The sequence below is a fragment of the Ursus americanus genome, chromosome 4, assembly GCF_024610735.1.
Source record: "Ursus americanus isolate L20-20 chromosome 4, mUrsAme1.1.p, whole genome shotgun sequence".
NCBI lineage: Eukaryota > Metazoa > Chordata > Mammalia > Carnivora > Ursidae > Ursus > Ursus americanus.
This window is the reverse complement of record NC_142130.1, coordinates 29856116-29997549: the sequence shown is the minus strand read 5'-3', so window position 1 is coordinate 29997549 and position 141434 is coordinate 29856116. Positions and strand designations below refer to the sequence as shown.

The following is a 141434-nucleotide window of genomic DNA, read 5'->3' as shown; positions in this document are numbered from 1 at the left end:
GAGGATCTCCCCAGACAGGATAAGATCAGGAACCGAGGGGCACTCCCGAACTCCTGTAATCAAGAATAGGATCCAGAAATGCAACCCACTCCGACAGAAAGTGCTAGACGTGAGCACGCAGTCCATTTGAGTGTCCACTCTGAGCTAGGCTGCGCGCGCTGGCTGTGTGAGCCGGGGCGTCCGGCCCAGATGATCTCAAGGAGCCGAGGAAGGCAAGCTCCTGGGCGGAGAAAGAAGCCTGAAGTGGCCCCACCAGCTGTGTTTGGGGGTCCAACCTCAAACGGACAACTGCCCTGCCTTTATTTTTTCCCTTTAAAATACTTAACTTCATTTTCCCCTATCAAAGTAATATGTACTCTTGACATCAACTTTAGACATTTTAGAAAAATATTTTTACATTAATCATGCAAAATTTCACTCTTCAGAGACCTTCACTATTCACATGTTAACCTATTTCTCTTGTCTTTTTTCTTAGCATTTTCCCCTTACATATATATTCTATTGTACTCCGATTTTTAACCTAATATTGTATTAACTTCCATATTGTTAACACACTATAAACATAATTTTAATTTATTCAGATTATTTTATCTTTTACTTAGTGTTTTATTATCTACCTAATAATTCCTATATATTGGATATTCAGATTATTTCTAATTTCTATTTGCACAATTAAAACACAGTGGGCATCTTTGGGGATAAATATTTGATGGCCTTTCAGATCCTTAAGAGAGAATCTTAGAAGTGTAATTCTTAGAAGGGCAAAGGGCATTTTTTAGGCTTTTGATAGGTATTACTAAACTGTTCTAAAGAGACAACCATATTACAGGCCCACTAACAGTGTTCAGACTGCCCGGCTGACCCACCTTCACCCGGTCAGCTAATTGTAAGCTCTCCTTACACCAGGCTCAGATGTGGAAGGAAAGAGAACCTTTAAATGCTGGCAGGTTTGGTGGAGAAGAACATTTGGCATCCTCCCAAACAGTGTGTATTAAGCTGCTTCCTTCCATGAGAACCAATAAGACAGTAAAATGGATGAATCATACTGTGGGAAAGTCAGTCTCCAGAATGAGGTCCTTTATATATAGTAGACAATTGAAAGAGGCCACTGGGACAGAAGATGTGCTATTTAAATGTCCTTAGGTTGAAAGCAACAACAACAACAGTAAAAAGACTCTGGCTAATTTCTGCAAAACAGAAATTAGCTGGAAGGATACTGGGGTCAAAGGGCTGTTGGGCAGGTTGTGCACTGTACAACTCAGACCAGGGGGAATCATTCATGTCATCTAGGTGAATGGCACTTCTGAGAGTTGTACAGTTCACTGCCTACACAACCATATTCAGCAGCCCTACTAGAATATCTGCTAAACAGTATTTCTCAAATTATCTGTGCTGAAGGACCAGGTTTATTATTATTTTTGTTGTCAAAATCCATTGTAGATCAACACTTGGGTAAATTAAATAAATGTAAATCACTACAAAAATGAAATACCACTTGGTGTCTCAGTAGTGTCAATTACAACAAAAGTTCCTAAATGCTCAGTTTCTGAATTTATCTCACGTTAGACGGGTAATACATAGTTTGGGGAACAGCACTGGCCCACAAACCACACTTTGATTACACTCTGAGTAGTACTTACATAGATTATCCAAATGCACAGAAGTGGGAATGGAATGAGAAGTCCAGAACAAGCAGAACCGAGAAGTCAGTCTCCCAGCCTCTCCCACGTGGTTTCCTCTCTGCCTGTTGGTGCTATTAAATCTCACAGCAGAACGGCTTTCTCCAGATGGTAAAACGCATACCAACTCACAGCTCTTTACATTTTATGCCTTATGCCCTCAATCAGCAGAGAAAGAATTATTGGTTCCCAAAACCAAAAATTCCACGGAAGAGGCTTAGTGGCCAAGCCTGGGTCTGGGGCTCACTCCTCTGGCTAGAAGGTGTGTCATTTGTGGCCAAGGGGTAGGACACATAAGAAAATACCAGCTCCTTTGGGGACCATGCAAATGGTGCTGGGAGCAGTTCTTAGAAGAAGGGTACAGTGTTCCCAAAATAAGTGAATGTGCCAGGCAGATAAAACAGTAGGCTTCCAATTATTTGGTCTCTGTTTTCCTGTATCTATATTCTACTGCATTCTTCTTCTGAAATGTATTTCCCCCCATATAAAGGACTGATTAACAAATAAATGTGGGAGAAACTACAGATTTCAGCACCCTCACAGAAATTCAGAAGACATGTTAGTATGTATATTAAAGGCTCTGAGAAGTCCTACAAGAAGGACACCTGTTTAACTGTGTTTAATCCAGTGTTTCCTGAGCTCATTTGATCACTGAAACCTTTTTCAGTGTAACATCCAGTAACACCCATGGCTTAGTGTTTCAGGAACACATTTTGGGAGAGTACTTCTAGGTGATGGAAGTTCTCCAGAAAGATATGACTCAAATCCTTAAAAAACAAGAAAGCAAACAAACAAAAAGAACTTTAAAACAAACCAGAGAGGTGAGTATTTACAGAAACTGGTAAATTATTCGCAAAGAGTCATTTTATAACAGAAGTTAAACACCATCCTAGCTCCCAGTTTGTAGGCTCAGAGTTTTGTACACTCAACCTTATTAACATGGGGTACACCTCTGCAACTCCAGACCTTCCTCTCTGGGACATTCCTTTCCCAGGGCAACGTCCCAGGTTGTTCAGAACCCTTTTCATGTGATGTCTGGTGCCCTGCCTCCTTCGAGGTAAGGCGTATCTTTATACCATTATGTGGTTGGTCACTGTAGTTTGCAAAACCAACTTAGTGGCATGGGGCGTCTGTTCTACCCCGTGTGCTTGTATAATAAAAGGCCCCACTGGGGTGAGCAACACACTTGAGAGCAGCGTTAACAACACCCCACATCTGGGGAAGCTTGGAGGTGGGGCCCATATTAATAAGTAGAATGAAGGCCTTCTCCTCTTTAAGGAGAGATGAGAATCTTATCCCAGATCACGCAGCTGGATTACCAGCACAACTCAAGGACAGAGGAAGCCACCTGGGCGATCAGGATCAGAGGGCAGAATATAGGTTGGCCACCAAGTCTGGAAACCCAGGCAAATATATCATCAGAGGGTTGAGAGGGTATTATAATGATATTGATTGATGTTATAGTGTATGTATGATAAAATATTATCTGCGTTTCCAGACTTTGTGGCTGAGTGGCCAAAGCCAGTAGTTATATTAAGCAGTGACTAATGTCAGGAGGCACTGTTCTAAATGCTTCACCTGAATTAGCTGATTTAATTCTCACAACAACCCTGTGAAATGGGTACTTTCGGTCATTCCCAGGGGAATAGGTGAGGAAGCAGGCACGCAGGGATTCAGTACCTGGCCCATTGGCGGGCAGTGGAGCTGAGCTTTGAGCCCAGAAGGCCTCACTCTAGACTGCAAACTCGTACTCAGCACACAGCAGCTGCCCCCCACCCCCCACCTCCCATTCCCTGGAGGCCCACGTACCGTGCTTTGCTGAAAAGCCATCAGTAAGCAGGGTTCTTTTTTTTTTTTTTTTAATGATTTTTTATTATATTATGTTAGTCACCATACAGTACATCCCCGGTTTCCGATGTAAGGCTCGATGATTCATTAGCTGTGTATAACACCCAGTGCACCATGCAATATGTGCCCTCCTTACTACCCATCACCGGTCTATCCCATTCCCCCACCCCCCTCCCCTCTGTAGCCCTCAGTTTGTTTCTCATAGTCCATAGTCTCTCATGTTTCATTCCCCCTTCTCATTACCCCCCCTTTCTTTATCCCTTTCTTCCCCTACTGATCATTCTAGTTCTTATGTTCCATAGATGAGAGAAATCATATGATAGTTGTCTTTCTCTGCTTGACTTATTTCACTTAGCATTATCTCCTCCAGTGCCGTCCATGTTGCAGCAAATGTTGAGAACTCGTTCTTTCTGATTGCTGAGTAATATTCCATTGTATATATGGACCACAACTTCTTAATCCAGTCATCTGTTGAAGGGCATCTCGGCTCCTTCCACGATTTAGCTATTGTGGACATTGCTGCTGTGAACATTGGGGTGCATATGGCCCTTCTCTTCACTACGTCTGTATCTTTGGGGTAAACACCCAGTAGTGCAATGGCTGGATCATAGGGTAGCTCAATTTTTAACTTTTTAAGGGACCTCCACACTGTTTTCCAGAGTGGCTGTACCAACTTGCATTCCCACCAACAATGTAGGAGGGATCCCCTTTCTCCACATCCTCTCCAACAATTGTTGTCTCCTGCCTTGTCTATTTTTGCCATTCTAACTGGCGTAAGGTGGTATCTCAGTGTGGTTTTGATTTGAATTTCCTTGATGGCTAATGATTTTAAACATTTTTTCATGTGTCTGTTAGCCATTTGTATGTCTTCATTGGAAAAGTGTCTGTTCATATCTTCTGCCCATTTTTTGATTTGTTTATTTGTTTCTCGTGTATTGAGTTTGAGAAGTTCTTTGTAGATCTTGGATACCAGTCCTTTATCTGTAGTGTCATTTGCAAATATCTTCTCCCATTCCGTGGGCTGCCTCTTAGTTTTTCTGACTGTTTCCTTGACTGTGCAGAAACTTTTAATCTTGATGAAGTCCCATAAATTCATTTTATCTTTTGTTTCTCTTGCCTTTGGGGATGTATCATGAAAAAGGTTAGTAAGCAGGGCTCTCTATCTTGCTTGCTTTTTTTTTTAACCACCGGTGGCATAGGAACAATCATCGTAACTGACATCCATATCGTTCTTTGTGGTTCGGTCCTCATCACAAGCCATTATGGCAAACCAGGCAGAAATTACAGTTCCACTTACGGATGAGAAAGCCGAGCCTCTACCCAGATCCCTACCTACCAAACGGCCGAACCAAGTCCTCTGACTTCAAGAGTCCCAGGGGCTTCACTCGTTTCCTGTGTTGGGTTCTGTGGTAGCCAACATCTAAGATGGTCCCAATGATCCCTGCCTCTTGTGCCATCCTCCCCCGTACTGAATGAGACTCACTCGTGTAACCACTAAGATGTTGGGGAAATGGGGGTGACTTCTGAAGTTAAGCCATAAAAGATGTTGGAGCTTCTGCTCTGATCTCTCTGGACCGCTCACTCGGGAGGAAGCTCGCTGCCGCGTCGCGAGGATGCTCCAGCAGCCCCACAGAGGTGTCCCCAGCGAGGAGCTGGAGCCCCCGGCCCGCACCAGCACAAACGTGCCAGCCATGGGAGTGAGCCCCATGCAAGGGGGGCCACCAGCGCCCGCCAGCTGAGTGCGGCCCTGGCTGACATCTTCGCAATTTCATGAGACCCTGTGATGGTTAATTGTACACGTGTCAGTTTGACCAGCCATAGGGTGCCGAAATCAGACATTATTTCTAGACGTGTCTATGAAGGTGTTTCTGGATGGGATTAGCATTTGGATCGGTGGACTCAGTAAAATATTCTCCTCTTCCCTGCATGGCTGGACTAATCCCATCCATCGAGGGCTGGAATAGAACAAAAGACGGAGGAAGGAGGAGCTCACCCCTTTTTCTCCTGCCTCACTACTTGAGCCAGAATGTCTCATCTCATCTTCTCCTGCCCTCAGCCTGGGATTGACACCCTTGGCTCCCCTGATGCTCAAGCCTTTGGACTCACACTGAGCTACATGGCCAGCCTTCCCAGGGCTCCAGCCTGTAGACAATAGACTGTGGGACTTACTATCCTCCATAGTCGTGTGAGCCGATTCCTCACAATAAACCATGATTTCTATACTACATTCCTATGTGATGCTATTCATTCTGTCCTATATTCAGAGTGTATGTGTACTATTGGTTCTGTTTCTCTGGGAAACCCTGACTAGTACAGACCTCAGGCCAAATCCACCTGCTAAATCGCTCCTGAAATCCTCACAAAAACTAGGAGATAATGTTTTTGTTGCTGTAAGTCATTTTTAACTGTTTTCTTTTTGTTAGGTTTGGGGGAAATTTCTTCTGCAGCTCTCCATAACTAATACAAGTTCCAACTCCAAAGCTCTGGTGCGATGAGGGTCACTAACCAGCTGTGATCTTGAGAACGTCTCTGAAGCACTCACTTGGACTCCGTTTCCTCCCCTACTAAATAATAATCTAGGAAAATTTGAGTCATCTTAAAGTAACTAACCAACCATGACAACTGGATTCAGGGAATGCTATCAAGATGAACTTCCAGCACAAATAGGCCAGTGCATGACAAACCTGCATCATACACTGTATTTAGGGAACATTCCATTTGTCTATCTGATCTATCAACTCATAAAGATCTAATTCAGGACCCTGCTAACAACTGCCCACAAATGGTCACCGAGCATCTCTTCAGTCCCCCGCTCTGTGCTGAGGCTCTCCAGAAATAGGTGGACCTTTGCTCACACTGTGTGGTCCACTGAAAATGCCTTCCCTACCCTCCACCTCCCCAAACCCATCCCTTGCCCAAGGCCCATCTCAGATGCCTCTGACACAGGACTCTGGACCACCCACAGCAGGAGAAGCTGCAAGTGTCTCGGCAATGGTGGGTTGGTAAATGTTGAACAACCAGCTCTCTGGGGAGAAAAGGCCATGATCTGCCCTCTTTCTTGATTTCTGTGGCATTGACACTCCTCCCACAGCCGGTTTAAAGCTCCCAACATGGCAGCCTTGAGTGCACACCTGGGAGGGGACTCACACTGTGAGCCTACTCGGGCAATACAGGCTGGCCCCAGGGCCCCCCTGCATTTTGGACGCCTCCCCTTCCCTGACTGTCCTTTTGATCATTTTGGAGTGTCCCTGAGACCTGCCCCCCGCCCCCATCCCCAGCATCTCTCCCTCAGCCCAGGCCTTCTTCATCTCCTGCCTGGACTACAGGGACAGCCTCCTCCCTGTTCTCTCTGCCTGCAGACGCTCCTCACTCCCATCCCTCCTCCCTGCCACCACTGAGCGAGCACTCCTATACTGTCACCTCATGGCCCCATGCTGCCTATCCTCAAAGTCCTTCAAACCCATGAGTTTCAATGGAAAGGTCAAACTTGTTGAATATACAAGCTCTCTATGACCTGACCTCTGTCTACACACACACACACACACACACACACACACACACACACACACACAACCCCAAAGCACTTCTCTGATGAACCATGGTGCTCTTCATGCCCCTGATATTCCTACAGCCTAAAATGCCTTCTCTCCAGTCACAACTCCCACTTCCTCCTCTGGGCTCATCAGCATCATCCTCTTTCTGCAGCCCCTATGTCTCCACATTCTTATGCTGTTTTATTGAGAACTCAGTGGAGTTCTCAATTTCATGGGAAATCATGGCCGATTCTGTGGACCTCTGCCTTTCTCTCCCCTCTCAAAGCCACAGGCTCCTGGAGGGCAGAACCCTAGAGTAAGTCTCCTATTCTTCAGTGCCTGGCGCCATGTCCTGGCCTGATGGGAAAGCCTCTCTGGGTCTGGAGGGGGGTGGCACCAGGAAGTCAATGGGGTGGGGCAGTGGGAATGGGCAGAGCCAAGGACCTCTCCCACCAAAGCCTAGGATGGCTCCCGGCAAACAGGGGTGTAGGTTGCTGAGGCCAGGGGGTGTGGAAGGAAGAGACTGAGAACTGTCGGTAGTGGCTGAGGCTCCCAAGACCCTACCCCTATCTGTTCTCCCCATCCCTCTTCCTGGCTGGACCGAATGCCCCACTCTTCCTAGTTAAAACCCCATCTCTTAGGCTCTGTGTCTTTTCTGTTGTTTTAAATTGAATAATTATGGGTTCAAAATAGCCACTGGACTACATGTTAAAGGCTCTGGTCCAGGCCTGACCCCAAGGGTGGAGGGCAGCCACTCCCCTTTCCCCCAAAACATTCAAACCTAGGTCATGGATCACATAGACAATGTCTTGGATTTTAGGTAGTTTCCTTAAAATAATTGCAAAAACAAAACAAAAAAAACCCTCACCCTTGGCATGTCAGCTCTGCTCCAATTACTAAGAGACCAGTTTCTTTACTCCAGCTGGTTTTCCATCTGAAAAAGGAAGTTAGTGACCAGGTGATCACTAATACCTTTGACACCGTGATTCCAAGTCAGTTCCCCCTCTCTGTGTCATAACTTTCTCATCCGTAAAATGGGAATAATAGTATCCACCCCTCTCAGAAGGCTGTTGAATATCAAATGAGATAATGGATATAAAAATACCATTGTAGGGATGCCCAGGTGGTTCACCAGGTTAAGCGTCTGGACTCTTGATTTCAGCTCAGGTCGTGATCTCAGCATTGTGAGACTGAGCCCCGTGTGGGGCTCCATGCTGGGAGCGGAGCCTGCATAAGATTCCCTCTCTCTCCCTCTCATTCTTCCCCTCACCCACTCTCTCCCTCCCTCTCAATAAATAAATAAATAAATAAATAAAACAAAGTAAAAAAAATAAAAAAAAATTAAATACCATTGTAGCTATATTTATTAGTTATTATTTGGGAAAGTTAATTATTGCGCTAAAAGTCCTTTATAAACATTCCTGATTTAACTAAATTTTAACATGACCATAGTCATCTCAGAAATGTTAATTTAGAAGAAACACAAGAGGGGCGCCTGGGTGGCACAGCGGTTAAGCGTCTGCCTTCGGCTCAGGGCGTGATCCCAGTGTTGTGGGATCGAGCCCCACATCAGGCTCTTCCGCTATGAGCCTGCTTCTTCCTCTCCCACTCCCCCTGCTTGTGTTCCCTCTCTTGCTGGCTGTCTCTATCTCTGTTGAATAAATTAATAAAATCTTTTAAAAAAAAAATAAGAAACACAAGAATACATTAAAGTATTCTTCCCATCGTTGGGCAAGTGCAGAGATGAGACACCCACTGCATCTAACACCGCCGACCAAGCCTGTGTGGGCAGCAGCATTACTGCATTTTTATTCCCCAAGATCTACACGGAGGCCTGGCCATTAGAATCCAGGCATGTCTGTTTATCCTAAGGCTTGTCCCGAATGTTCAGTCAGCCTTTTAACAGAGCTGCTGAAGAGAATTAAAGTAACTCGTGCCTGTTTGCCTTTCCCAGGTAGAGCATAACTAGGTCACTCTAAGTATTCCAGAACATCCTCTTTCCATCATCGTCATTTTATGGCTGGTGGAGTTATTATTCAGCCCTTCGGAAGCAAGGCCTAGGTTCAGAAGTAAGACAGGTCTCACTCTGATCTTGGCGATCGTGGCCACGCTCTGCCCGCGGCATGCCCTTCGTCTCCAGGTCTCCAAGCACAATAAAAGTCTAATTAGGAAATCTTTATAGTGTCCTTGCGAACTGGTACTCCTGGAGTGGTTGAAGCCAGGGACGGCAGGGGTGACACCATGGCACTCCACAGCTTTGGCCTGAAAATTACTGCTGACCATTCTCTCAAGCTGCCAACCGAAGAATGACGCTCGCTTTAATTTTGCTTTGTAGATGGGCGCAGCTCTTGTTAGTGAATACCTGTGAGTAGATCGCCATTGGCTCAAGCCTCCCTGAGCCCCTGGCCACCCAGGCCCTTCCTCTGGAATCCCTCCGCCCTCACACCCATGATTTGAGGAGTTCCGTTTCTCTTACAGTCATTCCAACTGACGTTCAGAATAAGAAGTTGAATTCTAAGCAGCTCACTTTTTCATCAGTGCGTGGTTGCTTGATCTGCAAAGGTAGACAGGAACGGACAGCCAGATGACCGATCTACAGGTGACCCTCTTTTTTTTTTTTTTTAAAGAATTTATTTATTTATTTGACAGAGAGAGAGACAGCCAGCGAGAGAGGGATAACAAGCAGGGGGAGTGGGAGAGGAAGAAGCAGGCTCATAGCGGAGGAGCCCGATGTGGGGCTCGATCCCATACTGAGCCGAAGGCAGAAGCCAAACCGCTGTGCCACCCAGGCGCCCCTACAGGTGACCATCTTATCTCACAACAGCGTAAAAACCCGTGCTGGCGGAAGGTACTGAGTACGGTAGAATGACTTACTTCTCCCCACCACCCCAACGCAAGAGTAAGGCAGGGCCGGAAGTCCTCTGACTAGCAAAGAAGAAACATCCTCTTGGGATTGGGAAGACAGCTCGTTAGAAAAGAGGCATGAGAGCAGAACCCACTGGTGCTTCTATGATGGGACCAAATACCATTATTAATAAGAAAATATTATTATTATTGCAAAAGCTTTGATATTTGCCAATCAATTTACAGATGAAAAAACGTGCCATTCTCATGATTAACATCCTGCTGATATAGCCATACAGGCTGGTGAAATACTGAATTGTTTCCATATCTGTTGGTAAACAGTCACTGAACCAAGCTTCCCTGAGCTCCTTCTTCTTGTGTCACCCTGGCTGTCCAGCCCCCTCCTCTGGAATCCCCCTGAAACACACACCTGTCCAAGACCCAGCAATCAAAGACTCAACATTTGGCCCAACAGGGGCCCCCAGGACGTGTGCTAGGCCAGTGCTGTGGCCCATGGCCATTCCAATGGGTGGGTGAACGTGCCACACTGGTTGTTAGATATTTTAAGACCTCCCCTGCCCATCTGCACTGAGATATTTAGGATGGACCAGCCTTTGGGGTTCTTGCACTCTGCACCCCACGCTCTGCTCTCTGGCTCTGCGGCAGCCCCAGTCTGGGAACACAAGTCAGGTGGCTCCAGAAAACCACCGGGCAAATGCTGAGTACCTGATCAGGCCCTTTAACTGTGAGGGAGGAGTGGGAAATGTCCCCGGGGACTAGCACTTAAAAGTGGCCTTCCCCCTCAGCTGTGCCCCAAAGCCTCGGGTTGGGTGCCTCTTAAAAACCAGAAATAATAACACATCACAGCCACATGGGCAAGTCCCCAACCTGCCATCTGCATCCATTTCCCTCTGTTCAATCCAATGGAGAGAGATAATAACCTATCTTCGGCTTAATTAACATCTGGGCCCGCTGCTGGGAGATTCCCAAACCCACGTCTCCCTGTAATTGCAAACCTTTATTTATTTGGGCACTTTGATGACAGCCTCCTAATGGGAGCTGTGGCCCCAACCCCACCCACAGCCTCTCCCTTGCCAGCTGCCCACCTCCCCTCCGCCTTCCCCCCTACCGGCCCCTCTCTATTACTCTGTTTCCTGCCAACTCTCAGGACCCCAGTGTCCCTTGCCCCTAATGCCTCTGTCCTGTGCCATTCTGTGCTTTGAGAGCACTCTGAATCTGGAGACTGGGGCAGCAGTCCAGATCTGCCCATTACTGAGTCCGCCACAGTGAGACACCTGCACTTGAAGTGCCCAGCACTTTGCCTTGCATGCAGTAGGTGCTAAACACTTGTCGGCAGTCTTCCTTTCTCCTCCATTCTACTCTTTAATCCCCAGTCTCTCATCTGGAAATTGAGTGATTAATGCTTCCCCTGCCTGCCTCCCTGAGTGGTAATGAGCATCAGGAGAGAACGTGGCTGAAAACTTCCTCTATAAGTTAGATAAGTACCACACAGAAGGGCAGTCTTCTCGGGAGAGGGGGTTAGATCATGGCCAGACATGCCTCCCGCGGAGACAGTCCGTGGTGGAGCCACCCCAGGCCAGGGTCTGGCCTCCCACAGTGCAGATCTTGAGGAAATACTGGGTCTCCATCCCCAAGAAGGTTGGGGGAAGCAGCACTTCCAGGAATTAGCTAGAAAAGGACAGAGCAGCCTCAGCCACCATGGGGCCCAACCTGCCTGAGACCCAACCCAAGCCTGCCCTTCAGGTCCCTCCATGTGAAAATTCCTCACCTTTGTATCACACTTTTCCATAAAAAGTGGCTCCTCGTCTTGACAGTCTTTGAATTGCACAATGCCATAAGGGAGCAGTAGGATCCCTATTTACAAACGAGGGCGCTAGACCTCAGCAAATTGACCTTCTTTGTGCAAGGTTACACAGGGAGCCTTGTAGAAGGGGGTGCAAGCCCAGGCCTCTGAGTTGGAATCCAGTGCTTCTCCCCAGTGGTGGTTACTTCCAGCAAAGACACAACTTATCACCTTTCTCTTCCTCTTTCTTTTCTTCCTTCCTTTCTTCTTTTTTTTCCCCTTGGTAATAGTACATTTATTCAACTATTTGCAGGTTTATCCCTGAACTTATCAAAGAATAATGACTAAGAAACTAATGCCATATTCCATTAGCACCTGTAACAGTAAATTTCCAAAAAATCCTGTTAGGGGCGCCTCGGCGGCTCGGTTGTTAAGCGTCTACCTTTGGCTCAGGTCGTGATCCCAGGGTCCTGGGATCGAGCCCTGCATCAAGCTCCGCGTCGGGCTCCCTGCTCGGCGGGAGTCTGCTTGGGGCTCTCTCCCTCTCCCTCTGCCGTTCCCCCTACTCGTGCTTTCTCTCTCTCTCTAAAATAAACAAATCTTTAAAAAAAATAAAATTAGATCAAGGGTGCCTGGATGGTTAAGCCTCTGACTCCTGGCTTCAGCTCAGGTTGTGATCTCAGGGTCATGAGATCAAGCCCTGGGTCAGGCTCTGCGTTCAACATGGAGTCTGCTTCAGATTTTCTCTCCCTCCCCTTCGGCCCCTCCCGCTCATGCTCTCTCTCTCTCTCAAATATATAAATAAAATCTTTTTTAAAAAATAAAATAAAATTAGATTAGGGTATTATAAACGTAGCATGCTAATAAACAAACAAACAAAAAAACCCCACAATCCCACCAGTACAGTATAGTATAAAGTAAAAGTTCCCCTATCCTGCCCATCCCCTGGGCCAGCGTGCAGACTTGGCTGGCCCTCTCTCAGACCTCCGGCGGGGGCTTGGAATTCCCAGAACACGCAGCCACCACTCACACATCTGGCCAGGTCGCCCTCTCCCCTGGAAAGCAGAGCTGTCCCTCTCCCCAGTGTCTGGGCTCTCTGGTGGGAGGGGCTGAGCCCTCCGTGGGGGAGAAGAACCCAGGCATCCCCCCTCAGGTGGCCGGAAGTGAGTGGAAAAGGAGCCTCCTGGCAGGGCTTCTGCTCTGCCCTGCACTTGGGGAAGAGGGAGCCCACCCACTCTCCCCAGTCTCACAGGAAGTGTCACAGACTGCAGGGAGGCAAATCTGAGGAGAACTTTTCAAGAACCAGAGCGGCCCCTCCAGGTGCGGGGCTGTCTCAAGAGAGATCTGCTCCCGAAGATGGCGGGAATTCCCAGACCCCCTACCTAGGAGACAGCCCACCTCAAACGTTTCGTTTAGTCTTGAGCAAATGTTTGCAGCATCTGTGTCTGAAAAGTTACTTGAGCTGTGGGTCCTGAGCTATTCAAAGCAGCCCTTAGGACCAGGTGCCAACTGAATGATGCATGCCTTCACAAACTTTTCTAAAGAGCAATTTCCCCTTGATCCTCCTATGGTCTTTGCTCAAATAAACCTGAGCTAAGCTGCATTTCCCAGCTGCTCTTGCAGTTCCACGTAGCTGTGAGCCGAGTTCTGGCCAATGCGACATGGTCAGAAGTGGTGTGTGTCACCTCTAGGCCTGCCCATTAAAATCTCGAAAAGATCACCCACGCTCTTTCTCTGTCTGCTGGAGAACCTTGTCTGGCAGAAGCAGACAACCCAGAGAGACTTCCGAGGCACTGGCGTAGGGGGTCAGCAAACGTTTTCTGTGATGGGCCAGATAGTAAATATTTTAGGCTGTGGGCTATGCGGTCTTTGTTGCGAGTACACATCTGTGCTGTTGTCATACAAAGCTGCCATAGATCATACGTAAATGAATGAGCGAGATTGTGTTCCAATAAAACTTCAGATACAAATACAGCCAGCAGGCCCAATGTGGCCAACTCCCACTCTAGAAAATGGTGGAGTCACAACACAGACAGAGCCTGGGCCCCTGACTGATGGTTTGACCACCAAGACTATTCATTCAGAACAGTGCATAGGGGAGAAATAAACTCTTCCGATGTTAAGCCAGTGAGTATGGGATTTATTAAAGCAGCTAGAATTCTTTACCCTATTTAATTATGCCCACCATACTCCATTACTTCTGGTTGCCAAGTTCATGGGTCAGGAAATAGACCAATGAGAAAGAAAACCCAAATATTATTCTGGCCTTTAGAAGTACAGGGCTGGAGAGAGGTTGCAGGTAGGAGATCTGCAAACACATCCTCCAACCACCTCCTCCCTCAAAAACAAAACAAACAAACAAAAAAGTTCTAGAAAACTATGCTTCCTCCAGAACCTAGATCAGGCGAGGTTTTATGACTCAATCAGAGCCTTTGAGGAGACCACCTTGATGATTGAAGAGAACGATCATCTCTTATGTGAAGCCCTCTGTGACTACCCCCTTCCCTTGGATGGATTGGCGTGGGTGGGCTGCCCGTCCTCTGTGTTCCCTCAATACTTTACACATAAACGGACCATACCTCTTTTGATATTGGATAGATATCACATGCTTTGGACTTTTCCACTGGATCATGAGCTCCATGAGGGCAAAGACTGCTTGTGGTTTCCATCCTCGTTTCCTTCTTGTTTCCCACCCCCATCTCCCCACCTCACCTCCACAATCAGCACAGTACTTGGCATACAATAGATGCATTATAAATGCACACAGTAGATACATTATAAGTATTTCTTCAGTGAGGGAGAGAACAGGAATGAATGAATGAATGAATGAATGAATGAATGAATGAATGAAGACCTGTGAAGGTTAAGGTCAAAATTACCTGGGTAATAGGTGGGGAAACTATATAGTTTATCATCAAAACTAGGACACTTTGAGAGTGGAGAGTGGCTCTGCTATAATTATGTGTGACCTCAGGCGTAACTGGGACCGTCCTGAGCAAACAAGAATCGATGGCCATCCCAGCAGTAGGCTTCTTTGGATCAAGGTCTCCAGCAATATAGAGCATTCTTAAAGGAATTTGAAGACTTCTGTTAGGTTAAGGACCTTTTAAGATTAAAAAGAAACAAAAAGGAAAACTCAAGAGTACAATGGAAAGGAAAGAGTGATGTGATTTGAAGTTTTTCTTGGCAGGAATGTGGGAGGGTCAACATAGCTCTCTCACTGCGCTATGAGTTTTCACCAATCATTTCACAGCAATGCCAACCGCACCAGCTTGAGTTCACAATACAGCTCATACCCTTGAGCAGAGTCCCAGGCATACCCGCAGGAACACAGACACACACAGACTCACACAGACACACACACACACACACACACACACACACACACACACACCAGTTCCATCAGGACAAGAGGGTCCTAAGTATTCCTGTGTGTACTCTATCTACATAGAGTGTTTCCAATAAAAACCTAGAACCTCCACACTTCTTTTTTTTATTGGATTTTATTTACTTATTTGAGAGTGTGAGCGAGAGAGAGAACATGAGTAGGGGCCGAGGGAGGGGGAGAAGCAGACCCCCCTATTGAGCAGGGAGCCTGACATGGGGCTCCATCCCAGGACCCCAGGATCGTGACCTGAGCCCAAGACAGACGCTTAACCTCCTGAGCCACCCAAGCACCCTGCACCTCCACATTTGTACATAACAGTCTAAAGAATTACTTTAAGAGGACTGTGGCCACTTCCGAAACATCTATCTGAGAGGTGAATTAAATTATGATTGCAAATATTTGTGGAAAGTTTTTGGGAAAGGGGTGTACGTGTGAGCGCACACATGAGCCCAAGTATAGAATACTAATCATAGTCGAAATACTGCTCCAGGCTGATAATCACATGCTGACAAAACGAATCCCATTACAAAGAACAAATAAAAACCCGGCCAGAGAGCACAGGCAGCTGCCGTGCCCTCCTGTCACACCTGATGGAAGAGATTGGGCTGGAGACAGAGCCACACAGTACATGAGGATATCTAGAGCTTCAGACGGAAAGTTAGCCCATGATCTTTCCACATAAAGCCTGCCGATTCGGTACCCACCTACTGTTTCCTATTCTTAATAGATTACTTCTCGTTTTGCCTGTTTTCCCTCCTTGGGTCCTGGAATATGTTTCATGGAAAATGTTCCTGCCCATGACACATTTGCACTAGGGGGGAGCCCCCCTGAGGCTCACTCCTCCCAACTGTGTTATTACAATCTGGATATTCCAGTAGCAACCACTCCTTTCCTGTACTACACTTGACGAGACACCTGCTCATCCAATTTTTAGATTTTGAACCTCAAAACAATCGGAGAGAAAGTTTAGATATTCCTATCTCCATTTCACAGAAAGGACTGGCCCCAAAAGGAGACTTGCTCAAGATCAAAGAGCTACTATACATGGGGCGCCTGGGTGGCACAGTTGTTAAGCGTCTGCCTTCGGCTCGGGGCGTGATCCCGGCGTTCTGGGATGGAGCCCCACGTCAGGCTCCTCCGCTGGGAGCCTGCTTCTTCCTCTCCCACTCCCCCTGCTTGTGTTCCCTCTCTCGCTGGCTGTCTCTCTCTCTGTCAAATAAATAAATAAAATCTTAAAAAAAAAAAAAAAAAAAGAGCTACTACACAGGAAAACCGGGGCTGGACCCGAATCTCAAGTCCGGTTCTCTTTCAGCCATACCTTATAGCCCTGTGCACAGGAATACTGCCTGCCATCCACCCTAGCCACCCAATCCCACATCTGTCAGATAACATCGGACATTGGCTCAGACCTGGGCCAACGAATGGAATGGCGGAGACAGAGCGTAAAACTCAAATCTCTTTTGACTTCAGCAGTGTGAACATCTCCCAACAGGTCTGACCTGCCACGGACTCTGGGAGCTTTCTTCCATGGCAACAACTGCTGCAGGTATGAGAGGAAGGGCCCCCCAGACCCTGGAGTGTCTACACATCGCTTGTGGACAAGCATTGTGTGGTTTGGTCTGAGCACAGGCAGGAGCACCTGATCACGTGGTGCTCTTTTACAGAGATGAGCTCCTCTGCCGGAAACCAGGTGGTGAACGGTTTTCCCTGGGAATCGGGGGCACTGGGGGCAAGTTGGCATGCAAAGGCTAAGACAAGTTTCTCTACAGAGGAGGCCTTGGGGGAGGACAGACAGCAGCCATAAATAAGGAACCGCTGATGCTTTGGCAGTTCTGTAGACGGTACCTGGGAGTCATTCGCAAGCCCTGACCTGGAACACAGAAGGGAGAGTGTGCTGATGCAGGACCCTGTGGCCCTCCCCACCCATCCTCCTTGAACTCACATGACCTTGGAAATATCACTTTCTCTTTTTCTGTAGAGCAGTTCAGCTGCCAGAGTGGAACCTTCACGAACATGGCTTATGGTGTCAGAACACTTGTAATGGGAAGAGAGGTACTCCCTGCACCAAAATATTGCTTCCTGCCTCCTTCCATCATGGTGCCCAAAATGCCCTTCTTATTTGCCATCTTATATCTCAAAGGCTTTGAATAGTCAAGAGTCCCCTATTAAAATGTTAATTCCCTAAAAACGCCATTTAGGTAAGAGACATCCACTGTAGGCTGAGGACCAATAGCTTGAGAAGACAAAATTGCGGACCTTACCGCTTGCAGGAAGGAGGGGAGCCCTGCACTTCGGGCGCACACCATGGGCCCATCGCACCAAGGAAGGGGGACTCCCCACATGACTGTTGTGAGTTTCTAAAAGAGGGCAGTGTGGTGTCTTGGAAAGAGATTGGGGGAAAGTAGAAGCCGGCTATAAGCTCTGCTCCCGGTGACACCCGTCCCTTCCCTGTCTTGGGCCTCAGTCTCCTCATCTGTAAAAGGAAGGGACTGAGCTGGAGGAGTGCTAATGCTCTGTCTGGCTCTTAGGCTGTCAGGGCTGGGGAGTGAAGGAGACCTTGGCGTGAGCTGGAGACCCTTTGAGTGGATGGTTGGCTAGTCCTGGAACAGAGAGGAAGGAGAATCCCCAACAGGCAGCTAAGAAGAAACTCTCCTAGGAGAAGGATCTAGAATTGGGGTGGGTCCTGGCGCGGGGAGTAGCCTGCCACTAGGGGAGGTGGGGAAGCATGCCCCAGGTTATCAACTCCCTCTTATTCCCAGACTTGCTGCAGGTGGGTCCTGGTCTCTGTCGTTAGGAGAACAAGCACCCTACTGCCAGGTGCCCTCATGGCCTTTGATCAGATGCCTGGGCTCTGCCAAGTTTCTCTTAATAGTGGCTGGGCTGCTTCCAAATGTAACTGATTTCAGCCCAAAAGACACAGGGAAAAGAGTATAGGAGTCAGGAGACCTGAATTCTGGCCCCATCTTGCTGAGTGATCGATCTTGGGCAAGTCCTTTCATGGTCCCTTACCTGCCCCTAACCTGGTCCTTAGATTCAATGTGGGTCCCCAGCTCAGGACCCACTGTAACCTCCAAGCTTTGAGGTAGTGAAAGGGCTGCCTAACAGGCAAGTTCTGCTCTGGCTTGGTCAAGAACACCTCCACATTAAACTCCAGGGGGTGGATCAGGCCACAGGGGGTTCCAAAGATAAGCCCTGGTCCCCAAAGCCCCAGGTCAGAGGTTTCTTCTATTCTGTCCCACTAGGGGAAGGAGGAAGGCAGAAACACACTTGAACTTAACCTTTGCTTCTTCTTCAGTTCAGAGCATTAATGCTGAAAGTCTTGCTCTTATATAATCTAACACACCCATTTTACTCAAGAGGATCCTAAGGCTAGAGGGGGGAAGTGACTTGATTAGGTTAATGCGGAGGGATTCCTGGTCAGTTCAAGGTCTGCATCCAAGGCTCTTCCTGAAGGCTTTCTGCCACACCACATTCTTTGAGCCTTCATTTGACTCAAATTAGAGGGATTGGGGTCATAACCTTGCGGCTGAGAGGAGCAAGAATGGGACTCCAACTCCATGGCAGAGCCAATTTCAAATAAACCATCCTTCTCCAAACCAGAACCACCCCTCCCTAGGAAGGTCAAGGAAGTTCCAAGGAAACTCTTGGGAATTGAATCTACCTCCTGTAGAGATGAAGAGTCAGTTGAACCCCAATCTTCCCTCCTTTCCAAACATATGTCCTCAAAACCTTGAGGGGCGCCTAGGTGGCTCAGTCGGTTAAGCATCTGACTCTTGATTTCAGCTCAGGTCATGATCTCAAGGTCATGATCTCAGGGTCATGAGATCGAGCCCCACGTCAGGCTTCTTGCTGGGCCTGGAACCTGCTTAAGATTCTCTCTCTCCCTCTGCCCCTCCCTCCCACCTCAAGCCCACTCTCTGTCTCTTTCTCTGTCTCTCTCTCAAAACAAAAAAGAACACCAACAAAAACCAAAAAAACCTTGACTCCTCCGTCCAGGTAATGCCCTTGAGCTTTTCCAGACCTATTCTCCCAGCCTGAAGTAGAATCACTCCTTACTCCTCCCATAGTGTTTCCTGAGTACCAACTAGGTGCAAGTTTCTGTGTTAAGTTTGGTGAATCAGAGACGCCTGGAGACACATGCCTGTCCTTGGAGTATTCAGCCAACCAGGAAAGACACGGATGATTAATAATCATGATGCAATGGGAAGAGTTCCCCCACCCTCAAACTAGACCTGCTCTTCTAGGGTGAGATCTTGCCAGACCAGATCTCAGGACAGAAGCAAGAGGAGACCAGGTTCCTCTGGGGGCCGCCACCCCACCCACCAGGAGCATTCTTGCTAGGAAGGCATCACCTGCCCTTTCTACCTCCAACATCAGGCAGCTAGTAGATACTCATTCACACTTGGTGGCAGGAGTGACATGTTTCGTAAGAATGGCATGACAGGTATTTATCATCAAGCATCTACCATGCATGAAATGTAGAGGTACAAAAGAAGGGGGGATCAAAGAGAAATTCAACTGCCAGTTTCTGCCATCCCAAAGCTAAAAATCTGGTTGTAAGCCATAAGAACGGGAGGAGTGTGAAAAGAGCTCGGGTTTTAGAGTTTGGCCCCTTGGGGTCTTGGGCCCTCTTGTGTAACCTTGCGCATGACATCACCCCTCTATGGCTCAGTTTGTTCATCTGTAAATGGGGGACAGGGCCAGCGCATGACCAGGGATTGCAGGATTAGTGCTGACTGATGACGGCGTGTTTGATTTGTTTGTGCTTAAAGTTTGGGCTTTCTTTTCTTTTAGGTCTGAGCTAGGCTTGTGAGAAGGAGAAGAAACGAAGACAGGATCGGGTGGGGAGCTGGGCCATCAGAGAAGCCAGAGGGAAATGATGCCTCACAGGAGGACATGGGATGGGACAGAGATGAGGAGGGGACGCAGAAGGGTTACCCTCTGTTGGGGTTAGGAACTGGTGCCACTGAACAGGCCTAGAGAAGGGAGGGAATGGGTGCCAAGTTCCAGGGCCCACCTAGCCATTCAAGCCACCAATATGGTGGTCATTCAGGGTTGCTCAAATTGGCTCACCTCAGAGCAGGTCACAGGGGGCTGGCCCCAGGCACACTGTGGCCTAGGAACACGGATGAGCCATCAGGAGCAGGAAGGGCCCCAGCTGACAATAAAGCCAGATCCAGATGTGGCCGCGTGCAGGAAGACCTGGTGCCCCAGGTCCAGAGTGCCCTGGCCCCGCGGCCTCCTGGCCCTCCTGGAGCCTGGAGTAGTTTCCCGCGTGTCAGACGTGGCTCCTGGGCGCCCGGTGCGCACACGCTTCTCGCTCTGTCGCGTATCACTTGCCAGCAGACGTGGGGACCGCTGATGCGTACCACATGGAGGGAAGGGTTCTGCTGATTAAATTACTCAATCCTGCTAGAAATGAGGGCAACTTGCCCCTAATAGGATTTTTATGTTTCTCATGATGCTTGCTGACTCCCACGAGGTTTTTCCATCCCCAGTGTGGTGCCAGGGGTGAGTTCTACCAGCCAGCTCTCTCCCCCTTCAAGAGCAGGGCCCTTAAAGGCAGCTCTGTTTCTGGGAGGGAATTGTGCTTTCTCAGTCTAACAGAACCTTTCTAATTTGTTTCCAATCTGTTCTGCTGACTGTGGGGGCCGTGAGTGGGAGGTTTGCCGTAGGGAGGAGCCTGCGTGTGCGTGGAGTGGGTGTTCTCGGCAGCTCTGAGCGTTGAGAAGGTCTGTCATACTATTGTTTATTTTGTACTGTCCTAGCTTTCCCTCGCTCCCCGTCAACACACACCACAAATGGTACAAACGGACATGGGAGGATGTTTTTGCGGTTGATGAAACGCCTCCTCCGTGGACTTGTGCTGCCACCTGGCAAGACCTCTCCTGCCGACGGAAGTCACTTCGTTTTTCACGAAGTCAATAGTGCATTGTTGGACACAGAGGATTACTTAGGCCGGGGAAGAATGTGGAAAGTGTCTCACTGCATTTAAAGTGCCATCAGGTTACGCAAAGGAGAAACATGAACCTCACCTCGCAAGAAGGAAAAGCTAGATGTGATGAGTGAACCAGACCTCAGGTGCTCTCTGGAAGGTGTGTTTCATCCAAGTACTTAGTTTTGCTCTGGGCACACCACTTTTTTCCCGCCGAGTGTCAGGAGCAAATTAGTGTTCGGTTTTTGTTTTTTTCATTCAAATTTCTCTTCTTACACTAGTGATATCATCCCTGGAAGACTGAGACGTAAGAAGAGGTGAATCATGTATCACCTTCGAATCTCTTCTAGAATTACATCAGCCGGAGGGCGATGGTGTGCAGTGGGGATAAAAGCCAAAAAGTAGAAGGGAGGAAGGAGGGAAGGGGAAGGCACCAGGAGTGAGGGAGGGAACTGGTTCTTTTGCAGTCTACTTATTTTCTTCTTCCTCCTTCTTCCACCCTGAAACCCCCCTTCCCTATTTATTAATCAGATAACTGGAAAAATCAGACTTTAAAGAGACAGTTGCCTTACATTTATTGACAATGTTGGTTTAAATGTCATTTGTCTGAACTTTCTGACCAATACACCATACCCCCTTCAGTCACAGATAAAAGCCAACCTTGGCATTGTCACTAGACCATTAACTGGTTAAGAATGAAGACACACAGGGACGCCTGGGTGGTTCAGTCAGTTAAGTGTCCAACTCTTGATTTCAGCTCACATCATAATCTCAGGGTCGTGAGATCGAGTCCTGCATCAGGCTCCGCGCTCAGCAGCGAGCCGGCTTGAGATACTCTCTCCCTTTCCCTCTGCCCCTCACCCCCCCGACACACACACTCTCTCTCTCAAATAAATAAATCTTAAAAAAAAAAAAAAAACCAAAAATGGAATGAAGACACACAGACCCTGCCCTACCACCACGTATTAGCCATGTGATCTTCACCCTCTTTAATGTTTTTTTTTTTAAGATTTTATTTATTTATTCGACAGAGATAGAGACAGCCAGTGAGAGAGGGAACACAGGCAGGGGGAGTGGGGGAGGAAGAAGCAGGCTCATAGCAGAGGAGCCCGATGTGGGCTTGATCCCAGCAACGCCCTGAGCAGAAGGCAGATGCTTAACGACTGAGCCACCCAGGCGCCCCCCCCCTTTAATGTTCTTATCAGTTTCAAAGAGCAGAGGAACTTGGCAATGTGTGAAAATAATTTCAAATGTGAAATCCAGTCATGCGAGGTAGTGATGGGCCACACAGCTGCCTGCCAGTGCGGTGAGAGCTGTCTGGAAGGCATGCGGGTGAGTATCTGGGGAGGGAGGATCTGACTCTCTTGACTTCACTCTACCTGGGGGTTTTAAATTTCATGCAATGGTGTGTATCTGAGGTATTTGGGGAGAGGGGTAGGGACTCTCAACCAAACCAAAATATAACAGATTCAAAGGCCTGGAGCTTGTCCTAATGCCCTTAAGAAGTGATTCTGAATATTTTTTAGTTATTTCCCACCCACCCTTTGTTTTTCGCTTCTAAAGTTAATCTTATGCCCAAACCACTCCTGTTAATTCGGAAGAAAATCTTTCACCCTCCCTCTGTGGTTCCAACAAATTCCAGACTCCTCAGGATCTGTGGTTCTAGCTGCTTCAAACATAATTATGATGAAAACAAAGCAGAGTGGCCGAAGGACAGCAGGGAAGGCCAGGAGTGGGATCATTTCTGCAACACAGGAAATGGAGCCCAAAGGGGCAAAGGGAAAAAAATAATTTGAGGAAGGCACAGTTTTGGCAGCATCTTATTACAACTTCCAGCTGATCGGCTGTAGCCATACCAGAGACATCTGTTTGGAGTTTACAACAGAAACAAGCTCCCAGAAAGCCTGAAAACTCTGAGACACACACACACACACACACACACACACACACACACACACACACACACACAAGCTCTAACAGTTCTTGTCTGCCTTGACCTCCACACCATGCCCCCACTGGGTCACGCTGGGTTGTCGAAGGGAAGGAAATAGGTTCTTCCGCTGGCCTCCCCACCCGCCCCACCTGCGCCATGACTCATTCACGCCATGATCAGAACTTACCAACCTTCCTCTCTCCTTGATTTTCCTCCCAGGAAAAACAGAGATGGCCCCACTCCTCACAGAGCCCCAAGGACACTTTCCTCAGGTCTCTGGTTGATCTTTAAAGCCCCTTGAGCTGTTTGTAAAGGAAAAGGTGAACCACAGAAGGCCGTGGTAAAACCTCAGAAGACCTTGAAAGTCACTCTTCCCTAAATAACCTCACAAGTCTGGGAGTGAGGAACAGAACTCACCCTGTATCCCCAAGAATTAACTAGGAGAGACCAGAAAAAGTCCACAGCCCCACAGTTTACTGTGTGAAGAATATGGGAGGGCGCGCTCAGAGAGAAAGCGAGGGCTGGCCCCAGCCATGGCCCTATGGTGGTGGAGGGCGACAAAGGCCCGGGGCTATGCAAACAGCGGGGGGTCCCCTTCTGGAAACACTTTCAAGCACCACACCATCCCACCAATGGCCAGGCCCTCTTCCAGACCCCTGGCCCCCAGCATTTTCAGCAGCACTTCCAGACGCTCACCTGTTCTGTTACATTGTCCTCTTTATTCTCTCCCCACTGGCGGCAAACAGAAACAGAGCAGCCTACTCTTAAAAAATAACAATGTTTTATACACATTTCTGTATATACAACTGAACAACATTTTACATGTCCCTTTTGCACAGCAAAAGATATAAACATTTAGCTCTGAGAACACAGTTATGTACAAAAAAAATTTCAAAAATACTTCACAACAGTGCAAAATATTTTACACAGTATCACGGAGGGAGATCTTTAGAGCAGGAGGAAGATGTGTGTATTTTTAAAGGAAAACTCCTTTTTTATTTTAAGATAGATGTCTTTAACTGTAAACAAAATGCAACTTTCTTTCATTTCCCCCCCACCCCCCCCCAAACAGTTATTTGAGGAATTTGGCAGAATTTCAAGGGTCTGAGTCTGAGGTAAACAACCCAAGCTCTCGCACCAAAACGACTGGGGACAAAGAGGTGGCATTACAGCCTCAAACGCTGTGAGAGCAAAAAACAAAGATGTTGGTTAATGACATGTCAATGACAGCGCTAGGCCGCTCCCTGTTCCTCGGTCTGGTCAGGGGAGGAAATTAACCCCTCCTCAGGCCCGAGCTGCCCCACAAACAGGAAATTGGCCTGCAGGCAGGCATGGCTTGCTGGTAGGACTTTGCTAACCAGCGGGCCCTTCCCTCACCCCCTCCCCGCCCCCCAGAGCCCTGCCTCTCTCTCCCTCCGTGCAGAGTCCACCCGCCTCGCACGTCTCCACGAGCAACCTGAGCCCAGCTTCAAACAGAGCCAAATGTGCAGAGAGGGCCAGTGTGTCTCATGTCCCCTTTCCTGGGGTCTGGCGGGGGACGGAGGAGAAGGGGGGTTGTCCAAAAGACGGGTGAGGAGTCACGGTGGGGCGCGAGGGGCACACGCAGGGAGCTGCTGAGATCTCAACCCGAGTGGGGCTCCTCTGGGTTGGCGCCGTCGGCAGGGCCCGACCGGTCCCCAGCGGTGGCAGAGGTGGCGTCCGGGCCCCCGCCTTCGATGGAGCTCTCGCTGCCGGTGCTCTCGCCGGACAGCAGGCGCGTCACCCGCAAGTCGGCCTGCAGACTGCGCACGTCGTTGCCGAAGCTGAGCTCTCCCAGGTCGTTAATAAGCTGGGACAGCTCGGCCTTCATGTCGGAGGCGCTGCCCAGCAGCAGAGGCGGCGGCCCAGCCCCAGGGCCCAGGGCTACCCCACCGCCCCCTAGCGCCTCCTCGCGGCCACTCTCCAGCGTGTCCAGCAAGTCCCCGCATTCCAAGTGCATGGCCACCATCAGCGCCCGCTGCGCCTCGGCCTCTTCCGCTGCCGGGTCCCCCTCCTCAGCACGGTCCTCCTCCTCCTCCTCCTCCAGGCAGCCCTCCGTGTGCTCCTCTTCCTCTTCCTCCTGCAGCTCCTGCTCCTGCTGTTCGCCGAGCAAGTCCTCGGTGATGGAGCCCAGCTTGGGCGCGCTGCGGCTGCGTTCCACCGGTGGCTTGTAACAGCAGGGTCCGTGCAGGAGCAGTTTGCGCAGCGGCACGAGCGGGATGGTGTGCGCGCCCACCAGCTCCTGCTGCTGGTGACGCGCATCGTCCCTCCGCTTGAGCCGTTTAAATTCCGCCAGTGCGTTGGCCGACGTCTGGTACAACAGCAGGGCCATGGCCTGAGCCTTCTCGGGCTTGGACACCAGCACCGCGTGGCAGCGCAGCATTACCGCCTTGTGCTTGAGCTCGTGCCGGTATACCCAGGCGAAGACCTTGGGCAGCCGCGCGTCTGCCACGCAATAGGTAACGCGGTGTAGCAGGTAGAGGTGGCCCGGGCGGCGCAGCGCGCGCTCCTCGGCGTGCACCATGCGGATACCCTGCGCGCTCACAGTCAGCTTCATCTTGGTGCCCTGACGACCCGCCTCGCTCTTGCTCCAGATCTTGCCCACCGCTAGGTCAGTGCAGCCGTCCCCGCGCGCCTGAATGGTGGTGGCATTGCCCAGGTAGAGCACGGTGTAAGTGGGGTCCTCGCTGGTGATATGCAGCTTCTTGCGCTTGGAGCGAAACATGCTGCCCACCCGGCTGAGCGCGCCTTCGGGGCACGCCCGCGCCAGCGAGCTGAGCGCCGAGTAGTGCAGGCTCACCGCGTAGCCCTTGGGCTTGGACGCCTGCCGTGGCGGCGCCTCGGCCAGCAGCTCGAACTTGTGCTTCTTCCACGGCAGCATCTCCGGAGGGCGCCCCCGCGCAGCTGGGCGGCGGCGGCGGCGGAGCGGCGGGTACGAGCCCCGCTGAGCCACCCGCCCGGGCCGGGTTCGGCCGGGGCAAGACAGGAAAAACAAAAAACAAAAAACACCTCTGCTGGGAGTGGCCCAGTGGTAGAGAGGGAGTTAGGGAGTATCGTGCTCCGGGACCCCGCCGAAGAGGGTACGGGTAAAAATTTTAAGAGAAGAAAATATTCAGCTGCGAGTGTGGGGAGAAAAACAGCGGGCACAGATTTACCCCGGCCAGGGCAAGGATGAGGGCAAAGAGTCTTAGGCAAGCAAAATGAGAGAAGACGAAATCAGAGTGGAACGTTAAAAAGAGATGCGCGCGCGCAAACACAAGGAGCCCCCGCCAAAGCAGTCGGGACGGGGCGAGAATATGCAGGAACTCCTCGGCGAACCTGGAAAGGGCCCCCGCGCGCGCGCACACACACACGCGCGCACACACACACTCCCCAGGGCTGGGACTAGAAGCCGCGGAAACTCGATAGCGAGTGTGCCCAAGGCCGGTGCTCCCCGCCCCCAAGGGGTGCCGGAGCCAGAGAGCCCCTCGGCTGGGCTGGTCCCAGACCCTGCGGCTTGCCCGGAGTGCAGTCAGATGCTGCCCCGGCTGGCCGCGGCGGGCCCGGCGCAGCACTCCCGCTGTGGCTCACTGCATCTTCGCTCCGGCCGGACGCGGGGACTCGGGCTCGGCGGGCTCACTGTCCCGGCTGGCTCGGCCGGGGCAGCGCGGGGCGCCGAGAGCGGGGCGCGCGCATGGTCGGCTCCTGGGACGGTCGCTACCTCATTTCTTCGCTTTGGGGGTGTCCGACTCCGCTCCCGAGGTCCCCGAGGTCTGCTGCCCGCCTTTGCGGCGCGCCCGTCCCGTGCTGCGAGCGGTAGCCGGCTCGCCAACCTCACATCCTTGCGGTCCGGGAGCAAGATCTCGGGTAAAAATAGGCCGGCGCGAACCATTCGCCGCGCGGGGACAGGGGAGGAGCAGAGAAGAGGATGCGTTTCGGGCTCGGACGCCCGGCGGGTTCCTGGTCTCTTAAAGGGACCTAGTTGCAGCCATTTGTTGAGGGAAAGGGGAAACCGGTCCAATCCCGCAATTACATCTCAGATTTGCCAGCATCTCGTTTATCTACAGGTATCGCCAAGACCCGGGGTTACCCCTCGGGAAAAGCAACTTGAATTCTGACACTCCACCCTCAGGCTGAATTGCAACTCACTAAATAAATGTATGTCTACATCGAAACTTCTGGGGGAAGTGGTGGAAGGTGGGATTTAGACTAATTTACTATGCAAAAAGGTTGGGGAAATAGTGGTTCTTTCTTTGTGTGACAGCTCTCTGAGAATGAGTAGGTGCTGTTTAATATTATATTTTTTCACAATTTTCATTAAAGGAGACAGAAGCAAGGAAAACAGCGAGACTTATCTTTTAGGATCTTGGAGCCCTTTCTCCACAGACAAGCAGATAGTGAGAAGTGAGATGAGTGTAATGCGGTGATTGGAGTGAACAATATGGTATATAGTCCATAAATAAAGTGCTTCCTGCGCCGAATCCCTAGCAGTGGCCCCTCCTGCTCTCAGGCCTCAGAGAAGAGCAGTTTTCGGAGACCTCTAGGATTTCTAGGTAATGCCTATGTGTGGTTAGAACTCATTTTACTTTGGCAGGCCAATCATTCAGTTTTATTACATCATTGACACATCTTGGGATGAGAATTCCTAGTTAAAATCCAAATGACCTTTTTTTTTATTTCAGTGTCTAATAATGGTCAGCCACCCTCCACTAGGAATGGCAATCCCATCATTATGCTTTTCTCTAGTGCTGACCGAACAGCATAGCTTTAATCATCTGACCAGCTTGACCCTTGGCTGGTAACTCATTTCTGGGCCCTCAAAATAACTTCCTCACCTCTATGGTCTGCTCAGTGAAAGCAACGCGACTTCAGGCTGGAATGTGTGGTAAATGTCCAGGTGATGCTGCATGAAACTCCCGAGGTCATCCTGGAGGAGGACAGCGGAACCCCTTTCCCCCCTAGGCCCCAGGGGGTCTTGGCTATCTTTGGCTTCCGTGCCAAAACCACTGATTTCAGAACTACTGTAGCCCCTCCTGGGAATTCTCTGGAGCCCTACCTTTGCTAATTTTCAAACTTTCTTTGAAATTTAAATAACCTTTCTTTGAATTCTAACCCAATTTTCTCAGACTCAGTGGTGCTGAGTGTCAACGTAACTTTTGTGAGTACTTTTTGGTGCCAGGCCCTGGGCTAGGAGCAGACCCGGTTCCTGTCTCCAAGGAGCTCCCAGTCCCACGAAGGACGCCAACTGCACCCAGCTCTGGGCTTCCACTGCAACTATGAAAGCACTCTGTGTCCCCCAGTGCCTGGTACAAATAGGCACTACTTGATTGTTGAATGAATGAATGAGACGTGCATGTGAACGGGAAGACAGGGTAGGCTACGTGCCCTGAGAAAGACCCAAAGTACTATGAGAAGTTAGAAGAAGAGAAGGTTCGTTGTGAGTAGGAAGATCAGAAAAGGCTCCACAGAAGGTGATGTTTGAAGAATGAGCAGGCTTTCTCCAAGCAGGGAAGAACTAAAGGGCTTTCTAGATCTAGAGGGCAGCAGAATTATAGAACCTGAAAATGCAGGCACATGTGCAGATTAGGATGGAGTTTAATGACTATAACGATGAGAGTAGAAAGTTTCCTGATGGTGCTTTTTTGGGCCCCCCTAGTCTCTGAGGGAAGGAATGGCCTTTTCATGGCTGACTCTCACTCCAGGGTGTCATTAGACCAGAGCTCTGATGCCTTACTCCCCAGCTGCACTAATGCACTAACGGAGGGATACTTGGCCTGGTGCTGGAATGAACTAGTTAGGACTCTAATAAGCCATTTAAGCCAAGGTGAATTCCTCTTCCACTCAGCTTTCTGGAATATCTTGCAGTGGCAACCACATAGACTGTATGTACTCCAAACGGAAAAGTCTGGTAAAAAACACACCAGATTAACCTGTGTTAGGTGACCGTTAGCTGGTCCATAATCTCGAAGTCTAAACTCTACAATAGTAGATGTCATGTTCAAGCAGGTACCATTTCCAACTTGCTCAGAGGTCCAAGGGTTAGAAGGGTTTGGGGCAGACAAGGAAGGATCAGTGGTGGGAGGTAAGGCTGGTCTCACCTTCTGCAGGGGCACTGCCTCAGGCATCACAGGGTAGCAGGGAGAGCCGTGGACCACAATGGCAGGGAGGATTCCACCAGCGGGCCTGGCTTCTCCGAGGCAGCGCGAGGGCATCCATTCTGGGTGCAGAGGCCCACTGAGCTGCTCCTGTGACTGGTCACTGCCATGCCTGGACAACCTCCTCAGTAAGTCTGTTTTCAACCTCGGGAGCACAGAAAGGTTCTAGGCAAATGTGAACACTCTGCGGTGTGAGTCACAGTCTGTGCCGGTGCTCACAGACCCAGGAGGCGGAGGACCAGGCTGTCTCTTGCCCGCCTGGGCCCTGGGGGCCTGGAGCTGGTCCTGGGCCTGGGCTGGCCCCTGGGGCCTGCCTCACCTTGTCACCACTGAGGCTGAGTTTCTTCAGCCAGGGAAACCGGTGGCACCATTTATGAGCCCACACCACGGACCTGAGACACAGGGCAGCTCCAGAACAGAACATGAGCCAAGGCAGTTTGGGGAACAGGTCAGAAACTGCATCAGGCCGCAGACTGGCCTTTTCTGTGTAATGCCGCGCCATCTACTGGTGGCAGGCAGAAGTGCCATCAGGGGGGCCGGTTTCTCCTAGAACCGGATAAGGCAGTGGTTGAATCAACACGCAGCCAAGTCACAGCTGAGAAACCTGGCCTCTGACTTGACATCTGAGAGTCAGCCTCTGAGCTCACAGAAAGCGTTCAGGCTGGCTTTCTCCCACCTTATTTCTTGCATAATGATCCTCCCTCTCAGGCCTCCTTCCCCAACACCCTAAACGCATGTCGGCTTCAGAGACAACAAATGACTAATCTGGGATCCTCAAAGTCATCCAATTAACATTTGTTGTGAGTCTATGGTGGATGCAATGCCGTTGCTGGGGATATTGTGTTAAAGCAGACAGACGGGTCTTTGCCCTCATGGGATTTATATCCTACAGGGAGGCAGAGAATAAGCAAACAAATAATAAAATCTCAAATAGTGATAAGTCTCAACACACACAAGAAAGCAGTGCTAGGAGCAGAAGGCGGTTGGTTTAGACCACATGGCCAGGGAAGGCGACTCTGGGCAGAGATCTCTAGAAGGTGGAGTCAGCCACGCAGGAACATGCTAGCCTGTGCTGACCAGGAAGGAGGTCACAAGCCATGTATGGCTACCGAGCTCTTGAAATGCAGTTGGTCCAAACTGAGGTGTGATGCAGGTGCGAGATACACGCTGGGTTTCAAAGACTTAGAAAAAAAAGAAGGAAAAAATCTCTCAATCGTCTTATAATAATTATATATTGAATGATAATATTTTGGTTATGTTGAGTTAAATAGACTATATTATTAAAATTAATTTGGCCTGTCTCCTTTTACCTGTTTAATGTGGATACCAGAACAACCACAACTGTAGATCTGGATAGCACTGTGCGAGGCTAACATGCAGGCCCGGAGGTGGGAAGGCGCTCAGCGGGTTCGAGCACTCTCCAGCTTGAAAAATCCTACCGTGTGATGACGGCCTCTGACTCTTCAGCCCTCCTCATTTCTGACTCCTCTTATATCAATTCTTTAATTAAGACCTCCAGGATCGACATCAGCATCCATCACAGAGCGAACTCACCCACGGGCTGCACCAGGCCAGTTTCTGGGTCCCTTAAATCAGGATCTCCGCTGAAACTCCTCTGTGGTTGAACAACACATCCTGAAGTTCGGGTAGCCCGCCCTGGCCCGCTTCATTCCTCCCACCATCAACTCCTTCCTAGCCTCTTCTCCTTCCCCTCTCCCCCTTCCAAGGCTCCTTCGAAGTGGAGGTGGGGGCCTCAAACACAGTATGCTGAGTGAGAGAAGCCAGACAGAAAAGGGCACATATCGTCGGAGTCCACTCATGTGAACTATAGGGAATAGGTGGGTCCACAGTGACAGAGCACAGGCGGGTGGTTGCCAGGGGCTGGGGAGAGGGAGGAATGCAGAACGACTGCTGAATGGTATGGGGCTTCCTTTTGGGGTGATGAAAACGTTTTGGAACTGCATAGAAGTAGTGGTTGCACGACATTGTGGACACACGAAGTATCGCTTCCTTGTTGACCTCGGAATGGTTAATTTTATGGTATATGCATCTCATCTCATCTCGACTTTTTTTTAAGTGGAAGGGGGTGATGTGATGTGACAAGGACCCCACTCTCCCTTGCTGGCTTTGAAGATGGAGGGAGGCGCTCCATGCCAAAGAAAGCAGGCAGCCTCTAGAAACTGGAAAAGACCAGGACAAATTCTCTCCCAGAGCATCCACAAAGGAGACCCTGTGACACCTTGATTCCAGCCCGATGAGACCTGTGTTGGACTTCTAGCCTGCAGAATGGTAAGTTCCTATTGACTTATGCCACGTTTATGGTAATTCGTTACAGTGGCGAGACACCTCCCAGCCAGGCATCTCTTCTCCTGACTCCTTTTCCTCCCCACCCTTGCCTCAGTGAGCACCCTCAGTCCTCCCCACTCTTCCAAAGCTGCCCACTCCCCAGCAGAGCCAAGCACAGGACCTAGAGTTTCTTCTAGAAACCAAGGTGGTCAGAGCAACAGTAATTAGATAGATGGATAGATAGATAGATAGATACACAGATAAAATCTTCTTTAAAAATCTCTTTTCCTTTGAACCTATCCCCCTCAAATCCACCCCCCCTCCCCACTGATACCAAACCACAGATGTGACCGCACAACCCCTCCCATTAGAACCCCTTGGTGGCTTCCTACCAGCCACAGGCTGCAGCTTAAGCTTCTCAGCATAACACATGGGAATTTTCAGCTCTGGCACCTGCCTACCTCTCCAGCCTCATTCGCCACTTCTCTTGGCCTAAGTGCTGCTCCAGCCACGGAGAATATGCTTCTCCCCATGCGCCCGAGACCGTTTCCTGTCTTCATGCCATTGCTTAAGTGATTCTAACTAGAATGATCTCCTCCTGCCGCTTCCCCTGGCTGATCCCTACTCATTTTTAAAAAGCCAGCTCAGGAACCATCTCGTCCAGGAAAGGGGCCCAGGCCTCCCTAACTCCTTCTCCATGCTCCTTTTATCTCTACCCCTACACTTGCCTTTTGTAACGTTATTGTCTTAAACTCTGCCTCCCTCACTGGACTGTGAGCTCTTGGAGAGCGGCAACTCTATCGAATTCATCTTTCTGTCCTTGGCTCCTAGCATAATGCCTGCCACCAAGCCAGTGTACGATAAACATTGTACAACGAACAAATATTAACCTCGTGTTTATTTTTACAGCAATTGAACTATCATAAACACAGGCTGTCAGAACTGGAAGGCCCTTCAGGACAGTCTTTTTTTTTTTTAAGATTTTATTTATCTATTTATTTGTGGGGGGGGAGGGACAAGCAGACTCCGTGCTGAGCATGGAGCCCGACAGAGGGCTCGATCCCACCACCCTAAGATCAGAACCTAAGCCAAAATCGAAGGTCGGATGCTCAACCCACTGAGCCATCCAGATGACCCCCTTCAGGACAATCTAGTCACCTCCCTGTCCTGGTTCCACAGATGAGGAAACTGAGGTCCCAAGAGTGCACATGCATGGCTATACCGGTATTTAGCAGTCAAGCCCAGATTAGGACCCACGTGGCCTGGATCTCAATTCAAGGCTCTCTCCTTCAGCTAAACATAAGGCCAGAGACTTTTTAAATACACGAATATGCAGAGCACATGCCCTGCTCCCTCTCCCCTTCTGTGAAGGGCTATGTTTGGGGGCCTCATGGCTTCATTTGGTAGACTGGGCAGGCTCAGCCCTCATCAACCAAACACTTCCCCCCATAACCTAAGCTGCCGCTCACGGGGCCCCTTAATGGAAAGTCCCCTTGTTACTGGCTGTCACTGCCACCAGAGAGGTTAGAGTCAAGCATGACTGTCATGGGATTTACACAGTGAGACTTTGGTCTCTCTAGTGGTCAAGATCACACCCAGGTCTGTGAGATCTGGTGGCCCACTGGGCTCCTTCGCTCTGCCCGGTGACCCTTCATCTCTCGGGGGTTTTCACTTCAAAAACAAGGAGAGTTATAATACTTCTTGTTTTACAGGAAATAGCGTAAAGAAGTACCGATGAAAGCAAATGTGTATGGTAAATGCTTGGGGGTTTTCACATTGAGAAAGGATATTATGCAACCTGTGTTTTCGTTTGTCTCTTGTTTGGAACTTCTCTCTGGGCATGGCGGCCTGGCGCATCTTTAGCGAGCCTATGCAAATCAGCTGGCCAAGTAACAGCTATTCCATCACAGATGTTAAGGGCACTGGCCTGTCCCCACTAGGTGCTGGGGAGATGCACTTGGTCTCACCTTTCAGGAGGTTATTGTCCCGTATCCGTGGATTCAGAAAGAACTCAAGGACGTACTTTCAGTACGTTGTGGGAGAGGAGATAGAGGTGCAGGTAAGTGTGAGCTGAGCTATCCCAGGCTGAGCTTGACACAAAGCACTGGGGGCTCAGAGGGAAAAAGAACCGCCAACAGTGAGGACACCAGGGCACTTACCAAGGAGGGGGTAGGCTTTTTGCTCCACAGGAGGATGAGCAGGTTGCTGTGGACAGAGACAGGAGATGGAAGTCCAGAGGGAGAAAATGGCCCATGTAGAAGGAGCTTAGTGTTCAGCACTACATAACTGGGCCCAAAGCAGGGCACTCAAGCATACTGAGCACCTCCTGGTGTCACACACTGTGTTATGCTTTGGGTCCTTCCAGATGTTTCAGTCTCATTAGAGTGTGGTGAGGTCCTCGATGTTCTCTTCACTAGAGGGAAAGGACTGAGGCTTGGAGGAGTTAAGAAACGGGCCTAAGAGTGCCAAAGCCTAGCTCTTTGTGTGCGAGTCAGGTCGGGCCCTGGCTCTGGAGGGCCTTGAATGGTAGGTGGAGGCATTTCCCAAGCTGCGGTGAGTCACTGGGCATTTGAGCAGTGACTCGCTGTGATCAGAGCCAGAGCTCAGATACCCACATCCCCACCCTGCCTCACTGAGAGTCCCAGATGCTGCCCCTCTCTGGGCCCTGGCCTCCCAGTTTGTGAGCTGAGCAAATTCCCTTCCAGTGCTGAGATGGCAGGAGGCTGTATGGGTTTCCTAGGGCCACCACCACAAATTCCCATAAACAGGTGGCTTATGACAACAGAAACTTTTTCTCACAATTCCGGAGGCCAAAAGAAAGAAGCATCCTTCCTTGACTCCTCTTAGCTTCGGGCACTTGCCAGCAATCCATGCATTCCTTAACTCATAGACTCTCTGCGTCTGTCCTCACGTGCTGTCCCCCTGCCCACGCCCTGTGTTTTCTGTGTGTGTCCAAATTTGTATCTTCTTATAAAAACACATTATTGCGTTAGGACCCACCCTAATTCAGTATGACCTCATCTCCACTTGATTACATCTCTAAAGACCCTCTTTCCAAATACGGCCACATCCACAAGTATCCAGGGTTAAGACTATATCTTTTTGAGATACACCATTCAACTGAAAACGGAGGCCATGACAGGAAATTGCAGGAATGACAGAGGAACAATAAACAAGTCAGACACCTACAAACTCCTGAGGTCACCCTGTGGCCCATGCTGGCCATGATGCCCCTTCTTTCATGGACTGCTTGCCTACAGCATCTGCTGCCCAGACAACGCCCAGGCAGAAAAGCAAAGGCAAGAGAAAGATGTCAAAAGAAGCGAAACCTTGAGCCTTACGAGCGAGCCTTTCTCACCGGTGCCACCAGAGGCAGGAGCCAGATTGGTTTGTCCCCTCTGAAGTTGGAAGGAGGAGAACTCACTAGCCCCTGCATGGCTAGCTTTGAAACAAAAACCTAGCCCTTGAACATTTTTATGTGTGATAATAGCATTTGTAACTAATGATGACTGAATTTGCTAGATGGTGGTTCACAGTGCCCTCAACCTTCACATGACAAGCAGGGCAGGATGTCATCTTCTCCCCAAACTACACGGTGAAGGCACTGCCCTGTGACTGCCAGCCTGAGCACCTTTTCTGAGCCCATCTGTTGCCCTATTATGTCAAATACTGGGGTGACGTAGGGTAGTGTGAAGAGGGAGGAAACCTCTCAGGGTAAGAAGTCCATTAAGCACCTTAGTGATCATCTACTCCAACCCCCACCTTGGAGCATGAACCTGCTTTAAACATCCTGACATTTGGTTATATAACCTTTGCTCGAATACCCCTGGTGGCAGGGAGCTCACTATCATATAAGCTGTCCGCTCCATCTTTGAACCACTCTGATCGTAAGAAGGTTCAAACAAATTAAAACTAAAGTTGCAACTCTGTAGTTTCAACCCATTTGTTCTAGTTCTGCTTGCATTGTGTCTACTCAGAGCAATCTTCCCTCCCTTCCCTGTAACAGTCCTTCACATAAATAGAAATGGCCCCCACATACCCTTGGAGTCCCCACTCCCAAGGCTAATCACACTTCCTTTGCTTTTTTCTCATTCCCTCAGCATCCAAGTTGACATGCTAACACTTCTTAGTGTATTTATTAGAGTGATTTAAGGGAAGTGGTCAGAAGGCCATTCTGGGAAAGCAGGATCTAACCGGTGGTGTGGTTCGTGGCTCCACCACTGACCTGAGCTATTTAACCTTGGATGAGTCCCTCTGCAGGCTGACAACCACTCAAATTTAAGCTCACAGGAACTGGGTGTTTGTCCAATGCTGAATCCCTGGAGCCTAGCCATGAATGAGTGAATGAACGAATGAATGAATGAATGGGAAAAGCCTGGCACTTTCTAGCTGCAGATTTTAGAGTTGGTCATTATTAATTCTACTTCTACTCTCCTTTACTTTGCTTCACTTTATTGGGTCTCAATTTCCACAACTAAAAGTTCAGAAAAATAGGGGCACCTGGGTGGCTCAGTTGGTTAGGCGTCTGATTCTTGATTTCAGCTCAGGTGCTGATCTCAGAATTGTGAGATCGAGCCCCTGAGTTGGGCTCCGCCCCGGGCAGGCATGGAGCCTGCTTCAGATTCTCTCTCTCCCTCTGACCCTCCCTCCCCAAAAAAGAAAAACAAATGCATAAGGTGGGAATGTGGAGTTATTGTTTAATGAGTACAGAAGAAAAGTTCAAAAAAACACAAGTTCCCTTTCTCACTTGACTATCGTGAGGAAAAGAATAATTACGAAGTCATCTGTGAGTAAAAGACCCTGGATATTCCATATAAAACTACAAGAGTTGTGGGGGCACCTGGGTGACTCAGTCAGTTGAGTGTCTGACTCTTTATTTCCGCTCAGGTCATGATCTCAAGGTCCTGGGATCAAGCCCCCAGTTGGGCTCCATGCTTAGCAGAATCTGCTTGTCCCTCTCCCTCTGCTCCTTCCCCTGCTCTCTCTCTCTCTCTCTCTCTCTCTCTCTCGCTCTCACCCTGTCGCTCTTAAATAAACAAACAAACAAACAAACAAACAAACACATTCTTAAAAAAGAAAACTACAAGAGTTTGGGGGAAATTCATAGGTTCTAATATGGTTCTCTTATGCCCGTCGCTGGGAAGAGCATATATATAGAATCTTGTAGCCTTTATGACCAAAGCAAAATGTCTTTTACACTTTTCATTGCACACAGAATGACTTGCGCCAGCAGACAATCCATGTTTGGTTGAAGTGATTTAAGTTAGTCACTTACAATAACCACAAATAAAGGGCTGCTAAATTTTTGACACTCCCTCATGGGTGAAAATCCACCCATTTTCAACAGGGATAAATTGAGAGCGGCAGATAATCGAAGGGAGCTTTCCTTGCTGATTGAGTGGCTGCAGAGACTGCCAGGCTTCTATCTTCACAACCCTCAGCCTCATGCGAACTGCTTTCCTGTCCTGATGGAACGAGGTGCTGCAGAGAACGGGTGAGAGGGAGGGGTAAGGCTGCAAGCTGGCCTTGGAACAGGGTTTCTGCCACTGCCCCATTTTTGGCTAAGGGGTGAAAAGGAAAAACAGAAACCCGCCCACTCTCCCATCTCCCTCCCCAGACAGATGTGGAGCCCAGGGAGGCACAGCAGTGTGGAGATGGAGAGCAGAAAGCCACTCCAAAATTCGTTCCTGGGTGTGGGTTTCAGGGTTTGCAACCATGTTTGTTTAGCCACGGTAAATTAAGTATTATGCAACACCGTCAATGAGGAACACTCACTCTCTGTTGCTATTTGGAAGCTGGATATGAATCAAAATCAATGCAACCTCCTCCAGAGGTCAGCTGTGCAGACTCTGTTGGCTTCATCAGAAGAGCTCAGCTACGTGGGGAATCAGGAGGATCTGCCCAGTTTTGAGACACAGCCCTGGCGGAAGAGCATTTCCACTGTCGTGACAAAGTGAAGAGAGGAGTTTGGCTAGGTTGTGTCGTTCCCCGAAGTGTGTGGGTGGAATGGCTTCTATGGTCGGAGGGCAGGAACCTGGGCTGATTCATCTTTGCAACACCCCACACTTGGTCTGCAGCCAGCACGGCACTCCACCCTTCACCACCACCATCATCACTCCCCACTCAATCTCACTTTTTCCTCTCAATCTGGAACCCATAATCTTGCCTCATCAGCACCCTCAATTGCCTTCCTCCTTCTCCTCAATGAACTAGTCTCATAATCCCACAACATGGATCAATTATACATGTGGATTTTTACCTGCATCATGCAGTTGTTGGGCAAAGAAACTGTTCGGTTGTGGAAACTACTATGAACTACTAGGCAATGATCTTTCAGCATTATCTCATTTGCTACCTCTGCAGGACAGGGATTATTATTATCCCATTAAACAAATAAGAAAACTGAGCTTGGATAGTTCTTTTTCAGTGATAGAGTTGAGAAATGTCTTGAGAGAAATATTAGAATTATTTATGCCTTACTTATTTGTCAGCTAAGAATAGTTGCTGCTATTGTAATCCTACAATGTCAGTGTCTGATTGACTCTCTACTGGTTTCGATTAAATTATCACTTTACTTGGTTAAGATTTTTTGGAGCCCATGAGAAGAATGACAATAGAAACCCAAACTGCTTGCTTTCTCTAAATCTCTGGAAATGACAAAATCTGGAAAAGGAAACAAGGGTGCAATCCCAGATTCCTGATTGAGTTCTAGGAATGGATGGCAGGTTTCTTTATATATGTAATCTACTGTTGTTCGTAGAATGTAAAATCCATATAATCTTACTTTATGAGTTAGTTTTATTTTTAACCACTAAGCTTCAAGAGAATTCCAGGGACTGTCAATTTACTCTCTTCCATGGGTCTTTCCCATATTTTACTATGGAGAGTATGGAGTATTTAAAGATAAACTGTTTCTATGTAGGGAAGTGGGAGAAAACACATTCTGATTCATTCCTTCACTGAACTTTGGTCACTGACTTCCAGAAGCCTTGCCAACAACTACATGGCTTTTCAGCAATCCCTTGGTTGTTTCCCTAAGTTCACACCAGCTCAGTAAGAGCATTAAGGGGTAGCCCACCGTGATCTGGGCTGGGAATCCAAAAATGGGTGGGTGATATGGTACCAGCTGGGCATGCTCCTAACTCGCTGTGATTGACTTTTCAGCTAGTCCAGTGCCTTCCTGCACCAAAGGGAGTGGACTCTTCTTGCTATTCAAAATGTGGCCCCTGGACCAGACCATTTTCATCGGCGTCACCCAGAAGCTTCTTAGAAGTACAGAGTCCCCGGCCCCATCCCAGACCTCATCAATCAGAATCTGCATGTTAACGCGATTCCTGGGAGGATTCACAGGCATGATCAAGTTCGAGAAGCGCTGGGTTCTGAAATGCGCACTAACGACCTGCATGCTTCCCTTCTCCCAGAACATATACGATAGCTGATGAGATCTGGGGTTTGACACCATACATATTCCATCTGTGCCTTGAGCAAGCTTCTTCCTCTCTGAGCGCGGTAACACAGAGGTGGTTCTCCTGATTAATGAAATGTAAGCAAAACGCCCAGCACCCACACAAGTCTCACCCAGCATTCTTATGCCCGTCGCTGGGAAATTATCGATGGAGTGAGCACCAAAAGCCCAGGCTGCAGAGTGGAGCAGGCTCACTGTTTTCACTTTAATTATAGGAAATTTTAATGCAATGCTAAGTAGAATTTTTAAAAATAATAATAATAAAGCATTTAAGTCAGGTCCTGTTGGCTCTCCTTGCAACCTTGCCAAGCTCTGGAAACTTCGCTCACGCTTCCATTCCGATCTCCCATCCAGGCAGGGACTTCTCTCCCCAGTTCGCAGCTAGGAAAGACTAAGTAAACAAAAACTATTTAGATTCTGGGCTTGAAGGCGTTAGGACCACACCTTGAGGCGCAGGCAGAAAAGCAGCGCCAGGAAGCAACGCCACTTGGCTGGGCAGAAATAACTTTCACCCGTTTCTCCGCCTCCTGGTGACAAAAGCAGCTGGGAGGCGGGCCTAGGACCCGGATTACGCACGGCCATGTTTTTCAGGTCTCTTAGCTCCTCACCGGACGTTAAAGATCGACGCACGAATCTGGAAGATACCATTGTTTTGATTCAAGTATTCTATCCATATTTGAGATATCCCTAGAGATAGCTATAGAAATTAGGTTCTTGGGCCATTTTCTTATTTATATTCTGTAACAGGGGCATTGAGAGACATACGAAGGGCAGTTTGGAGCAAGTTATTCCGCCTTTTCTTCAACTCGGGCCTCCGCTACTTGGGCTAGCTTATACGTCACTTCCTGGGACCGAGCTCTTGAATACCGGAAAACGCGCGTGCGGTGCCGGGAGGTTTCGCGCGGGGGTTGTGCTGCGATGGGCCGCCGGAGAGCGCCAGGTCCCGGGACCCTCGGCCGGACCCTTATCCGCCAGAAGACTCAGCGGAGCCGTAACCATCGTCACAGCGACTCTTGGGTAAGACAGAGCTTACCGTGTTTCTCAGCCTTTCTTTGTAGCTATGAGAGTCTGAATGCTGCGAAGCCTGGGGTCAAAAGTCACAGGAAAATTGTGTAGGGAAAGTGACGCCTAATGAAGGTTTGGAAAGAGGAATATGTTTAAGTTCCTGTCAGGCCGATAAGCAGGCCCTCCTAGCAAGGCACAGGTCACAGAGGTAGGGGCTGGAAAGGAGGGCTAGCGTGATGATGAGGCTGTTGGGAGCGCTTGAAGGATCTTGAATGTAGGGAGCGTTTGAAAATTTCAAAACATAAAAGCTACTTCTTTTGGTATTGTTCAAAGCATGAATTCTCCAAGAGCGGCCGGTCGCCACCAGAAATGCAAAATAACTCAAATGTTTGCTGCATCCTTATTATTCTCTAACGGTTTCGCTGGAAGATGAACAGTGCGTCTCCAAAACGTGAGCGGGCCAAATACGCCCCTGGCCTGAGGGATGTACATAAGTTCAGGATCCTTGAAAAATGGATGAAGTAGTTGGAGTTTTGTTTGTTATTCTGATACACGCCTAGGTATTTGAGATTCACTGAGTTCTCAGTAAGAACCTGTGCTAACTCTGTGCCACTATGATATCTGATTTCCAGCCATTTCATACGCAGAGTAAACGGCATACAGGGCTCTTCCATTGTCTTCAGGTCCAAGATACTCTAGACGTTAGATTACTGATCATTTTCATTGATTTTGAGGGAACTTGTTATAGTATGGCCTTTAGGAAGTGGTAGGAAGATTGAATATGAATTCTTAAGAATTGGATTCTAATCCTTACTCTGAATTTTTTTTTTTTTTTTTTTTTTTTTTTGCTGACCTGTGGCCTTCGACCAACCACCTACTGTTTTAACCTTCATTTTTTAAATTTATTTGTATCTGTAGTGAGCATGTAGCTAGAATAGTGTTTATCAAGCTCTGGATTACATCTGAGAATCAGTTAAGTAGGTCCCAACTAGTGACTTTTTAACCCAACAAGATAGAACTCAAAATGTCCAAGTGTATTGCATGTGATAAGGCAACTTTGTTTCAGTGTTCTTTTTTTCCCATATTATTCTACTGAGTGGCACAGAATTGTATCATTGTGTGTATCACAGCATTTGAGTCACTATGTGACATGTATTTTTTACTGTGGGTCTCCATCAGAAATTTTCAACATAGAATTCAAATTCTGTGTCTACCATTTATTAGCAGCAACTATAGGCGAATTATTTTTATCTATTCAAGACTGTTTCCTCGTCAGCAAAATAGGGATACAATAAAATTTATTTCAAAAAGTTTTGAAAATTAAACGAAATAATGAATGGAAAGTGCCTGTCGTGTTTGAATGTTTACTAGTTTAAGTGTTAACTAGTATTAGCATTGACTAAAGGGGCTGACACCAACCTCAAGACCACAAAACAGTTCTTTGGGAGGATAGAGTTTGTTTGGAAGTCAGAAGAGAACAGCTGTGTTATTATCCTGTGTTTTATTCATAGTTGCACACAAGTGAGCTCAATGATGGCTATGATTGGGGTCGTCTTAATCTTCAGTCAGTGACTGAACAGAGCTCCCTCGATGACTTCCTTGCAACTGCAGAACTTGCAGGAACAGAGTTCGTAGCTGGTAAGTTGTTTATTCCTGAGTACATATGACACTGGTCACCCTTTTTTGCTGACTAGATACAAATTTGTCTGCTTGGAAGCTCTAAACTCATAAATGGGCTGTCTTTAACCCAAAGGCAAATATCCCAGAAGTGTGGGAAGGTCTTATCAAGCTGTGAGGTTCAGAATGTGCCACATTTTTAAATTAAGCTCTAAAAACCTTCAGATTATGCATCATTGTATCAAGTTCAAGAAACTCAGTCCCTTGTAGGAAAAAGACCAGTCAGCATAATGGCGGGCAATACCAGAATTTTCCAGAAAATGTTTTCTGATACCGTTATTAGAAGCCAACTCCCTATGCTGCGCTGTTATGTAGGCAATTTGAATTGTATTTTAAAGCACTTGTTGACACAGTATAGTGAATTTTCCATGCATGTAATTTGTTTAGTCACTGTTTTCCCCATGGTTTTCTGTCTTCTGAGCACTTAGAAAAGTACCTGGCACAGGTAGCATTATAAACTATTTCTACTGCTCTTTTATTATAAATGTTATTGTGCTGTTTAACAAATTCATTCATTTATTTAAATGCTCTTATTGGGCCCCAGCTACTCTTCAAGGATTGTATTGGCTACCAAGAGTACAGTGTTGAATAAGATAACTTTGTTTCTGCAAAATTTTGTTTTAGGTGCTATGATAGAAGTCTGTAGCAAACAATGGGATCATAAAAGATGTAATTAGTATTCATTCTATCTAAAGGACGACTAGGGCCAGTCAAGGAAAGCTTTATGCTGGGGCTGTCTCATAGGATGAGTAGATATTAGGACAGGTGAGGTGACACAGGAGGAATACACAGGCAGGTGGAGGGCTCAAGCTAACATGTGAGCAGCAGCTTACTTTGTTCAGAAAACGGTTAGAAGTTGGCCTCGAGTGTGTTTGAAGCACACAAGGACAGGATGTGATGAGCAAACACTGGGGAGATGGGCAAGGGCTAGAGCCTAGAGAGAATAAGGTCTTTAAAGGAATCTTTCAAGAGGTTTAAGCAGGTGTCAAACATGATTTTAGATTTCATTGTTTTGAAAGATCACTGATGCATTTTAAGGAGGAATGATCAGTTACATTAGTTCATCAAGAGAAGCCAGACTGAAATAGTAGTAATAGAAGATGGCACAAAGAATCAGAGCAAGATTAATAGGGAGACGGAATAAACCAGACATTGTGGAAAGGGGTGGAGTAAGTGCAGAAGAGTGAGGAGTGGTGGAGCCATCATTGGAGAGAGGAAAGGGCATAGAAAAAGAGAGACGAAGGTGAGGAAGTAGAGTTCATGAGCTTGTTGTATTCGTGTGAGATATTTGACCATGGCAGGGAGAGGTGTGTGTGTGCATGTGTGCTTATGTGTGTAATCAAGGTTAATACCGGCATGTGTGTAGGTTATGGGGTGAGGGCCAGCACAGAGGGAGAAGTTGAAAATACAGCATTTGGTTTCACAGTATCAAAAATTTAAAGTACATATTTTATGACCTGGTGTTTCCACTTTTCAATACCTATGCTGGAGCAGTGGTTCTCAGATTTTAGTAAGCATCAGAATTACCTGGAAAACAGATTCCTGGGCCCCTCCTCTGGAGATTCAGTAGGTGTGGGTTGAGCCTGAGAGTTTGCATTTCTGACAGGGTCTCAGATAATGCTGTATTTTAACAATGAACACTTGAAACAACCTAAATGTTCATTAGATGGACAAATGGCTAAACCGTGGCATAGACACACTATGAAATACTATATGGCAGTTAAAAAGAATGAGGTGAATTTGTGGCTAAGGCGAAGGATCTCAGTGGCCTGTTACCACATGAAAAGACCAAGTTGTGGAATAGTGCATATGTATGGTATCATTTGCATTAAGAAAATAATCTGACCAGGGCCTCTGGGTGGTTCAGTTAAGCAACTGACTCTTGATTTCGCTCAGGTCATGATCTCAGGGTCTTGAGAGCGAGCCCTGCATTAGGTCCTGCGCTCATCAGGGAGTCTGCTCGAGTTTCTCTCCTCCCATCCCCCACAAAAAAAAATAATCCAACCAGTCCATATATCTATGTGTATGTTAGGAAAAAATTTGGAAGCCTACACAAGTGATCAGTAATTTCCAGGGAAGGAGCTGAGATTGCAGGGGTGGGCAGAAGATTAGGAGTTGGTCAAAGAGAATGTTTTTGCCTTTATTGTTGAATTTTTTTAAAAGGAGAGTTTATATATTGTGTAATTAAATTTTTTTAATTTTTAGAAACGAGGGAAAATAGAGATTAATGAGGAAATGGAACAAAGTTTGAGTCTGGAAGGAGATGGGACTAGAATGGGGTCAAAAGGAAGCTGAAGGTGGGGACACACATTAAGGAATGCTAGGTGAGGAGGTGAAATGGTGGGTATCTCAGCTTCATTTTTTCTATTAAGGTAGACGACCGTCTTCCGAAAGGAATGTAGTTACAGTTCAGGGAATAAGAGAACCAAGAATATAGAAGGATTTTCTTCCTTCTGGGGCAAGTCCTAGGACTTACCTGATGTTGAGCCCATACATTTTAGTGACAGTGTGAATTGTGTTATAATTAATATATATTTTTGGGATCTCTGGAATGATAAAAGTGTCCTTCTGTATCCTAATAACGTAAGTGGTGGTTGGGGATCCCAGGATAGCTTCAGGACGAGGGTTGGTCTCTAGACAGACCTAGGTGGTAATTAGAGGCTTGGAATTTTTCAGCACCACCTCTGGGTGGAGAGAGGGACTGAAGATTAAGTTAATCACTAAGGGTCAATGATTTAATCAGTCGTGCCTACATAGTGAAGCCTTCATAAAACTTTCAAAAATCCATTAAAATTTCTCATTAAAACTTCTCTTCCATTCCTTTAATAATGTAGAGGTGATAGGATTTTGTTTCAGTTTTCTGTAGCCTGCAGACACTACTGGACACACAGGGACAGGGATTATTAACCTGGAAACTGCACATTTCACTTGTCTGTGTGAACCCTACAGATTGCATGCCAGATTTGTGTGTGTGTGTGTGTGAGAGAGAGAGAGAGAAAGAGAGAGAGAATGCATGTTTTTGGGTGGGTTGATGGTAAGTGGTTTTTAAATAAGTTTTCAGATGGGTCCCTGACCTTACAGAGGAGTGCAGAATAATAAGAATAATAAGAAATGCTAAATGTTCTTTGGGAACTCTTTATTTTTAAAAGATGACACAGGTAGTACTCTTTATTTTCAGCTACTGAAGAGTAAGTGTGATGTGCTATTTTGTCGTCACCCCTGGTTCTTGGTAACTGGAGCTTCTAACACCCTTGTTTGTAACTTCCTAAGTCAGGGGTGAGAGGAGTGTCTTATGTTATTCGTTATTAGCCCCGTACAACCATTCCTGAGTTGATGCTAATGGGGTTACTTGTGGGCCCTAGGTAGCTTCTGCAGGGGGCTGGTTGCAGTAGGAACCAACCCTGTGATTAGAGGGGTGGAATTATCAGGACTTCAGAAGAGCTGCTAGAGTTTGGGCTTATCACCAGTAACCAGTGATTTAATCAGACGTGCCTATGCAGTAAAGCCTCCATAAAAACCCTTTCAGAGACTTGGTAGCTGAAGTGCAGCAGTCGTGTGGGACCGAGCCTTTAAACCTGTGCAGTCTGATACCGACTCTTGATAGTTAGTGTCAGAATATAATAGAATCATAGGACATTCCCTTGTTGTCCAGAGAGTTGGAGAACACGTTGCTGGTGTGGGAAGATGTGCCCATTTGGTGTCAGAAGTGTTGTGAGTAAAAACAGTTCAGAGCCAATGGCTGCATTATTATGTTATTTGCAGCAGCCCTCAGAGCAGTGCTACTGAAATGAGATGAGAATGGATAGTTGGCTTTATCTAAGGTTGGGACCTTTGGCGGTGGGTGCTGCGGGGTAAGGAATTTTGATGTTTAGTTGGAGAGTGGTTGTACCATGTGGTTTTGGCCAAATAGGGAAAGAAATGAAGCCATGAGCTGGATGAGGGACTGGTAGAAAAGGAAAGAATCAAGGGTCTAGAGGCATGTACAGAGGTTGGACAAAGCAAAGTGGGAACATCAGGTGGGAGAGCACCATTGGAAGGAGGAATTCTGTGAAAGAATTACCAGATACAGGGCTCAAGGGGGGGTTTTTTGACTATCGGTTGAGGATGGCGTGAATGAGAATAGTGGTTGGGTGGACTGTCCTCTAGGTTACTGGACCGTGCAGACTGAGGTCCTAGATGGTGATGGTGGTCTCTGACAAGGGTAGCAGACTGGTCTGCTTAAAGGTCAAGAGGAGCATTGCTGAAGGTATTCTGTTTGAATAGGACCTTTCCTTAGCAATTAGGTAAGAAGCTTAACTGGCTTCTCGATGCCAGTTCTTCTGGCACTTCTCTCTCTAGTCCATGGAGACTAGGTGGCTCTGCGGTGAAGTAGACCTAGAACAACCTGAGAGGGGTAGAGCCCTAGAGCACAGGTCTCCGTAGTTCGTACAAGGACATGGCTTTTTTTTTTTATTATTCCTTTGAATTGTTATGTAGCATTAATTGTGGGCATTCATTATAAACATCCTACATAAACGATGGCTGTGTAGTCGTTCATCAGTTTGAACTGGAGCGAGTCTCTTTGCTGAATCTTTGCTTCCCTACCCACTCCCATTGGATGACAGTTATTCCTCATATGTAAAATGAGATTGGTTGTACTGAATCTTTACAGTCTTACTGCTGCTGTTTCCTTGAAATGCATTCAGTATATGGAGTTTTATAAAATTAGTATTTGAAAAAATGATTGGCCTTTTGAAAGCTTTGGGAAAGATCTTTTTCTTTCCTTCTTTTTTTGGTAGATAACTTCACTTGGAAATTATTTATCCAAGGCTGGAGGCATCTGCATCAAGAAAGCTCAAATTCTGTTTTCGGTGCTGCATTTTTCATTTTCTAAGTAATGACCAGTATCCACTTGTCTAGATTGCCACTTCAGTTACAGTACTTTCTTTTCTCTAAACAGAGAAGCTTAATCTCAAGTTTGTGCGTCCTGAGGCTAGAACTGGACTGCTGTCTTTTGAGGAGAGCCAGAGAATTAAGAAACTCCAGGAAGAAAACAAACAGTTCTTGAGTGTACCACGAAGGTGAGTTGAGCAAGAATGTAGGACAGTACAAGGCATAAAAAGACTCCTGAATATAACATTTTTTATTTGGTGTTCTCTTTTTTCCTGTTTCCTTTTCTCAGCTGCCGTTATTAAATCCAAATCTGTTTTATTTTGGTTAACTCACTTGGAATTTTTTTTTTTCTTTATGGTTGTTTCAGACCAAAGTGGGACAAAAACACTAGTCCAGAAGAACTCAAACAGGCAGAGAAAGATAACTTTCTAGAATGGAGACGTCAGCTTGTCCGGTGAGTGTTAGAATATATGAAGATTTGTCTTGAAATTCTGAGCCTGGCGTTTGGTGTGTTTGCATTGCTGTTTGCATTTTGAAGGCTTGATTCTTTTAAAAAGGAAATGGTAGATTTCTTCTTTCAAGTGCAAATTCTGTGTGTGACCAGCATTACTTGGTACGTGTGCATCTTTGCACAGAGATGGTAAATTGATTACTACACTCCATTCCTGGCCTTCTCTCCCTCATACCCTTCTCTAGCCATTAGTCACCCTGGAGTTGATCACCGCTCTCTCGAGCATTCTTCCAGAAGGAGGTGTGTGGGAGAAATGTCATTTTGTGGGATGAACATCTAGGACTTAAATAGATTAAGTATAAAATTTCAAATTTGATTTTCATATTGACTAGGAGAAAGTGATAAAAACAGTTTGATAGTTAATATTTGTGTACTTTTCAATGCAATGAATTTGAGTGTTTCTACGACTTGAAACCTTCGATTATAATCTGGCAAAGATAAAAACTTTTCATTCTAAAGCCAGGCTAGAAGAGGAACAAAAATTGCTGTTAACTCCATTTGAAAGAAATTTGGACTTTTGGCGCCAGCTCTGGAGGGTGATTGAGAGAAGGTAAGTTACCATTTTCCTTTTGTGTGATGAAGACATCAGTAGTGTTATATTAGATTTGGGTGTTGATGAATGCTCACAGACCCCGGGGGCCGGGGTGCTCAGGGATTAAGCTGTGCAAATGGCTCTTGAGAATTATAAAAACTGAAAGTGTGATACTATATTTCTTTCAATGTATAGATTTTTTTTTGATGAGGTGAACATGTTGTTAAGTGGGTAAGAATGGTGAACATTTTCTGTAAGATGGGTTCTGAAGTACCTACAGTTATTTTAACAAATGTCTGTTGATTCCTATTGGACATATGGAAAATATGGTTGTGAAAGGGAGGTAGATGTCTGTTTGCAAAGAGAAAATATGTTGTGGGGGAGGCATGAGGGTCACAGGAATGAAGTGCAGTCTTTGCACTCAGATCATCAGTACGTAGTAAATCCAGAGTGTGATTCCTGCTGTGTTAGATAGAAAGGCAGTGGGCTGAGTTAGAACAGAGGAAGGAGCAGCTGACAAGGATGGGGGGAATCCAGGAGTGATTTGTTTTAATTGTGATGGGTGATGGTTGCACAACTTTGCGAATATACTAAAAACTACTGAATGGTTACTTTTAAAAGGATTAATTTTATGATATGTGGATTATTTCTCAGGTTTTTTTTTTTTTTTTTTTTTTTAAGTCACTTACATTCCTTCCCCACCCTGCTCCCACAGGGGCAGAGAGAAGGCTGTTGGGCTGGGCCATGGGGAGCTCAGAGTAACAAGGCAAATCTCTAAGCCTGAAAAAAGTAGAAGCTTGCTGCTGATTCCCAGACTCAGTGCAGGGCCTTTTGATTCAGTTATACTTGAATGAGGCTTGGGAAGACCCACTGATTGTCCTGGGGAACTTCTGTAGAGCACAGTGGATCTCTTCTTCAGGCCCTCTTGAGCAGTTGAAGATGTGTACTGCTGCTTCCAAAGAGAAATGGTAACAAGGTTTAACATATTGAAACCTGGCCTTGGAACGCCCCCATCTGCATATTTCACAGTATTGGGTTTTTTTTTTTTTGTCTGTTCGTTGGGGTTTTTTTTTGTTTTTTTTTGGTTTTTTTTGTTTTTTTTTGATTTTAGGTTTTGTCCTACTTCCTATATAGGGTCTGTATTTCCTCTCCGTTCCTTTTTTTCTTTTTTCCATTTATTCTGGTTTCTGACTTTTATGTAAGAGGCCTTCCTCAGATATCAAGTGATGTTTGTTGTCTGTTCATATTTTTTTTTAAGATTCTTGTTTATTTATTTGAGAGAGAGAGCATAAGCAGGGGAGAAGGGCATAGGGAGAGGGAGAAGCAGGCTCCCCCCCTGAGCAGGGAGCCCAATGCAGGGCTTGATCACAAGACCCTGGGATCATGCATGACCTGAGCTGAAGGCAGATGCTTAACCGACTGAGCCATCCAGGCGCCCCAGTGTGGTCATATTTAAGAATGAAGCATTATAATATGCTGATTGACAGGAACACCTGTTTGGGTGGAATTTGCCATCTGGTGGACTTCACTGTACAGGACCAAGTAGGGATCAATTTTATTTTGTTGGAATACCCCAAGATGTTAGGATCTATAGGGATTTTTCCTAGAGCCAGTCAGTTTCTTAAAGAGAAGAACGGTCTCCTGCCAAGAACATGGCTAAAGGTGTGGTGGTATAATGCAAAGAGATTGCGCATTTTCTCCACTTGGTATGTAGACTTGTTTAATCTGCCCTTTTTCAGTATGGTTCCTTTTTCCCATGCTCTTCTGTGCTTGAGGTCCCAATTCTGCAGCCTCTCAGGTTCATTTTCTCCATAATAAACCCTAGCCTTCTGCCATTGGGGTAGGAGATTGAGGGGGTGTAGTTGCCTGGTTGATTGGAACAGGGGAGGAGACCTAAGAGCTCCTCATTCAGGTTGATTTCAGCCCTACGCTTCACCCTTGCCTAGAGACCTTCATCTCATGCTTTTCATCTGCTCCCTCGGGGCGGGAGCATGAACAGGCTTGCTTCTAGACTGGGCTGCTGTGTCGCAGTTGCTGTTCTTTCTCTCTGTTCTAGTGAGCTTCAAAGTTTGCTTTCATTTGTATAGGTTTTGAGAGGGAAGTATATGTGTTCATTTCACATTTGACAGAAAGGCCCTTTACACACTTTTTATGTCCCTAAATAAGCTACTGGTTTCCCTAGAGGGAGCCTGTACTTGTTGAAACTCCTCACTTCAATTATAGTGTTCCTTGCTCTGTACTTTTATTATGAGGTATTTCTCTGTTTATAAAAGAGAGCATGTATTGTAACTTAAGGTGTGTAGTTTATATCACATGGAAGTGGATCTGAATTACATAGAAATATTAATAATAAAGCTACTATGCCACATTTTTTAACAGGAAATATTTAGTGATGTGTTGCAGTACAGCAGATGTCTCCTGTTTGGTAACAGGCTAGCCAAGCCATCTGCCTCTTTAATTTCAAGCGTAGTTATTGGAAAAGATTTGATGTATACCCTGTCATTGAAATGCAGGAAGCGCGGGGGCGCTGAGGGCAGTACGCTGTATTCCAGGAAGAGAAGGCACTATTGTGCTGCGGAAGCCTTTCCTGGTACATGGTCAGCAGTTTGCTCTGCAGCCTCGGGCAGCACACGGAGCAAGCGGTCTTAAGTTTGTCTTTTCTTACCGGTGTCTGCTTGTTTGCGGGTAGACCTGATGTTTGTGGACCTTGCAATTTTAGTTTATTAGGCTTTGTCCGTGTTTTTGCAGTCACTGTTGCATTTACTGTTAAATCCTCACAGTTTGAAAGTGGTAGAGACTACCTTAAGGAGGAGATACCGGGACCCACTTAATTAGAGAACTTAACAATTTGTCATTAATTAGCAAGTCTGTGAGTTCCCCTGAATCACAGTCTTATGCTGGAAATTTAACTATTCTGAAAGAAAATGCACTTTGATTGTCAAAGCCCTGCCTTAAACGGTGAACTTGATTTAATACATGTCCTCCGTGTCCAGCTTAGTTGCATCAGCATTACCTCAGAACAGGCTAACCACACATGGGTTTTTAGGAGACTGCTGTGAGCACGTCTGCAGCTTATTTCCCTCCAGTGGCAGCTGGCCCTGAGAGCATCTCTGCTAGCCACGGGGGCAGAATGAAAGGAGGACCCTCCCGGAGAAGTGGGAGATTTATTCTTGCAGCGCTCGGCTGCTGTGGTCCCCTCTATGTGCGTGAGGGCTCTGAGGAACTTGCTGTCCGCTGCAGAAAGTTTTCTTATTGCTGCATCTTCCATGTGACAAAAGAAGTTGGACTCCTCATTCCTGCTTCGGTTGTGGCAACTTCCCTGTCTTGTATTTTGGCCATTTAAACGCATTGCTGGAACTGGTGGATGTTGATTTGCTGGATGTGTGCTTTGTCTCATCAGCCCTGGGTTTGACTAAGATACAGGCTTTGATAGTGGCAGCTGTCAGGAAGTGATTTATTAGCTTTCTTTTGAGGCCTGAACGCCAGTGTAGATTAGGTACTGAGTATACATTAGACCCCACCTTGGACTGAAGTATTTGGAATACTCTTTTTGCCTCACCAGGAGAGTTTACTAGAAGATACAGTTGAAGCTTTAACAATGAAATATCAGAGGCTCTCTCGGACATGTAACAGCAAGAGAATGTTACGATTATAAGCATGTCCTCTGGTCCAGACTGACTTCCCATTATAGCTCCGTCACTTAGCAGCTGGTGACCTTGGACAAGTGACTTTGCTGTCCTAAGGTTCAGTTTCCTCATATATAAACTGGGGTTAATTGTACCTTAAAACATTAAAAGTGTCAGATGTTAATATGTGGAAAGTGTTTGCTATTGTTATCATATGGTCAGTGTTTCACTTCACAATGATTAGAGTATCTCACCTTTCTTTTTCAGTGATATCGTGGTCCAGATAGTAGATGCTCGAAACCCACTTCTTTTCAGATGTGAGGATTTGGTAAGTAAAGTGTGACAGAATTCAAATGTGCAGTCCTTGGAGCCGCAGCGGGAGGACAGCATCACTAGTAGCCGTCACTGCCGCCAGGTTCGGTTCTCTCCTCTAGCTGTGTTTAAGGAGGCCGCCTCTCCTTCCAGCGGCAGGTGCGTGCATCCTGCCGCTGTTTAGACTGGTGTCTTCCTTCGAAAACAAGTATTTCCATCTGCAGGAAGGGCAAACACATGAAGTTTCTGGCTGGTAGTTTAGAAGCCAGTTTGTTAATAGACATTTGCCAGTGTTTCTCACTTTGTAAGAGACAGCAGTTGAAATAGCATTGTGCTTATTGGTCACATCTTACCCATCCTGTTAAGTTTTCTCTTCTCACACGTTAGTTATTGCCTCCTGTGATCTTTTACAAGCAAACTAAGTTTGTAAAACACCAGAGGGAGTAACAGTTAAGGAGTGAAGACTGCATGAAATAATGTAATACAGGTTTTAAATCAAAACACTGTGCACATGTGAAGTATTCCTATTAGTGTTTGAGTCCGTAGTAGTAACAGGGCAGAATAGTTTCTTTAAAGATTTTGTTTATTTATTTGATAGAGAGCACAAATAGGGGGAGCAGCAGGCAGAGGGAGAGGGAGGAGCGGGCTCCCTAATGCGGGGCTCAATCTCAGGACCCTGGGATCATGACCTGAGCCGAAGGCAGACGCCCAGCAGCGCAGAATATTTTTAAATCCACTGGTGAGGGACAAAAATCTTAATGTTGAAACTCTTATGAAGTCAGCTTTTATAACTTGGGTGTGTTTCCTAATGAAGAGCTGTGGTTGGGAATTAATTTCAAGTACTGGATCTTGTTTTTCTTTTAAACTTCAAAAAGTATTTTTTATGTGAAAAGATGAGATTATTATCGGCTGTCATCACTTGGCTGAAAAATAGTCCCTGCTGGCCGACAAATCTCCTAATTTTGCAGTTTTTAAACTTTTGTGTAAAAAACAATTCAGCCCTATTAAAGAGAGGAACTACATTATTTAAAGGAAAAGAATCTGTTATACTTCCGACAGGGTAGGAGAGCATTTCCTTATACCCTTTCCAATTCTTTATGTCAAGGGTATGTCTAGGTATTTATGATGTGATATTTTCAGAGCTTGTTGAGAGGGTCAGTAGAGTGTACCAGGATGAAAAATCTTTAAATTAGGATGACTTAAAATTGAGGACAGTAAAAACTTTTAGTTTTGGGGGCTTTCAATATAATTAGCCCAATTGTTACTTGTTTGAAGAGGCCTTTCTAAATACCTTTGTCTCGCCTAGGAATGTTATGTGAAAGAAATAGATGATAATAAGGAAAACGTCATTCTGATAAATAAGGCAGATTTGTTGACTGCTGAGCAGCGGAGTGCCTGGGCCACATACTTTGAAAAAGAAAATGTGAAGATTATCTTCTGGTCAGCTTTGGCTGAAGCCATTCAGCTGATTGGTGACACTAAGGTAACCTGGGGGACTTTTTCAGGTTGCATTTCTGGGAGCAGGATTTCAGTTTCTGGTTAGTAAGCTTTGTTTTTTCTTACTGAAGATTTCTGGGAATCCAGGGCTTTTGTCTGTTCCCTAAATGCTCTGATAGTAGCATGACCTATAGAAAAATGAGTCAAGGTTACTTTCTCTGGTTGTCAAAGAAATTGACATCTCTGGGGCTCTATGGTGCAGACTGATAATTAGCTATAATTTTTAATTTTTTTAGATTTTTGGCAGGAAATTATATAGGAAGTTTCATAATGACTTTATAATTGTTTTTAACAGGAGGCAGGTACAACCAAAGCACGCACCTCAGGGCTTGATTAGAATCTCTTTGGACATTGTTTACAAAACAAACAAATGAAGTAATCCTAAAGATATACCATGTTATCTTGGGGTTTTTTTAAGATTTTATTTATTTTATTTTTTGAGAGAGTGAGCAAGAGAGCACGAGCAGGGGGAGGGGCAGAAGGAAAGAGAGAAGGAGAAGCAGACTCCCCACTGAGCAGGGAGCCCAATGTGGGGCTCCATCCCAGGACCCTGGGATCATGACCTGAGCCGAAGGTAGACATTTAACTGCCAGCCACCCAGGCACCCTATACCGTGTTATTTTTTAACCTTAATTTTACAGAAACAGTTTGGGCTTCTTTTGTGTGTGTGTGTTTTGTTTTGTTTTTTGTTTTTTTAAGTCATCTCTGCACCCAGTGTGGGGCTTGAGCTCACAACCCAAAGATCAAGAGTCACATGCACCACCAACTGAGCCAGCCAGGCCTCCCGGGGTTTATTTTCTAATAAAAAATATAGCTATTAGCTAATAGTAGCTATGAAGTGAAATTAGTAGTAGAATCTTAGAGCTGAAAGAGACTTAAAGTAATATCTTTTTTCCTAGCCTTTTCCTTCCTTTTCTCTTATCTCTGCTTATCTCTGTTACCCATCTACGGACTGTTTTGTACATTGAGCCGAGTGCCAGTAAATACAGTGCCCTCCCCTTGATGAGCTCTCAGGTTAGCCCTGTGAATTCCTTCCCTCACCTTCGTGGCAGACAGTCCTGTAATCTCTCTGTTATTTATCTATGTTAAATGATAGAGACTAGGTAGATCACTCTTTCTATCTACATTTAGAAAGTTCTTCAGTTCAGTGAAGCTCAGTCAGCCTACTTAGCCTTTGATCTAAGGACTCTTCCTTTGTCCCCTTAGTTCTCTCTGTGTATATTTTCTGGTTTCATTATGGACATAATATCTGGGACGCTCTTCATCTCAAGTGCCAGTCTGCGTATGTCAAGAAACACTTACAACTGGTGGCACCTAATTGTATACATTAGGTATTCAGAGGGATGATTATTTCTTGTGATCACAATACTCCCAGTAATTCAGTTTTTGTTCATTCACCCCATTTCAGAGGAACTATGTTATGCTTTTGGCTCATTTAACCTGTGAACAACCAAATCCCTCATATTTTTTAAAAAAGAAAAGACTTATGCAAATCTAATCCCCTATTTACATGTGAAAAAAGTTTTTCATTTTGTATTTACCTCAATTTAGAACATACAGTTACTCTGAAATATTGTTAGTGATTTGGGGCTAAGATAGAGAATTCGTTTCAGTTGTACAGTTTGCTTTTCTCTAGCTTTGAATCTGCAAATTTTGTGTGTTTGTCCTTCTGTATATTCTTTCCAGTCATTGATAACATTGTTAAACAGATTAGGACCAAGGGGAGAGCTCTGTAACCTTTTGTGAATTTACTAAGCCTTCTGTACCAAGCATTTTGATGTGATGAATACAGTTGTGTTCACAAGGATATAACAATAATAATTGTTCCTTTGTTTCTATCGTTAATAAAAACTAACCCATAGAAAGCTTATTCTGTGCCAGGCACCACTGTCTGAAGCACTTTATACATTGTATTCATTGAATCATCTCAGCAGTAAGTTAAGTGCTTATTATCCTCAGGTAGTCAGGCTTCATGGCTTGTTCTTAACCATTATTTCTGTTGTTTCAACTCTTTCCTGGAAGCCAATGTTTTACTGAAGTTTTTTAGTAAATATTTATCACCGTATTACTTAGCCCTGATGTACCAACCCAAGAACTATCAAAAATGGAAAAAAGATCAGTTTCTACATCTGTGGTATTCCCTGACTTGTTAACCGAGTAGTGCATGGGTGACTGTCTTTCTAGGGCTCACCAGCTATCTTGTAGACTTGCTCCCGTACCCAATTCTGAGTTCACAGAGCATGGTTATGGAAGATACTCTTTCTCCCTTTTTAAGTTAGCCGTCATTTACTTCTCCCAAGTCTTCTGAAGTGTCTGCCGTTTTTCATGATTTCCCAAGACCAATAACCAGATACTGTTGTGATATCATAGCTGGAATCACATCTGTCATTTGAGTATCAAACATGAACTTATTAGAGATAGTTTAATAGTCACTGTTTTCTCAGCTCTCTGAAATTTGGTTCTTCCTTTATAGTTGTTTGATCACTTCTTATTTGAAAAAAAAAGTTTTCAAGCTGAGTACTTTGGTTTTCTCTTGGCCATCTGTTAAATTGCACTGTGTTTCCCCAAGGGATTGACTTTTCCCTCTTTTTATTTTTAATATAAGTGGCACAAAGTCCTTTTGTTGTCTTCATCATTTTTCCTGAACCTAAACTGCTTCTGGTTTTAGTTTTTTTAATACACATCCACATTCAGTTCACATTACTGTTTTCTGTTTCTTTCATATTTTGAAATGATCCAGAAGAGCTCACAGTAAAGACACACCGTCTTCTTTGTATTCATTGCTCGTTTCTCATAGAAATTGCTTCCAGTTCTGTGGTTCTGTTATAAGCCTTGCTGCCATGTTTCTTTTTGACCTGCCAGACTTGATCATGAAATCATGCCTGTTTTCCCTGACATTTTGTTTATGTCTCTACTTCCCTAAAATGTAGGATACTTGTTTAACTGAGATCATTGTGTCTTCTTCTGTGACGGTTACTCATTCTAACACTAGGTAACTTAGAAATGATGCAAGGTTTGCATCACTTCTAAATCCAAACCCACTCACTCTTGCTAATTCAAATTAGTAATACTGTAAATTGTTTTATTTTTACTTTATTATCAGTAGGAATTCAGAAGAATTAACACATCCTTGAAGAGTAAATGATTTTTATCTTTTTCTTTGCATCTATGAATGATTTTCACATTTGGAGTTGAGTTTTGTTGCTTCTGCATTTCATCCGGAGGGAGCTATGCTCCACAGTGCTTTGATTTATTAAAGGCAATTATAAAGGAATAGCAATTTCCTTAAACATGCAAATCACAGTCTTTAAAAATGCAAATGTGTGAAAAGGAACTCAAATTATAAACCATGCCCTTCTTGCTTTGTGCAAAGAAGAGAATGTTAAATATTTTATCGTTAATGAGAAATGCTTTGTTCTACAGCCGGGTGCAAATAATGTACTGCCATTAAGAATTCAGCTTGACACGGGCTTTTCTACATTCTTGCTTTTTTTAAAGATGTGTCTGTTACAAACGTAATGCATATTGTTTGTACACAGTCCAGATAATACAGAAATGTACAAAGTGAAGGTCCACTGCTCCTGCCGTCCCCAGAGGGCACCACTGTTGATTGTTTGTTGTGTCCTTTCACCAAAAGGCTTACCTTGTCTCCCTGTTTTCACCTTTTCTGGTCTCCTTTGTAACTTGTCTCATATTTTGTAACTTCATCTGAGATAACCAACTCTGAGTACGTTCACTAGAGTGAAAGGTGCCGTTGTCGTACACTTCTGAGCTTTTGTGGTTTCTGTCATCTCTTCAGGAACAGGGGAACGGAGATGCTGGAGAAGCCAGCGCAGCCGAGTCTGAAAAGTCCAGCAGTGATGAGGCTGCAGTCCCGCTCAGTGAGCCCGGAAGTCTCCCGGACAGCAGTTCCCTCGCACTTAGTGACGTTGCCTCTAGCGACGAAGACTCCAGTGAGTACGAGGACTGTCCGGAGGAGGAGGAGGAGGTTTGGCAGACATGTTCGGAAGAAGACAGCAACCCTGACGAAGAGGCGTGTGGCCGGGACTGGCCAGGAAGCTGCACTGCGGATTCTGAGGCTCAGGGGTGTGATGTGATGCCGAAGGAGTGCACACACAATTTTAGCCACCTGGTATCGAGGCGGGAATTGTTGGAGATCTTAAAGCAGCTGCACACAGGGAAGAAGGTGAAAGACGGACAACTTACAGTTGGACTGGTGAGATGACATAGGTCCTAAGATTGTTACCACGTGGGTACCTTTTTTTCTTTTTTTTTTAAAGACTTATTTATTTGAGGGATGCCTGGGTGGCTCAGTTGGTTAAACATCTGCCTTCGGCTCAGGTCATGATCCCAGGGTCCTGGGAGATCGAGTCCTGCATCGGGCTCCTTGCTCACCACGGAGCCTGCTTCTCCCTCCACTGCTCCCCCCACTTGTGCTCGTGTGCTCTCTCCCCTTCTTTCTTTGGCAAATAAATAAATAAAATCTTAAATCAAATATTTTTTTTTTATTGGAGAGAGAGAGCGCACAAGCAGGAGGGACAGAGGGAGAGAGAATCCCACGCAGGCTGTGCACTGAGTGTGGAGGCCAATGTGAGGCTTGATCTCAGGACCCTGAAATCACAAGCTGAGCTGAAACCAGGAGTCAGACGCCCAACCAGCTGCACCACCCAGGCGCCCCACTACATGGGTGCCTTTATTTCTAATCCATTGGTAGCTACCCTGGAACCCAGGGGACCACCAACCTTCTGGTGTCATAGGGAACATTATTGCCCTCTTGTTGCCCGCTGGCATTGTGGGAGGAGGTAAAGCCCAACTCAAAAGAGTAAACTCTCTCAAGACTTATATTGGATATACCCCTATTTATATCAGTTATCTTCTGCCATCTTCCAATTCGGCCGTACCGGTCCTGTGACTTACCAAGAGGTAGCAGAATGAGAGTGCTTTTAAGGTTGTCTTCAGACTTCCAGTTCAATAATCTTACCTTCTATAGGCTTTTGGTGTCACGTGATCCTTGCCAACTTGTACTGTAAATGTTCCACATGCATTTTAGGGAGAATCCCAACATCTTTGGACCAGGCAAAGCATGACTGGTGCTTTAATTGCAGAAGAACAGGGAAAGGAGATCACATCCCTGCCTACTAGAGGTGATTCTAGAAGTGGCTATGAGAAGTGCTCAGACCTCAAAGACGTACAGCACGGCTCCAGCGGCCCCATCTTTAGCTAAGGAAATGTAAAATGTTAGAGAAGGTATTTTAAAGGCCTCTCATCCAAGAGAACAAAACCGTGAGGTAACATAGATTGTGGCAGGTTTAAAATCTTCTAGCTCTTAAGTTACATGCCAAGTATAGCTAATCCTAATTGTTTTGAAGCGCCCGTCCCCGAAGCCTACTAGCAATGATTGTAGCAGATCAACATTCCACCTCGGAGTGCTAGTTACAGGAGTTGCCCTTGGAGCCAGGCGGACCTGGTGCTACAGTGGGATGGACTCGCTGTGAACCTTGGAGAACTTGAGTCGTTCCTCTCAGCTTCATAGCTTCAACTTCATTTCTTTATGTGATTGCTAAAAATTCATTTTCTACATGCTCCCAGAAAGTCCAGCTTCCCTAAAAGCTAGTCTCTTTCTTATATTTATGGACATGCTAAGCAGCCTCTCCACTTTCTGAATGTTTTACTCTAGAAAGCCTGAGAATAGGTTAATTTTCTCACTCTACGAATATTTCCGATCACGTGCCACAGGCCAGGCATCCTGCTGGTCCGTAGCAGTGTATCAGGGGATCAGACAGACACAGTCCCCACCCTCCCAGAGCCTGGAGTTCCAGGTGTGATAAGTGCGAGAGGACATCCAGTGGCCTATAGGAGTATATAGTGAGGGAGCCTGATCTGCAGAAGGTGGGGGAGATGACAGCAACAAAAGGGCCCTCCCCCCAACAAATGACATCGAAACAAATCATAATATGTCATGTAATCAAGATCTAAATAAACAAGACAGAAGATCTAAATAAGTACAAAACATGAAGAGAATATTGAGAATAATGAGCAGTTATTGGAAATCTTTATGTAACAGATTGTACCTTAAAGTATAACGTGAGGTTTCAACAAAGTGACAGTGGAACAGTGCCTTCCAGACAAACAGAAGGAAAATGTTTAAGCAAAGCCCCAGGAACAACAGATAACAATTAGCCAGAAATATGTTCTGGCTAAGTGTGGAGAGGAGTGAGAGTGAAGACTGAAACAGTGAAGTTGTCTGTTGTGAGGCCTGGAATAGAGGTGGAAGGTTTGGGGTTTTATGTTCGACGGAATCAGTATTTATAATCTTCCAATCATACTGATAGAGGATTCTTGAAAGTAAGATGGAATTGGATTTAGAGGCACAGGGGAAAGCCTGAGAAAAAGTCTGGAGCAAAGCTGCCATGATTTGAGCATTTATTTGAGAACCTTTATATGGTCCTGCTAAGAGTAATTGAAGAGCTTTAGTAGCTTGTTAACCCACTATCAAGTCAACGTGCCACTTAAAATTGTCAACCCACAAGACAGAAGCTTCCTAACAAGTTATTAAAAATTAAAAATTAGGGGCGCCTGGGTGGCACAGCGGTTAAGCGTCTGCCTTCGGCTCAGGGCGTGATCCCGGCGATCCGGGATCAAGCCCCACCTCAGGCTCTTCCACTATGAGCCTGCTTCTTCCTCTCCCACTCCCCCTGCTTGTGTTCCCTCTCTCGCTGGCTGTCTCTATCTCTGTGGAATAAATAAATAAAATCTTTAAAAAAAAAATTAAAAATTAATTGTATGTGGTGATGATTAAAATATGTTTCTGATGCTCGATGTCACCCACAGTGTGAAAAATACAGTGGAAACAGTGAAATGCCTGTAAGATGGGACATTGTGGGGAGAGCTGGGAGCGGGGGGCTAAGGTCTACTGTAACATCTGCTGTTACAGCGAGACCTATAAAAATAAAATGTGCTTAGCTTGACTGTTATCACTGGAAACATGTCTGAATAAATACACCCCCACCACAGGGGAGAAAATTGTCAACAAACAGTATCTATTTCAGATAATCTTTTGAAGCCACCAAACACTGACACTACTGTTGTGCCATGTGGGTATTATCTTTGGGTTCGATAGATAGAGTGTTTGACTCTTGAGTAACTGAGTTGTTTCTTGCAGGTGGGCTACCCGAATGTTGGTAAGAGTTCCACAATCAACACCATCATGGGCAACAAGAAAGTGTCTGTGTCTGCCACACCTGGCCACACCAAGCATTTCCAGGTATTTCTGCAGCATCAGCTTCTGGATTTCCTTCTCAGCCAGTTGCTCCCTCTGGGTGTTTCTCTGAAGTTCTTCGCCGCTCACGTGCTGGTCTTTTCTTCTGTGTGCCCAACATAAACTTCTCACTTACCTTTCAGACCCTCTATGTGGAACCTGGCCTCTGCTTATGTGACTGCCCCGGCCTTGTGATGCCATCCTTCGTCTCTACCAAGGCAGAGATGACTTGCAATGGAATCCTCCCAATTGACCAAATGAGAGACCACGTCCCCCCTGTGTCACTAATATCCTTTCTGCTTTTGAAAGATTGGTTATTACGTGTATATTAGGGCTTCATGTCTGTTTGGGAAATTGCATTGGATGTATTCACGACTGCTGTTGAACAGAAAAACCTGAAATACTAGTGAACGATCTGCCCAAGTTTATACGGTGAGGTAGCATCAGGACTGCGGAAGTAGAAGCTCATGACCTGATGGCAGCAGTGTTGCCTGATATCAGTGGGAGAGCCCAGGCTTTGGATCTCAGCCCCCAGTTGAATCCCGACACTGGCGTTTGACTATTTGCGTGACCTTGGTAAGCTTGCTTAACCTTCCAGAAACATTCCTTTTCTGAAAAGTTCTGAAAAGTTATTTCGCAGTCGATTGTGAGAATTTAATTGTTATAGCCAATACTTATTTCATGCTTACCATGTGCTTCACACAGCACTTAACCAAGTTAATCTCATTTAATTCTTAAAGCAGCCCTTGACGTGGGTACTGCTATTATTCCGATTTTTTCGAGCTTGAGGAAAGTCAGGCACAGAGAGGTTAAACAATTTGCCAAGATCGAACAGCTAGTAAGGAGCTAATTAGGAGCTCTGCCATCTCCCAGCATAATTAGTTACCTTATGTGAAGCCTCTAAGTAGTGTCTTAAGATTTTACCCTCCTTCAAGCCAACGCATTCATCTGACTGTTCCGTGGGTGCTGGTGGAAGACAGGAGACTCCGTGAGACCGGCACACTGATTTGTTAGTTTGTAAGTAGGCAAAACTATAGTTCTTGACAAGATCCTTCATGACTTCCCTGAAGGCTACAGCTTTTCATGCACACCAATTTAATTTCTCTTTCTGTAAGAAGTAATGTTTACCAGGATAGATAAAATACAGTGTATCGCTAAAATAGAATAGTGTACAGAAGTTAAAAGTACTGCACTCAGTCTACCTGTAGTGACCTGGGTAAATCTCAGACATTACATACACAGTATGACACCATATCTGTAAAAATTGTCATCTCACAGAACCGTACTTGGTAATAATAGAGCCTCGTGAATGTGAACGTCTGGAAAGTGGCCTGGTGGCTGCACCACACACTTCCCTTACCTCCACGTGGCAGGAGGGGCTGCTACAGTGTTCGAAAGGTTTGCCTTTTCAGTAGTTTTTTAATAGATGACATTGTTACTACCTCTTGATAGTTGGGAACACAGGTGTTTCGTTACTGAATGGGTCTCTGTATATTTTCCACTTCTCTGTGGATCAGTAATCAGGTGTGTACTGGCATTTATTACAAGCCAGGTTAGGTTCAGTTCTGTGGAGGCTACAAGCACGAATCAGCCGTGGGTCCTGCCCTTGCCGGATTCAGTCTGGGGGGCAGATGGGGCATGTGTGTGAATAACTGGTACAAGGTAGCATGGTGTTTAAAGAGGAAAAAAAAGTATTCAAAAATTAATGAATAACTACCCTTCTTTCTGGAGAGGTAGAAAGGCATCTGTCCTACAAGCCGTGAATTAGGAAGCATGTGTCAGAAGGTGTGGTGGGGGAGGGGGTCAGTTCAAGGGAATGATTCCTTGACAAGCTTATGTTTGCCAGAATATTCCGAGACATGTCTTAGAAAGTACATACGGCATTAATATCATAAAGCCTAGAGAGGATGAAGACCCCCATCGACCTCCAACATCAGAAGAACTGTTGACAGCATATGGATGTGAGTTATGATTTATTTTAAAGCATGAACAAAAAAGTAACAACATAGTTAACGAACTACTCCTGCAAAGATACGAATTCACATTTTTCCTTATATTTGTCCATGTTATCTTCCAGCCTTGAAGTTATCTCTGTCAGCCTTGCCCACAGGCAGTTCTGGCAGTGGGTTCCGAGTGTGACAGGGAGGGAGGGAGAGCTGGCAGCTGCCTGAGTAGTAGATGACTTCAGTGTGTTAAGCGCTTTCTAGAGTTGGAGATGATTTGAGGCCCTGGCCTCTTCCTCAGGTCTGCCCTTTGTGGACCCTCACAGTAGCAATCAGTCCCACTCCAGGGGAGACGTGTCTTCCATATGCTCCTGGTCTCGAGCCCCTGCCTATAGGAGGCCTACACTCGGATGGTGTTGAAACCTCCCACAGGGAGCATGGGCCTGCCCGCAGCTGTCTTGTGCTTGGAAGAAAAGGCCTTTGGGGCATTCACTGTTTTGTCGGTGCTCAGGTGTAGACAATGGATTGTGACTGAGGCCATGTTGGCTTTTTCTGGAGTCTTCTCCCAAACAGAAGAGAAGGGACGCTGGAAAGAAAATGAATATGCTGTCCTTGCAGGATAAGAGAGTTGTGAGGGCAGCATGGGAAAGGAAGGCCCTCAGAGATTGGGACAGAGTGGATCGAGGTCAGGATGGGGATGTAAAACAGCCTCCTTCCCCTTCCATCAGTCCCTTGGAAACCTTGTTTGACATTAAAATGAGTCCACCGCTCTCCCACCTCTGTGTCTTACCCCAGTTCTACGTGGGAGCTATCTGCCTATCATTCTTCAACTGATTGTGACTTATTTCCCTTAATACAAACTTTAAAGGTTGTCTGGAAGAACTTCCCTATGTCTTCCTAAAGAAATAGCAATGTTGAAACATTTCCATGCATCTGTGGCATGCCTTTAAAGGAACTACCACCAGCGGGGAAGGAGTTCAGGTTATTTGATTTGATAAGAAGAGGAAAAACTTACATTTTTCTCGCAGAGAAAGGTGATTTGATACAAAGCACACTTAAACCAGAACTTGAACTTAGTTTAGTTGGGAGACTTTAAAGAGGATAAATATGAAGCTGTTGTGATGAGACTGGTGTAGTCACAAAGTCATGGAACTAGAAAAGACCTTAAAGATCACGCCACCTTTCACCTCCTTTTTTTAAGTGAAATCTGAAATCAGAGCATGAAATGACTTGCCCACAGTGGTGTCTGGTCCGTGGCATAGCCTGGATGAGAACCCGTTTCATAATCCAGACCTCTCTCTGGTGCCAGAGCCTGAAAGATGGGAAAGGTGGACTTCCACCAGACTTTCCATTTAGTTTGACTTCCAGATAAAATGAAAAGTAATTGAGTTTGAGTTTCTTAAGATTTCTCATCTAAATCTGCTAAAAATAAAAATGGGTGACCACATACGTACAGTTTCTAAGATCATCTGCAGGTCTGTAAAGAATAGTTCCTGACAGTTCATTTTAAAAGATGTTGCTAAATAACTTCTAATTTGCATTTCTTTCAATACTAGTGAAATGGGACATCTGTCCATATGTTAGCCATTTCTGTTTCTTCTGGGAATCACCTTTTCCTATGCATCTTTTGTTCTCTTAATGATTTGTAGGAGGTCTTTGTGGTTTCTTTACCCTTGTAGACATTAACAATTTTAATAGCCTTTTTTTTTTCCCTTTTTGACCTGATTGCATTTGGTGTTTTGCTTGTGAGGGCCTTCCCTAGCTCAGAAGGACAAAATTGTTTCCCTCTAATATCTTTTTTTATACCTTTCGATTTTTAATCTGCCTAAATGTATTTTTGTGTATTATGTGATCTAATGGGTTCTCACTATTTTCTTCTAAACTAAAGGAGCCTACTACACAGCTAGTAGGCGAGGAAGCTGAGTTTTGAACCCCACGTGTCTGCCAAAGCCCATGTTCTCAACCACGATGCTCTGCTACTCCCTCTAGTTGAGTCAGTATTAGAGGGGTCTTTATAGTGTGTTTGAGAAACGGGAAAAAGCACAGATACATCACTAAACAAGAAGAGACTTACTGTGTTTTGCTTTTGGATTTGCTAATACTAGTGAAAACATAGCATTCCACAGGTAGCCTCTGTGATTAAAGGTTTTTAAAATCAAGAGATGAAAGAAGTAACTGGAGTAGAGAGAGATTGAGTGTCTCTGTTACTGCTTGGTGCTAGGATATCAGAACAGTATCGTCCGATCGCCTGGATTGTCAGATGTCTTTATAGTGCTAACCAGAATATCTTCACAATGATAGTTGCTTTTTTAAAGCTGGCGAGTCGGGCATCTGGGTGGCTCAGATGGTTAAGTGTCTGCCTTCGGCTCAGGTCATGATCTCCAGGTCCTAGGATCGAGCCCCACATTGGACTCCTGGCTCAGCAGGGAGTCTGCTTCTCCCTCTGCCTCTCCCCACTGCTCGTTCTCTCTCTACCCCCCACCCCCCGAATGAATAAAATCTTTTTTAAAAAATTAAAAAAAGCCAGCAAGTCACTCTGCACAGTTAGTGGGGTAGCAGACTAAACTGCCATCATCTCGCTTGTCTTTGTTGTGACGTTCTGGCTTCTGACTTGGGTTTTGCACCATTTCTCCTCACAGACATGCGAGGATTCATGACGGCGCATGGGCAGCCAGACCAGCCTCGGTCTGCTCGCTACATCCTGAAGGACTACGTCAGTGTAAGTGGGCCCGGCTCCTTGTCGCTCTGGAGTAGACAGGCCTTCGTTCTCACAGTGTGCTCTTAGATACCGGCAACCTGTTGAGTTAGAAAGGAGATACTTCCTCACCCAGGTGGTGTCATCATTGGCGAGAGGCGGTTGGCAAGGTTTGCGTGGCTCTTCTGGGCAGGGGGGCATCCGCAGCCGTGGCCGGGCATCCATGATCCAGGGGAGCTAGCATCGTCTGGACCGTGCGTGTAGCGAGGCAGAGGGCTCTACACAGGTCATCAGTGCAAGTGAGAAAATGTGTGCCTCTGGTTTTTCCATCAGTTTGTGACAGCTATGTCCCTGTCCTCCCTGCAGCGTAACGGGTCATTGGCCTTTCTCCCTGTGCTTCCGCTCGTAGCGAGAGCACTCCCAGCGAGCCCTGCTGAGGGCAATGCGAAATGTTTTCCGTATGTCCCCTCGTTAAAAATACACGAGTCTATGAGGTTATTATTCTCGTATTACAAATGAACACGTGCTAAGTTTTGGGTTTTCCTCATCAGTAAAATAGGAATTAATAGTACCTATCTCATGAGTTTATTATGGGAAATAAATGAGAAAAATATGTGTATGTGGAGACAGGCACACCACTAAGCTCAGTGCCTGGCGTATAATTAACCCCCGATAGTTGTTATGTATTAAGCTCAATTCTTTTCACAAACAGGCATTCTGGGTGTCCAGTAATAACTGGCGCTAAGGATCTGGCTTTGTTCCCCCTTCTCAGTGCCACATCTGCATGGCTCTGGGAAGCACAGGAGTCGAACTGCGTACTCTCTTGCCTCCAGCTCAGGAAGAAAGGAGTTAATGGAATATTTGTATGGCTAAATTATTTATTCATTTACCATTTATAAAACCGTGGCAGATGAGAAGATGAGTTAAAACCAACCACAGTTTATAGAGCGTTTGCAGTGGGAAGTAGAAAATGTGTGCCCAGTGAGCAACCACAGCCACTCCAACATCCGCATTAGTATCGTCCTGCTGTCCAGTTGTGTCCTGGCTTGTTTTGGAAGATATTTATCCTAAGTATAGTCGTGTCAGTGTATTAACACTTCAGTAGAAATGCAAACAAGGTAAAAAGGAAGGAGCACAGAAGAGAAAGATTTCCTTCTGGTCTGGGGCTGTGGGCTGGCGAGGCCTCCCGAACACGTTAAGGAGCACAGTCAGTGTCTTCATTAGGACTCTCCAGTTGTAGGTGACAGCTCAGCTTGCTGTGTCAGAAAGCAGGAAGCTAGGGGCGCCTGGGTGGCTCAGTTGTTAAGTGTCTGTTTTCGGCTCAGGTCATGATCCCAGAAAGGGCTCCCTGCTCAGCAGGAAGCCTGCTTTTCCCTCTCCCACTCCCCCTGCTTGTGTTCCCTCTCTCGCTGTCTCTGTCAAATAAATAAATAAAATCTTTAAAAAAAAAAAAAAAAAAAAAAACCCAGAAGCTTGTCAGCGGGTGCCTGGCAGAGAGGTCTTCTCAGAGGACTTTGTCTTCTGGGATAACACAGACAGCACCTGTGATGGGCTGTTATGCTTCTTGTTGTCTTCGTAGGGTAAACTTCTCTACTGTCATCCTCCTCCTGGAAGAGACCCTGTGACCTTTCAGCATCAACACCAGCGACTTCTAGAGAACAAAACAAATGGAGGCGAACTAAAAATACATCTGGGCAGAAATAAAAAAGCAACACAGATTGAAAATATAGTTGATAAAACTTTTTTCCATCAAGTAAGTTTTAAAGTTTTTCTTTACTTTCGGATCCAACATTTTATATAGCATTTTATTGAAACACCCATTCACATAGCACAACATTCACCTTTTAAGATACAGTTCAGTAGTTTGTAGTATATTCAGAGTTGTGCAGCTAGCACCATAATTTTGGAACATTTTTTCTCTCCAGAAAGAAACATTGTAGCCATTACCAGTGACTCATCATTCCCCTCACCTCCTTCCCCCCCCGACAACCATTTGTCTACTTTCTCCTAGGTAGATTTGCTTATCCTGGACATTTCATATAAATGCAGTCGCCCGCTCTGTGGTCTTTCATGACTGGCTTTTTAACTTGGCATCATGATGTCCAGGTTCATCCGTGTATCGGTACTTTATTCCTTATTATGGCCAAATAATATTCCATTGAATGCATAGACCACATTTTGTTTATCAGTAGATGGAATTTGAGTTGTTTCCCCTTGTGTCTTTTATAAAGCTGCTTTGAACATTCATGTACAAGCTTTTGTGTGAACATAGATTTTTCAGTTCTCTTGGGTATATAATTAGGAGTGGGATTGCTGGGTCCTTTGGTAACTCCGTGTTTAACATTTGAGTTACTGCCAGACTGTGAAAGTGGCTGTGCCGTTACACGTTCTCACCAGCAGTGTGTGAGGGCTCTAATGTCTTTACATCCTCGCCAGTATTTCTTTGTCTTTCATTTTAGCCATCCTAGTATACGTGAAGCAATAGCTCATGATTTTGATTTGTATTCCTTAAGGATCGATGATATTGATAATCTTCTCATGTGCTCATGGGCACATGTAAGTCTTCTTTGGAGAAGACTTCTGTTGAGTTATAAGAGTTCTTTATACATTCTGACAAAAGCCTTTATCATAATATGAAAATACTACTTACCATTAAGTGGGTTTTCTGAGCAAGTACATTGTAATAACTTGAGTTATTTACATCGCACCTACAGTTTGTGTGCTGCATCTTAAAGAGCAAATTTATATGCAGAACAAGTTCCATCCTATAACTGTACTTAATACATAAAATGCTTTTGTGAGTGCTACAGCCATAAAGTTGCGGTGCGGTGGGCGCTATCTGTATCCAGAGAATGATTCTTGCTATATTTATATGGTGCTTTATTTTTGTGCCTCACTCAGTGTGTGTGTTAAGGTGGGCCAAGCAGATGGTGTTCTCCCTATTTATTATCTACCACTCAGGACATGGAGGCCCAAGGAGGCTACGTGACTTATTCAAGGACACTTGTCTTAAATGGCAAAACTGAGATAGAACTTAGATCGTTGTGGCTGCTGGTCTAAGTTATTTCCAAATCTGCCACTATTTAGAAGGAAATTTCAAGATATGGAGAACGATTACAGGTTCTTCCTTGGGCCTACTACTGTCATGCTAGACATGTAAATGGAGGTTTTAAGTGTTTTCAGAATGTTTCTAAAGGTCATGTGCAAGAGAGCTGAAAACTTACAGGTACCAAAGCTTTAGCCTCTAGAGTAACATTTTACTATTATAAGATCACGAAATACCGCTTTTCACTTAGAGAATCTTACAGGATTAATTACTTTTTAAATTAACCTTAAAATTTGTTTAGGTTTTTTTTTGGTTTTTTTGTTCCATTATCTTCTACTTGAATAAAATCACAAGTTGTCTTTTTTTTTTTTTTTTTTTTTTTTTATTTATTCGACAGAGATAGAGACAGCCAGTGAGAGAGGGAACACAAGCAGGGGGAGTGGGAGAGGAAGAAGCAGGCTCATAGCGGAGGAGCCTGATGTGGGGCTCGATCCCATAACGCCGGGATCACGCCCTGAGCCGAAGGCAGACGCTCAACCGCTGTGCCACCCAGGCGCCCCAAAATCACAAGTTTTCAAACACTTTTTTGAGCCCTTACTGTGCGTGCCTACTGCACTAGGACCTAGGATACCAAAACGAGTAAGACACAATTGCTGTTTTCAGGGAGCTCACATTGTAGCGAAGGGGAGATGGGAAGTTAACAAATAACATGACAGGTTAGGTCTAGGACAGAGGTGTAAGTCAAGTACTTTGTGAACCCAGATTGGGGAGCAGTTCCTCCTGGGGCTGGGAGGAGAGTAGGCGAGTGAAAGCCACAGAGAGGAGGTGATATCTGAGCTGGACTCAAAAGGGACAAATAAAAGTGTGCCAGTTGGAAGGGGTGGTGAGGACATTCTCCAGGCAGGGGGAGTGGTGTGAACAAAGGCATAAAGAGATGGGGGTGTGGGCTCTGTCCGTAAAGAGTCCGTGCTGTGAGTGGCCTTGTGCACTGTGTGAGGGAATAGGAACTTGATTCTCCAGGCTGCAGGGAGCCACCAGAGGTTTGTGAGGACAGGAAGAGGGACATGTGATTGGAGAACTCTAGTGGAAGTGTGGGGCCTGCGTGAGGGCAGTCTTGCAGTGCTGCAGTGAAGGCTGGAGCAGGGTGGCGGGGAGGAGGGGACAGATGCACAAAATCCTAGAGCCTGGAAACTGTAGAACTTAGTGGCTGGCTGTATGTGATAGGTGAGGAAGGCACAGGGAGTGTTGTCTTGGTGGCTAGTGAGAGATGGCATTTGCAGCTATGGGACTAAGCAAAGTTGAGGACAAAGAATGCACTGAAGACAGAATGCTGAGAAACTTATTTAAGAATGGGGAGAGAGGGGCGCTTGGGTGGCTCAGTGCATTAAGCACCTGCCTTTGGCTCAGATCATGATCCCAGGGTCCTGGGATCAAGTCCCACGTCGGGCTCCTTGCTCAGCGGGGAGCCTGCTTCTCCCTCTGTCTGCTGCTCCCACTGCTTGTGCTCGCTGTCTCTCTTTCTGAGAAATAAATCTTAAAAAAAAAAAAAAAGAACAGGGAGAGAAAGGAGCAGTGAAGGAAGTGGAAATCTGCTCTCTTGGAGTTCTCCATAAATAATCCTGTGCTTACATCTCAAATAATGCTGTCTCACTCCCTAGGAAAATGTGAGAGCTTTGACCAAAGGAGTCCAGGCTGTGATGGGCTACAAGCCTGGGAGTGGCCTGGTGAACGCAGCTGCTCTGAGCTCTGAGAACAGGGCTGGGAAGGCCTGGAAAAAACACGGCAACAGAAATAAAAAAGAGAAAAGTCGTAGACTCTACAAGCACCTGGATACATGAACTTGGGCTGCAACAGAAATGGCATCTGCATTGCGCATCTGGAATAGAACAGGAGCTGCTCTGGCCTGTGATGCCGTGGAACAGACACTGCTCTCGTGGCACGCAGCCCCGCCAAACAGTCCATTGAGACAGAGGGGCTCCTTGGAGCACCGGCTCTAACACGGTCACCTTGGAGCCCCAGAAACCTTGTCCTGTAGAAGGCTGAACTTAAGATGAGGGAACAAATGATTGTGTGTGTGAACAAATACACAGACGCATACTAATTTGTAAGTTGGGGTTTTTTTTGAAAAGGTACTAAAATTAAATTGCCACTGACAGATGTTTTATTGGTTTATGTAGATACACTGCCATTTGGACATTTCATGTTCTTTAAACGGTTTCAGTTTGCCCAGACATGACTGGGATTTTGGATGGCTTCTTTGCAGAACAGTATTTAGGTTAATGATTCTCAACCTCACACATGCGCAGTACAGCCCTGGTAGGGCAGAAGGCACATCAGATCTTGGAATAGGGGGCTGGTGTGCGTAGTTTTCAAAAGCTTCTGGAGAGCACGACCTACTATGGGAAATCACCATCAGCATGAGCCCCCACTACGGAAGGAAGCGTGCGGTTTTCTGTAGCTAACGACAGGGGTGAGAAAACGGGGAGATAATCAGCTAGTTTTTGTTTTAGGCACAGGGATCCCTGATCTCCTTGGTACTTACAACCATCAAGAATGACAAGGGTTGCATTTTATAGTTTACCTTTCACAGTGCCATTGTTTGTAATAAATACACGATGGCTGTTTTAGCCTCTCCCTTTACTTTTGTCTCCCTTTTTCTGTGAGCCTCGTTATTCCCTTAATTACCTTGTTTTGTGTGATAGATATCTTTGGAAATCTAATGGAAGTTAGGGATGCCTTCTCCAGAAAAATGCACATTCCCATAAAAAACGCAGTCTCGAGACGTGTCCAAAGAACACAAGACCCTCAAAGTTCCATCTATGAATTCACGGTTAAGCCTCGCCCTGTGTGGCCATAATGAATTTAAGATATACTTGAAAGTGTCTTCCACCTGGAGAATTAAAAAAAAGTACCCTTGTTCATTTAACAAACCCCTCCGCCTGTGTGGCAGGAAGGGCACTGGGAAATAGCTGCAGCAGGAGTCGGGCCTGAAGCAGGAAGGATGTTAGCAAGAACCGTCACACGGGGCCTTCGAGCCTGGGGGTGGGATTCTGGATGCTTTCTCACAAGTGCTGGACAAGCCAAGGAAGGGTTTATAAACAGGTAAGGGGTTAGTGTTCTGATTCTTTAAATACCGAGTGAAAGGTTACTCCAGACCAAGGCCGAGGCGGACTGAGGGGAGGCAAAGCTGAGGAGGTTCTAAAATGGTGTTGGTCCATCTGCAACAGTATACCTCTAGTTATTCCCTTTTATCCGAGAAAAATGAGACTGTGTCAGTAAAAGCTCATGATAGAGGAATAGCATTGGCATGTAGGATATACTTTGTTCCATTTACTGAAGAACAGGCACAATCGTGTGGGAGAAACTTCCATGCTGAATGAACAAAGCATGTACTGATGTAGAATGTTTTGCTTTGCTGATAGTGTAATTCTAAAACAAGACTTTACAGAAAAAGTAGGTACATATGCTTCCATGCTCTTGCTGTTTTTTAACAGTTTTAGTGAGATTCACATGCCGTGAATATTCACCAATTTAAAGCATACAGTGTAACGGTTCTTAGTATATTCAGAGTTCTGCAGCTATCACTGTGATCAGCTCTACACTGTTGCCACAAGAAGAAACCCAGCACCCTTTAGCTACTGGCTGCCAATCCTCTCCTCCCCCCAGCCCCATACAACCACTAATCTACTTTATGTATGGATTTGCGGCTTCTGTACATGCATATAAACGGAACCATAAGCTATGTGACCTATGACTGGCTTCACTTAGCCTGATGTCTTCAAGGTTCATACATACTCTAATACCTATCAGTACTTCGTAGCTTTTTATTGCCAAATAATACATTGCATCAAATGTATATACCACATTTTGCTTATCCATTTATCAGTTAAAAGACATTTGGGCTTCCAGGGGCACCTGAGTGGCTCAGCCTGTTAAGAGTCTGACTTGAGCTCAGGTCATGATCCTGGGGTCCTGCGCTCCAGCCCCACGTCAGGCTCTGTGCTCAGCAGGTAGTCTGCCTCTCCCTCTCCCTCTGCTGCTCCCCCCACTCATTCTGTCTCAAAATCATTAAAAAGACATTTGGGTTTCCACTTTCGATTATAAATAATGCTGCTATGAACATTTGTGTGCAGGTTTTTATGTGGATGCAGGTTTTTTAATCAGGTATATATCTAGGAGTGGAATTGCAATGTATTTAAACTTTTGAGCAGCTACCCGAATTTTTCAGAATGGCACCATTTTACATTTCCCATCAACAGGTTCTAATTTCTCCATATCCTTTTTTTTTTTTTTAAGATTTTATTTATATATTTGAGAGAGAGAGCAAGCCAGGGGGAGTGGCAGAGGGAGAGGGAGAAGCAGGCTCACTGCTAAGCAGGGAGCCCGACATGGGGTTCAATCCCAGGACCCTGGGATCATCACCTCAGCCGAAGGCAGATGCTTAACTGACTGAGCCACCCAAGAGTCCCTAATTGCTCCATATCCTTGTCAACACCTGTTACACCTGTTACTATCTCTTTTTATGTTTTAGCCATCCTAGCGGTACAAAGTGGTTATCTCATGGTTTGGGTTTGCATTCCCTTAATGATGAATGATGTTGAGCGTCTTCTCATGTGCTTACTGGCCACTTGTATATCATCTTTGGAAAAATGTCAACTAAGATAGATCCTTTGCCCATTCTTTAATTGAATTATCTTGTTATTGAATTACAGAAGCTCTTCGTACATTGTAGGTATAAGTCCCTTATCAGATCTGTCATTTGCAAACGTTTTCTGCCATTCAGTGGGTTGTCTTTTCATTTTCTTACACTGTCCTTTGGAGCAGTTTTAATTTTGATCAAGTCCAAATGTATCCATTTTTTCTTTGGTTGCTTGTGTTTTTGGTGTTGATTTTAAGAAACTATTGACAAATCCAAGGTTACTAACATTTACCCCCTATGATCTTACTAAGAGTTTTTATAGTTTTAACTCTTAGATTTATGTCTATGGTCCATTTTGAGTTATAGTATATGGTGTGAGGTAGCTGGACGAACTTCATTCTTTTACATGTGATATCCAGTAGTCCCAACACCGTCTTTTGAAAAGACTAGTGTTTACCCATTGAACTGTTTTGGCACCCTTGTCAAGAATTGAACATAAATGTGAGGGCTTATTTCTGGATGTATACCTTTGGTATTTAACTTTCGTGAATGTGGAACAGTTGTGAAGAGCCTCTGACTCAATTTCCTAGCAAGTATTGCTAGTGAGAGATGTCTGTGTGGATGCCCCACACCACTCCATAGCCCTTCGCCCACTTTGAGTTCACCTGCCGCCGCAGTGGACAGTTCTGGGCACGTCTCTCCACCACTAGCCCTGTACTGTCTGCTTTCCTTTCTCCTGCACCACAGCGGCTTGCTCAGCCTGCACACGGGGCCATCTAGAAGGGCTGGGGATTGAACACCCCCAGAGCAACCGCCAACTGGTAAAGCATGGGGGCTGGTGAGTATGTGCCCCAGCTGCCCCGTCACTCGGTGCAGACATTCTGCATGTGCCTCACTGCGTCTCAGGGGAACTGAGCCCCGCTTGTCCACAGCTGACATCACTCACTCACCTGCGGCCTTCCTCCCCTCCCTCACTTTCTCCACTCCCTCGCTTCTGCTTCATGGGATTGCCTCCCGAATAAACAGCCGAAGGGGCGCCTGGGTGGCTCAGTCATCAGTCAAGTGTCCGACTCTTGGTCTCAGCTCAGGTCATGAGTTCAAGCCCCGTGTTGGGCTCCACTCTAGGTGTGGAGCCTACTTAAGAAAACTAACTAAACCTAAGTCCTCTGCTTAGAGTCCGAAGAACCGAAACAAGGACACCCTGAAAGGGGGCTTTCTATTTTTCACCTTTGCTTCTGCCCAGAATGTGTCTTGTTAACAGCATCCTTTCAATGTTTTTAGGTATCCTCACCCTTGTAGCAGTTCGTACTTTGGACTTACAAATTCCATTCGTTAACTTTATCACTTGTTTTGAATTTTTTCCGCATTCTATTTTAAGAAACACACTGCCCTTTTAAAGTAGAATCTGCTCTACGTCTGTCATCCGTTTACTCTTCAGACGAAGAAGGAAGTTAAGGTTTTGGTCAAGATGTCAATAGCAACATACGCTTTCTTCGTAGGTAAGCTGGAAAATATGGCGGCAAGCCAGCAATCCGCTTAATGCCACCCCTCTAACTTCCGTGGAGAAGTGAGGAGAATCATTCAAAATAGCCACCCGTAACCATTTGTTGTCTGTTGTGTTCATCGTACTGTTGACCAGTTGAGGGCGAAGAGAGGGCCCCGCAGAAAGGAAAGGTTTTGCTTTCCAAAGACTCTGATCTGAAGGGAAAACAGCTCTGAGCCATCTGAAAGTGAAAGGCATTATGCGAGTGAAAAGTGCCCAGTACACCGTCTACACAGTAGACTCTGAATACATCTTTTCAATGTCGTATTGAAGTGTAATATGTAAACGGAAGCGCACAGTCGTGAGAGTGTAGAGACCCGACTTCTCACAAGCAGCACACTGATGCAACCAGCACCGTGACTGACACAGAAGGCTCAGCATTTCGTGCTTTCAGCCCCAAGTGACCTGCCCGAGGGTAACCACTACTCTGAGCTTTTTGGCAGATTTCGTAGGATACAGACACACGCTACAGTGTGTACTCAGGGGTCTGGCTTCTTTAATTCAACATCGTGAGATACAGTCCTACGTATGATAAATAATAAATCATTGTCACTGCTGTCGGGTAGTCCATGGTTCTATTATTGATGGACATGTGGATGTATTTGCAGGTTTGTGGTTTTTTAAATTTTTAATTAACTATTTTCTGGAACCGTGTTTGGTTCGCAACAGTATTAAGCAGGAAGGACAGAGAGTTCGCATATCCGCCAGTCCCCACACGTGCACAGCCTCCCCCACGCTCGACACCCCACACCACGGTAGTGCATCCGTTACCAGTGAACCTGCACCGACACATCGGTAATCTCCAGAGGGGTTTGATTTTTTTAGATATTTTCACAGAATTTGTAATCCTGTATTTTTTTTTTAAAGATTTTATTTGTTTATTTGACAGAGAGAGACAGCCAGCGAGAGAGGGAACACAAGCAGGAGGAGTGGGAGAGGAAGAAGCAGGCTCCCAGTGGAGGAGCCTGATGCGGGGCTCGATCCCAGAACGCAGGGATCACGCCCTGAGCCGAAGGCAGACGCTTAGCGACTACGCCACCCAGGCGCCCCGGGTTTTGATTTTTTTAAATAGTGCTGCCATAAATGTTGTAATAGAGGGTCCTCAAGTAGAGCTTTCTGGCTACAATGGAAATAAATGTTCTAGAATCTGTGCCATCCTATAGGTAACTAGAGCCAAATGTGACTATGAGGCACTTAAAATGTGACTAGTGAACAGCTTCAGAAGGTAACCGCTAATTGTAACGACTTTTAACTCTTGCCTGACCGAACAATCAGAGATCAGAATGGTGAGAATTTTTTCCAGGAGAGTGGGGGAAGAAAGGGGTGGATTTCGTATTTATAATTTGTACATCTTGGCTACTTCTAACGTAGGTAACTAAGAGTTGCAAATATTCAAGTACTGAATTCTATTTAGTTGGCTCTTTAAAAGGTGAGTAACCTGGGGCACCTGGCTGGCTCAGTCCGTAGAGCATGCGACTTCTTGGTGTCGGGAGTTCGAGCCCTACATTGGGGGTAGAGATTACTTAAAAAAAAAAAATGTACGGCTTTCCTTGACATGATGTGTCAACATCTGAGCTCCATTAGCCCTCGCCTAGCTTCTGAGAAGAGAGGTGTAAGGGACTTTCAGCAATAGGATGGTCTGAAAAACTTGGGGAACAAAAAGCAACACTTTCGACAAGGCCAAACAGTGAGTTGATAGAGTTTTAAGTAGAACCCAGGACCCCACCAGTCCTACCACCTGCTTCTGTCATGACACGCCTGCATGTCCACAGTGCGACAGCTGCAGATTTGGAAATGCCATTATTTCAAAATGCATCCTCTGAGAAGTGATTTGTCTATTCTGGCAGGAGGCAGCATGTCCTCGGGAGGGAGAGCGGCCGAGCTGCCGGCCTGTCCCCCGGGGGGCTGGGCCTTCCAGCGGCGCCTGGCTGCCAGCTCCTGCAGGCCGGTCCGGGCTGCCGCAGCCCTTCCTTGTCCAGGACAATGCCTGTGGGCCCAGTGCCCCTGCCAACAGGAAATGCCTCTGAGCCTCGGAGGGAGGACCTGTGTGACGGTCCTCTTGTTAGCTTTTCCTTTCGGTAAACTCGGGACCGTGGCCAAAGAAACATTAGCTTTAGCTTCTGGGCAGGGCAGCTGCCGGGCCTCGGAGGAGCCTGGTAAAGGCACTGATTCACTTCCTGAGGGCCGACCCTGTGAAAAGCGTTCTGGAAGGTCCTGGCAGAATTTGGGAGGGGTCCTCACAGCAGGGAGGGCGTGGGTTAGCCTAGATAACCTAAATGTTCCCGACCAGATGAAGTCCTGGGTCCCCGACGACTGGGTGGCGGGCCTGCCCTCTCCCGCCTGTCTCCTCCCTCGTGGCAGGACCTCTGCGATTTGCGGGTGTCCGCGGTCCTGCCCCTCCCACCACAGTGGGGCTTCGGCTTTTGCTCCTGCCACACTTAGTGCAAAAGCAAGCTTATTCTCGAAAGCCCCGCTCGTGGGTTTCTTAAAAGCTCTCCCAACACACCCACACGCACGATGGTAGGGCGCCAAACCATCAGCAACAGGCTCTCACTAAAGTACGTGTCACATCTGTATGTCCTGTTTAAAAATCCCTTCAGTCCGGGGCGCCTGGGGGCTTGTGAGGTCGGTTAAGCTTCTGCCTTCAGCTGAGGTCATGATGTTGGAGTCCTAGGATCGAGCCCCAAACTGGGCTACACACTCACTGGGGAGTCTGCTTGAGACTCTCTCCCTCTCTCTGCCCCTCCCACTCGTGCTCCCTCTCTCTAAAATAGATAAATAAATCTTTTTTAAAAAACCCATTCATTCGCTCAGTAACTGTTTTCCTTCTGATGTGCTAGGGACTGAGTCGGGTGCTGGGGACACAGACAGGAACTAGACAGCCCTGGCTGAAGACGCTCACAGCCTGGCAGAGAGATGGCCCTCATCCCGCTCTGAGGGGTGCCCTAGCTGAGGAGTGCAGGCCCAGGGGCTTGTGCCCCTACAGGATCAGGACACAGCGCGGCCGGGGCTGGGGACACCGCTTCAGGAGGCTCCAAAGCCCAGTTCCTCCCACTGCATGTTCCTGTGAGCCAGCGTGTCCAGGGACAGGCAAGAGCTCCCCACAACCCGTCCGCCCCACCGAGGGTCATCTCCACTGGCCCACATTTCTCATAAGAATCTCACAGGAAGCTTGGGATGGCAGTGCCGTAGGCTGAAGAATGGCCCCCCAAAATACCAGATCCTAAACCCTGAACCTGTCAGTGTCACCTGATGTGGGAAAAGAGTCCGCAGACGTGATTCGGTTAAGGATCTTGAGACGAGGAGAGTAACGTGGGTGATGTGAGCAGGTCACAAATGCAGCCTTTATAGGAAAGAGACACAGGGAGGTGTGACACAGGCCGAAGACGAGAGCGCAATGTGAGCGCGGACAGAGTCGGAGTGAAGTGATGAGGCCGCAAGCAAGGAGCGCTGGCAGCCTCCAGACGCTGGATGAAGCAATTCCCCTTCTAGAGTCCGCTTGATCGTGGTCCCATGAACCCGCCTTCAGAACCGGGATGGAACGCATGTCTGTTACGTTAAGCCGCTGAGCGCATCCGTTAGAGCGGCCGCAGGGAATGAACCCGTGCGGATTCCAAGCGCACCTGCCCAGAGCACTGGATTCAGCAGGGCTGCTTTCTGGCAGGCCGGCTCGGGGATCCCCACTCCCCCGTCTACGCACCACACCACCCCAGTGCTTTGGGAGGGGACTCCGGACTCAACCTCTTAAACGACGAGGTTTTAGTCTGGGGTCTTATCCTGCATGAAATCCACACTGCGTTTGAGGACTTCCACAAATTCCTTAAGCTCCTGTGCACAACTGCGTGGGTGTGCACACATGCTCGGAGTTTTTTAGGGATGAGGTTTTCTCCAAATTCCCCAAGAGTTCACAGAAAAGGCTGAGAACCAAGCACTCTAAGGAAGAATGGCTGAGGTGTGCAAACCTGGTCCAGGGTGGGGTGGGGAGGAATGAAGCAGTTTCTTCAACTAGGCCCCAGCCTCCGAGGGCTTTACTGAGCCTGAGGGACAGGGAAGTCCGAATAAGAAGCAGTCAAATTAAGTTCTGGTCTCTTCAAGCCTCAACAAAGCAGAGATTAAGAAAGCCCTGCCTTCCGGGAGCCCTGTGAGAGGGTGATGGGACACAGGCAGGCTGTGTCCTCATTTTAGCGAGCTAGTTCGTGGAATGGATTCTCTTGTGGGAACAGTAGGTAGGCCATGTCACCAGAGGAGCCCGGGATCCAGGCAATCACACGTCAGTATGACAGGTGCACCAGAAGACTGTGGCTATTTGTTTATACTCTATGAGAAACTTGGCTACTGTATTTTTTCCTTTTAGTTTTTTTAGAGATTTTATTTGAGAGAGAGTGAGAGAGAGAGAGCATGAGCAGGGGAAGCTGCAGAGGGAGAAGGAGAAGCAGACTCCCCGTGGGGCAGGGAGCCCAACGTGGGACTCGATCCCAGGACCCCGGGATCATGACCTGAGCTGAAGGCAGACTCTTAACCGACTGAGCCACCCAGGCGCCCCTATATTTTTTCCTTTTAATTTAACCTTTTAATCTTCCTTAGCTGGTATTCACTTTGTATCACTTTATCTTAATCATTTCTATATTTTAATTTTGGCCCCTTCTGTTGAATAACATATCTTCATTTTACCTTTGCTTGTTCTATTGTTTTTTTAATGTCTCTCTCTCCTACCGGACTGTAAGCTCCATGAACGTAGGGACTTTTCTATTTTTCTCAAAAATGTGTCCTGAGAGGCGCCTGGGTGGCCAGTGAGTTAAGTGTCTGTCTTCGGCACAGGTCATGATCTCAGGGTCCCGGAATTGAGCCCCATGTCGAGCTCCCTGTCCAGTGTGGAGTCTGATTCTCCCTTTCCCTTTGCCCCTCCGCCCTGATCGTGCTTTCTCTCGAACTCTCTCCATCTCAAATAAATAAAATAAAATCTTTAAAAACAACAACAAAAAAAAACCTGGCCTCAGCTCCTAGCCTGACAATGTCTGACAAATAGTGTTTCATTTCTCCTGTGAGTGGGCATAACTTTAAATATAAATGGATCTGTAAAATAATGTAGCCACTTTGGAAAACAGTCTGGCAGTTCCGCAAAACCTTACACATAATTACCAGGAGCCCCAGCAATTCGACTCCTAGCAACATGCCCAAGAGAACTGAAAACCTCTGTCCACACAAAACCTTTACATAAATGTTCACAGCAGCATTGTTCATAATAACCAAAACGAGCAAACAACCTGAGTGTCTGTCAACTGATGAATGGATAAATAAAATGCGATACATCCACACGATAGAATATTATTCAGCCATAAAAAGAAAGGAAGTTCTGACACACGTTACAGCATGGACCGACTGTAAAAACATTATGTTGAGTGTGAAGAAGTAAGTCACACAAAGCTCACCTATTGGGTGGAACTGCCTTTAGAATGTCCAGAACAGGGGCGCCTGGGTGGCACAGCGGTTAAGCGTCTGCCTTCGGCTCAGGGCGTGATCCCAGCGTTATGGGATCGAGCCCCACATCAGGCTCTTCCGCTATGAGCCTGCTTCTTCCTCTCCCACTCCCCCTGCTTGTGTTCCCTCCTGCTTGTGTTCCCTCTCTCGCTGGCTGTCTCTCTCTCTCTGTCGAATGAATAAATAAAATCTTTAAAAAAAAAGAATGTCCAGAACAGGACCGCCTGGGTGGCTCAGTCGGTTAAGTGTCTGCCTTTGGCTCAGGTATTCATCTCAGGGTCCTGGGATCGAGCCCCACGCATCAGCCTGCATCTCCCTCTGCCTGCCGCTTCCCCTCCTTGTGCACTCTTTCTCTCTCACAAATAAATAAATAAAATCTAAAATAAATAGATAGATGATAGATAGATAGATAGATAGATAGATAGATAGATAGATAGATAGATAAACAGACAGAATTTCCAGAACAGACAAATCTGTAGCCACAGCAGGTAGATTTGTGGTTGCCTAAGGCTGCGAGCCTGGAGGGGAAAGTAATTGCTAATGAGTACTGGCTCCTTGGCAAGTGATGACAATGTTGCAAAATGAGATAGTGATGGCAGTGGCACAACTCTGGATACACGAACAACCACTGAATTGAACACTTTAACAGGGTGAATTTTATGGCATAACAATGAGATCTCCATAAAGCTGCTATTTTTAAAAATGAAAAAACCAAAATGAGACGTTACCTCCTTTAAGCAAACTTACTAAAATCAACAAGGAAATTTTGAAATGATAATAGCTTGTTTTCAAGAACAGCTCTGTGTACCAGCCTTGTGTGGCAATGTGGCTGGATGGGACAACATGATGGCCAAGACCACCGGCCGCCTCCGCTCGCTGGGGCACCTTCTAGGGTGACTTCTGGAAGTCTGGCTTGGGCGACTGCGTGGGGGTGGGGGTGTCGCTGACGGCTTCCGACAAGGGAGTGAGACAAGATGTGAGGATGGGGGGGTTGGGGGGGTTGTGTCCTCCTGCCTGGCCTCCCACCGCACCCTTTCTTTTGTACCCTCGGAAGGATCAGACCCTCCGCTCACCCCCGGGATCCCCAGCACCCAAGAGCTGCGCCAGGCGTGAAGTAGGTGTATTGTACGGCTCAGAAAATGGGGTGCATTAATGAGCGGACAAAGTGCCTCACCGTGATCCGCGGGGGGTCCCGGGATTCGGCTCTGGCCGCCAGGTCGGGGGTGGGGGGGCGGTGACGGCAAGGGGTCGGGGAGCTTCGCCACCGTGGCTGTCGGGGGGCGGGGGCCGCAGCCTTTGTGCCCAGGCCGCTGCCGGCTCCCGCCGCTGGGGGGCGGCCTCCGGCCCGCCGACCCCCGACAATAGCGCGCCGGGTGGGGAGCCGAGCGGTCGCGGAAACTTTTCCCTCGCGCAGCCGCCGCTGCCAGCGCCCGTCTCAGGACCGCGGCCGTGCCCTCTGTCGCCGCCGCCGCGGGGTCACCGGGCCGGGGGAAGGGGGCGCGGGGCGGCGGCGCGGGGAGGCGGCGCCCGGGCCCGGCCACGCGGGAGGCTGGGGCGCGGGCCGGGCGGAGCCGGAGAGCCATGGGGGAGGCGGCCAGCCCCGCGCCCGCGCCCGCGCTCTGGGACTGGGACTACCTGGACCGCTGCTTCGCCCGCCACCGCGTCTGCATCTCCTTCGGCCTGTGGATCTGCGCCTCCTCCTGCTGGATCGCCGCCCACACGCTGTAATGGGGACGCGAGCGGGCGGCGCGAGGGCGGGGGCCGGGTCTGCCGCGGGGGGCGCGGGGCGCCACCACCCCCCGCCGACTTCCACCTGGAAACCTGGAAGGAAGGGGGCAGAGAGGGAGGAGGCGGGAGGCAGCCCGGGATCGAAAGGAGCCTTCGGCTGCGGGGCGGGCTGAAGTCGGACAGGACTTCTTTCCGGATTCCGCGCGCGGGGAGGCTGGCTGGGGGCCAGCAGGAGGAGGCTGGGCGGCGCAGTGCGTGGGGCCCGGGACGGCGGCCGCGAGTCCTGAGTGCCATTGTCAGCCTCTCCCCGCCGCCTGGCGCTGTGAGCTGCGCAAGCTGCAAAACCTCTGAGCCTCATGTCCCTCACCCAGATGGGATGATAACTCGCGGGTCGGATGGTAGGATTAAACGAGTTAGTCCCCGTAAAGCTCTTAGGCTGAGTTCATTAAACATCCTTACTATTGCTCCCGCCCGGCCACCAACCTTTGGCAGAAGGCAAGGACCGAGGACAAGGCTCTCGGTGTTTCTGGCCACCCTTTACCCAAGGCCCTCTGATCTGCAACGGGGGCTGGCGATGATCTGACTCTGGCCACAGCCTTTGCCCTGTCCAGCACCTGGAGCCAGTTGGCCAGGTGGTCACCCTAACCTGGGTTCTAAGCCGGCTGAAGTCTGGCTAAAGATGGCCTCCCAGGTCTTCTGCCACCCTGTCCCAAGCTGGTACCACTCAGGTGTTCCCTGGCATAGAAGAAAGGACCAGCACCCCAAGGGAGGCTGGCATCAGCTCCTCTTAGGCCCTTGGTAGGCATTCCACTCCCTCGTGTGACATTGCTGCAGAGATTTGGCCACCTCCCTACCCAGTCACCGCCCCCCCACCCAGTCCCCGGAATGCTAATAAAAAGACCTGTAGAACATTTAGTGTGGGCCCAGTGTTGTATTTATTAACTCATTTCATCCCTGCCACAGCCCCATGAGGGAGAGACCGTTATTACTCCCATTTATTCATGAGGAAGCTGGAGGTTCTGACAGGTTAACTAACTTGCCCGAATGAATGGAAACAACCGAACCCCCAGACCCTTACAGAAAGGGGCAGACTTGTGAGGACGAAACCGTCCAGTGGACACTAAGGGGTCACTCTACCTGCGTTATTAGACATTTCCTGACCGGGAAACTCGAGTTGGGAGAGGTTAGGTAACTCCCCCGAGAAAGCCCAGCCAGCCAGTCTGAGAGCAGAGGCTCTGCCTCTTCAGCCCGCCTCAGGCCTGGACACCCATTTGTTTTCAGAACTTCGCCCTCCCTGAGCCCCCTCTTGTCTTTGTGGAATGTATGTCCTCCGAGCTGTGTGTGGCCCGGGGTAGGGTCAGCCGGGATCCCCTCCACATGCGAAGCCAGAGGGTCCGCCATGAACTCACCTGGTCACCACAGGCCTCACTTTTCTCGGCTCTCCAACTCGACGGTTGAAATCAACTATTTCTAATCCGAGTCCAGAGAGTCTCTAGTCTTTGCTCTTCGGCTTCAAATTGGTGTCAGGAGCCCGGGGCCCAGATGAAAGGTTTCTGTTCTCACTGTGAGCTTGGGGCTTCCTCGGGTAGATCAGGAAATGTCTGAGAACACAGCAGCCTTCCCTCCTCCTCCTTCTCCATTGTTCCCTGGGGCGGGCCCTCAGAACCAGCCAAACAGTCCTAATGATGTGGAGTGAGTACCACCTTGTGGTTGAAGGAAATGAAACAAGAGCGGCAACGGTGCCTCAGTTTCTCCATCAAATGTAGCACAGAAACATCTAGAACAAAGTGTTTCTGAGATCCGATCAAGTGTTTCTGAGACATCTATGACCCCTTCTAGCCTGTTGTGCCTTTCTGTGCTTGTTCCTGGGGAGTGGGGCAGGGCAGGAAAAGGGGAGTAAGGGAGAGAAGACAGCAGTGGGGGCCTCTAGGGAGAGGTCAGCCCAAAGTGCCATGGCATCTTTGAGCAGTTTTGCTCTCTGTGTGTGTAAAGAACATGCTTAATTTGGGCAAGGGCTGGCGGAGGCCAGGCCACCCCCCTGCACGTATGGCTTTGAAGGATTTCACGTGAATTTGAAAAAAACAAGTTGCCTTTTTAATTTAGGCAATTACTTTTATAACCTGCATGTTTCCTTTCAATAATCAAACCTGACAGCTAGTTTGTCAGCACTGAGTGGTAGGTCATGAACTTGAGTTGGCCTGATTTGTAGGAGGAAAGAAATTCCTCTTCATTAGAGAGGCAGGTCTGGCTCCTGCCATGGGCTCGTGCTGCAGTCTTTGATCCTTGATTTTCCCATCTGTAAACCAAGTTCAAAAACACCTGCTGAATCTCCGGGGGAGAGAGTGCTTCACAGGGACACAAAGTCACAATTGCCCTTTTCAGACACCTGCTTCGGGAACCCACTCATGGCTCCCGTGTTCTGTCCATACCCACCTACACCCCTGTCTGTCACCACAGGCTTCTCTATCTGAGATGTGCAAAGAAATCCGGACGGGACCAGTCAGCGCTGTGTGCTGCCTGCTGCCTCCTGACCAGCCTGTGTGACACCATCGGGGCCATTCTGGCCAGACAGCTCACTATCCAGGTGAGTCGGGCCCACAGGTGGCAGTGGCTTCTGTCTTGTTCCTTCACCGTCGAGGTGCGGGTTCGCCTCTCGCCTGTGCCCTTGTCGGTCCTTCTGCCCCGCCCCTGCTCCTGCCCTGATAGCCGCATGACTCCCTGCTCATCTCCTTCGAGGCTTTGCCCAGAGATCAGCTGCATGGTGAGGCCTCCCCTGAGCACCCGTGTGAACCTATGCTCTACGTCCATCGTAGGGGCTGCAGACCTTTCCCATAGCTGAGCCCCTGATACCCCATCTATTTTCCTTACTTCTTATGCTTGTTGCTTAGGGTATGTTAACTCCTGCTAGAGGGCCAGCTCCCCAGGGGCGGGAATTTGTATTCACTACCTTATCCCCATCACTTCAAACAGCAGGAAATAGTGATGGTTGTGGTGATTGGTTTTAGAGCCTGGAGCCCAGCCCCGGCTCCCCAGGGCTGGCTGAATGCTTTCCCAAGTGGTAATGCAGGCTTTGGGGCAAGTGAGAAACAGTGTCAGGCTTTCCCAAGGTGTAGGCCCTCAATCCTGTGTAGAAGGGGCCTACCCCAAGGGCATATGCCCCGCAGGGGCACCTCATGGGGCTGGTGCCCATCCAGGTGGACACGACAGAAGGCAGCCTAGTGGCTGTGACACACACCGGGAGAATTCTAGACCCTGCTTTGAATAGTATTGTCTCACAGACAACCCACCTTTCATTTTGGGTGCCCATTCTCATTAGCTGGTGGAATACAGTGTTATCCCAGTAATCATAGCTCATGTTTATCAAATACCTCACTATGGGGCCGCCTGGGGGGCTCAGCCTGTTAAGCGTCTGCCTTCTGCTCCGGTCATGGTCTCGGTCCTAGGATCAAGCCCCAAGTCTGGCTCCCTGCGCAGTGGGGAGTCTGCTTCTCACTCGTGTTCTCTCTCTCTCAAATAACTAAAATCTTTAAAAATAAATAAGTACTTCAGTATGTTCTTGGCACTGAGGGCTTGTCTCATATGAATTCATTTAATCCTCGAATTATCTTATGACCTAGGCTCTCTTCTTATCCCTGTTTTATACATGTGGACACTCAGGCCTAGAGGTTGAATAAATTTTATAAGGTCCAGTAAGCAACAGTGCCAGGATTCAAACTCCAGAGTCTGCTTTTTTTTTTTCTTTAGGATTTTATTTTTTTTTTGAGACAGAGTGTGTGCATGAGCTGGGGGTGGGGGTGGGGGACAGGGTAAAGGGAGAGGAAGAGGGAAAGAATCCCAAGCAGACTCCACACTGAGCATGGAGCCCCACTTGGGACTTGATCTCAGGACCCTGAGTTCAGGACCTGAGCTGAAATCAAGAGTCAGACACTTAACCGACTGGCCTGGTAGCTGGTGCATCGGTAGGTAGGAGCTTGTCCGTTCCGCCAGGTGCCGGTCTAAGTACTTTCCATGTTCGTGCCACCTGCTTAGCATTGAGGGAGGCACTGTTGCTATCCCTGTTTCACAGAGGAGGAAACTGAGGCCCAGAGGAGGTCAGTGGTTGGACCAAAGTCACACAGCAGAGGCTGACCCAGTACTGGGAGGAGTGTGGAGTGGGAAGTGGAGGGCTGGCTCTGCTGATGGGCCTCTGCCTAAGGGATCGGTCATTCAACGCCCTGCCTCCTCGTCAGTCAAAGGGAGTTGATAACCCCCCTCTCCTGGGGGCGGTAGGTGACTTCGCTGGGAGCACATAGCGGGAGAGGAGACCCAGGATGAGAGGGGCTGTGGTCACCGGAGAACGTTCCGACACCAAGACTCTATCTCCTTTGCTCCCAGGTTTTCACAGGTGCCTACCTAGCAGTCGTTGACTTGGTGAACTTTGTCTTCATCCTCTTCCCCATCTGCGGCTGCCAACTGAAGGCTCATTTGGGTGAGTGTGTGGTCCTCTGTTCCTGTGCGCGTTCGTCCAGTCTCATCCGCGCGCTCAGTGCCGGCTCCCTGTGCCTGAGCCGGGCCCCTGGCGGGTGCAAAGGAATGAGCTCCCTGACCCCGGCCAGAGAAGAGAGGCAGGGCCCTAAAGAGTCCTGGGTGCTACTAGTGAGATGGCACACGCACACCGTGCTCAGCCAGAGGGAAGGCGGGGCCTGCAGGTGTCAGGGAAGGATGGATGGGACCCTGGAATGCGGACCGCAGGGAAGGGTTCTCCAGGTGAACCGATCAGGATGAGCAAAGGCCAGGAGGTTGGGTGGTACATGGCTGTGGGGAGGAACAGTGATATCTCAGTGTGCAAGTCTAGGATGGACAAACAAACCCCGTAACTTCCGGAAATGGATGCCAGGAATGGGCCTGGGCCACCTCAGGCAGAGCGGGGACTGGAAGTCACTGAGCTGGGTTGGGTCACCCTGCCTCTGTGGGACTGGGCCTTCCTGAGAAGGGGCAGCAGCGTGCCCGGACCCATGTCCAAAAAGAGAGTGCTTGCGTCTGTGGGGTAAGGTAAGACGTGCCCCGCTGCTCAGCACCGCCCAGAGGAGACATGTTCTTACTAGAATTTTCGGAGGACTAGCTGTCTTCTATTTCAAAGAGACTTCCAAGACCGTGCTCCTTTCTGGCTCACAGTTTCGGGCCCCGGCGGAAACACATTGGTGTGTTCCCCCAGGCCGGGCCGGCTCCGCTCTGTGCTGGGCTCTGCGGAGACTACGAAGCTGCAGGCGTGGTGCCTGCCCTCGGGGGCTCAGTCTCACAGAGGCAACTCTGTGCACAGATACCCGTGAAACATAAAACGCTCTGAGAAGGCCGAGGAAGGAGAAGAGCACCGGTCGGGAGGGTGGATGGATGGGGTGGTGGGGAGGAAGGACTTCTGCAAAGAGGAGGCACAGCCATGGGGCCTTGACGGGTGGGGAGGACCTGGCCTGTAGCAGAGCTTGGGAAGCCGTTCTGGCATCAGGGCCGGGTCGACAGCTGGTTTTTGCATGTCGCTCTCCATCGAGTTCTAGATCCCAGGAGCCTGTGGCATTTTGCTGTGTGTTGCAGGTCGGGGCTCCCGGAAGAGGAAGAGGAGGCGGCGGCTCAGGGCCAGTGTATTTGCTCTGGCCCTGCCGCTGAGCCTGGGGCCAGGCTGGGCTCTCTGGGCCGCCGTCCCCAGGGCTTCGGGCCCCATCCGAGGGCCCCAGCGGAGGCTGCTGGAAAGCCTGCTGCAGGTGAGGCTGAGCCCAGGAGGGCGTGGGGGTGTGCGTGTCCCTTCCCTCCTCATGGTCCCAGCAAGTGCCCTGGGTAGGGGTAGGGTTGGGGCTTGCCGTTGTTGGGAGGAAACTACTAACATTGGAAAGGCTGGGTGTGGGATGTGTGGGCTGTCCCCTCAGGGCGCTGAGTGTGTCACCTCTTCCCGCAGGACAACACTGAGATCCTCGGCTACCTGCTGGGTGGCATCGCTGCCTTTGGCTCCTGGGCTTCCCGGATCCCCCCGCTCTCCAGAATCGTGAGGCTGGGTCGGGGCTGGGACTGTGGGTCCCCGTGGCGGGTCTTAGGGCCCCTGGGAGCACCCTCCAAGCTCCAGGTCCTGGGGCGGAGTGTTGTGTCACGTGTATATCACGCATGTAGGGGTGTGTGTGTGCATTTGCGCATGTGCAAGCGCTGGGCAGCCCACCCTGGGGAGCGTGTGAGGCCTTCTAGAGCCCCTCACGGGACAGCCCATTGTGTTCTCTCCATAGCAGAGAAAAGCAGGCTCGCACGTAGAAGCACTGGGGTTCAGTCAATGAGCGTGCCGTTAGGAAATGAGAAGGTTTCAGAGGAGAGCGTCACGTGGCTGCCGGGCTTCTCACCGCAGAAATTTCCAGGCATCTAGGCTCAGGGAAGCCCCGTGTTGGCCGGTGCGGTAGGGGACGCAGCCACGACTTGAGATGCTGTGCTTGCCCTTGGGAAGCTCAGAGTCTCATGGAAAGACACGGAAATGCAAAGCAGGATATTTTAATGCTCCAAGAATCAGATGTTTGGGGTTTCAGAAGAGGGAGAGAAAGCTCCCACACTAGTCAAATGAGTGAGGGTGCAAATGTCACCCTGCCAGGTGGGGGGTGCCAGGGATGCCTCAGGCTGACTCCAAAGGGAAGGTGAGGCTGGGGGAGGCAGAGGTGAGGGAACACGGGAGCCTGCAGGAAAAGCCATCGAGGCAGGAGAGCCCCTGCGTGCCGCCTCCAGATCAAGGAAGGGGAGCATGGGGAGCCCCTGGGACGCGGGGCTCGAAGGCCTTCAGAGGGGCTGGTGCAGTGCCTGGCTGTGTTAGTTCCCTGGGGCTGCCGTACAAAAGGATCATAAACTTGGGACAATAGAAACGTCTTGTCTCAAGGTACCAGAGGCCGGCAGACCAGTACCAAGGTGTTAGCGGGGCCATGCTCCCTCTGAGGGCACTAGGCCAGGAGCTCTTCCAGGCCCCTTTCCAAGTTTCTGGAAGCTCCTTGGCTGATAGCTAAGTAACTCCAGGGTTCACACGGTGTTCTTTCTCCCTGTGTGTGTCCTCACGCGGCCTTCCCTCTGTACGTGACCGTGCCTAACTTTCCCCTTTGTAAAGACACGGTCATGTTGGGTGAGGGTCCACCCTGATGACCTCATCTTAACGTGGTCATCTGCAAGGACCCTGTTTCCGGAGAAGGCCACGTTCACAGGCTCTGAACCCCTAACACCACGCACCTAACATCGCCCCACAACTGTGTCCTTCCTTCTGCTTCCTTTTATTCACAACATTTGTCACAGCCTGAAATTAGCTCCTGTGGTTATCAACCAAGTTGCTGGTCCCCGGTGAACATCAGCACCCTGAGAGCAGTGGTCTTGTCTGTTTTATTCCATCTGTGTTCCAGGGGCTTGGAGTCCGCCTGTGGTAGGGTGCCAGCAGACACTTTTTAATGATCGACCTAATCTGGTCTGGGAAAAAGGAAGCTCATGGACGCAGGAATTAGAAGGGCTTTCTCGGGGCAAAAAGAGCAGCCCTGTTCTCTGTGATCTTGGGGAAGAGAACCAAAACCAAGACTGGAAAGAGGTTATGGGGAGGGGGGCACACCCCATTTATAGGTTAGTTGCTTTGCGTAGTTTCTGGAACGTTGAAAGCAATCAGTATTGTTATTCTTATTTTAGGAGGTAGTGGGCTCCCCATCACTAAAGGCATTCAAGCCTGATGGCACCTGGGCACGCAGAATAGAATTAGATCGTATTAGGGATTAGGTTGGGCAATCTCTGAGCCTCTGTCTCTGAGCCCAGAGCTAGGATCCCCTTACTGGGGGAGAAACTCAGCAGGGTTTGGGGTGTTCTGGGAAGCATCGCCAGCATGGCCTTGAACCCTAGAACCCCCAGAAGCTGCTTCTAATTTACCCCTGGTGAGGGCACTGAGAAGCAGAACAGTTGAGTGGCTTTGGTGGACGAAGTCCCCGTTCTGACCAGTACAGCCTATGCTGGCAGCACTGGGACCTGTCACCGTTGCAGGAGCTGAGGCACGGCCTGCTTCCAGCCCCCAGCGCAGATTTGCCAGGCAGCCACTGGGCTGGACATCCCACCTGGGTTCTCTGTGACCAGCCAGACGAAGCCTGTGTGTGCCGGCCCTGCCGTATCTCGAGTCACCAAGCCAACCCCAGCCTACGGCAGTTGCTCAGCACCTACAGTGTGTCTGGCGTGCAGGCAAATAGAGCCCCATAGGCCCTAGTGCCGAGCAGGAAGGGAGATTGAGTTTTGAAGTCAGTGGGTTGGCACGTGAGTGACAGCAGAGGGCTCCCCCAGCTTGAGCTCATCAAGAGCAGCGACAGGTGCAAAGTCAAGAGGCAGAGGGCAGGTCCCAGCCCTGGCCCTGCAAGTCACCTCCCCTCTCGGGCCGTCAGTGTCCGTGGTAAATGGGGCTGGGCAGGCTTGGGGGGTCCCCGAGGCTTTCTCGTCACAGCAGTGCTGACTGGGACAGAGCTGCTTCCCGGGCTGAGTCAGGTGCGGCCGGCAGGTCAGGGGCCACCCTTCCCAGCCTGGGCGCTGCCTGTCTCTATGAACAGTCTTCAGGGCATGGCCAGAACAAAACAGGGAGCCCCAGGAACCAAACTTGAAGAAATGCAGAGGGAAATGAGACACTCGCAAAGAATCTTTGTGAGAGTTAGAATAAAAATGCGGAAAATCAGCCAAACCTTGCTTCCTCCTCTGAATTTCTTTCATTCTCTAGCCAAGGCCTGTATATCTCTAAATTCAGTTATTTAAAAAGTAAAATGAATTATATATTATTTATATTTATATAAATTTAAATATACCATGTGATTAGATATCATTGAAAATATATAGTATTTGTGTATATACATATAAATGTATATATAACGTGACTTCATTCCTATAAAGGATACGTAACATGTAAATATTGAATATGGGTTTTTTGGCTTTTGTATTGTTTTGGTTTTGGTTTTTTAACCAATATTTTTTTTTAATGATTTTTTATTATATTATGTTAGTCACCATACAGTACATCCCCGGTTTCTGATATAAAGCTCAATGATTCATTAGTTGTGTATAACACCCAGTGCACCATGCAATACGTGCCCTCCTTACTACCCATCACCGGTCTATCCCAATCCTCCACCCCCCTCCCCTCTGAGGCCCTCAGTTTGTTTCTCATAGTCCATAGTCTCTCATGTTGTCATTACTCATTCTCCAAAAATATCCCCTGACTTCAAAACTTCCAGAATGTTGTCTCTCATGTCCCTGACCTTTCCCCACTGGCCAGATTCAGCATTGGTGGTCCCAGGAAGAAAAGTCAGTCTTTGGCTGTTCATAATTCGTCCTAATTCCCTCCCTTCTCCCAGCTGACATTCATGCGCCCCTACCCAGTGCCAGGTCTCAGGGATGCTGAGATGGTGAGGACGCCAGCCCTACGCTCAGGAGCCGTCTGTCTGTTGGGATGTGTCTTGTGTCATGGGGCCTGGAAGTGGGAGTGACTCGCCCCTGTTAGGGTGGGAGTGGTATGGGAGGCTTCTCAGAGTTGAGTTTAAGCCAGGTTCTGAGGCATGAATAGGAGTTCACCAGGCAAAGGAAGCAGCTTGAGCAAAAGCCGGAAGGAAGCCTAATAGAAACAGCACTTTTGAGGACTGGCCATGGGCAGCGGATTTGCCCTCCAGCCTGCATGCCACCAAGGGCCTAGGTCTTAGAATCCGGCTCTGAGGAAGCTGGGGGGTGGCAGTGCTTCTCCCTGCCCAGCTCCCTCCTCTCTCTCTGTTCAGTGCCAGGGTAAGGCGTTTCCCTCCATCCACCTGTGGACCCGGCTCCTGTCGGCCCTGGCTGGCCTCCTCTATGCCTCGGCCATTGTGGCCCATGACCGGCGGCCTGAGTACTTGCTCCGGGCCACGCCCTGGTTCCTGACCTCCCTCGGCCGAGCTGCGCTGGACCTCTCTGTATCCACCTGGGGCCTAGGGGGCTTGACCGCTTGTGTCTCCTCTCCTCCCTGCCCCTGCGGTGTCCTCCTTCCCTCTTGCTAGCTGGAGCTCTCTCCCAGGCGCCAGAGACGGGGTTTGAGGCCTGGGGCAGACAGGTGCAATTGCAGTTACTTGCAGTTTTGTATTTCGTTTCCTTTATGTATATCTACAGGAAGGCATGATCTCTTGGCTGGAGCTCTGTGGAGCAGCAGGGGGGAAGGATGCCAGTTCCTGGCCCTGGGAGCAGAAGACCTGGGCGCCAGTCTCACTGCTGCTCCTCCCCTGGGCCGGTCCCCACCCTCCCGGGAACCTGTGTTCCTCATCTTTGCCCTGCCTTTCTCACAAGGCTAGGAACGAGCTTTGAGCTTTGTGAGCGATGCGCCACGCAGGGGTAAGCATCCCCGCGGAGATGGGGAAGCAGAGCTGGGGGGGCCTGGGCTGGGAACAGAGATAAAAGCTGACAAGGGCTGCTCTTTGTCAGTGACCGCTGAGCACCTTTTTGGTTCCCCAGGGCGTGTTGCCTGATGCACAGACAGCCCAGCAACCTTGACAAGAGAGCCTCAAGGGCAAGCTAAGCTCACACGGGGGGCGCATAGACGGGTGGACAGTGGGTAATTTGTGTATGAAAAATCTGTGGATTTATCAAACATAGTTCAGAAATGGTTAAAAACGGTTGTTCTCTCATGAGCTGTGTTAGTTTTCTAGGGCCGCCATATTAAGTTATCAGAAGTTGGCTTGAGACAGCAGAAATGTATTCTCACAGTTCCACAGGCTGTAAGTCTGAAGTCCACGCAGGGCCACACTCTCCTGAAGAAACTTCCCTTGCCTCTTCTGGCTTCTCATCGCCCTGGTGCTCCTTGGCAGTGGTAGCCTAGTTTTATTTCCTGCCTTAGTCTTCACAAAACCTCTTCCCTTCGTGTATCTCTGCGTGTCCTCTTCTCTTACAAGGATTATGGGATTAAGGGTCCATCCTAATCCACTATGACCTCATCTTAACTGTGTCTGTAAAGACCCTTTAAAGAAAAAGAAAAGATTTTATTTTTAGGTTATCTCTACACCCGGCGCGGGCCTCGAACTCACAATCCCCAGATCAAGAGTCGCTCGCTCCACTAACTGAGCCAGCGAGGGGCTCCAAGACCCCATTTTAAAATAAAGTCACTTTCTGAATTTGCAGATAGATATGAATTGGGGTGGGGCGGGGGGGGGGGACGCTATTCTGTTCTGTCCCTGTAAGCGAAGCCCTTCAAGGAAGATGTTTTTCAAAATGCTATTGTTTAACAAATATTTACTAAGTATTTACTAAATTGTTAGAGGCAGGATCTTGCTGGTGCTGGGCCCTTGCGTGAGAAATGTCGAGGAAGTCAGACCCAATTCCATTCTTAAACGAGCTCATGTCTGTTCTGGGGCCGCCCCGGGCAGGATCGCCCCGGGAGGGAGAGAGCCCAGGCAGCGGGGCCCTCGGGGTGCAGAGCTCAAGGTAGCCCTGGGTGGCTGGAATGCTCTGCTTCCTTGGACCTTAACTCTCCCTCTCAGATCATATTCCTCTCCTGGGCGATGAAGAGCAAGATGAGACGGGCCTTGGGATTTGCCCCCGAAGCCAGGGAGAGCCCCGACACCCAAGCCCTCTTGACCTGCGCGGACAAAGAGGAAGAAAGCCAGGAGGCAAGGTCTCGCCGGCTGGAAAACTGCGGGTCCCCCAGGGGGCTGCATGCGGGACCCTGGGGGTCCCTCGAACTAGGACAGTTGCTCACTTTAAAAAACTGTTTATGGAAAAAAGAAGCTACTGGTTTTGCCCAACACTAAGGGTACCCTGAATAAATAGGACCCTCCGCTTTTCCAATTATGACGCACTTTTAAGGTTTTTTGATCATTTAATAAACTTTAATGTATTTTTAGCAACATAGATGGAATACTCAATGTCCGTGTATGCTCTTTAGCAGTTTTCTTCCTCATATATGTACGTTCCCGTGTTACATAAAGTAACAGGTTCACTAACACAGCCTTTTTCCGTTGATGCGGCTAAAAGCTGATCTTTCAAGGTGCTGTTGACGGTAGCGCCCACCATTTACAATTACGTCACACCAAGCCCCGCGATTGTCTCCTTCTGCTGATTCGAGAAGGTGACCTCCGTGAGGAAGTAGCGCTTCTTCCAACTGAGGCAGTTTGTCTTTGTCAAAAGTCCTTGGTTCCAGTACCTGAGAAATGACTTCATTATACAACCATGCTTATCAGGGCTGGAATAAAGCAGCTCCCTCTTTTCTAAGATCATTTCTTGAGGAGAAAAATCTCACCTATTGCCTGGGCTCCTCACTATCCTCGTTTTTCTCTCAGAGACTGTAAATGAGACTCTCTGTGAGCGAACTGGTCCACGCCTTCGAACGTTCTAGGTTTAACAATGGAATCTGACCGAATTAATGAAACAGAAGGTCGTGGTGGGCATGGCCAAGGGAGAGGGGGTTTTTGCAAGGGCTTGGACCAGAGCTCCACATTCCCACCAAGGCTCTAATGGGGGGTTATTTTCATTCCATTCTAGAAACTAAGGAAATTACATCCCCAAAGGGAGCAAAAGTGTTTCAAGAGAGCCCTGTGTGTCTTGGTGTTCTGAAGGGAGGAAGTAGAGCCTTGGCGATGTCTTCTGTAGTCTGTAGTTCTTTATTTTTTTTTTTTAAGATTTTGTTGATTTGAGAGAGTGAGTGGGGGGGGATGATCAGAGGGAGAAGCAGACTCCCCACTGAGCAGGGAGCCTGATACAGGGCTCGATCCCAGGACCCCGGATCATGACCCGAGCCCAAGGGAGACGCTTCACCGACGGAGCCACCAGGCGCCCCTCTTCTGTAGTTCTTTACAGTGCTGGTTCTCAAGGCGTGGTCGCTGGACCAGCATCGCCCACGAACTTGTTGGAGATGTAATTCTAGGGCTCCACCAGCTCTACCAACTCTGAAGCTGAGGGTGTTTTCATAAGTCCATTGAGTGCTTCTGATGCACACTAATGGCTGAGAACCACTGGTTTACAAAAGCGTTTATTTAGTGCCTACTGCAGTGGTTCCTAGACTTTGCCACGCTTTAGAATCATCTGGGGAGGCGGGGGACTCTGAAACTTCAGGTCGCATCCCTACCAATGAATCAGAATGTCTGCTGGGGGAGGGCAGAGCTAAACATCAGGGTTTTTTTTTTTTTTAAGATGCCCAGGTGACTCCACTGTGCAGCCACGTTTGGGAACCACTGACAAAGAGATAAGACAGGCGCCTGGGTGGCTCAGTCGGTTAAGCATCTGCCTTTGGCTCAGGTGGATCCCGGCGGGGTCCTGGGACCGAGCCCCAGGTCGGGCTCCCTGCTCAGCGGGGAGTCTGCTTCTCCCTCTGACCCTCTCCCCTGTCATGCTCTCTCTCTCCCTCACTCTCTCTCTCTCAAACAAATAAAATCTTAAAAAAAAAGAGAAAGAGAGAGATAAGATAACATCTTATAGGAAGGAGAAAGTGAAATGTGCCATGAAAGAACAGAAAAAAATATTTTAAGGATTCTTTTGAAGAAAATGGGACCGTGTTTTGGGAAAATGTCTCCTGACTAAGAATTCTGTTTTTGTCTCCCCATCTCCACTTGAAAGAATTCAGATTGGGTGCCTCTCACCACACTACCACCCTGCAAATCACTCAGGACAATGGCTGCCATCAGTCGCTACTTGGAGCTGACCATCGAGCCCGTGCAGCAGGTAAGTGGCTGTGGGCCACAGCCAAGGGTCCAGAAGGGTGGGAAGTAGTCACAGAAGGCTTCCTGGAGAAGGTGACACTTTTGCTCCCCGATGGCCAGAATGAGGCAAGAAAGCATGTAAAAGGAGGAAGGAGCTCTCCAAGGCCTCAGTGAGGGAAGGGTGGAAGGCTGGAGAGGAGGCAAGGGACAGATCGTCCCACCGTGGAGCCTGTCATCCTGAGGGGCAGGAGTCCAGGAGGCATCAGGACTGGAGACTCAGGGTCAGATGTGCCTTTTAAAGGCATCACTGAGGCAGTGCTGGGCGGCAGACTGGGGGAGAGGAGATAGAAGCAAGGCCATCTGTGAGGGACAGTTGTAAGTCCAGGAGAGAGGTGGTGTGGCCTGCACCATGGCTGGGGCAGGTGGAGAGGCGGAGACTGAGTGGAGGGGTGGCAGGCAGAGCAATGGGGGAGTGAGGGTGGAGGCGGAGGGAGGCTGAGGGCTCCCAGTGACTCCCAAGGTGCTACGCCTGTGCATGGAGGGTCCTCAGGAGGAAGAGGGTTAGAAAAGAGATAGGAAGAGGTGACAAGAAGTCTACCCCCTCATCCCACACCCACTAAGACTTCCTGTGGCGGCTTCCAGCGACCTCCAAGTCTGTAAATCCTGGGTCTGCTCTGTCCTTGTGAGATTCCACACACTTGGCCCCTGGCTGCTTCGCATTTGTGGGGCACGGGCGCTCCCAGCCTCTCTGCCACCTTGTGCAGGCCCCTGATGGCCGGCTGGCCCCCGAGGCCACGGCACCCCAGCTCTGTCCCCTTAGGGCTCCCTTCTCTTGGCGTGCTCGCTCAGGCCCAAGTCCATAGTGCTCAGGGCCAGCTCTTGCTGCTGTCCCTGTGCGTCCCCATGCCTTCCCCTCCCTCCGTTCCAGTCCTGCCAGTGTCACCACAGGGCATCCCACACTTGCCGTGTCCAAACAGAACTTGGGATTGCCATGCCCTCTCCCTCCCCCGTCTCCTTCCCTGCAGTTGGTCAAGCCCCAGATTCTTCTCTCCCCCTTACCGTGTGCCAGCGCCATCCTCTCCAAGTGCGCGAGTCTCCGAAATGCTGCTTTTAACATAGAGCCAGCGGCCTCCTACCTCATTCCCGTCTCTGCTGCTCATCTTGTCCCACCCCCTCCACCTGCAACCAGCGGCCAGGAGGGGCCCTTACATCGTGTTCCTCCTTGGTCTGAAACCCCCTGGCTTCTCATCTCATACCGAAGAAAATCTCAAGTTACACAGACTTTCAAGACCTCGGAGCCCAGCGCTTGCTCCCTCCCCAACTGTCCCCTATCCTCCTCCCTCTTCACTCACTCCCAGCTGCCTGGGATTGCTCTCCATGCCTGTGCCTAGAATGCTCTTCCGCCCGATTGCTTTTATATGGCTGCCTCCTTCCGGTCTTCCGGACTTCAGTTTAAATGTCGCCTTCTCTGGGTGGTTCAGTCAGTTGAGCATCTGCCTTCAGCTCAGCTCATGATCCCAGGGTCCCTGGGTCAAGGCCTCCGAAGCTCCCTGCTCAGCGGGGAGTCTGCTTCTCCCTCTGCCCCTCCTCCTTCTCATGCTCTCTCTCTCTCTCCCCCTCTCTCTCCTTCTCCCAAATAAATAAATAAAATCTTTATAAAAAATAAAATCAATGTCACCATCTCAAAGACCACCCCTGACGACACACTCAAAAGTAGCCCCCACCTCTCTGTCATATTTCTTTATTTTACTGCCTTTTTAAATGCTCTACAAAGCGCTTCTCACTATCTTTTACTTTTGTCTGGGATGTAAACTTTGCCCGCTTCTCTCTTGTCTGACTAGACCCTGGTGCGTGTGCGGCCCTCGGTGAAGGCTGTTCGGATGTTGGGAGCGTGGCGCGGAGCTCCGCGGTAGCAGCCCCCATCCAGCGGCCCGCGGGACGGGCTGGTGCTCAGAGAGGGTCTGGGCCTGAGAGATGGCTTTGACTCTTTGTTGTGGTTCCTTGCAAAGTGGGCACGAGTAACCCCAGGATGTCAGTGGCGTTCAGAGAGACTCAGAGCACGCTTTCACAGTTAAGAGCCCACTTGGGCCAGTAAACCCTTCTTAGGATGGGACTCTGGGGAGAGCACAGGGAGCCCAGCAGCATCTGGCAGCATTTTGCACGAGTCATTTGTAAATCATCGAACTTCTGAAAAATAAGAGTGCAAAACTTGCCTGCACTCTGACCCTTCCAGTACCTGAATCGTGAATGGATTCCTGATGCGAAACAGACTCGTGAAAGAAAAGCGTGTCCCTTCTTCCTTTTCTGCTGAGGCCTCCAGCACATTTTTGAGCAAATAGTCCCATTTGGCTTCTTCCTTCTGTGTCCACCAGAGGGCAGTGGTGTCGCTGAGAAAGCTCCCAGGAGCAAGCTTGCAGCCCTGCCGTCCAGCCCGGCAGGAAGCCCCTTCTGGGGACTCCAGGGCCACCATTCCCACAGTAGTGTGTTTCTTGAGGGCTAACTACTTGCCAGTCTTTGAGGCAGTAATAACAGCCATCGCTGTCATGATGCTTCTTGCACTGGTCACAGTGCTTGGAGTACTGGACTAAGTGCTTTGTAACCAACCATAGAAATGATCCCTCTGGTCTAAGTGCTTTGTGTACTTGAACTCATGTAAAGCTCACAGCCAACCCCTAACGTCTTCCACAGATAAGGAAAACGGGGCACAGAGAGGTTAAGCAACTTGCTGAAGGTGACACAGTCTGTCAGTGGCTGAACCAGGATTCAGACCTGTCTCTGCCCGCGTCTGTGCCCTTGACCACTAGGCGACACTGCCCCTTACTTGGCATAACATTTGACACCAAGTAAGCATTTGATAAATGGTTGGCTTTTAAATTATTATTAACGCAAATTCTTATAACTATTATTATTTTTATTGTTATTATTGAATAATTAACCATTGTATTATGTTTTTAAATTGAGGCACAGGGAGGGTTAAGTAACTTACCCAAGATCTCATAGTTAGAAAAGCACAGGAATGGGTTTCAAATGAAGCCTGTCTGATCCTGGGACCTGAGCTTTTTTTAAAGAGAAAATGTCTTCTGTGCTTAGTTCATGCCTGCTCAGGTAGCCAATTTTTTCTTTTTTTCATGACAGCGTCCCGGGGGCAATGTTGTGGTGAAATAGGTCCCCTACTGCCATGTGCATTGCTGTGTATCCGGTCTGCACAGCCATCTGGAAGCGGACAAGAAGGGCCATGGGGATGCTCGCTTGTCTTCCCAGTGGTCCCTCCTGGGCGCTGGTCCTAAGGAGAGGTTTTCCAGGAGATACAGCCGGGTTCAGGGTGCGCTCAGGGGCTGAGAGCTGTGGGGTCATGGGGATCAGTGACTTGGAACATTTAAAAACTCCATTATCTCTCTCGATTCAGGTGTGGTCGGAATTTACAGACTCTATCGTTGTTGTCTGGGGGGACCTGTGCCCCCCCCCGTTCCCCAGCCCGTCTAGCCAGCTCTCAAGTGAAACCGTGCACCTGACCCACCCAAGGCAGGAACCCTATGTGATTTGGGGTCCAGTACGAGTAGCTATTCTTATGTGTCCGGGGCATTTACATCTGAGCCCTGTGACCCCCCTTCAAAGGAGGCAAGGCAGGGATTACTACCCCCTTTGCTAGATTAGGAAACTGAGACTCAAGGAGGATGTATTTCTTGCCAATGCGTGTGGTTCATTGTGGAAGATGTGGCTTTAGAAGGCAGGCTGTTCCCCTGTGCTGTGTCAGTGGAACGACCCAAATCCTGCCTGGTTCTGAAACCCCGGCCAGCAGGGCTTCAGGGATCTCTGGCAGAGTCCCCTGAGCCCTGTGCGGGGAAGCTCTCTTCTGAGATGCATGGGTGGATGAATGGATGGAAATCTTGCAGGTTTCTTCCTCCCTTTACCCTCCACAGCTGCTGGTGGGTATGAGGCCGTGCAGTGCATTTTAGCAGGAGCCTTCCAAATTACAAATGCACATACCCTCTGATCCAGCAGTTCCGCTTCTAGAAATGTATCCGTTAAATACTCTGAGACCTTGGATGCACAGTAGAATTTCCTACAGCCAGTGCTGTAAAAGCAAGAGATGGGAAACGCCCAATGTCTGTCAGTAGGGGACAGGTTTGCCACGAAAGGAGCAGAAAAAGCAACAAAGCCACTGCTGTGGAACTGTCTCCAGGACACATGGTGAAGTGAGAAAAAGCAAGGCGCCTAGGGGCGTGTCGATGTGCCGCCACCGTGTGTGGAACTAGGGGAGCTGTGTGTCTGCTTTTGATTGGGTATGGATGGGCCATCTGGAACCATCCGTACACAGGAACCCGAGCCCTGGCTGCCCCTGGGGAGGACTAGGTGGCTGCGGGATTCAGGTGGGGGCCAACCTTGCATTCTACACCCTTTGTACCTTTTTTTTTAAGCTTTTACTTATTTATTTGAGAGAGAGAGAGAGCACGCGAGCAAGAGCATGAGTGTGGGGAGGGACAGAGAGAGAGGGAGAAGCAGACTCCCCGGTGAGCAGGGAGCCCCATGCGGGACTCGATCCCAGGACCCTGAGATCATGACCTGAGCCGAAGGCAGATGCTTGGCCGAAATAGCTACCCAGGTGTCCCTTGCACCGTTGGAATACTGGAGTATTTGAATGCTTTGACAATTCAAAAGTAAGCTAAGTCTCCCTGCCTGCCCTTCCCCCACACCTCACAGGCGAGCTGCAGCACCACCAGGCTGCCCGGCGATGGACAGATGAGCCCTGGAGACGCCACCCTGCAGGAGCCCCCCTCGTACCCTCCTGTTCAGGTCATCCGGGCCCGCGTGTCTTCCAGCAGCTCCTGCGAGGTCTCCTCCATCAACTCGGACCTCGAGGTACACGCTGCCACCCTCCAGGTGCATGGCCGTCCCTCACTGCCACATGCCGGGGCCTCCACTTGCATTGCTGTGCTCGAGGCTGCCCACGCTAAGCTCACGCCTGCGGGATGGTGACCGAGCATGCATGGTGCTCCCGCCCCGGGAGGTGCTCATGCCTTCCGGATGGTGACCAAGCATGCGTGGTGCTCCCGCCCCAGGAGGTGCTCATGCGGGGCGGGGCTAAGAAGAGCTTCCCATGGTCAAATGAGTCAGGACGGCAGGGCAGGTCGCAGTGCCATCTTAGAGTCACTCGCATGTTCGAGTCTCAGAAAGAAATGCATGAGTAGTTAACTTTCAGAGCCGGAGTGTTCCCCGAACCCGTTTGACCATGGAGCACCTCTTCCCCGGGAGGAGCACCAGCTTCCGCGTGCCGCTCTCAGGGTCATACGCAGGAGCCCGTGCCCGCCCCGTGCCCCGTACTTTCGCAAACTCCACCTCATTTGGAGATTTTGGATCTGTGAGCAAAACACAGGTCCCATCTTGGATGCCGCAGATGGCGCTAACTCTGCGGTCCGAGCTGTTGGGTCACTGTCGGTCCCCAGCTGTGGCTCCCAGCCCGGTTCTAGGAGGCAGCTTCCCGTTGCCTGTGGAAAAGGAGAATAAAGAGAGCGCTGTGGGTGTGGGGGGGCAACACGAGAGTGTCCGCTGCCTTTGGCAGGGCTTGGGTGGGGAAAGGAGGACTGTCCTTCCTCCTGGGTTTGTCTTCTACTCTCTCAGAGTTAAAATGCCCTTTTATAAAACGATGATAATAGCAAGTGGTAGTTGGTGTTGAGTTTGTAGTTTGGGTTTTTTTAATGGCCTTATCCGGCGAAATAGTCAGTTAGCCATCTTGGATAAGTCCCCTAAACTTGTTGAACTTGCTGTGGACCCCAAAATCCAAAAGACTCAGAACCACCGATCTGTGGGATACAGTCCCGATCCCTCAGTGTGAGGTTCCCGACCTTTCACTGTGACCCCAGCCTCATGGGACCTCCGGGCCTTTCTCTCTGGAGTTCCCCCTGGCCCATGTGTCCGAATCCTACCCAGATGCCACCTGCCGTGGGACATTACATTCATCCCGCCAACACGCACTCGAGTTTAATGGCTCCTGGCCTTGGATGCCGGAACCTACGGCTCTCTTCCACAACTTCCACTGTTGACCGTGTTACCTGGGGAGCTGTCAGGGCTTGTCTCCCCACCAGGCTGGGCATGAGCTTTGTGGGAGTAAGGCCTGAGCCACCTTCACCTTTCTCTGCCCCTCGATTCCGGAACACAGCGGGCCATTGAGAGCTGGGTTTTGAGCGATGAATTCTGCAGCAGACCGAGGACCGTTTGGCGTCCATGTATCCCCATGTCATTCGGTGTTGTTCACTTCCTGGATCCAGTCTCAGAATTTGTAGGACGCCCAGAGCACATGGCTTGGCAGCCTGGATCCAGCAGTCTTGGCAGAAATCTAAGGCTGGGGGGTGGGAAAGAATGAGCTTGACTGGCCAAGTGTGTTCAGTGAGGAGAAAAAAAAAGTGAAGTCAGTGAGTCAGGGAGGGGCTGGGAAGACCCAGGAGCACTATGGGCTCTGTGGAAACAAGGGCAGCCAAAGCTGAGGTAAGGGTTGGACAGTGACCTTGAAAAATTGGGAAATTTGTCTTGGTGGCAGGTTTGGGCCGTTCTGTGATTTATGGCCCTTGTCCTTCGCTCGTTCTATTACCTCTTTCTAGACATTGATTTTGTTTTTTAAATTAAGTACCAAGGGGACAGAGTCACACTTTGGAGTTAGGCAAATGGAGGGCATTTGCTCATGTTAAAAGGAATATAGCTTTTGAAACGCACCTGCCCCAGCCCCGCCCGCGGCCTCCTCACCCGCACCGTCCTTCGGCCTCATTCCCGAAAGCACACACGCACCACGAGTGACACGTCTACTGAGTCCTGTAAAGAAATAACTCCGAATTTCACTAGATGTATGCGCTAACAGATCAAACGGGACTGGAAAACTCCCACTACGATGGCTCAATAGACAAGCAGGAGACTGTGGCTTTTGTCAGCTGTGGGATCCGTGGGGCCTTCTGGGCGTCCACATGTTCTGTTCTTGAAAGGAATACACACGTTGTGGAACATTTGGAAAATGCAAAGAACAAAATCGAAATTACCCCACAAGCCTACCAACCAGCGGCTGCCTCTGGGTGGTGGGATTGTCCGAGCTCGACAGTGTCCCCTTCTGAAGCGATGTTCTTTAAAGATCCCAGCGCCCCGATGGCAGAATATAAGCAAGAGGGTGTCTGTTGGCCGGTGAGTAACTAGCACTGCACCTGCCCGTTTGGTCACTTATTCGGCAAATATTCTCTGCGTGTGGGAATTGGAAAGAAAAATGTGTGAAGGCTGGCCTGAGATGGGAGGTGGCAGGCAGTTGGTCAGTTGGTCACAGATGAGAGCATTACTCCTCCAGACCACACTCCCGAGGGACCGAAGCCTGGGGACAAATGCCGGAGCCCCAGGCTGCGGCTGCCTCTGGCTTAGGACTTCTTGCTCTCTCAGGGTTGCATGATTTAAATATTTGCTGGCATTACGCTGAGACAGCCATGTCATCTGTCCCCACTCTTGGGTTGCGCCACCCTGCCCATCTCCCCTGGACTCCCCCGAGGTGGCCTCCTGTGCCCTTTTCTGCCTCGCCTTGTCTGTCTGTCTTGATGGCTTCTGCTTGTCCCCTTGGGCCCCTAAGTGAATGCGTGCCAGCTCCCACGGTGGAGGCCCGGGAGCCCCTCTGCGTGGTGAAGGTGATGTGTTTATCTCTTCCGTGGTCCTTTATGATGCCGTAACTCTCTCGGATGGTGTCTTTATGTCCACGTGCCTGGCTCACCCCAGCTGCGGTGAATCCCTACTTCCTGCAGTGCTGGGGAGGTGGGGGAGCGGGGGGCTGTCCCCATAGCACGCAGTTCACCCCGTGTCTGCACGTGCATCAGTCAGGATGATGGCTGTCATCGCTGACACTGACAGCATGCGGGTCACGTGCCCGACGCTGCGAGCTCTGTGCTTTATAAACGGTGCTCCGTGTAATCCTCGCAACTGTTCCAGGCAGGCACCTTCGTTATTCTTTTTTTAAAAAACTTTATTTATTTGAGAGAGAGAGAGAGAGAACACTTGAGAGAGAGCTTGTGGGGGAGGGGCAGAGGGAGCCAGAGAAGCAGACTCCCCGCTGAGCAGGGAGACCCCTAGGAGGGATTTGATCTCAGGATCTTGGGACCATGACCTGAGCTGAAGGCAGATACTTAACCCACTGAGCCACCCGGGTGCCCCTACCTTTGTTGTTCTTTTTTTCCAGAAGAGGGGACCGGAAGTCAGTGAGTTTAAGTAACTTGCCCAACAAAACGTAAATAATAATAGTAATGATAATAATAATAACACAAATAATAGGGGGCAGATGTGGGGATTGACCCCAGCTCTGTCTGGCTCTGAAACCCCTGTGGTGAACTGCTTCACTCCACTGCCTTGGCAGGGACTCCTACCCAGGGGGGTATGCAGGACCAGGCTTATTTGCCATCGTTCCCATTTTACAGATGAGAAACTGGACTCTGTCCAGCACTCTTGCTGCCCCCTGTGCTCTGCCTGGGTGCTCAGGGCATGCCCTATTAGGAGACAACCTTGGGGCTTGCAAGTAAATGCAGCGATGGCAGAACAGAAGGGCCGAGACAGAGACGGGTAAGGCCGGGTGAGCTCACATGCAGGGAGACTTTGGATTATTTTCACCTTTCCTCAAGTGTGCAGGGCTGGGTTGGTCAGGGCACCAGATGAATGATGCCGGAGGCTTCAGCGTGACCCATGACCCTGTAGGGAGGCCGTATGTTTGGACCATGTCGGATTCTGGACATCTCCACAAGAGATGGCAGGCACACTGCAGAGAGAGACAGGATCCACTTGTTCATTTGCTCGCTCGCTCGCTCACTCGCTCACCCACTCAGCACAAGGCAGCCCGGCTCTGCCGAGCCACCCGAGGGCAGACTGAGCAGATGCTGAGGAAGGCTTACTGTCCCCGTCTCTACGGTGGGGGCCACGGCCCAGAAGGAGCAGGGCTTTCCAGAGTGGTCTTTTTCCCTTTCTGGGGCAGCCAGCATCTGACTTTCCTCCAGTGTTGAAACTTTCTGTGCCTTTTAAAGCCCTTCCCATTCCTTCCCTTCCCTTCCTTTCCCTTCCCTTCCCTTACCTCCACCCCGCCCCCCCCATGCAAGAAAAGATTTTAAGTCCAGCTTTGTGATGAAACAGTGTTTAGTCATTTCCCCCTCTGTGCTCTCCCGAAATGCCATAGACCTGCTGGAAGAGGCTTTGTAGACATTTTGTGAAGAGGTTATTTCCGTCGTTGGAACAAAGTCTGTGTGGTGTGTGCACGTGTGTATGCGTGTGTGGGGGATAAGAACAGGACCGAACACCAGATTGCTCTGTCTGAAGAGGGTCAAGTCCCTGTGTGTCCCTGCTAATTCCGTGCCTAAAGCTGTTGACAGCCAAGACTGCTCCTTCCCTCTCCAAACCCTGCTTCCAGCACCAGCGGACCAGGACAGATTCCTTTGGATGTTTGCCATTCTTAAGGCCAAATCGTTCTTTTAAAAAAAAAAAAGTATATGTATGTGTGTGTATATATACATATATCTATAACAAAATATATTTAAATTTTTAATAAATTATATTTTAAATATATATTTATTATATATAAATTTATATTTGTGTATAAATGTATTACCTATATTTTTAAAATATATATTTATATTAATAGGCTATAAAGGTGCTAATTTTAGAAGAAAATACATATAAGTATGAAGAAGGAGGCCAGAACATTCCAATAAGTACCAAAGGTCAAAATCAAGCTCAGGACATGCAGCCTCCACGAATCTGTGTCCCTCTCAGAGAGGTGGCGCCATTTGCAGTGAGACCATGAGAAAGAATGCTTCCTGCAATGTGTGCTCAGTCAGCTGCTCCCCCGGGGGAGCAGAGAGGCTCCCCGGGGCCCCAGAGGGAAATGGACTGAGCAGGGCACAGCACAGGCTCGGGCTTCTCTGGGCTCTCGCTGACCTGCCAGGTGACCTCGGACCCCCACTGGACTTCTTGAGTTTTAGCTTCTCCTTCTGTACATAGGAATCTTGAGACTTGTGCTACCCGTGTCCCAGGGTGACTGGGAGGATCAGGTGGGGGCAGCTGGAGTGCTACTCAGAGCCTCGTGGAGAGCAGGCTGAAGGCGGGCTCGGATACGACCTGCTGGCCGTGCCATCCATCGGGCAGCATTCGTCCTTTCTCTGCACCTGCCCTGAAAGTGGAGACGATGATTTCAGGGAGGGTGGTGAGGCTCCGCCAAGGTCGGGATGTGAAGAGCACTGTTCGCCCAGATGCTCGCTCTGAAACCCCAGCTTTGGACTGGGCCATCTTTTAGGTCCCGCATAACACCATGCCCTTAAGTGTAGAAGTGTATTCGAAGGAGGCAAGTGAAGTTCGGGCAGGTGGAGAGGAAGCAGGAACGCAGGGGGAGGTGAAACTGCTCCCTTGAGGGTAAGTGCTGTAGAGTGGCTTAATGAACTAGAGGTATAGGGAGGGTGCCATGTGGAAGCATGTGGTGTAATTCGGTCAAGTCTGTAAGGCTCCAGGTCAAAAGGAAATCTACTTAATGAATTCTGGGAGAGAATCGTAGCTGGCGTGTACCTGGCCGGTCTTACCACTTTATAATTAGATGAAACAAAAGACTTTATAATCGGTCCCGAGTCCCACACCGTGTCACCTCCCCAGTCTTGGGAAAAAGTCGCTTCTCCCTAAATGTAAGAGGATGAAGTCTAAAATGTAAGCCTGGAAAGTGACCCTGTTTCCACGGCTAGGACACACCTCAAAGCCTTCAGGAACAAAGGACGATTTGAACCACATGCCTTGTGGATGGGGAGGCTACATGTTGCTCCTTGATTTCAGAAGCGCAAATAAGTGTGCTTTTAGAAAGGAGCAGACCTGTCATAGTTCATGCTGTGGTTCACGGAAGGTGATAGAACCACGGTCCTCAAGACAATTTCAAGACGCGCGGCCATGCTCACAGAGGTTAAGGGAGAAAAGCCATTTGCACATTTTGGTTTGTGTGTGTGTGTGTGTGTGTGTATTTCAGAAGGCTGTTCAGTAACTGTTCGTGGAGGCTCTTTCTTGGGGTAGAATTATGGGATAGAATTTATTTTGTTTTTGAAAAAATTTCTGTGCAAAAATTAACACATTTCGCTCTTGAAATGGGGAAAACAGCAGAAAATTTTTATTTCTTTTCACTTTTGGGGTCATGGAGTGAGATCTCAGAGACATTTGGGTTGGTTGCACTCCTTGGGCACATTGTCATTTTGGGCTTGTTTGTTTGCTTGGCTTTAAAGAAACTTTTAAATTTTGGAATAATTTGAGATTTAGGGGAAAGTTGCAGGGGTAGGACAGAAGGTTCTCGTGTGCCTTTGCCCAGTTTCCTGCAGTGTTAACATCTTACACAAGATGCTCTTTGTTAAAACCGAGAAATTAGCACTAGTACGTTACTATTAACTAAACTACAGACTTTATGTGGATGTCGCCAGTTTTTCCATTCATATTCTCTTCCTGTATGTCGCACTGCATTTAATAATTTTTTTTAACAAACGCAGCCACTCACTGTGGTAGCATCAGAGTTTTTAACTGCTATTTTGCTTGAACACCTGTATTTTCTAAAGAAAGGTAAAAGTTAGCAATTTTTCTTTCATCTCTCTTCTTATTTCTGTTTCATTTGTGAAAGTTGTTTCACTTTTCAACCCCTAGTCCTCTCAACATTTCTGTCATCTGCAGTGTGTAGAACTATCATTTTAGTAATTTCATATCTTCTCCAATTAACCCTGGGTTTTTTTTTTCAATTCTGGTTTGTTTGTTTTTTTTCAGTTTGTTTTTTTTTCAATTTCTGGTTGTTGTTTTTTTTTTTTTCATCCTGCATCAGGATGTCATTAAAAGATGAATGCTATGGAATTATCACTAATTTTGTTAGGTCAAATAATGCACTGTTTTTAGGATTTTTTTAAAATGTCCTTATCTGTGAGAGACATACTGAAATATTTTCAGGTGAAATTCTTTATTTTAAAATACTTAAGCAAATAAAAAAAATTGGAGAGCTAGAGCAAACAAAAAAGGGTGTGTCATGGGTGTTCATTGGATATTCTTTTATTGGTGTATGGTTGAAATCTATAATTAAAAAGTTGTTTAAAATGGAAATTTAAGGGGCGCCTGGCTGGCTCAGTCAATACAACATGCAACTCGTGATCTCAGGGTTGTGAGTTGGAGCCCCACATTGAGCACAGAGGTTACTTTTTAAAAAAGCATTGGACCTTTAATTTAAAAAATAATAATAATTTTAAAAATAAATTTAAAAAAATTTTAAAGATTTTATTTATTTGTCAGAGAGAGAGAGAGACTGAGCACAAGCAGGGGGAGCAGCAGACAGAGGGAGATACAGGCTCCTCGCTGAGCAAGGAGCCCGATGTGGGGCTCAATCCCAGGACCCTGGGATCATGACCTGAGCTGAAGGCAGACGCTTCACTGTGCCCCTAAAAAAAAATTTTTTTTTAATTTTATTTATTTATGTGACAGAGAGACAGCCAGCAAGAGAGGGAACACAGCAGGGGAGTGGGAGAGGAAGAAGCAGGCTCCCAGCGGAGGAGCCCAATGTGGGACTCGATCCCGGAACGCCCTGAGCCAAAGGCAGACGCTTAACGACTGAGCCACCCAGGCGCCCCCCCCCCCCAAAAAAACTTTTTAAATGGAAATTTAAAAGAGTTGAGCAGTAGAAGCTTTGGTTTAATGTGACAATGCCCAATCCTGTGGACTGTGCTGAGCAGGAGCTGTTCGATTCGAGGGACACTGGTGGATCAGTAGAGCAGACATCCGTAGGGGCGTAGCTGTGTGTCAGAAACACACATGTCCCAGGCACTGCACCGTGTGCCCGCTGAACAAGCACAGACCATGCTGCCCTTCAGGAACCTGAGTCAGACATATCTGAGCCTTGGGGAGGAACCACCCATGCAGTAAAGGCTAATTAAAAATGAATCTTGGCTGGTAGCAAGGACCCTGTATTTTCAAGAGGATTTTATTTGCATCTCTCTTAGTTTTATGGGTTTGAGTTGACTCATCTCAGCCATGTGGCTACTAAATGGAATACTTATTGTTATGCCTGATAATAATAATAATTTCTAATAATAATAATTTTAAAATCTTGTGCAGATTATAATTTTTCCAAGGACCTGTAGCCCTTCATAATTATCACAGTTATCCTATTGCTCATTTAGCTAAATCGTAGCCACCAGTAGCTGCTGCCTTTCTGCTTGCTGAAGTCAGCTGTTCCCCTGCCCCCCCACCCCCCGCCCCGATCCCTGAAGGGCCCTGCCGCCTCGCTCCCTGAGCACACAGCGCTGGCACTGAGCTCTGCTCCACTCTGCTCCGCTCTGCTCTTCTCTGTGATGCTGGCAAAATCGAGCCAACACTTGTTTCCATCTCTCCTTCTATTCTGCAGCAGAAGTATTGGGAAGCCCTAAACTCGGAGCGGGTATGGACAATCATACTCTCTCTATTCCAGAAGGGACGTCCTGTGGCTTGATGCCATTTCCTGTTCTTATGAGCCCCCCTTGGATGGCAGGCCCGTGCCACATTCCTTTAGGTAAAAAAAAGAATGAAAACGAGAGGCCAGTCTGAGGATCAGGGGATTTCCCAGCCTCTCTCAGTTCAGAGTTCTTTCTGCTCACGTCAGAAGATGTGTAACCCGAGGAGAAGCGTGCTTTGGAACAAAAGCCCGAGGACAAGCGGAGTAGCTGCAGGTAGCAGTGATGGTGGTGCTGGGGGTGGCTGCATCCCCCCTCCCCCCGGCACTGTGGTCCTGGGACCCTGGGCAGCTGGCGCTGTCTCCCTGCCTCCCTGGCCTGCAGGGGAGAGTTGAGCTTGTTTTGTGGCAATGACCTGTGCCCGTCGTCTCCCAGGATTCTTTCTGGTAAGAGCGGAGATCATCTTTGGCTCAAATGTTCTTTAGGCCTGGATTCCATCAATGTTTTTGTTGCTTAAGATGAGGTTTCAAAACGCAGTATTCTGGGGATTCAGAAGGAAGAGATGTAAAATGTTTTCATAGGCTTAACCCGCTTCAAAGAGTGCCCTTGATCGAAGTGGCTGACTGGCGGCGGCCGAGCTGGTCAGGGGTAGCAAGAAGAGCTCTTAAGAAGCCCTTTCGGGAGCTGGCGCGGTGATTCTGAAATATCGCGGTGGCTAAAAATCACCCAAGCACCTGTTAAAATGTCAAACCTTAGGTCTCAAACCAGAGAGGGTCAAGGGTGGGTGCCCGGTGTCTGTCTTTTTAATGAGCACTTTGGGAGCTTTGGGTGCGGTTGATCCGCAGCCCACTCTGAGAGCTGTGATCTGGAACATGGGCCTCAGCCTGAAGTCAGCATTCATCAAAAAGTATATTCTCCACCCTCAAAGAATGGAACAGGCCCCTACTTCTACCACCAGGCACCTGGGCCATGGAGGCGGAAGGGCCTGGGAGCTCTTTGGGGATTTGCTTGTTAACCCCTCCAAGCCTGCAACCAAACATGGATAAGTTAGCGCTGGAAGGGGCTGGCACAGCCCCAAACAGGTATGGGGGGGCCGAGCTGCACCAACCCAACCAGCTTAGCCCCTGGCCTGCAGGGTTCCCGGGGAGGAGGTGGGCTTTTTAACGTGATACTGTGTTTAGTCATCAAGTCGTAGAACTCAGTGATCAGTAAATCACCAATTGAATTGGGCTCTTCCTTTCTATTCAAAACAAAGCCACATTTTGCATTTTATAACTGGCATGGTGTGGGCACTTGTCTCTGGCTCCGGGAACTCTGCAGACCTTATCTGGGACCCTCAGACTGGCCCGTTGGACTGAGCTTCAGTTTGAGCAGTGGGCGTAGTGTCTCTCGGAGTGCGGGCCATGACTGGCTGTTTCCCTGCCTACATAGATCGTCTGGCCCAGGCGGACACATCTTTTCCGACGTTATTTCCTGGGTCTCTTGATACTGTCAGAGGTGACCTTGTCATTCCAAGTTATCAGTCATAGAAACTCAGGAAGTAGGGGTGCCTGGGTGGCGCAGTCGTTAAGCGTCTGCCTTCGGCTCAGGGCGTGATCCCAGCGTTCTGGGATTGAGCCCCACATCAGGCTCCTCTGCTAGGAGCCTGCTTCTTCCTCTCCCACTCCCCCTGCTTGTGTTCCCTCTCTCGCTGGCTGTCTCTGTCAAATAAATAAATAAAATCTTAAAAAAAAAAAAAAAAGAAACTCAGGAAGTAAAGAGCTCGTATTCAGTTGCTGATCCAACACCCTAGCTTACCCCTGGAGAAACCGAGGCCCAAAGAACAGAAAGCAAGTTAGTTGCAGATGGAGGACTTGAGTCCACCCCCCCTCCCCCGCTTGCCTCCGTGGCTGGACTCACCAAGAATTCCCTCCTCTTGGCCGTGTGCAAAGTTCTCTCTCTCTCATTGGTCACATGAGAGCAATAGGAGGACTTCGCAAACCGTGTCATCAATGTTTATGTGACTGTTTCTCTTTTTTATTTTTCTTTTTTTTTTTAAGATTTTATTTATTTATTTGACACAGAGAGAGACAGCGAGAGAGGGAACACAAGCAGGGGGAGTGGGAGAGGGAGAAGCAGGCTTCCTGCTGAGCAGGGAGCCCGATGCGGGGCTGGATCCCAGAACCCTGGGATCATGACCTGAGCCAAAGGCAGACGCTTAATGACTGAGCCACCCAGATGCCCCTGTTTCTCTTTTTTCAACCTTTTACTCCTAACCTTTCCCATACTTGTGGGAGTCAGAATAATAAAATATTCACTGGCAGTACCACCATTCTGAATTAAGTTTTAAGTGTTTGTTTTGAACAAGTCTGCTGAGCCTCAAGTTTAGAGGAAATGGCGTGGTGGGGAGGAGGGGCAGGTGGCAAGGGCAGACCGGTGCCCTGCTCTTGAAAGGACAAGGCGGTGCCCATGCTCAGCTACAGGTGAATGGCATGGGCAGTACAAAGAAAGTCGGGTGTGAGAGCTCAATGAGTGCAAGCAGTCAGAGTAGGCTTCCTGGAAGAGGAGGTACTTACCTGGGCCATAAAGAATGGTTGAATTTGCCTGGTCTATGATAGGAATGACTTAGGCATGGAGGTGGGAATTCTCAGGATAAAAGAAACATGACTCATTCTCACTGGAGTAAAGATGGAAAAAGGGGGTAGGAAGTGGGGCTGGTCTGTTCCAGGTCATTGACCATTAACTCCTTGCTTTAACATTATACATGTCCCATGAGGTCCTAGAAATGCAGGCCTGATTAACCTGCCCTAACTGTTTCTCCTTGTCTGTACCTGGGTCATGAGAACCAGAACTGGAGCTGTTGCTTGTGGTGGGGCATTGGAAGAGATGGGAAGTGTCTGTGCCATCCAGGTACCATTTGTGTCTTTTGTCCACAGTGGGACCCTGAAGACGTAAACCTCGAAGGGAACAAAGACAACGTGGAGATGCTCAGATCCCAGGCACATAGGAGCTCTCTGGGGCCAGTGGCCTTGACGTCTAAGGAGGAACATCTGGAGCCAGCCCATCAGCCCCGAGCCCCCAGTCAAGCGTTTGTCAGGAACTGAGCAGGGATCAACCTGCGGTGACACCCACGGCAGGAAGCTCAGCTTCCGCAGAGGCTGCTCGTGACAGTGAGGAACCAGGCGCTGTCACTGAGCTTGGCCGCTCTGCATCGTGGCTCAGAACATAGCAAAGACTCTGGGTCCCGTGCACAGACCTGGGCATGCACAGTTTGTTCTGAAGATTAGAAGTTCACAGACCACTCTTACTTTGAAGTAGAAACCTTTATCTAAGGAGCATGGAGCCCTCTCTTCCTTTTCCCTTCAGATCTATCTGCTAGGTGCCAGGAATGAGTTCATCTAACAAATAGCTCATGTGTTTGGATCTCCATAGAGCCCCATTCTGCAAGACCTGGCTAAGCTCAGGAGATGAGAAGGGTGGGCCCATATGCGGGAGATACAGGACACAGTCACTGGTACTGATGGGACCTGGCTCCTGGCCTCCCGGTCAGCCACCTGAGTTTTCTGCTGGAAGTTAGGGGTAGGACTGCTTTGTCAACCAGAAGTTTGTGAGCTCACAGGTGTTGAGAAGGCAAGCAAAGTAACTTGCTCTAGGGACTAGGACTTGCTCCAACCCGCCAAGGTGTGTGCTGGGCAGGGTACGCAGGTGCGGGGGACTGTCTGCTTCGGGAGCTAACATGAAAGCAGGCAGAGGGTAAGAGGCACGGTGGGAGGTGTTAAATTCAAGCACAGCCATCTCATGTTAGGATTATTTTGATACTGTGATCACGGGAAAGGGGAGGGGTGGAGGGAATGGGGCTGAGGTGGGAGGAACACTGGACTGAATAAATCACGATTGAGTTGAAGCATCTCCCTGTGGAGCACAGAGATGTTTGAATCCCAGCACAGCCACGAAAGCCAGCCATGAGGGGAACTGCGAGACACGCCAAGAAACACAGCTCTGCTCCTGGCTGGCCCCTTGGGGCCTGTGTGACTCGGCTGCAATTGCTCAGTTTCTCCAAAGGGGTAGGTGCAAATCCCAGCAGCATGAAGAAGGGGGTGCCTCGGGGAAGCGGGCGGGTTCCACAGATCTCTGTGGAGATCTTAATCTTTTGAGTGGCCTCCGAGCTAGAGGTGAACTTAAAGCCACCCTGTTTATCCCCTTTATCCAACTGCCTTGATCCCTGGGTGTCTTGTAATGGAGTTTGCGAAAGCCGGTTTTGCTTTGTGATCCAAACCACGGAAGCTGTTCTTCGAGAGATGAAGATCTGAGTGGGGGGTGGGGTGGAGAGTGCATTTCAGATGAAATCACACAGAGGATTGGGGGAAGGTTGGAATCCAGTCAAGGCAGGAGGAACCTGATGTGACCGGAATCGATGGTGCAATCCTGGCTAGATGGTGAAGATGCTGGCAAGGAATCAGACCGTGGAGGCAAGGGAGTTGGCTCTTAATACTGTGGCTCATGACTGATACCAGAGTAGGAAGGGGACTGGGACTCACATGCCTCTGGTAGGCCACAGCTTTGCAGGAAGCAGAAATGTAGTCATGGCACAGTATGAACATGGAGAACATATTTCACTGGAGTGATAAAAGCAGGGCAGAAGGAGGGCTCTTCTTAAGAAAGGCAAGGCACAGGGATAGGATACCACCTCTGGAGTTTACCTTTCACATATCCTCCCTCTCTCAAGGGGAGGCTGGCCCATGCTCGGGGTGGCGGAGGGGGGGCGGGGAGGGACGACCAGAACTTGGCTGGATCTTGATGGAAATAGGCCATTTACCCAAGAAAGTCAAACAGTCTTGCTGATTTGAGCAGCACAAACTACTTGAGTGCCAGATGTTGTCTGTCTCCCTAGTTCCCATCGATCATCCCAGCCTTCCTTCACAAACCAGTTCCTCATGTCTCAAAGCTGAATCCCAAGTCTCTTCACCCAGAGTGAACTATTAAACTGAAAATTTTGGAAGCAAACTTTGGCCTCCTTGTTCAATAAGAATCTGCCTGTTATGCGAAGCTCTGGAACCCTGGAGCCTTTGTAAAGAGGTGCCAACCAAAATGCCTTTCTCCTGGTGGAGTGTCCGTCTCCCGGGCCTCCATTGCGGCTTCATCCCCATCAGAGCAGGAGGGTAATGCGAGTTAATTGCCCTGAAGACTCACTGAGCAGTGAGAAGGGTTACCTACAAGGGACAAGGCTGGGAAACAAACCGTAATCATCTCCTGCCCACTCCTCTAGATGTGAGTGATGGTGTAATGCGCTCTGAGTTGAGCTGCCTATTATCACCATGGCTTGGAGCATGTTACCTGCCCTTTGTGAACTGAGGTAAACAGAATACCTATCTACAAAGCTTGTTGTGAAGACTAAGTCAATCAACATACATGAACTGTGTAACCCACCAGTGCCTGGACTCTCAAAGTAGACCTTGCAAAGGGATTAGTTTCCTTTCTCCCTATACGTCCTGGCCACTTATGTGCAGAAAGGCTATAAGTAACCCAAAATATCAGACCCACAAATAGAACGGTCTTCAGAGGTTTGAATCCCCTCGACAATCCTAATAAACGATTATCTAGCCCCCACTTAAGCTCTTCCAAAAAAGAAAAAAAAAAGATTTCAATATTTTATATTCCAAAGTCTGTATCCTTTAGGGAGAGTTCTGATTACTAAGACTTTCTTAAAATCCTATCTAGATCCTGAAGAACCACTCTCTCCTTTTCTCCTGCCAGCACTTCGGTATGCTGGAGATCTGTGAGCAACATGTGATGTCACACTCACATCACGGGTGTTACAATGGGTATGAGCTCCTACAGAGTAAGGAGAGGCACTCAGCCAGGGAGCGTGGCTGGGCTCCAGCTCCCAAATATGATTCAGTGTGATCCTTGTCAAGTCATTTTCCTTTCTGGGTCACAGTTTCCTCATCTGTAAAATGAAAGGCCAGATTTCTTTCTTCCCTTTTATGAATATGCCAGTGAATTTGTTTTCCACAGAAGATGGACATCTTTATAAACTCTCAAAAAGATATTAAACTATTAAGACAAGTTTCAGATCTACTTTGAAAATAAGATTCAATATATAATATATACTTCCGCTTGGATTTTGCTATCCAATTAAGATAAAATTTGTCTTTGTAACATGAAGGGATCATAGCATTTGACATTTAAAAATTTTGCAGATTCCTTCCAGTACTGAAAACCAAAAACTATGCCACCTTGTTTCCAAATTTGGGGATTCTGGTGAGTTCATTTCATTTCTTTATTAAGAGGCTCTATTACTGGCAGTTCATTTTGGTCAAGTCTCATTCTTGCTAAACCATCTGTTATATTGAAGGACGTATGAAAAATATTTTCTACAGAGCGAGAAAAGGGACCTATATCAGTCATTGAGGAAAAGGATAGCCATGCCTTAGGAGTGTCTCAAGACGGACTTCAGAATACTTTCAAGATTGTCTCCACTTCTTTTTCTGTGCCTACTTGATCATTCTCCGCATTTTCCAACTATGGGGCATTGCTCTTCTCTCTCCAACTTTACATTGTTTTTTTTCCCCAATGTTCAGGTCGATGCTTTGGCAGAGAAACCTCTGCCTTGAAACAAGCCAAGATACAGCGCAATGCTGACGAAGATCTCTTCAAGTTTACACATCCTGTCCCGTATTAATCCAAAGGTCACCATCAGCTGAGAGGGGCGTTCTTAAACAAGAAAGAAGTTCAAGAAATGATGCTAAATCGAATTATCTGGAGAACATCTGATTTGCTTTTTCCTTAGCGAACTCTGAAAGCTAGACAAGGCCCCAGGCATCCTGGACTGCTCCTTCTGGGTTGGACACTTCAACAGCGCGTTAACTTTTAAGCGTCTTCAGATTCACTTCAAACTAATCGACTGCTTGGAGAACGCATCATACTCTCCCGATTCCACCAGAAATTTTCCACCAGCTGCCGGCACTGGCGGCAGAGGGCCCGGCTCTTCTCTTCCGGGGTCCTCAGGGTCTGCAGCTGCGATTGCAGCAGGGCCTAGTCCCCACGGGGGTCAGGGGTGCTCGCCCCTCTTCAATCCCTGCTGGCCGGATCAGAACTGAATCCTGCCTTCTACCGCCGATCTCTTTCCGGAGAAGCTGCGGAACCCCGGCGTCCCGCGGGCCGCTCAAACCACCGCCCGGGCACTTCCGGGAGGAGAGGCGCCGCGCGGCTTAGCGCGTGCGCACTGCGCAGCCACCGCCTCCCGCGAGTCGGGTTCCCGCTTCGCGGCGGCTGCGCCCCGGGCCGGGAGAGCCGCCGGGGTGCTGCTGGTGTGCGGCTCGGCCAGCTGATGGTTTAAGGGGATCGTTCTGAGATGATGTGACCGCGCCTAACGTAGTTGACACGACTCGACATCTTTTACGGTGTACTGTAAATCACCATCGTCTTTGCTTTTAAATACATATATTTTTTTGAAATAAAGATAGTGCGTGCAATGGTTTTTAAAAAAAGAATCCGGTTGTAGCAAAACGTTTATGAAGAAACACAACAGTGCCCTGCCCCTCCCCTCCGACCTCAGCAGCCCTGCTTCTCAACCATCCTTTCCTCCCCTCTCCTCCCCTCCCCTCCCTTCCCCTCCCTTTTTTCTTTTCTTTTCCTTTCCCTTCCCTCCCCTCTCTCTGTCCCCCGCCCTTCCTTCCTCTTTCTACCAACTTTAACTTGCTTGTTCTAGTAGTTTTCTCATTAGGTTTGATTTCAAACATGCTTTTTGGCTCTGAAGTTCTAAGATGATACTTTTTCCTCTTGGCTGGATTATCTCCAGCTTCCAGGAAGCACAGGCTCATGAGGCAGAGCAGCCCCACCTGTGTATTGAGAACTCCGTGTTAAGAACTGTCTTCTCATCCTGCAGGTTGCTGTGGGATCCTCCAGTGCCAGAGCCCCCTTGGTTACATGGTGAGCCCTAAACTAGCTTCCAGCTTCGGAATCCAGCCTTCTGCAATCCACATATCCCTTCAAGGCAGCCTGGCAAGTTCCACTCCTCTACTCTGGACTTGACCTTTCCCTTCATCCTGTTACCTTTCTTCCCACGGGTGTCTTAGCACTTGGAGCATCTCCAGGGCAAGTGTGAGGGATTTTGGAAACCCACAACTGGGTGAAGGGCCCTCATCCACTGCAGCCATCTTAGCCTTGCCCAGAGATAGCCTGGCTAAAAAAGAACTATTCCATAGGCCTTTCCTTCTGGCTAGTAATTGCACTTGGTGAATATGTCTGTCCTAAAGCTCTGATTTGCGTGATGCCTGTTCAAATATAGGCTCTTAGGCTGGACCCCTTGGGGGTTTCCTAGATCTGGCCAAGGCCTAGGAATCTTTAACAAACTCCTCACGTGACTGATTCTGTTACGGATGACCCAGGACCGCTCTTTAGAAACACAGCCCTAAGGAAATTACTTTAAACCTGATCTATTTGCATGAGGTGTTTTCATAAAACTATTTAGAACAGGAAAAAAAAAATGTGGTCAAGACCTCAAACCCCACTGTTGGGAAAGATTAGATATTATACGTTAATGAAGCAACGATATTTTAGCATTAAATCTAAAAGACTAAAAAAAAAAAACCTAAAAGATATAAACCATAGCCTGGAGTCTTAGACCTGAATTACCTTGAAATCATCTCATTCTCACAACATGAATTCCCAATTCTAACACGGTTAAAAAAGATCTACAAAAGACGATTTCAAGTAACAAAAGTAGAACACAAGAGAGTGTGCTCCTATTAGCAAATATTTTATTTTATGAGCAATTATTTTAAGAGCATTGTTTACCAATAAGATCAGAAGAGCCTTATCAGTCGTTCTGTGTTTCCGTTGTAACGGGTTATGCGGATTCCTGTAGGAGTAGCTACTTGACCGTGAAAGCTGTTAAATACATCCCCCAACTAAAAAACATCTCCCCCTAAATTCCCTTTCCTCTCGAGTTTGCAGCATAAACCTCTGTGTCCAGAGAAGCCCCGTGGCTCAGGCTGCTGTTGTAGTTCCAGTTCATTGCCAAGTGCATCCTCGAAGCCCAGCTAAAGGTAATGGGAGAGCAGATAGTAACGCCTCCTCAATGGAGAAAATAAGCAGGAGAGAGCCCCCCGGGGAAATATGACAGTCATGTTGCTACATAAAGGCAGGACAGGAAAATTAAAAGGACAGAACAGGGGCGCCTGGGTGGCACAGCGGTTAAGCGTCTGCCTTGGCTCAGGGCGTGATCCCGGCGATCTGGGATCGAGCCCCACATCAGGCTCTTCTGCTATGGGCCTGCTTCTTCCTCTCCCACTCCCCCTGCTTGTGTTCCCTCTCTCGCTGGCTGCCTCCATCTCTGTCGAATAAATAAATAAAATCTTAAAAAAAAAAAATAAAAGGACAGAACATTTTTAGAGTTCTTTGTATAAATAAGAAAAGAGGCATATGAAAAAAGTGTGTAAGTAACTTTGTCATGGATATGTTTACGAATTTTATACTTCTAGCGCTTTCTGTACTTTTTCAATTAGTATATATCAATTACATAATTAGACAAAATAAACTAAACAAAGTTATAAATACGTATCTGCTCCCCCAAATGAAATCTGTATAAACATTAGAAAAAGGGGAAATTCATACGTAACTGCACTGTGTGCTGTGTATGCATTTCTATCTTGCTCTCTGCGTGTGTGTAGAAATTCTATTTCCTTTTTACTTTCCAGATTTTATGCCTTTTCTATAGTATTTTTTTTATTTAGGTAAAAACGAAGTGATCCACCATAATAATAATAGTTAGGCAAGGACTTCAATGGTTGGTAAAAGCATCCTGTGAAAGTTTATTGGGAATATTCACAGTCTCAAATATCACCCCACAAATTACTTTATTAATCACAAACGGAAATGGGTTTCTTTACAATAGTGAAATCTGGAGGATATCACCTTGACCAAGTAATCACATTCACATCACCAGAATGAGACACGCTGACATCACGTCCCTCCTGCTGTAATATCCTGGGCAGGGTACACCACCACCTGTGAAACATTCTTGCCAAATATTTTTATTGGAATCTACTTTTGAGGAAACAATCAGACAGATCTATACTATGGGACATTCTACACAACAACTACCTTGGATTTTTTAAATGTCAGTGTCATGGAGGACAAACGAATAAGAACTAGAGAACTGTTCTGGTATGAAGGAATCTAACGGAGGGATAGGATGTGATGTGGCATCCCTGGGGTAATTGAGGAAATTTCAATGTGTACGGTATATTAAGTAACATTATTGTTTCATTTTTCAGAGCGATAATACTGTTATGGTTGTATAGGACAATGCCCTATTCTTAGGGTACACATGCTGGACTATTTAGGAGGGAAGCATCATGACTCAGCAATTTTTCAAAGGCTTGAGGGAGAGAAGGAGTATGTATTTCCAGGTGTCTGTGTATATGGAAAGAAAGAGATAAAGTAAATGAGATCAAATGAATGAGTGAATAGAGGTGAACAGTATGTATGGTCGTTGTAAGAGTCTTTGAACTGTTCTGTAGGTTTGAAGTCTACCCGCGTCAAAAATTGGGGGGGGGGGGGAGGAGGCACGGGAGTAAAGCCTCTCCCAGTCAGCCCCAGCAAGAGTCGCCTGTCCTGTCCCGCTGTCTGTCACATTTGCTAATGGAGGATCCTGAAGGCTCAGGGCTTTGCGAAGCACCCAGCCGGATTACTAGGGACTGCTAGCAGCTTCCCCATGTGGCTGGAGTCGGAGCCGGCTAACTGTGGGATGATGTCAGGACACAAAGGATGGACAGATTCCAGTTTGTCTGGTCCTGAGAAAAAAATAGGTCCTGTATCTTCGACAGCCCTGATAAGCCGCCTCCAGGGATATGAGTAATGGTCAGACCCAGGGGATGAACCCGGGCGAAGAAAGCTGGACAATGGAAAGCCCTGAGCACCGTGACAAGGAAATTCTTCCCCTGAATTGCCTTTTCCTATTGAGATAAGATAGTACACAATAAAGCGCCAGGCCTAGAAGTGCTGCCACGACCCCGGGGAGCAGCCGGTGCTCTCGGCACCTGGGAGGTCTCCCAGCGGGCTCGCGCCGCCTGCCACGGGCCAAAGTCATTGACCTCGGACGCAGAAGGCCTGCGGGCACGTCCTGGTGCCACCACTCTCCAGCTGTGAGACTGACTCCTGCCCTCCTCGCTCATAAGAAAGTTCACTCCTCTCCGACCTGCCTCATTGGTGGGCTGCAAACACCGAAAGCCAACGCTCTTCCAGCCCCTAAGGGCCAGTGAAATACCAGTTATCATCTCGACTTTGTAGGCATGAAGTGTGTTTTGTAGCTGTCCCCCCTTTTCGGGTTCGACTCGCCTGAATGTCTCTTAGGCCTTGACTACATTTCTGTTGTAAGATTGGAGGAGGAAAGCCCCTTTGAACTTCTGAGGAGGCCAGATGGCGATACTTTGAGATGCTCTCTTTCTCCTGAGCAAATGAAGAGTGGCAGAAGATGTCACCCCTTTGATACACCTTAGCCAGAAAACAGATCCCCACAGGCAAGTGGTGACTCACCGCGCGGCCGAGGAGGGAGGAGCGGGTGAGCGCTGAGCTGACACGGGTTTGGCGGCTGCTGCAAGGGAGGGCAGGCGGGCCTCCTCTCTGTCCAGATGTGGGCCTCGTTTTCTCTGGGCTACAGGGCAGGACCGGGAGAGTGGGAAGGGGGCAGTGCCTTCGCCTGGTCTTCAGGGGGAGAGCGTTGAGCTGAGGGGGCAGGTACGTGCGCGGAGCTCCCAGACACCAGAGTGACTCCAGCCCAGCTCCGTCACCCCTTCCTCGAAGAGCTGTGGGGCAAGAAGCCCCATTGCCCGGAGATCTGATCAGGTGATATGCCAGGGCTCCTCCAGATTTCAGAATCTGAGCTACTTTTGTCTAGCATGAATTTGCATTAACTTGTCCTCTGCTTGACAGCCGTGGCGACCTTGACATGCTTGTTCGCTTTCTGAGCCTTCGTTCTCTCAGCTGTAAAATGAGGTGGTTCACGTTTACCCTGCTTACCTCATAGAGTCGTTACAAGCGTCCACAGACTTAAGATGAGATTCCTGGTGAAATCATAAATGTGCCCCCCTCTCTCTGTGTACTCTGTCCCCAGTTCTGGGGTGACCAGGTGAGGTGCCTGGAGTGGTTGTCCCATGGGTGACAGCAAGGGTCACACACGCTCAAGGGATCAGCACTAACTCAGATTTCACTAGCCATCATCCCTTTGTGGTGACCCTTATGGCTCTTCTAGTCTTCCCTATCTCCTGTCTTTACTCTGCCCTTCTTCCTTCCCTTATCTTCCCTCAGCTAGCACTTTCTGAGAGGTTCTATGTCCCAGATATTCTGCTGGGCTGGGGGAGTGCATGAATCCCATACGGTGGAGATTGTGAGTCTTGCCTGGAGAACCCAGAGCGGGGACAGGGACAAGGCCAGCAGTGGTCTCAGGGAGGCCTGTGCTGTGGGCTCACAGGGTGGCAGTCCTTTGGCCGGGGGCAAGGCTGGAAGAGTGGAGGCCAGACAGGGGAATGTTCATTAAGAACCAGACATTTGAGCCTGTCTTTGAGGGACCGATAAAGATTTCCCACACAGAGAAGGCAAGGGGTGAGCATGGACAAGCGCGTGTTTGGGTCTCGAGCCCCGTGGACTCTGCTGCTCTGCTCCCCAGCCACTCACCAGCTCCTTCCCTCTGGTCAGCCTTCTGCAGGCAGCTTCTTTCTAGCAAGACAATTTGAAAGCTGGCAGCAGGTTCTGGAATCACTGCTGCCTGCTCCTGGGGGTGTGGGGGTTGGCTGTGAAATATTACTAGGAAATCAAGGCAGTAACTCTCAACCCTGGCTGTGCACCACAGTCACCTGGGGTTTGCTTTGGGTTTATCTTAATTCAGGCCTCGCCTTTGGTATCTGCTGCTTCAGTAAATCCAGGACAGGAGCCCTGAGATGGGTACGGTCTGCTCTCACAAACCTGACGTGGAAATATTGTCACACCCACTTTGTTTTTCCAGTCTCTGCCTGAAGACTGCACACGTTTTCTTGCGGGAAGCTCAGTAACCCCTAGGAAAGATTCCCACCCTGCTTGGGTTTGCCGAGAACCCTGAAGGCTTAGCTCTTCCGAAAAAGTGAAGGAGCTGTGATAGGGTTAGTTGGCTCAGTCCGGCCTCATTCCCAAAGGGGAGAGGATGGGCGATGAACTGTCTACTACTTATCTTCCCCATGCCTCACTTTCCTCATCTGTGCAATGGGGATAAAAACGGTCCTTCCCTCATAAGCTAGGCTGAAGGAGCTCAGAGAACGTAAGAGCACACAGTGAGTGCTCAGTGACGATGGCTGCGCTGCGGTCAGGGGAGTGGGCTCTGGAGCCAGACTCTGGTTCACAGCCTGGCAGCTACTCTCTGTATAACCTCCGTGCCTCAGTTTCCTTCTCTGTACAATAGGGGTGGTCGTGACTCCCTCCCAGGACTGTTACTGGATGTTATTACATAAATGAATGTTATAAACACATCGCACACAGATCAACACGGGGCAAACACCAGCAAAGAAAGGTTAGCAGTTATCATGACTTCTGCTGTGACCTCTCTCGGCCTCGTGGTGTCACTGTTGGACACTGATCCTCTCACTTCTCCGCGGCGGCTTCCCTGCCCCCCCACTCCCGCAGGCTTTCAGGCCCAGCTGTGGCCCTTCCAGAAGGGACAGCTGCCTCCCCCTTTGCTAACCATGGCCGAGGGTACCCTGACTTGGTCTCCTAATATAGCAGTTCACCTACACAGCCTCCTCGCCGGAGACCGGCTGGCCGCCCAGAGCTGAGTCAAACCCGGATCCAGCTCCTCCAGCTGGCGAAACCCGATTCTCCATTCTCCCACCCCCTTCCCTGCGGACACCCACCCTGCGCCCGTAGCTTTTCTGTGACCATCCTGGACTCTAAGGGTCTGAGCCTATTCCCTCTCTCAATGAGGCTACTTTTTTTGTTTTCTTTTTCTTTTTAAGGATTTATATAGGGATGCCTGGGTGGCTCAGTTGGTTGGGCATCTATCTGCCTTCGGCTCAGGTCATGATCCTGGGGTCCCAGGATCGAGCCCCGCATCGGGCTCCTTGCTCAGCGGGGAGCCTGCTTCTCCCTCTGCCTGCTGCTTCCCCTGCTTGTGTTCTCTCTCCCTCTCTTTCTCTCTCTGACAAGTAAATAAATAAAATCTTAAAAAAGAAAAAGAAAAAGAAAGATTTCTTTATTTGAGAGAGAGAAAGAGAGAGCACGAGCAAGAGCAAGAGGGGCGGAGGGAGTGAATCTCAAGCAGACTCTGTGCTGAGCTCAGAGCCTGACCTGGGGTTTGATCACCCCATCCTCAGATCATGACCTGAGCTGAAACCAAAGAGTCTGTCGCTTAACCGACTGCGCCACCCAGGTGCCCCGAGGCTACTCTTTGAAAGGAAGTTACCAGGATGAGTCCTGGGGTCCCCACAGCCCATTTCGTTCAGAAGGCTGTGTGTTCTCTGTGGCACCAAGTGATCCACCCTCATTTGGAAGATTCCCCAAGAGATTATGAGGTGCCCTTTCTGCTGGGAATACTGCCAGGGACCCTAAGGCACTTTCCTGCCTCTTAGAGAAGAGGGCAGAACCTCACACACTGAATCTCTGCTTTGAAATCATGTCGTGTAATTTTTTAAAATCCCACGTGTGATTCTAATATGCAGCCCAGGTAGGGAATCACTGAACTAGGAAGACTGACACCGAACGGTTATTAAAACTCACCTGTGCGAACAGCTGTGTGCTTATTTGCTGGAGGCTGCCATTCCTCAGAGCACCTCGATCCTAAAATTTCGGAGCTAAACCCGTCCTTTGCGATCAGCTGACTCAACGATCGCCAAACTCAGGGCACAGCAGAATCATGGGGGGGGGGGTTCTGCTTATCATACGCATTCTCACATCCCGCTGACTCGGTGGGTCTGGGAGTGGAGGAGTGGGGGGGGATCCCAAACCCTGGTGAGATGCCACTCACACCCGTGAGGAGGGTGTGGACAAAGTGGGTGGAAGGCTGCCTACTCCGTCGTGCCGAAGCAGGGAGTCGTGCGAGGGCCGGGTGGCATCCCCGGGAGAATCCGACAGTGAGGGTGTGGGCATCAGAAGCTGGAAACACAGTGCAATTCTCAAAGTTAAATTGCAAATCCCTTGCCAAATAATATATCCCCGACTTTTGGAGCATATTTTCAGACGGAAGAAAATGTACGTCCAGAGCAGGAACCCCAATATCAGAACCCTCTGTGGGAGCGGAGGTGAGCCCCTGGGAATGCAAGCTGGGAAGACAATTGCCGCCAATGGTCCACGAGGAAAGCCTCGGGCTCCGATGACCTCATGGCTCTTTTCTGTCCCCGGTGACCGGACACTCCCTTCCCCTCTGCCCACCTCCACCCACAGGCATATCAAACAGATGACCACACAGGGGAAAAGTGTCCCCATCGATAACACACATTGTCACATGCTGCTGCGGCCTCATCTCCCGAACGTCCCGTGATGTCAGGCTGAGCAAGCCTGAGTGAGGTCAGCGGGAACGTGCTCTCCCTGGAGACGCAGGAATTTTTTTTTGAAAAGTCATACAAGGGCAAACGCCTGGTCAGGCCTTGAATTCTCTGCGTGAAACCTTTAGCTCTGACAACCCAAGTCACATTTGCTCCTTGCCTTACTGGGCATGGTTTTGTTTTTTCTGAGCAGTGTTCGTTGTGAGAGGTGAAAGAATATCTTCATCGGGCCCCAGAAGAGTGGGCCGGGCAGCTTGTCCAGCCAGGAAGTAGGTAATTACTGGATCAGGCTAGGCCCCAATGCTACTGCTTCCAGAGCCCCTGCCTTGGAAGGGGTCTCCCCCACCTCCCCGCATTCAGGCAGTGACCCTAAGTGACCTTTCCAAAGAACTCAGGGACTGACAAGGAACTCAGGCTGTGGGATCAGAGTCCCCAGGGTACCACCATCCCCCACATAATGCCGGAGGACCACCAAAATCAGTGCTCCCCCACCTTATCATTCTCTCAAACCTCTGACCGCTCCCCAACCTTCCCGGGCTCCTGCTTGGCTAAATATTTGGGAGCTGAAACAATAGACTCGCCGAAGCAGTGGTGGGCCGTTGCTGGAAAGTCACGTGCTTGTCCAAATTGAACCAATTTGTCAAAGACCATTTTCCTTTCACTCATCACCTCCCCCACACCCCACGATAAGATAGGGTCCCCAGAGCACAATAATCCTTTCCTGAGATACAATGTAGAGGCTCCTGAGAAAAGAAACAAAAGTGAGGCTAATTTTGGCTTTTCTGGGACTAAAGAAAAGGAGGCAGGCAGGCCCCATGGAGCTCAAGGAAGCCGGGGTGGGCCTGGTTTCATTGCTCCAGGGTATCTGCTCAGATCACCAGGGGATTCGGAGAACAATGCAAGGGGCGTGGGGACGATGGGAACGGAGTCTTGGCCCTGGCCGCAGAGCCGGAAGTCTGGTCCAGGCTCTGAAGAGGTCTCTCAAATGACAACGCATGACTTCAGACTTGAATTTTTTTAACTGCAAACTCCTCACCATGGCTCCCCAACTAAATTTATTAATGGATTAAGATTCGGGGATTCCTTACAGGCCAGCAGCGGTTGGTCCTCATGCTCTTTGGGGCTCTGTGGCACCCCTAAAGTTGTAGGCTACTATTGGTTTGCATCAGCACCTTTTTTCAGGGGTGAGGGTCCTTGACTTTCCTCTGATTCTCAAAAGGTTCTACCATCCAAAAAAGATGTGCCCCTCTAGGAGGAGTGTGACGGCCAGGTGGCCCCTATCCTGGGTGGCTCACTGGTTAAGCGTCTGCTTTCAGCCCAGGGCGTGATCCCAGGGTCCTGGATCAAGCCCCACATCAGGCTCCCTCCTGGGAGCCTGCTTCTTCCTCTCCCCCTCCCCCTGCTTGTGTTCCCTCTCTCGCTGGCTCTCTCTCTCTCTCTGTCAAATAAATAAATAAATAAAATCTTAAAAAAAAAAACAACATAGACTCTGATTCAGTAGGTCTGGGCGGAGCTCAGAGTGTGCATTTCTGACCATCTACATGACTCAGAGTCTGCTGGCCCCTGGACCACATGCTTGAGTAGGAAAGCCTGAGGGCTAGCAGGGAGTCTCTCACTCCAAGCCTGGATCATGGCCTCAGCCTCCTAACTGATCTCTTGTCCACCCTCCCGATTGCCACCAGAGTGACACAATTCTAATCCCATTTTCCTCCTTCTGTCCCCCCACTCCCACCCCCACCCAAACTTCTATGTCAAATAATGGCACCTCAGAATCCATCAACAAAATGTTCCATGATTTGTCTTCTTCCTGTCTTTTCTCCCATTGTGTCGTTCCAGGAGCAATTCATTCCATTCATGCTGGATTACAGAAGGGCAAAGACTTGGGGGGAGTCAGACCAGTCTGAATCCTGTTCCCGCCATTTACTAGCTTTGTGACCACCTGAATTCCAGTTCCTTCATACATACCAGGGGAATACAAATGTCCAGCAAATGAGATAGTGTATGCAGAGCATTGAGCACTGCACTCACACATAGCAAATCCTCGCTGAGCAGCCGCTCTTGTGACTTAATCATATGTGCCCTAGAGTTTCCATTTGTCACGTGATTCCCGGCTTGGCTTGTTCTCCCAGCTCCCCTTGTCTGCCTGCTTCGTATGCCACCACCTCCTCCTCCAATCCTTTCTGATCTCCCCAGGTGCCATCCTTTCACCCCAACGGTAACCCTATGGGTGATTTCTTTCTCTATCCTGCCTGCAGCCGTGGCCAGCATGGTTTGAAGCACGTATTAATAATTGTCACTAGTCAAGTCTTATGCAACTGAATGGCGTTCTTATTTCTCTTGGTTGTGTGTGTGTAACACATGCCTGTAATATCCACTTCTTAGCCGCAATGGAGACATATGTATTATCCCGTAACTGGAGAGGTTCGCTTATTGGTTTTTTCCCCCCAATTAATTGACTCCTCAGTAATATCTATTAGTTCTGCCCTGACAAGCTGCAGATCTCGAGAGAGGACTGGATTAGCAGAGGCATTCCCTTATATTGGAATTAGTTCACTCCGTGCATACGTATGGGCACCTTGCATGTACCAGGCACAGTAAGGGAGAGCAAAGATCATCACATGCGCTTAGCAACAACTCAGCTGCGTGTAGCCCTCCTTTTGGAGCCATTGGCTCCAGGACAGCTTCTGCCACTGAGAACAGGGCCCCGCTGCGGCCTCCCTCAGTCAGTCCTGTGGTGTGCCCTCAGGGGGCCCATAAATACCAGGGAAGACCTGCCCCAGACCTAAGCAAGGATCCCTTGAAGCCATTTTCCAACTGCAGAGCTGTTTGGGCAGAAGAGCCTAATTCTCTGCAAAATCAGTGCTCCTGAGTATTTGTACTCCCAATCCAAGCCTCAGTTCCCCCCAGATAAAGGCCTCCACCCAAGCAGTCTTTACAGCTTAAAGATGTTGCTGATCTTTGTCTTGATTCTGAGGGGTAAGCAGGGCAGAGTTCTAGATCCCCATTTTTTTAAGATCATTTATTTATCTATTTGAGAGAGAGAGAGAGAGGCCACAAGTAGGGGGCAGGAGCAGAGGGGAAGAGCGGGGGGGGAGGGGCAGAGAAAGAGGGAGAAGCAGACTCCCCACTGAGCAGGGAGCCCCCCTCCTCAAGGCTTGATCCCAGGACCCCAGGATCATGACCTGAGCCCCTGAACCAAGGCAGACGCTTAAACAACTGAGCCACGTAGGTGCCCCTAGATCCACATTTTTAAGTCGAGGTGCCAAAAGCTCAGAGGAATGAAGGGGGTCAACCCAAGGTCTTGTAGCAAGTAAAGCAAACACTCAAAACCCAAAACCAGACCCGCTGACTATAGGGCTGGCAATTCTCTCTGTTGTGATAGGATCTTGAGTCTCTTAGCTAGGAAAAGAGGGAGCAGGATACAAACCACCCCTCTGCTATTTATTCCTGAAAGGGAGGAGGGGCCCCGATGAGGAGTCACAGGTGTGGGAGATGTGGGGCCGGAGGCAGGGTGGCCCTTCCACGTGTCAGTTAGCAGGAGAAGCAGCTTGAATGTCGAAGACGGACCTTGCACTGCCTGCTGGCCTTTCTCTCTGACTCTGAGCTCCACCGACTGCCCACCGGCCTCAGGAACTTGCTGGTCCTCCACCCGGGCCTAAAGCAGGGAGGCAAGCAACAGGCGTCCCTCTCGGAAGGCAAGTGCACTAAAGCGGGAGCAGATTTTTTTTTAACAGATGTGACTTCTCATGGCTCATTCCTATCAGTTGTCCCTGAGATTTTCGCCAGGCTGTATTTAGCTGGGAATCAGGGCTCCTCTGTCCAGCGTGATAGTAGCACCTGTGAGATCACCAAGGGTAAGGGGACTCTCAGAAAAATAAGTTGGCGTGCAATCCAACCGCCCTCCCCATGTGAAGATGTCCTTTCACCGCCACCTTTACGATTAGGGGTGGTTTTTGTTGAGGAAACCCAAGGGTTTCTGTAGATGGGAAATATAAAAATCTCCATCGATCACTTCTCGGTAGTTTTCAAGGAGTGGGGTTCACAAGCTTTGAGCTCCAGCCCCAGCTCTGTTGCCAGCTAACAGCCCAGTGTCGGGAGCTGAGCCTCTCCTGGGAGAGCTGTTGTCATGAAGGGTTAAGGGCTTTCAGGCTTCAGTGCACGTTCAAACCACCTGGGGAGACTTTTTAAACAATACCTAAGCAGGGACATCTCGCTGGGATTCTTAATCAGTTGGTCCGCAGGTGGCCAAGGAGTGGTATGGTTTAGAAGGCCCCCAGGAGATCTGTTGTATGGTCAGGGTGAAGAAGCGGGATGGGCTCATCTCTGAGCTTTCCTACAGAGCCGGGTAAAGACTCAGGTGTCCTTCTGGTCCACATTCTGCAATGTATCATGTGGCCACTCCAGCCTTTAGACTTGGCCTTGAAAGACCAGAGCAGACAGCACTATACAGAGGCCACTGGCCAAGTCCCTTATTTTAAAGGGCAGAGCCCCTGGGGAATGATGGGTCCACGCACACAGCCAGGCAGAGCAAGCAGGTGTCCAGACGCCCAGCCCCCAAGCCAGTGGCCCTGTCTTAATGCCACATAATGCTGGAGGAAGCCAGGGGCATCACTTTTAAAATAGCACTTTTGCCCAAAGGCTTCTGTGCTTAATTACTATGTTCCCAAGCCCCAGAGAAGCTGATTGTTGTCATCACAGACGAAGAAGCTACCAGTGGAAGGCAGACTCGGTCACATGGCGCCGTGATAACAGAGGCTGTGTAGAGGAAACAGAAACCCTTGTGTCCCTTCCTTTTCACCTTGACTTAGCTGTTGAGAAGCAGCAGGGCTCACGTGCAGCGAGCGCCCCTGAGAACAGGGGTTTCCCTGTCTGTGGTGGTCCTGCCCCCTGGATGTCCCAGGAAGAAGAGAGCGTGCCCCCTTGGCACCCTTCTCTGGTGGGGCAGCTCTGCGGCTGTGCTTTCCGGACGGCAGTATCTGTCACATGTTACCAAACCCCTTCATGGTCGCTGGTTTCCCCTGCTCTGTTCAGATGCGAGCCGTCTCGGCCGCCCCCAGCCACAGCATTCTGTCTGGAAAGGCAAGATGGCAGGGAAGCACCCACTGGGGAGGGGGCTGGGTGGGAGGTGATGAGAAGGAAACGCGTTAAGGCGCTAGGTTGTCCTGTAGGTCAGCGGAAGAGCTGCGAGGCGCCCTGGCATTACACTGCAGCGTGCCAGCGTACGCGGTCTTGCGGGCTCCTACAGTGCCGGTACCACCACGCACGCACACGTACGGCTGTTTACCACGACGGAGAAGACTATTTTCGTCCAACTCCATGATGTCATGTCAATTTCTTTTTAGCTTTGCTCAGCGGAGAATCATTCCTGAAGCCCTGCTGTTATTTCACTACCCCTTCCCACTCAGCTCAACATTCATTGAAAGTCACAGAGTACGTCTGCAAACCGTACACCCCGCAGACGTGAAGCAAGCAGAGTTTGTCCAGCCCAGCAAGGTGGCTTTGTGTGGCTTTGCCTCGAAGTTTTCAGCTAATGCTTCCTTTTTAGGAAATGATAAAGTCCCCACCTATGCAAGCTTATTTGGGCTGAAGACAAATCTGAGAGACCAAGAATACCATCTCTAGACCCTTTGGCTGGAATAGCCGGGACACTGAAACACCTGTCAGCTTGGGTCTCTGCCAGCTGTCTGCCCTCTAGCATTCTGTCAGTGCTACTCTGATCTGGCTTTGACTGATCTCTGTCGTACCATGCATGGCAGCCAGTCTCCAAGATGACCCCTAATGATCCTCATCTCTTGGTATTGACTCCCCTTGGTGGTCCCCTTGAATAATGAAGGGAGCTGATCCATGTCACCAATAGGATATTGCAGACCTGATGGTGTATGGCTTCCCAGGTAAGATCATTAACAAACATTGTAGCTTCCACCTTGGGCTGTTGAATTTCTCACTCGGGGAAGCCAGCCGCCACATTGTGAGGACCTGCAAACAACACCGTGGAGAGACCATGTCGGGAGGAACCAACTTCCGGCATGAGCTTGCCAGGTGCATGAATGAGCTGCGTCTGGAAGTGGGTCCTCCAGTCTCAGTGAGGTCTTCAGATGACGCTAGCTTCTCAGTGTCTGAGTCTTCAGCTGCATCTCCAGACACCATGGAATAGAATTCAGCTGTTCACACTTTGCCCTGTCTGAACTCCTGACCCACAAAAATGACGGGATAATAAGTTTGTTGTTTTCTGCCATTACGTTGCTGGGATGACTTGTAACGCACCAATAGATGACTCCACCTTAATTGTGTATTGATAGGAGCCATCGCAAAACTATAACTGTAAAACCCATCCCACTTTATAAAGCAAACATTTAAAACTGGATTCTTAAAAACCTACCTTCTAAATTGTATTATATAGTCTTAAGGATTCATAACAGAGGCAGGCCCTCCACCCACAAGTACCAAGGAAGGCTCAAATGCACTTTGCTGATGGAAGGACGATATAAGTCCGCTAAAGGAGCCCTCACTTGAACGAGCAGCCAACACTCACCACTCCTCCCCCCAAACCTGTCTTAGCCCCTGGGAGCCTGTGACTTTGGTCTCTACCACTCCTTTGGAGTCATCCTCTCCTCCGTCATCAGGGGCCTCCTCATCTACAACTCCAGGAGCCCAAGTTCTAATTCTCCTGTCCCTCCTTGGTCTACCCCCACTTTGACTTCCCCGATACCAACCCCCCTTTGTTCCTCTTTGGTCTACCTACTCCCTCCTCTATTTTACTGATGAATCTGCCCCCCTCAAACCTTTTTCATCATGAACTTCTCTCAAGAATCAGGCTTTTTCTCTTTCTGACTCAAGAGAAATGGGCTGCCTTGGGATGCAGTGAGCTTCCTGCCCCTGCAGGTGTTAGTAGATACAGGTGACCATCTAGCAGGGATGCTTGGAAGGATTCCAGCAGTGGTCTCTGAGGTGCTACTGGACAATATGTGTAATTATTGAAAGACTTGGATACCAAGATACCTTTAAAAATATTTGGAACCAGGACTATTAGTCCCAAAATTCAAATTCATCCTAAAGAGTCAAAGCTGGACGGGATCTTTGAAAGCATCTACATGGTCTCATTCACTCTAAAATTTCAGCTCTCCCTGCAGAGCTGAATCCCAGCGCTTTTTCATGACTAGCCCTATTTTCCAAGAGCTAGTCCCAGGTTTGCTCTAGGAAACCATACAGCCGCCCCTAGATATTTCCCATGTCTCTCAAACATAGGCTGGCTACATCACATACACTCTCATTTACTCCAAACCTACTCATCCTCCTGACGTCCTTATCTCAATTCAGCACACTACCCTGTGGTTGGGTCTCCAAGGTAAAATGTTAGAATCATTCTTGTCTCTTTTCCCTGTTCTTCAAATCTATATTTTATCAGTTGCCAAGACTTATCTCTTCTTTCTCCTTCATGTCCTTCTCTTTTGTCCCCTCTGTGTTAGTCAGGGTTCTCGAGAGAAACAGAAATACATATATATATATATATATATAGTTGACCTCTGGACAATGTGGGGCTTAGGGGCACCAACCTCCCACACAGCCAAAAATCACATATAATTTTTGACTCCCCAAAAACTTAACTGCTCATAGCCTGTTGACTGAAGCCTTATCAATAACATAAAACATTGATCAACACGTAGTTTGTATTTTATATGTACTATATACAGTATTCTTACAATAAACTAAGCCAGAGAAAAGAAAATGTTATGAAGAAAATCATGAGGAATACATTTACATTTACAGTACTGTAGTGTATTTACCGAAAAAAAATCCACATAGAAGTGGACCTGCACAGTTCAAACCCGTGTTTGTTCAAGAGTCAGTTGTTATCGAGATATATAATTTGTTTTAAGGATTTGGCGCACACCATTTCTGAGGCTGCAAGTCCTGAAATCTGTAAGCTGGAGACCCATGAGAGTCAATGGTGTAGTTCCAATCAGTCAGAACCCTGAGAGCCAGTGTTGTAGTTCCCATTCAAAGGCTGGCAGGTTCAAAACCCAGGAAGAGCCAGTGTTTCAGTTTGAGTCTAGAGGCAGGAAAAAAAGCCAATATGCCAGTTTGGAGGCAGTCAGGCAGGTAGAATTCTCTTTTACTTGGGGGAGGTTCAGACCTTTTATTCGGAGAGGCCAATCTGTTTTACTTAGTCAATCGATTTAAATATTAATCTCATCCAAAAACATCCTCACAGAGACATCTCGAATAATGTGCACCTCATGACTTGGTTGACACATCAAATTAAGCGTCACACCCTCCTACCCAACCCAACAGGCTCTGCACTCATTTGGGCCTGTATTAATTTTCTACACCTGCCATCACTCTTAGATTCTCAATCTCTAACTAGTCTGAAGTCCCACCAGGCCCCAAGTGAGGTACAAAGTGTGACCCAGGAGGAGAAGCATGACACTCTCAAAAACAAAAAAAAAAAACAACCATGATTTTTCCAATTTATACATGTAGAAGTCTGGAGAATATGTGTAGTCTAGATCTTAAAATATAGTCATGGTGGACAGAATGTCAAGTCAGATGAGATAGAATTTTTTGATATGGGTCCACTCAGCAGAGATTCTGAATTCAGTGTTTTAGATTGAGGGGTTAGAAAAGTCTCTACAGTTTGGTTGGTTGGCCAAACCATGGACCTAAAATGAAGTTAAGTACCAGAACTGCTTTGGCATATTGTAGAGGAAGGAATCCAAAAGCTTAGGGAGATTAGTATGTTTGAGTACATTTATCATGTAAGACCTGCTCACCAACTCCAGCAGGGTCAAGAGGATACACCTTTCACTATGACTATGAATATAAGTTTGTGAGGGGAGCCTCAGCTTCCTTGAAGAGTTCCCTGGTCACTCTTCTTTATAGGTCAAACATTACAATAAGAATTGCAACTACCAAATCAAGATCTCTAATGCCATGGGGATAATGGGATCACGAAGTGGCAGGTACCAAATGACATCACTTAGTCACCAAAGACAAGATGGGTATGGTTACCATAATGGACAACTGAGTCAAAGCAATAGTCACACTAGTTTGACTCACAGAGACCTCTGGAATTTAGCTTGTAGATCATGATGCCTTTGAAAGAAAGATGAACAGGGTTAGTAGAGTTCTTTCTCAAGGGAACCTGGACTCCACTTCCTTCAAAAGGTTCTAGGTCTGCAAACCAGTGCAAGTGCAGGAATTGACCAGTGCAAGTGCTGGAAGGCCCATCATGGCTCTCTGTTTTGGTGATCCAAGATATACTATTACTCACTCAACCTAGAACTCTTCTGCTCATACATAGGCAAGATTCTGTGCTGTTTCATGCACTGTGGTCAATGGTTTGGCTGAATGGTCAGGGATTTGAAAGGAACAATATTGGAAAGTTGGTGACAAGGAGGTCTGGGGCAGAGGTAAATGTATAGACCTCTCTGAAAGGGCAGAAGATATGAAGATATTTGTGTTTCGTGTGAATGCTCACCAAAGGGTAGCCTCAGCAGAGGGAAACCTTAATAGTCAAATGGATGAGACACCCCATTTCGTGGATACCTGTCACCTTATTTCCTCAATTAGTTCTATCATGCCTATTGAGGTCATGAACAAAGTGGGAATGGTGGCAAGGATGAAGGTTATGTGTGGGCTAAGCCACATGGACTTCCACTCTTCAGTGCTGACCTGGCTAGGGCCGCTGCTGAGTGCCCAGTCTGCCAGCAGTGGAGACCAACGCTGAGAACACTATATGACTCTGGGGTGATCAGCTAGCTACATGGTGGCAAATTGACTACATTGGACTGTTTCCATCATGGAAGGACAAGCACTTCGTTCTTACTAGAAGAGCCACTTAGTCTGGATATAGATTTGCCTTCCCTGCACACAGTGATTCTGCCAAAACTACTATAGGTGCACTTGCAGAATACTTTATTCACCATCATATTATTCTATACAGCACTGCTTCTTTTTTTTTTTTTTTAAAGATTTTATTTATTTATTTATTCGACAGAGATAGAGACAGCCAGTGAGAGAGGGAACACAAGCAGGGGGAGTGGGAGAGGAAGAAGCAGGCTCACAGCAGAGGAGCCCGATGTGGGGCTCGATCCCACAACACTGGGATCACGCCCTGAGCCGAAGGCAGACGCTCAACCGCTGTGCCACCCAGGCGCCCCAATACAGCACTGCTTCTGCTCAAGGAACTGACTTTCTAGTGAGTGAATGCAGCAGTGCGCCTACGCTCAAAGGACTTCACTAGTCTTACCATGTTCTCCATCATCCCGAAGCAGCTGACTTGATAGAATGGTGGGATGGCCTTTTGAAGACTCAGTTATAGCACCAGTATCCCATGGGGCTGAGGCACTGTCCTCTAGAATGCTCATATTTGCTAAACCAGTGTCCAGTATATAGTGTTGTTTCTCCCACAGCCGGGATTCATGGGTTCAGGTATCAAGGGCTGGAAGTAGGAGTTGCTCCACTCACTGTTTCTCATAATGATCCACTAGCAAAATTTCTGCTTTCTGTCCTTGTGGCCTTAGGCTCCGCTCGTCTAGACATCTTAGTTCCAAAAAGAGGAATGCTTCTACCAGAAAATACAATGATTCCATTGAACTGGAAGTTGAGACTGTCACCCAGCCACTTTGGGCTCCTCACGCCTCTTTATTAACAGGAAAAGAAGGGGGTTACTGTCCTAGGCAAAGGATGTGAACATCTTTAAAGAAACTTGATACATACAGGCACATTTTCTACCTGTTCTTCTTATAAGAAATAGAAAAAAGAAAGAAGCACATATATGGAACGAGTCACTTCCAAAATTCCAATATAGGTATTGAGGAATGCATCCACTCAGCTAGACTATAGTCCCCAGTTTTCAGTCAAACATTAATCTAGTTAGGGCACCTGGCTGCCTCAGTCGGTATCACGCGACTCTTAATCTCAGGGTCGTGAGTTCAAGCCCCACACTGGGCATGGAGCCTACTTAAAAAAAAAAAAAGATAAAAAACAAAACCATTAATCTAGATGTTGTGTGTGAAGGTATTTTGTAGATATGATTAACGTCTCTAATTAATTGACTTATGTAAGGGACATTATCCTAGATAATCTGTTGGTTTAATCAGTTGAAAGGTCTGAAGAGCAGAGCTGAGGCTTCCCTGGAGAAGGAATTCACCTGAGAATTCCAGCCCATGTTTCCTGGTCTGCCCTATAATTTCAGGCTTACCTAGTCAACCCCCACAATTGCATAAACCAATTCCTTGCAATCATTCATTAATCATTAATATATTCATATATATTTCTTACTTGTTCTTCTCTAGTTGAATCCTGCCTGATATAGACATTAGAAACCCTTGTCTCCAAAGCCCCTCACTTTTCCCACCTTCCCATCCAGCAGAGAAACCCAAGAGTTAGGGAGCATGCAGGCATAAATTTCTAAAGTTAATGGAAGAACACCTTGTATTGAAACTCGAGGATTTGGAAAACAGAGGGACCTCTGTTCCTCTACAAAATGAAAGATTAAAATTATGTTGACAAAAGGAATAGAAAGTATTCACATAGATCCACTGAAGGTTCACACTCGTCACTGGAGTAAAGAAGTGTGTCCACCATGTTTGGGGTTCTGAGATCTAAAATAGACTCTCTCCTTCAAGGTGGTGTCAAGAATTGGAAACACTTTCATTGAGGCTGCCAAGGGGCAGTGAAGGGAACAAGTGAATAATGCCTTTTGCACACCTTTGCAAAGTGACTCAGAGAGTGGAACATGGGGTAGAAGTTACAGGGTGACAGATTTACTTCTGCCAAGAAACATCCTTTAAGCGCTCTTTCTGACCAAAGGGAAAGGGGCTGCCTTGGGAGGAAGTGAGCGTCTTGTCTCTGTAGGTGTTAGTAGGTACGGGGTGCCACTGAGTAGGGGTGGTGTGGGAGGTATTCAAGCAGCAGACTCTGAGGCACTATTCAACAGTATAATTTTCTAGTTACTGGAAGACTTAGATACTGAGATAACTTTAAGAATAGTTGGGACCAGGACTATGAGATGTTCTATTATAATCTCAGTGTTAAAACTCATCGTAGAGAGCCAGAGCTGGATAGGATCTTTAAAATCATCTTGTCTAACTTCCCTCCTCCTCCCCTTTTATACAAGTGAAAAAGGTTAAGACTCAGAGAGAAGTGACTAGCTCAAGGTCATACAGCCAAAAAGTGGAAGACCTGGGTTGGAACCTGGAACTTGGAGGTGGGTTCCATCTCTCAACATCTTTGCTGGTTTCGTCACCACATCTGCCCAGCAATATCTAGAGACTTACCAGGAAAAAAAAAATAATGGAAACAATTAAACCTTGACAAATGACCGCTTCTTCGGATATCACTTAAGCACAAAGAAATATAAGGAACTCAACTGCTGAGACTCCTAGATAACATCGAGGAAAAGAAGTCATTTCACATAAATCTCAGGGATGATGTCATCTAAACATAGGAGCAGCTGGTGGAAGTGCCAGCTCATTATGAGGGAAATGATTCTTATAAATAGTTTTGATCTAGGGATACTGTTTGGCGTCTTCGCATCATAGATTCCTGAAATAGGAAGACCTTCCATAGAGGTCATCTGACCAGGTCATCTGCTCCTGCAAATATGGGGCCGGGCAAATGCTACCCTCACCCCCGTTTCCAGGGTCCCTCGCCAGCCGCTGCTCCAGCATTTTGAATGTTAGAGGATTCCTAATTGAACAGAAGCTTTTTCTTTCAAACTGAAAGTCGTTTTTTTTTTCCTATTTATAAAATCAACATGCTCATTACGAAATTTTAAATAATACAGAGAAGAATAAAGAAGACTTAGCAGAAGTCTTACCACCCAGAGGTAACTATTGTTTGCATTTTGATGATTTGATAAGTATCATTGAATTATTTCTCCACGCACGTCTGTTTACACTGGCACAGCCACGGTTTTGTAAAAGTGGGACTAGAGTCTAAGAATGGGCAGTTTTGTCACATGCTTTTTTTTTCATGATTTGTATTGATCTATCTTTTCACTTTAACGGTTTCATGATAAATCTTCATATGCTGTGTGCATAAACCTTAATGCAGTGAGCCAGACCCCGGCCGAGGGATTTGTTTTTCCCAGGTTTTTGCTAACTTGGGGTTATTTCCTACTTCAGGGAGAAAGGTCGTTTTGGTCACCCTTGGAGGGGTGAATCATCTCTTGAAACTAAAAGTAGCTTGCTTCCTCTCAAGTGGTGAGGGGGGTGGGTGTGGGACTGAGGCTCCCTGGAGAGCGAGGGGGTGGGTGAGAGGCGCTGCTGTCTGCCGGGGAAAGGGAGCAGAAAGGGGCCTTGGGTTTGCTGGAGAAGCTGCCTTGCTCTGGGTGGAGGCCTCAAGGAGAGGGCAGGGCCTGGAGCCCATCTGACCTTGCAAACCCGCCCCCACCATGCCCGGAGCCGCAGCCAGAACTGAGGACCGGGCCAGTGCCCAGCCCAGGACTCAGCTCAGCCAGGCCAACTGTGGCTCCGTGATCGGGACTCCATTCCTGTACCCAGCAGGAGAGGTGCCTGCTTCGTTCCTTAATTCACTAAATGAGGCTGAAGTTTCATCCACTTCTGGGCTTTGGGTACAGATTACTTAAGCAGCTGCCATTCTAGTCACCAACTATTCCCCTCACAATTATAGTGAGAGATACCACCATCCACTAATTCTCGCAGGTGCTCTCTGAGGTTGGGACTGGGGGGCTCTAGCACCCCCCCACACACTCTGGGGACAGCGTGGGATACAAAACTACCCCCCCCCCCCCGTCACTGAGGAGGAAGGCAGATGACAATGCAATTGTTCTGCATATGCCTTTCCGTACTTACCCAACTCTCTCCTTGGCACAAACTCCTCTAGGTGGAGTTGCTGGGTCTGTGGGAAAATGCTAAACAAATCTTGCCGTGACAGTGGGTGGGGCCTGGGCAGGAGCAGCTGGCCAACTGCTGAGCGCCTTCTTGAGGGGTAGAAACCTAGTGTGGAAGCAGCCGCTGTCCAGGGTCTGGCCTTGAAGGTTCAGAAACTTGATCTCATCAGGGCCCCAACAGTAATGGGACTCGGAAAGCTGACTCACTCCGAGGAGACTGGAGGGGATAAAGCAGAATGCCAAATGATTAATGTAAAATGAGACGTATAAATGCCAGGTGAAGCAGGCATCTGGGTCAGCCTGACCAGCCTGTTCTTTCTCCCTGCGGGGAAGTCAGTGGGTGAAGCCAAGTGGTCATCAGGAGGATAACGGTGGCCCTAGAATAGAGTAAGGAGAGTTAGTTTAGTGAGCTGAATGGGGACCCGCTGCAGTCACTCCCCCACCAGGGTGATGGGTTCCCCACAGGTGACAGTGGTTGCAAAGGGAAGTCAGGTAGGTCAGAGGTACAGAAACTGCTCTGTGGCCCAAGCCATTCTCCTTACAGACGTCTTTCTTCTATCAGGCAGTCTCGAGGGGCGTGGGGACTCACAGCTTTTCTTGCAAACCGAGAGGGTACAGATGGATCAAATGACAGCATAGGCCCCTGTTTGGTTTTTTAAATAGCCTATCCATATCTCACGTTTCTCTATTCATCTTTCATCTATTCACTTACTTACTCGTTTAAAAGTGATGGTTGGGTGCTGTTCAGGTCCTGGGAGATGGCAGTGAGCAAAGGAGATAAAATTCCTGCTCTCATGGAGTTCACATTCTAGTGGGGGAAGAAAACAATAGACATATGGTCTAAGAAATATACAAAAATCAAAGGAAATACACCAATAAATAAATAAGACAATTACTAACTGCAAAACCTATATGCAAGATATTAGATGGCAATATTTGCTATGAGCAAAAATTAAGTGAGGTAAGGAGTTACAGAATGGTGGTGGGGAATAATTTTTATAGGGTGATCAGGAAGGTCTTTCTAATAAGGTGACATTTGAGCAAAGACCAAACTACACAGATATCTGGGGGAAATGTATTCCAGGTGGAGGGAACAACACATGCAAAGGCTCTGAGTCAAGAGCACACCTGGGACAGACAGCAAAGAGGCCAGTGAGGCTGGAATATATCTATAGGAGACAACGTGGTCGGAAATGGGGTCAAAAGAGTCATGAAGTGGGGGGAAATCAGATCATCTAGGGCTTTGTAGGCCTACATTGCAAAAATTGGATTTTATTCTGGATTATATGGGAAGCAACCATTTCATAAGGAGTTTGGCTGCTGAATGGTGAATAAACTGATTCTTCTCATGTGTCAAAAACAGAGCCATTGAACATTAGGAAAGGGACTGAGACCTCTGCTACTCCAAGTGGGGCCTGCAGGTCAGGACTAGTGTTGCCTGGAGCTTGTTAGACATGAAGAAACTCGGACCTCACCCCAGACCTCCTGAATCTGAACCTGCATTTAAAACAAGATCCCGGGGCACCTGGCGGCTCAGTCATTAAGCGTCTGCCTTCAGCTCAGGTCATGATCTCAGGGTTCTGGGATCGAGTCCCGCATGGGGCTCCCTGCTCAGCGGGAAGCCTGCTTCTCCCTCTCCCGCTCCCTCTGCTTATGCTGTCTCTCTCTCTCTGTCAAATAAATACATAAAATCTTTAAAAAATAACAATAAACAAATAAAACAAGATCCCCAGGCAATCTATGTCCACGCGGAAGTATGAGAAGCACTGGTAGAGACCAACCTCCTCATTTTACAAGTAATGACACCAAGTGTCAGTCCACAGAAGTGACTTGCTCAAGATCACAAGGCTGAGCTCGTAACAGGGCTGAGGTTCAGGCCCAGGTCTGCTGACTCTGGTGAGCCCGCTTTCTATGGCCCTCACATGACCATGAGGCCAGGGGATAATCAGTCAATGATTCACTCTCCCCCTCCCTCCCTCATCACTAATGCACCATCCCGTAGTCATATACGATCATCTTGCTAAAGATTTTTACCCTTCTATGAACTATAGAGCAAGTCAAGAGAAACTGATGGAAGACTAAGCTAGTCTAATGTAACTGACTACCTACAATGATTGAAAAACCATGACCATACTATAGGTTTCAGCGGCCATATTTTTCCAACCCCATCTCTTCATCTGCTAAGATTTGCAGGAAATGCCCAGGATGATTAGGTGTGGTGCCCCCTGAAATATTTCTTCCTCCAGAAGGGTGGGAAAAAGCACAAATTTCATTGTCTTCTCAGCAGAAAATTCCCCTATGGCCTGAAGCAATTAAAAAAAAAAATCTCTAGGTGGATACCACCCTAGGATCTTGGAGATTAGACACAGAAACCCAGGTCATGTCCCAAAAGGGAAGAGTGGAGATAGGAAGGACTATTTTAAGGGATTGATTGGGTGAATGACTGGAAGTTTCTACAATGGAAAAAAGAAGGTGGGGTTATCATCTCTGTCACTGCTATTGTTGTTGTTGTTATCAAAAACTTGTAAATCGTGCTCTTAAATGATTGTCCCTTTCAAACAATAACGGAGATAACGGAGCCTTCTGTGTGCATTTGCAAAGAGAATATTGCTGTTCACCAGCAGCTTTGCTTTAAGAAAATTGGCCCAGAGATGACTGTTGGGATCCAGGCAATTCCCAGAGCAAAACTAGGTATGTTGTTTGAGGACCGAAGAAGGCCGGAGGGCCCCATAAAGAAATGGTTCTGGCAGAGTCTAAGGGTGCTTCCAAGGGAAGCAAAACACCCTCTAGAATCAGTTTGAGTCATCCAGGTCGTAGCAGCAGGGGAGAAGGGAAGCGGGGAGAGAAGGGGTGGGAGGGAGACTTCCATGAGGGGCAGACGGGAGGGCTTGAAGATGTCTCTCAAAGATCAAGCCTGAGGGATTGAGGGGTTACCAGGAAAGTTACTCAATTTCTGTATTAGCCTGGGCTGTTGGCACCAGCTGCCGCCCACCCTCGTCTGCCCCTCCTCTCAATATTAGGCACGACACAGCCTTACTTATGTCCCACTCCTAACAGTAGGATGGTGGGGCAGGGCTCCCACACAGCTCTCTTCCAGAGACATCGGCATCCTGGCTGGACCACTCTGCCAACTTCACCATCTTGGAATCCTTAGCTTCCAGCCAGATGGACAGAAGAGAAAGTGGAGCTCTGTCTTCACCAATACCCGAAAGGTATTGATCCAGCACTTTCACTTGTTTCTGCTGGTAAGGATGAGTTACACGGCCCCAGCAAGCCCCCAGGGGTTGGGAAAGCTGGTTTAGGTGTAGACCCAGGAAGTGAGCCCGTGCGCAGCCACAGGGCTGACTCAGCCCAAGCAGGGAAGGTTGGGCGCCCACACCCTGAGCGGAGGCTCAGGAGGCCGGTCTGCCCGCAGGGAGCTTGCCCCTCCAGGAGAGGCGGGATGGTTGGTGTTTCCTCGCTCCAGATCGCACTCTGGTGCTCTGTCTGGACTGTCCTTGGTTAGGCTCAGGTTGGAAGCTGCCGGGGGCTGCTGAGGCTCTGGCAACCCACCCCCCCCTTGTAAATGGCAGAGTCCTGAACTTTGTTGTTGATGGTGAGCAGTGGGGGTGACTTGCACGCTCCTTGCAACACTGAGGTTACGGGACAAATACTCAGGAGCTTTGGATTCTCACCCTATCTCTCTCAAGGGAGTCTCTTCTCCCTGGATCTTCCTCTCCCAGCTGCAAAGGGAGTGGATGGGCCCAGATGACCTGTAATGTTCTTTCCAGACCTGAGAGTCTACTTCTCCTTAGG

The 141434-nt window shown here is 48.2% G+C and overlaps 3 protein-coding genes and 2 long non-coding RNA genes across 9 annotated transcripts; 3 read left to right on the top strand and 2 right to left on the bottom strand.

The window, feature by feature from the left end:
- Positions 1–23663: 23663 nt before the first annotated feature.
- On the bottom strand, positions 23664–26829 carry FAM43A (family with sequence similarity 43 member A). The gene has a single exon (XM_045812666.2). The coding sequence runs from the start codon at positions 25861–25863 to the stop codon at positions 24586–24588; it is 1278 nt and encodes a 425-aa protein (XP_045668622.1). The 5' UTR covers positions 25864–26829; the 3' UTR covers positions 23664–24585.
- Positions 26830–30434: 3605 nt separating this feature from the next.
- Positions 30435–37635, top strand: LOC148110226 (uncharacterized). Its single transcript, XR_015724096.1, has 3 exons — positions 30435–30954; positions 31194–31405; positions 36750–37635. It is a non-coding gene; the product is annotated as an uncharacterized LOC148110226 (long non-coding RNA).
- A 2089-nt stretch (positions 37636–39724) lies between these two features.
- Positions 39725–70000, top strand: LSG1 (large 60S subunit nuclear export GTPase 1). The gene is made up of 14 exons (XM_045812491.2): positions 39725–39884; positions 41384–41510; positions 46489–46609; positions 46789–46875; positions 47396–47482; positions 51358–51418; positions 52709–52885; positions 56699–57115; positions 60062–60163; positions 60301–60444; positions 61995–62118; positions 64740–64819; positions 66375–66548; positions 69500–70000. Exons 1-14 carry the CDS (start codon positions 39786–39788, stop codon positions 69677–69679), a joined length of 1980 nt encoding a protein of 659 aa, XP_045668447.2. The 5' UTR covers positions 39725–39785; the 3' UTR covers positions 69680–70000.
- On the bottom strand, positions 63752–82860 carry LOC148110225 (uncharacterized). 2 transcript variants are annotated; one of them, XR_015724173.1, is made up of 3 exons: positions 82639–82860; positions 81137–81322; positions 63752–74204 (listed from the first exon to the last, which is right to left on the bottom strand). It is a non-coding gene; the product is annotated as an uncharacterized LOC148110225 (long non-coding RNA). The 2 variants fall into 2 exon arrangements; XR_015724172.1 differs by lacking the exon at positions 82639–82860 and having other exon boundaries at positions 63752–66446; positions 81137–81262.
- Positions 80883–115691, top strand: TMEM44 (transmembrane protein 44). 4 transcript variants are annotated; one of them, XR_015724171.1, is made up of 12 exons: positions 80883–81225; positions 83687–83813; positions 85604–85697; positions 86798–86964; positions 87156–87242; positions 90994–91164; positions 92719–92847; positions 94790–94894; positions 99574–99732; positions 108269–108301; positions 111209–112336; positions 114854–115691. XR_015724171.1 is itself a non-coding variant. In XM_087861521.1 (11 exons), exons 1-11 carry the CDS (start codon positions 81083–81085, stop codon positions 111374–111376), a joined length of 1383 nt encoding a protein of 460 aa, XP_087717647.1. In that variant the 5' UTR covers positions 80883–81082; the 3' UTR covers positions 111377–114782. The 4 variants fall into 4 exon arrangements, 3 of the variants coding, with proteins under 3 accessions (XP_087717647.1, XP_087717648.1, XP_045668448.2); XM_087861521.1 differs by lacking the exon at positions 114854–115691 and having other exon boundaries at positions 111209–114782; XM_087861522.1 differs by lacking the exons at positions 108269–108301; positions 114854–115691 and having other exon boundaries at positions 99574–99753; positions 111209–114782.
- The last annotated feature ends 25743 nt before the right edge of the window (positions 115692–141434 follow it).

Bases quoted from the DNA above. Each gene is read 5' to 3' on its own strand.
- FAM43A (XM_045812666.2), bottom strand. From the start codon at position 25,863: ATGCTGCCGTGGAAGAAGCACAAGTTCGAGCTGCTGGCCGAGGCGCCG.
- LSG1 (XM_045812491.2), top strand. From the start codon at position 39,786: ATGGGCCGCCGGAGAGCGCCAGGTCCCGGGACCCTCGGCCGGACCCTT. The intron at 47,483-51,357 runs GTAAGTTACCAT...TTTCTTTTTCAG, and splicing joins TGGAGGGTGATTGAGAGAAG to TGATATCGTGGTCCAGATAG. The intron at 66,549-69,499 runs GTAAGTTTTAAA...CTCACTCCCTAG, and splicing joins ATAAAACTTTTTTCCATCAA to GAAAATGTGAGAGCTTTGAC.
- TMEM44 (XM_087861521.1), top strand. From the start codon at position 81,083: ATGGGGGAGGCGGCCAGCCCCGCGCCCGCGCCCGCGCTCTGGGACTGG. The intron at 81,226-83,686 runs GTAATGGGGACG...CTGTCACCACAG, and splicing joins TGGATCGCCGCCCACACGCT to GCTTCTCTATCTGAGATGTG. The intron at 87,243-90,993 runs GTGAGGCTGGGT...CTCTCTGTTCAG, and splicing joins TCCCCCCGCTCTCCAGAATC to TGCCAGGGTAAGGCGTTTCC.